General features: G+C 44.5%; 2 protein-coding genes across 4 annotated transcripts; both read right to left on the bottom strand.

Annotated features, from left to right (window-relative positions):
- Positions 1-7,249: 7,249 nt before the first annotated feature.
- On the bottom strand, positions 7,250-46,328 carry AP2M1 (adaptor related protein complex 2 subunit mu 1). The gene is made up of 11 exons (XM_060684944.2): positions 46,095-46,328; positions 32,255-32,371; positions 26,155-26,420; positions 24,105-24,187; positions 19,374-19,509; positions 17,764-17,905; positions 14,628-14,747; positions 12,986-13,121; positions 10,352-10,449; positions 9,308-9,419; positions 7,250-8,328 (listed from the first exon to the last, which is right to left on the bottom strand). The coding sequence occupies exons 2-11, from the start codon at positions 32,326-32,328 to the stop codon at positions 8,194-8,196; spliced, it is 1,302 nt and encodes a 433-aa protein (XP_060540927.1). The 5' UTR covers positions 32,329-32,371; positions 46,095-46,328; the 3' UTR covers positions 7,250-8,193.
- A 6,827-nt stretch (positions 46,329-53,155) lies between these two features.
- On the bottom strand, positions 53,156-137,917 carry DVL3 (dishevelled segment polarity protein 3). 3 transcript variants are annotated; one of them, XM_034408316.3, is made up of 17 exons: positions 137,507-137,917; positions 95,645-95,714; positions 90,734-90,855; positions 89,056-89,162; positions 87,504-87,639; positions 85,523-85,616; positions 83,782-83,851; positions 82,831-82,970; positions 79,685-79,761; positions 76,769-76,836; positions 74,224-74,274; positions 73,955-74,104; positions 69,333-69,464; positions 62,739-62,906; positions 60,795-61,007; positions 58,082-58,474; positions 53,156-57,395 (listed from the first exon to the last, which is right to left on the bottom strand). In XM_034408316.3, the coding sequence occupies exons 1-17, from the start codon at positions 137,671-137,673 to the stop codon at positions 57,364-57,366; spliced, it is 2,190 nt and encodes a 729-aa protein (XP_034264207.1). In that variant the 5' UTR covers positions 137,674-137,917; the 3' UTR covers positions 53,156-57,363. The 3 variants fall into 3 exon arrangements, with proteins under 3 accessions (XP_034264207.1, XP_034264209.1, XP_034264210.1); XM_034408318.3 differs by lacking the exon at positions 74,224-74,274 and having other exon boundaries at positions 137,507-137,817; XM_034408319.2 differs by lacking the exons at positions 53,156-57,395; positions 74,224-74,274 and having other exon boundaries at positions 57,981-58,474; positions 137,507-137,817.
- Between the last annotated feature and the right edge of the window lie 6,262 nt (positions 137,918-144,179).

Genomic DNA, 144,179 nt, shown 5'->3' with positions numbered 1-144,179 from the left:
CTAACATGCTTCATGACTGATGTAAGGGCTGGCATGGACAGAGGTGGGCTGTTTGCTGAAAACTGCTTTTTGTGGCTTCTCAGGTTCAGGCTGCAGGAGAAACCGAGCATTGGTCATTTATAGAGATTGCAACGAGGGGAACATTTAACATCTTCGTGTCGCACATTTAACAATGTTACTGGGTATGTCTAGTTTAAAGAAGGACCAGGGGTGACATGACAGCAGTGTTCCGATATCTCAGGGGCTGCCACAAAGAAGAGGGAGTCAAGCTATTCTCCAAAACACCTGAAGGCAGGACAAGAAGCAACGGATGGAAACTGATCAGGGAGAGAAGGAACCTAGAACTAAGGAGAAACTTCCTGACAGTTAGAACCAAGGGTGAAATGCTACCAGTTCGCTCCGGTTCGGGAATACTGGTAGTGATAAAAACTACCAGTTTGGGTGAATTGCTAATAAAAAAAAAAGTTACCAGTTCGGTCGAATTGGTAGTTAGCTACCAGTTCGGTCAAACCGATAGTTTAAAAAAGCTACCGGTTCCTCTGAACTGGAATTTCCAATGATCAGCTGTGCCGCACGGTTTGGCTTTGCTAGAAAGCAGGAAATCCTGCTTTATAGCAAAGCTACATTGCGCAGCGCAGCTGATTTCCCCCCCCCCTTGCTGTTCTACTTACCTTCCCAAGTCTCCAATTGGTGCGTAGTGTGCATACGCATGCGTACAGCACACACCAAAAGGAGGCTTGGGAAGATAAGTAGAACAGCAAGGGGGGGATCAGCTGTGCCACGCGGATTCCCTGCTTTCTAGCAAAGCTAAACCATGCAGCACAGCTGATCCCCCCCTCACTGTTCTACTTACCTTCCCAAGCCTCCTTTTGGCATGTACTGTGCATGCGTGTGTATGCAGCGTGCATTTGGTGCGCAATGTGCACGCATGCGCGCAGCATGCACTTGGCGCACAGAGCACAAGCAAACCGGTAGCAAACTGGTTCAGATTTCACCACTACTTAGAACAATTGACCAGCGCAACAACTTGTCACCAGAAGTTGTGAATGCTCCAACACTAGAAATTTTTAAGAAGAGATTGGATAACCGTTTGTCTGAAATGATATAGGGTTTCCTGTCTAAGCAGGGTATTGGACTAGAAGACTTCCAAAGTCCCATCCAACTCTGTTATTATATTATATTCTATCTGTGCAAGGAGTATGTGTGGTCCATGCATACATGTACTGATGCAAGGAAACAGGGGAGAAAAGAAAAGAAAGAAAAAACAGAGAGGGAGGGAGGGAAGGAGGGAGGGAGGGAGGAAGGAAGGAAGGGGATTTTTTGACCTTGATTCTACTCATTGCTAGCTGTAATCCCACGCCAACTAGTTTTTCTACATGAAATACAGTTTAGATGGGAAAGATTCCTCATCTCTGCGGGAATAATTATACCACCTTATCAGATGATGTGATGTTGCAAGATCCACGCCTATAGAGCCTGCGTCCTGAGCACACTCTTACACTGCAGTGAGTCTTGGACCCTTTATGCACAACAGGAGAGGAAGTTGAACACCTTTCATATGCGCTGTCTCTGACGTATTCTTGGCATCACCGGGCAGGACAAAGTTCCAAATAGCGCAGTCTTGGAACGTGCTGGAATTTCTAGCATGTATACACTATTGAAACAGCGATGTCTACGCTGGCTGGGGCATGTCGTGAGAATGGCCGATGATCGGATTCCGATAGATCTCCTGTATGGAGAATTAGTGCAGGGAAAGCGCCTCAGACGGAGACCACAGCTGCGATATAAGGATATCTGCAAGAGGGACCTAAAGGCCCTGGGAATTGGACACTAACAACTGGGAAACCTTGACCTCCGATCGTTCAGCTTGGAGGCTAAAGACGCAGCCTGGCCTTCTCCAATTCGAAGAGACACTTGTTCGGCAGGCCGAGGCAAAGGGGCAGCCCCGGAACCAGCAAAATCTGGGGGCTGGGCAGGGGACGGAATGTATCTGCCCTCGATGTTGCCACTCTCGAATTGGCCTTTTGAGTCACACTAGATGCTGTTTTAGGACCTCTTTCCAGAGCAACGATACCATGGTCTTCTGAGACTGAAGGATGCCAATGAATGAATGGTGTTGCAAGCCCATAGAAGTAATATCTTAGAGAGCATTACCTCAGAGGAAAGAAGTGTTTATTTACCCTGTTGCTGACCTTATCGTGTTTATGATCGAATGCAATTAGGAGTGAGGAAAAGACAATGGAATTGTTTCAAGGAATGACAACCAGGTATTTGGAATGATTAAAATCTCAGTTCTTGTCGAGGGATCACATGTAAAACTCCAGGTGATTTGTAGAATTTAATAGAGAAGCTATCCAGCCATCACAACACCAACACAGGAAGAGGGTTAGTATTTGCAATGGAGAATTGAGAAGAGGGTGGCTGGTTGGTGGCTGAGAGTTGAAGTCTACACATCTTAAACTTGCGGAGTAAAGCCTTGGTAGGACAACTTCATACTACTGTAGCAGGGGTGGGTTCTACTTACCTTTACTACCAGTTCGCAATGGGGCCGCGTGCGCGCGCTTGTTTCACTCACATCCATGCTCTTCTACACATGCGCAGAAGCGTTCTGATGATGTCGGGGTCGGTGGGCGGAGCCTCCCGCCGGTTTTACTACCGGTTCTATAGAACTGGTACAAACCGGGGGCAACCCACCACTGTACTGTAGTCGTGAACTGGCTGCAGTTCTAAGGTTCTGATCAAATATTAAGGCTTGCCAAAGTATTTAATCCAGATCTAAAGGGGAAAATCACTCATGCCGACTGTCCCTCTTGATGGAGAGAGTTGCAAAAGCAAGCCAGGTGAAGGATACATTAGGCTTTCAAGAGGAGGAGTTGAATCCTACTGTAGATGCAGGGGTGGTATTCACTTACCTTCGCTACCGGTTTGCAAATGTGAGCGCACGCGCCACCTCCATGCATGTTCAGAACCTTCTGCGCATGGGCAGAGCGTCAAAAATGGGAAGTGAAGACCTCTGGGCGGGGGGGGAGCCTCCCACAGCCGTAGCTACCAGTTCACCCAAATCGGATAGAACCGGCTGAATCCCACCACTGAGTAGATGGCTTTTTCCCTTAGCAGCAACAGCAGCCTGTGCCACATACCCAGTGTCAACTTACAAAACTTTCAAGTTACCAGGAGGGAGGGAGAACTGATAGAGCTGATTGATTTCCCTAACTGAAACTGCATTCCATACATTCTTCCTGACCGCAATCAGAAGGAGGGTGTTGGATTTCACAGCCAGCCAAAGTGGTTAATTGGAGAATGTGATTTATGACATGGCCAGGGAGGAGGGGAGAGACAGGGTCATAGGGGAACGTAAATCTACGTGGGATTAGTTCTAACTGCATCCTAATATTGCCGAAATGGTGCTCCTAATAAATGACTGGATTTCTTTTGAAGTTTGGCTCATGGCTTATGAATTAATTAGGGCACCTTTCGGAAACTTCACACCCAGTTGTAGCTTAGGGTTCTTCTTGTCAAGCCACTCTTGATAATATTGTTTTGAAGCAATGTACTTGGCACACACCCAATGTCATGTTCTTGCATCACTGGCAGTGGCACTCCTTAGTGATAAAGAACGCCAAATCCTCCATTGTAGGTGTCAGGTTTCCGAGTAATGCGCCCATTGAAAGCAGGTAGATTCCTCAAAGAACACGTTTATTGGATACATCATATCGGCACAGCCGGTGAAAACCAACTCTCACCATTTTCACCTAATTAAAACAGTAAAACTCCCCCCTCCCAGGTGTCACCAGTCACATTGTCCAGTGAAGATGGATGACAGGCTCCTCTCCTCTTTCAACAGCCACCTGTTTCAGTGACCTTGGATCCCACAGGAAAACTTTTTGTTTTGACTATAGCTGGCTATCTGCTTCCCCCCGTCTCTGGCTTCGTGGCAACTATGAGGCAATATAAGATGGCTTCAGCCAAGTTTGCTTCTGATTTGACAGTAGGGTGAGCACGCCACAGGAAAATGAGACCGACTGAACTCTATATTGGGGTAATCAATCCCACGTTGTGACCAGGCTGGCCACTGCTTGTCTAGTTATGTCTCCTGCCCACCAATCTGTACCCCGTCCTCCAAGATAGGGGCCATGGCAACATCCTGTACTTCACACGGGGACCCTCAAGTAGAGCAACTCACCTTTATGATCCTCCAAAAGAGCAGAGAGCTACTACCCTTTACCCCTCTTCAAACCTCTGGCTGCAGCCTTACCACTGTATCTAAACATATTCAAGGGTGAGGGGCAAATATTGTTCCCAAGATACCATCTCACCTGGGTCACCACCCTGAGCCACTTATATAGGTAGTCCTCCTTGTTCTGCACATCAGAACAATGAGACACAAGGACAGTTTTTTCCCGAATGCCATCACTCTGCTAAACAACTAATTCCCACAACACTGTCGAACTATTTACTAAGACTGTATTACTATTATTCTTCTCATCCTTCCTATTACCTATCTCCTCCCATTTATGACTATAACCTTGTTGCTTGTAGCTCTACGATTTATATTTTGTTTCCTAGTATGATTTGATTGCTTATTTAGTAACATATGATCAGGGGTGAAATTCAGGAGGTTCTGACAGGTTCTGGAGAACCGTTAGCAGAAATTTTGAGTAGTTCGGAGAACCGGCAAATACCACCTCTGGCTGGCCCCAGAGTGGGGTGGGAATGGAGATTTTGCAATATCCTTCCCCTGGAGTGGGATGGGAATGGAGATTTTGCAGTATCCTTCCCCTGCCATGCCCAAGCCACGCCCACCAAGCCACACCACACTACGCCCACCAAGCCACGCCCACAGAACCGGTAGTAAAAAGATTTGAATTCCACCACTGCCTATGACTATCTCTAAGTATTGTATCTTATGATTCTTGATGAATGTTTTTTTAATGTACATTGAGAACATATGCACCAAAGACAAATTCCTCGTGTGTCCAATCACACTTGGCCAATAAAAGAATTCTAATATACGCTCATTCAGCAACTGTTTAGTTACGATGGCATTGAAAACACAGACCTGTAAGTAGTAAGAATAACAGAAGGGACTTGGAAGTCTTCTACTCTAACTCCCCACTCAAGTAGGAGACCCTATACCATTTCAGACGAATGGTTGTCCAATCTCATCTTAAAAACTTCTAGATGAAGCATCCACAACTTCTGACAGCAAACTGCTCCACTGGTTAATTGTTCTCAGTGTCAGGAAATTTCTTAGTTCTAGGTTGCTTCTTTTCTTGATTATTTTCCATCCGTTGCTTCGTCTTGCCTTCTGATGCCTTGAAAAATAGGTTGACCGCCTCTTCTTTGTGGCAGGCTCTCATGTATCGGAAGACTGCTATCATGTCGCTCCTAGTCCTTCTCTTCACTAACTAGACATACCCAATTCCTGCAACCGTTTTGTGCTTAAGCCTCCCGCCCCCTAATCTTTGCTCTTCTCCGCCCTCTTTCTACAGTCTCAACATTTTTTTATATTGCAGCGACCAAAGCTGCTGCATGCATTATTCCAAGTGTGGTCTTACCAAGGCATTGTAAGTTCACACTTGGAATACTGCAACCAGTTTTGGAGGTCCTCAAACTTAACGACTGTTGCAGCTCCCCGTGTCACATCCAGCCATTGTCTCAGCTGACCTTTCTCCCAATTCTCCCTGGAAGGATTGTTGTGCCCTGCAATGCTGGGATGGACGCAGATGTAATTTTCATGCTGTGGCAGCTATAGTGCAGGATTGGAGGCAGCACTCCTTGGTGGAGGTGGCAACCCTGGAGCTGAAGTAGACACTCAGGGGAGACTGGAGAGAAAATGTGAATGCTCTAGGAACACTTGATTATTCCAGGATCGTTAACAGGTAGTTTGTTTTTTTTAATTTGATTTATATGCCGTCCTTCTCCGGAGACTCAGGGCGGCTTACAGTGCGTTAAGCAATAGCCTTCATACTTTTGTATATTTTTACAAAGTCAGCTTATTGCCCCCACAAACTGGTCCTCAATTTACCTACCTTAGAAAGAATGGAAGGCTGAGTCAACCTTGAGCCTGGTGAGGTTCGAACTTACAGTAATTTAAGTTTTGCATATTTTTTATCTTGTACAAATGATTGGAGTCCATAAACCAATGGCCCACTCTAGAATTTTCCAGCAATCTCTACCAACGACCAATAGGTCTCACAGGCTTTGTTATTAGTGCAGAAGATTATTAGTGTACTTCCACTTGGTATATGGAAAACTGTATGACTGCTTTAGTTCTTACATCCCTGTAAATTCCACCAGACAATGGTGGCATTTCTAACCAACTCTTAAACATAGAAAAGTTGGAAGGGACCTTGGAGATCTTCTACTCCAATCCCCTGCTCAAACGGCAGACCTCATGGCGAACCTATGGCACACGTGCCTGAAGTGGCACACCAAGCCCTGTCACCTGGCACGTGCGGCTTTGCCTGTTCCTCTCCCAAGTTTCTAGCACACATGCATGTGCGACAATCAGCTGGCCTTTTTGCATGCAGCAGTGCCGGAAATCAGAAGAACTGGTCTTCTGTCTTCCTGCGTGAGCATGCACGCCAGCCAGCTGATCGTTGCGTGCGCGTGCGCATCAGTAACCCGGAAGAATAGCCGGCTCAAACCGGAAGTTCAGTAGCTGAAACCAGAAGTTCATATTCGGGAGTGCATGCGCCCTGGCCAGCTCCTCTTCCGGGTTGCGGCCCAAATGTGCACGCACTCCCTTTTCGGCATTCGGTGCCGAAAAGGTTCGCCATCCCTGCCTTGTACCATTTCAGACAAATGGTTGTCCAATTTCTTCTTAAAAGCCTCCAGTGTCCAGATTTCTGAATGCAAGTTATTCCATTGGTTGATTGCTCTGTCAGGAAATTTCTCCTTAGTTCCAGGTGGCTTTTCTCCTTGGTTAGTTTCCATTCATAGTTTCTTGTCTTGCCTTTTGGTGCTTTGGAAAATAGGATATGCCCCCTTAGTCTTTGAAGGAGCCCCTCAAATATTGGAACACTGCTATCATGTTTCCCCGGTCGTTCTTTTCATTACCCATCTTCACTCATCCACTGCTACAGTGTCTCAAGACCAAGCAACAGAATTTGACTATTAATTGTAGACTACCAACAGTGCACTTGGATGTACACAATGAACTTTCCCAGCATGCTCCCTGGTTTTAGAGTGGAGACAGCCTCTGGCCCAGCACGTACCCATTAAGAGCCATCGCTCACAAAAGAAGTTGGTTCTATATACTTTATTGTATTTATAACTGGACAATCACACGTGTACAAAATGGGAGACCACACTACCTGAAGCAGAGGATTGTGGGTTGCAGCAGCATTTCCATTGACCCAAAAGCTTTTAGTAGAAGAACGCATCAGCTGATTGGGCAAAAGAAAGATGGGAGGAGAAAGGAGGAAAGGAAGAGGAGGAAAGATCGCTGGCCAATTCTTAATCAAAGGACAAATCCTTTGGATATTACTGATCAAATCAGTCTCTCCTCAGTTGTGTGCCAGATTTTTTGGGAGGGATTGTGTTTTAAGGGAGAAAAGGTACTGGCTTTGTCAGCTATCCTCAGTGCTCCAAGGAAGTTGCCCTTTGAGGCTATGAAATTCTTTGCTATTCTCACCATCCATGATAATAACCCTCAGACATTTTTGGTCACAAATCTTCCTCGAGCTGTAGGAGAAAGCAATGAGGAATATTCCCACCTTTGCCGCACAACAACAATTACAACAGCAAGAGCCAAGTATAGGAGCCAGAATTAATTCAAGGGTTGTCCAGTCTATGATTTCTTGTCTAAGTCTACTGATACATATGCACAAGGATTTCCAAAAAATACTAGGATATAATAATGCAAGTAGTGAACAACAGAAGGGGGGGTTATCACACGGTGGATGTTCCCTAGAATGACCACAAGGGGGTGGTGTTGGACTGGCCCTTTTACATCCTGGGACAGAAGCAAGACATGAGCCCGGACTCTCAAAACCACCTGATGTCAGCTGCATCTCCAACAGTAACTGAAACAACGCAGGTGCCGGTGTCCCCTTTTTTTCTCCCCCCCCCCCTTCAAAGAGCAGCTGCAGGATTCCAGCTTCCAGCCTCTGAATGGAGGAGGGGCCAGTGAAATGCTCTTGAACGTCGAGACCAAAGGGTGAGAGCGAGCCAGCTTGCTGCACGGGGCTAGCATCTTGTCTCGTAGATCCCGCTCCTGCCAATGTACCTCACCCATTTGATCACATCGTGGTCACTGTAGTTCAGCTTTGGCTCAAAGACTTTCAGGTAGCGCACCTTCAGCCCGGAAGGCGCAAAAGGAACCTGTACAAAGGCAGAAGACAAGGAAGGGAGAGTGAACCTCTTACAGCCAGGCTTTTCAAAAGCTCGCCCTTGCGAATCTTCCAAAGTCAACGTGAGAGTTACTGGGCTGTCCGTAATTATTCTAATGAGGCACAAGGAATTACTCTACCGGAGCACAGAACAAGGGAAGGAAAAGAGACACCGTTTTTTATGAGTATATCTAGCTCGTTGGCTAAAACGAGATTCCAATTACTTTCCCTGAAAGAGACTCCATTGTGAAGGTACCCTTCACACAAAAGCAACAGGCAAACTCAGCTTTCAGACCAACCCTCCTAATATGTACAAACAAAAATTACCGTACTTTTCGGAGTATAAGACACACTCCCCCCCCCCAAAAAAAGAGTTTGGAAATGTTGGTGCATCTTATAAACCGAATACAGCCATTTTTTGCCTCCCAAAACCCCACCCCGTGTGTTCCGTTTTCACCAAAAACAGGCCCTTTTTTTGCAAAAATGAGGTGCGCAGAGGATTTGGGAGGCCTGCAGAGTGCTCCTGGTGGCTGGGGAGGGCAAAAACCAGACACACACAGGCAAAAAACTTTTTTTTTTCTTGTTTTCCTCTTCGAAATCTTGGTGCGTCTTATACTCCGGTATGTCTTCTAGTCCGAAAAACACATTATCTCGTAATCCTCCCTCATTTAAGCTACTTTTCCATCAATCCTTTCATTTGAGGGTCGCAATGCGAGAAAATAACAATCCTGGAAATCAGTAACTGACTAAAGAGATGATGTTGCAAAGGTTCGGCTTTTTTGAGGATTGCCTTTAGGTTTGCTGAGGACTCCAGAGAAGAGATGCGATATGTTTTACAAAGCCTGGAAATGTTTGGCAGGAGCTTGGGACAACCAAGAGGTCAGAAGATTGGGCTGCTGAAGCCCCTCAGAACGTTTCTTTATCATATCTCCTGTTCCCAGCAACCTCTTAGCAAGAACGTGGCTGCTTACCTCAAAGTTCATAGAGATGGGTGGCCGAGCCCATTTCTTCTTGTCGTTGGTTGGAAGCAGTTCTATCTCTGCGCTGATCTGAGACTCTTTCATTCCAGCCATCCTTTTAATTCTATAAAATTGAAAAGAAAAAAAAATGTTTGCTAAAAATATACACAAGTGTCTTAAGCACACTCCAAAGTTTCCAAATTTGGTAATTTTTAAGGCTTGTGGTCTTCAATTCCCAGAATTCTCCAGCCAACCATTCTGCTAGGGAATTCTGGGAGTTTGTTCTGTCCCCCTTCCTCACACAGGCAAACATAATACCAAGCACGCCTGCCAATATTTTATTAGGTAAACAGATTAGAATTCTTGGCAGACCAAGGTTTTGGCAGCAAATTGCCAAATGCCTGCCAAGACCGTTTTCACTCCCATAAAGCAAAAGAGGACTTATCTTCAGTCCATTCCAGGAGCAACAAATTATCCACGAGATAAGAGTTTAGTCAATGTTCAGTCCAAAATATATCCAAGCCGAATTTCAGAGATCACGATTTGACTTTCAGGGTTTAACTTTGTCCATCACAAAGCCTGAAGAGCCATCCCACCCACTTTTATTCCCGGTGGGGCGTGGCTCCATGACTCAGCTCAATCTCTGGCCTTCCCACACCTCTTCTGTTGCTGCGCACGATTCTCCCTCTGACGCTGCCTGGGATCAAGCCAGGATTCATCCTCCTCGCTCCCTATCAATTGGTGCTCCGATATGCCTTCCTCCTGGCACATCCCATTCTCCTGGCCTTCAGATGGAACCTGAGGCATTGCCAGAAAGGAGGGTCCTGGAGAGGAAGGCTTTGTCAGTTCTTCCCCATCACCTTCTGAGTCCTCTTCCTCTGTTAGGACAGGCTTGGGAGTCGGGGTCACAACAGAGTTGAAGTCCATAAGTCTTAAAAGTTGCCAACTTTGGAGACCCCTGGCCTAGAGGGAAGTACAACCTCTCCCAGTGCCAGCAATCACATGGTAGATGCACAGAGCTCCAGCTGCCCAATTCAGAAAAAACATGCCACTTACTTCCAGACAATGGCATTCTCACTGGCTTTGTATTTTGCTTTTCCTTTCATGCAGATGACTTGTACACCACTAGTATTAAGAGGAGTCGGGATTCGCACCTGGAAAAAATGTTTATTTGAATCACATTTGGCTGCTTAGTTGAAAAACATGGTGTGGGGGTTGTGTTTGTTTTTGGAAAGGAAGAGAAGATAGATAGCTTAAAAGCAAAAATGCACACCCGAAAAAAAACAAGAAGATCATCTTGGCAGGATTGCACTACAAGTAGACCTCAATTTACAACCGGTCGCTTAGGTTTGAAGTTACAATGGAGTTTCCCAGAACTATATACAACACAGTTTTGAAGTTCTGACAGTCTCTTAGCCCCCACCCCACCCCCACCCCCAGGTCATGATTGCATTTTGGATACTTGGAAACCATCCCACATTTACAGCTGTTTGCAGCATTCCGCAGTCATGTGACTGCAACTTACAACTACCTACGTTTACTTTTGGTTTCTGGCAAAAAAAAAAAAAAAGCCCACTGACTGAAATGGGTTCACGTAATGACCACCTCATTTATTTCATGACTGTCACGAAAATGATCGTAAAACTAGGCTCCGTCATGTGGGTGACCTGCTTAACGACTGGTACAACTTGGCATCATAATTCTGGGCTCAATTATGGTCGTAAGTCGAGGACTACCTGTACAGGCAGGAGGAAGTGAGTACAAGAGTTCCTTAAGAATCATAGCACAATTTGGTTATCAAAAACTCAGTACGTGGAGGGCCCTATTGGTCTTATTTACAAATACGGTTACATTGTCTTTACAGCCTAAAAAGCAATATTATGGAAATTTTTATGTTTCTATGTCTTTTACTGTTATGTGGCAGTTCTGTGTTTTTTTCCTCTACCCATGAGTTTCAGTCCTGCTTTCCGAATGCTTCCTCGTCATTACTATCTCTTTCCTCTCTTCCCACTGATGAGATCAAGTTTCCCAGGTGGAGCTCAATTGGACTGCCTTCTGCCACTGATAGCCTCCCACCGACCAGTACGCTCCCACAGAGAGGGGCTCCTCAGGGTGCCGTCAGTCAAACAATGCCGACTGGCGGCCCCCAGGGGGAGAGCCTTCTCTGTGGGGGCACCTACCCTGCCCCTGGGGATATGGCGGATCCCGGATCTTCGCACCTTTCGCTGTTCCCTAAAGACATTTTTATTCCAGCAAGCCGGGCTGGCATAACTCTTTTAAATTGTTTTAATTTTTAAATTGTTTAATTGTGGGTCTTAATACAGGGGTGCTTTTAATTGTGGGCCAAATTAATTTAATTGGATTTTAATACTGTTTTTAAATTTTGTATTTCTTGTGTTTTATCTGTTGGCTGTTCACCGCCCTGAGTCCTTCGGGAGAATATATATAATATATATATTTATATATATATAAATATAAACAATAAATAAAATAAAATAAAATAAATAAATAAATTAAGATTGACCTTAACTCACACCTTGCAGGAAATTCTTCCCATTTATGCTACTCAAGGCTTTTATTAAGTGCCTATACCTCAGCAAGTACCCCATCATTGTGCCTAGTACTGCTCTTAATCACCATTATCACTGAAGTTCAATGTTCTGTTATCACGTCTAAGATTTCCTTTTGTCCTACTGATATTTTTATGTATCTTAAGACTATAAAAAAGATGGCAAATCTGGTATGGATGGAGAAATCTAGGCATAAAGTTAACAAATTTTAAATATCACAGAACATGTGTGCTGTATCATCAGAAGTTCATACCGTTGAAAAGTATTTCATATCTATTTTCTAATCCAAATCCTCAAGTCACTGTTGAGCTGTTGGTTCAGCCAATTTAAGTAAAGACTATAGCTGGTCGACAATGCATTAAATCAATAATATAAATTATACATCAGGGTAAAAACTAATCTCTAAAGAAAGAATGCAAATGACCAGCTGTTTGCAAGGAATATAAACCCTTTCATTCTCCACAATTCAGTCAGAGCTGAAGAAGCTTCTTGGATGAGAAGCGAAACATCTTCAAAAAAAAAACCAGAAAGTCCAGTTGCCTCTTGAAAAAGCACTTTTAGTACAACCAGGACCCATGACTGAGAATCTCCATAGACATTAATCTCTAAAGATCCAATTTTGGATGTAGCCTGATTCTGGGTATAAGGCTTTAGTTGAAGGATGGTTTCCATTTAAAACTAAATTCTACATCAGATTTACTTTTTAAATGAAAGGTTATGCTGGACACCAAGACACTCTCAGAATTTAGTCAGTCATTCTTCTGAAAAGAGAACAGAAGATCTTTTCCAATAAAAGGTATATAAAATTCTTTCCAACATTGACCTGAAGAATATCAATTCAATCTATTTTGAAAGGATATGCAGTTCAATGAAATTTAGTAAAAAATTTATCAGGTTTTAAAGGTTACAACTTTCAGGATTTGTTCCATTCCGCAATGCATCGTTTTTCAAATACTGTTGAGATTTACAACTTGCCTGATAATATTTCCAACATCAGTTTTAAGCTCATCTATGTACACAAAACAGGTTTTTTAAAAAAACTTTTTTTTTTCTCAAAATGATGCAAAGGCAACGAACACGTAGCGAGGTAAAAAGAAAACTGTTTATTCTCGGTGCTTACCTCTATCTTCTGAGCCAAGAGGGAAGGCTTAAAGTTAGATTTGATCACCACTTTCACCTCCAGCTTGGTGCGTCCCACCTCACGTACCAGGGGGATGACCCGGAACGGCAAGATAATGTCTTTAGTGGTTCGGTACCTGGTGGAAAAGAATTTCAATATGGAAGAGGGGAATATGTCACTGCCCACACAACCAGCAAATACTCGTAACTGAAAATCTATCTGAAACGTACTGCTACTTTTGTCTCACGGATTATCTCAGTCCCACTTTTCAACCATTTCTTTAACTCTTAGCTAAACTGGAAAAGATGCTTTTTCTATAAACCTTCACCACTGGTGGGATTCAACTAATTTAACAACCGGTTCTTCTGCCCTAATGATTTCTTCCAACAACCAGTTTGCCAAACTGCTCAGAAAATTAACAACCGGTTTCTCTCAAAGTGGTGCGAACTGGCTGAATCCTACCACTGACCTTCACATAACTCCTCTTTAAGAGGGACCATGGATGGTCCTAATGGATGGAGACAGTTTTCCTCCAGTCTTCAACCTAGCCATTTTGAGGGAGATTCCTGAGACTTTGATTCGCTTAGAGCTCCTAGAAGCTGCAACATCCTTCATGCTCAAAAAGCAATGGCAAAATTCTTGTTAATAAGCCTTCCTGCATCCTACTGTATTTAATAACTTCTCACTATCCTAATAGATCTGTGTGTGCACGCACACACACACAATTTGTTTGCCCTCTAATACTGACATCATTCTGCTGCACTATATTCCTTGAAGATCCAGGTGTACTAAGAGCGAGTATACACTTTTAATTACCCCTATACCTGGCTATCCAAACTGGTGATAGCCAAAATGGGTTGGCAAAAGTATAGTTAAAACAGCAAATATCTTTCTTGATAAAGAGTTTTACTGGCCTAATTATGAGGCACATTTCAAAATTCTGACTGGGAATCCTTCATTCATATTTGAAAGAGGCACACTTGGGGCACACAGCATTGAGAATTCTCCTAGAAATGATTTCCAGGCTTTTGAATCTAATGCTTGAGAAAATCAGCATTTCCCAATTCTAGCAGAGGGCAAAATATTTCTACTGACACAGGCCTTCGGCTACCTAGCTGGGTGAGCACTGCTTGTTATCTCAATGTTTTGTGATGCGCAGTTAACATTTGGAGGCACTCCAAGGTCCATGCTGGAAAAGTGACGGTGCAAAATGAACCCCACATAGAGGATTTTTTAACCCTTCGATGGGAATCTATGTTTTATAGTATTTTAAGTGTATTTACTAGCTTGCACTATATGTTGTTGCATGTTTTCTACCTCGGTATGATAGGAAATTGTGCTGCAGGGTAATCACAGTCAGTAGGGGCCCTGGAAGTTGGTAAAATATAAAAAATATATTCTAATAAAATAAAATAAAAATAACAGGCTCAGGAGCATGTACAATGCTAAAACTTCAAGTTGGCTCCCTCTGTGTTAAGAGGAACTTCCAGTTGGGTTGTGTTTCGTTCTGATTGGCAAATGTCTTGTCCCTTTTTTTCCTTTTGCAAGAAGGCAGGCAGAATTCAGTAAATAACTGACCGGAGGGCTATTCCAAGCTGGAGCAATGGATACAGAGAGGGGTTTTTTTTCCGAGCAACCTCACCTCATGAGCTCAAACTCTCCATCTGGTGGTATGAAGCTGATACTCCTCTCCGAGTCAAACTTGCTGAGCCTTACACATTGGTGAAAAGTGCAATCGTCGATGGCGATGGACTGCTTCCCACTAGGACACAGAACCAGAAGGATCAAAATCAGTGCGAAGTCTTGCAGCAAAGGCATTTAGGCTCCCCACTGCAAAACTGTATAGACGGAGCCCACGGTCTCACACATTACGGCTAAGTCACAGAAGGTATTCAAAATAAAGGGCAGCGTGTATAAATGAGCCTTTCTGGGAGCCGCGGGTTCCCTCAAAAGCCACTGGAATTGCCTGATCACCAGGAAATCCAAGCAACATCTGGCTGGACTGATGTTTGCCCACATCAATTCGCTTGGGGAACTGCAGCCCCATCAGACTTGATCAAACATGCCTGTTCCTCAAAGCGTTTTTGGAATGGGAGTGATATAGGTTTGGGGCTGGGTATAACTGCGTATTAACTCATCGTTGTTGGTAATTTGATGAATAAGCCACACTGGCCGATTTCAGAGGTACTGAGCCATAAAGCACAGTTTACAAAGCATAGTAGTAATGGGGTTTATACCCGAGACTGATTCAAAATCAAATAAGCCACCTTAAGGCTTAGCACAAATGTTCCAAAGTAAGCCAAAAACCAGAGAGATTTGTCTCCCAGCTTCTACAAGAGCTCGAGAAGCATAAAGAGTTCCTTTTCGAGAAGCCATTATTTTTTTTCCAGGGGGTTTACTAAAAAAAAAAAAGAATTTTTTTTTTAAAGAAATCTCTCCGCTGCAAACAGAGGAATCCTCTTGGGCAAAGGAAAAACTTCAGAGACCATCCAACATCAACAAAATCTCACTGCAAATCTTGCAGAAAGCAACTGCTGGGTGGGAGCAAGCGAATGACTTAGCCGGCAAAGTCATTCAAGGACAGTTTGCCAGCGTATGAGAAGGATCTGCACTGCAGGACAGAGAGTGAATGCTGAAAGACACAGGATGGGCATCAGATGCAACTGGCTTCAGACACACAGCTCAGATTGGCTTCAGAGGATGCTGTCTGGATAGTTTTCTCAACCATATAATATGGACAACTTATTTCTGCATCTTCCAAGCATTTTTATTACTCTGCCCTCAATAAATATTCAAGCTTGCTGCTCCGGTTACAGGTAGTCTTCGACTTACAACAACAAGTGAGCCCAACATCTCTGTCGTTAAGTGAGAGACAGTTGCTGAGCTTTGCCCCATTTTATTACTTTTTCTCACTTACGGTTGTTAAGTGAATCACTGCAGTTGTTAAGTTAATAACACTGTTGCTAAGTGACTCGGCTTCTCCACTGACCTTGCTTGTCAGAAGGTCGCAAAAGGGGATTACGTGACCCCCGGGACACTGCAACCGTCATAAATGCGAGTCAGTTGCCAAGTGTCCCAATTTTGATCACGTGACCACGGGGATGCTGCAAAGTGTGAAAAACGGTCATAAGACACTTTTTTCAGTATTCTTGTATTTTGCATGGTCACTAAATGAATGGCTGTAAGTCGAGGGCTACCTGTATTGAATGAATTGCAGGTAGTCCTCGACTTACAACCGCAATTGAGCCCAGAATTTATGTTGCTAAGTGAGAAATTTGCTAAGCGAGTTTTGTCCCATTTTATGACTTTACTTGCCGCATTTGTTAAGTGAATCACTGCAGTTGTTAAAATTAGTTAACACCGTTGTTAAGTGAAACTGCTTTCCCATTGACTTTGCTTGTCAGGTCGCAAAAGGGGATCATGTGACTCCGGGACACTGCAATTGTCCTAAATGTGAAATCAGTTGTCAAGCATCCGAATATAAATCACATGACCATGGGGATGCGGCAATGGTCGTAAGTGTGAAAAATGGCCACGAGTCGCTTTTTTCAGGGCCGTTGTAACTTCAAACAGTCACTAAACGAACTGTTGTTAAGTCGAGGACTACCTGTACAGTTATAAAATGTTGGTATTTCGAGGCCATGAAAATAAACTTAGCAAAAAATCTGCTTTGACTTAACTGGGAATTTTGCCATTCACGGTTTAAGCGTCTTAGTTTCCAGGGTGGACTTCTGGAGAACTTCTTCCACACCTCAAAAGAATTGGTTTTGCTACTGCCATCACCAGTGGTGGGATTCAAATAATTTAACAACCGGTTCTCTGCCCTAATGATTTCTTCTAACAACCAGTTCACCAAACTGCTCAGAAAGTTAACAACTGGTTCTCCCGAAGTGGTGCGAACCGGCTGAATCCCATCACTGGCTGAATCCTACCCAAACCGGGCACTCCAAAGACTCAAGCCTTCCAAGTACACCGTTCTAGGATTAATTGGGGGGGTGGGGGGGAGAGAGAACCTACTCCTACTTAAAGCCTTCTATGAAATCTTGCCCAAGTCACTCAAGCAAGCTCCTGTCCGTGTCAACCTGATAAGACAGCAACACCTGAGTCGGCTTTGTTCCTCTGAACAAGCACATGGTAGCTCAGCCTTCAACCACAGGTGGGACCTGTGTGGAAGTCTCCAAAGATGGTGGAACATGCACAAATCACACGAAGCAAAAAGGGTGCGGGGGGGGAGGGAGGGTGTGTGAGGAACACGTGCACACAGCGGTAAGCAGATTATCTACCTTCCCGTTTCACTGGAGTCAGCAGGACACAAAAGAAAAAGAGAATTCAGTATCAGAAGTGTGTTAAGAGGCAGCCTGGAGGACCTCTGTGTAGACCAATCCTAACGGTATCCTTTAAAGCAGGAAATTTACAGACCCTTATAGCCTAATGAGGGCTGGCCTATGGAATGCAGAGCGATCCTGGATTTATTGGTTTTCCAGCCTCACGGTTGATGTGAATATATAGATTAAAGCAATGGTGTCAGTGCATGAACTAACCCATGAAGTAGGGCCAGAATTTAAAGTTTTCTTGGGAGACCTTCGCCCCTTTAAACCGTAACAGACGTTTACACAGCCCGCTCGTTCAGCTCCCGCTTTAAACAAGGGAGCGAAACAACAAAAATCACCTGAAGAAAGCTCTGGTATCTTTCCAAATGCAAAGGGAGAGAGCATACAGACGTATCTTAGAACAGCACACTGCTTGAAATTTAATCTCCCTCTCTTCACCCCGTTTACCTTTTCCCTGTCTCGTCTGCAGTCCCCTTGCCTTGTTTCTCAATGACGATCTTGTCGTTCATGCCAAATTTACATTCGGGCATGCCGCTTAGGTAGCTTTTCATAACCACTCGTCCCGAGACATGGGCGCTCAACACCTGGCCTGGAAGAAAGGGAAGGCCAAGAATATTTGATATACTTGATATAATACTTGATATTCCAGAAACTTTTGTGGAATTGGGATCGTAGAAACACCCAGGAGCATAGAAGAGTTCAGAGGCAGATGCATAAATAAATGTCTTAAACCTATTTATTCATATGATAATTTTTTTTTTTTTAAATTTGATTTATATGCCGCCCTTCTCTGGAGACTCAGGGCGGCTTACAATGCGTTAAGCAATAGCCTTCATCCTTTTGTATATTTATACAAAGTCAGCTTATTGCCCCCACAAACTGGGTCCTCATTTCACCTACCTTAGAAAGGATGGAAGGCTGAGTCAACCTTGAGCCTTGGCGAGATTCGAACCCTGCAGTAATTGCAGGCAGCTGGTCTTAATAAGCTTAATAAATCATATTAACTATGTACAACAGAGATCAAGTCTCATGAGGAACAAACATGAAAAGAGAGAGATGGAGAGAGCGAGGTGGAAAAGGTTGGAGGGGGTTTTATACTCAGGGTAAGCCCTTCCTTTCCACATAGGGGTGGAGACACTCTCTGCCTCCACTGGCGTCTATATGACACATGTGCCAAAGGCTTGCAAATACTTGACAAGCTTTCGAATGGTGAGAACAATTAACCAGTGGAACGGAAGTTGCCTTCAGAAGTTGTGGGTGAAGAGACTGGGAAAGTCACCTGTTGTCAGCTCCCACAGATTCCTATAGGGACACTGTCATTCGTATGAGTCACGGTGGCGCAGTGGTTAGAGTGCAGTACTGCAGGCTACTTCTGCTGACTGCAATTTGGCAGTTCAAATCCCACCAGGCTCAAGGTTGACTCAGCCTTCCATCCTTCCGAGGTGGGTAAAATGAGGACCCAGATTGTTGGGGGCAAGAGGCTGACTCTGTAAACTACTTAGGGAGGGCTGGAAAGCACTGGAAAGCGGCATATAAATCTAGCTGCTATTGCTATTGCTATTCCAGTGGGATGGGGGAGGCTTGGGAGGAATCTCTGTATGGGGTTTCTGTTTCTATTCCTTGCCTTGCTTTACTGTAACTTTTGGGACCTTGGGAGGGGGAATGCATTGCCTTGGAGACCAGCATTTATCATCTTCTCAGCCTGAGTTTCTCATAACATCTTCACACATCGGGATTGGCTCGATGATGTATTGGACTTTGGGAGGGGATCTGTCTGCAATATTTTAATCTAACGTTTTGAGAGGGAAAACTTAATTCCTGCCTATATGTCTTGCTATCACAATCTTCCAATGGAAGTTTCCTTACAAAATGGCTTTCCTTTCAAGAATTCTGCTTTCTTGAGAAGACTGGCGAGGCAGGACCTCCGAAATGGGATAGGGTTCTCCTGCTTGGGTGAGGGGGTTGGAATAGAAGACCTCCAAGGTCCCTTCCAGCTCTAGTCTGGTTGACTTGGTTGGGGTTTTTTTTTCCCCCATCTGGAGAAAGTTCACACTTACCTTGTGGTGACATTAGCAAGTTCACGCTCTCTAGAACATCCAGAAAGAGTTCATTGCGACGGTATTTGATCCCTTCGCGCCTCCAACCAATCTGGCCAGTTACCTGGCTGGTAATTTGAGACTGCTCTTCCTTAGTCTGGAGGAGGAGGAAGAGGAGGAGAAAGAGGGAGATGTGCTTTTGTGGGCTCAGCCATACAGAACCCTCAGATTTCAGGTTTCCAAATGAACTGAAATAGGTTCTTTACAAAACATAAACACCCCCCCCTTTCCCTCCCCAATTACTTTGGGATCCACCTGGACTAACTCAAATTAGGGATGCCGTTTAAATATTACCATTACATTATAATCTGCCTTTTTAATCCTTTGGTTGCTCTTCCTCCCAGAGAAAAATAGATTATTTGTGTAGTCAATAGCCAGTTGACTACAAGAAGCCCAGTTGGAACCATAGTTCGGCCTCAAATACCCTTTGGAGGGATCTGCTGGATTACCTTTGGGGAAGGACAGCAGATTCTCCTACCTGGTGCTATAGGCAGGTCCAACCGTTATGCGGAAAAGCGGGAAAAGAGATGAAGAGCAGCAACAGCAAGTGCAGCACACACAGGGTTAGGAGGAAGAAGAGAGTAATGTTAGATTGGGGACAAACTGAGATCGCTATGAGCATTACTCCTTTACGCTATGAATCGTCTTGAAGGGGGGGCTTCCTATGAGGAAAATGGGGACGTAAGAAACAGGGGAAGCAGTCCCATAGACACTACTACTACTACTACAAGGCAGCATCTTTGAAATGATCCAACTTCTCAGAAACCCAGGCAAGGCCACAAATGTTGACGTACAGGCAGTCCTCAACTTACAACAGTTAATTTAGGGACCGTTCTAAGTTACAAGGAAAATTACAAAAAGTGACTTAGGGCCATTTTTTCACACTTATGACCAATGCAGCATCCCTATGGTCACATGATTTACATTTGGATGCTTGTCAGTCGGCTCATATTTATGACGGTTGCAGTGTCCTGGGGCATCTCCTTTTGTGACTTTTTGACAAAGTCAATGGGGAAGCCAGATTCCCTTGACAACTGTGTTACCAATTTAACAACTGCAGTGATTCGCTTAACAAATGCGGCAAGAAAAGTCATAAAATGGGGCAAAGCTCATGTAAATTTCCCATGTAGCAACATAAATTCTGGGCTCAATTGTGGTCATAACTCAAGGACTACCAATGTAACAAGTTTCTGCCTCTTCCTTGAGGCATCTGTTTGGCAAATACTTAGATAAATAGATGTGGGTGCCAGTCAGTTCACAGCATGGAGTTCACACATCAATTGAAACTATTAACCATGATGTATTTGTAGGCAGTTTTTCTTACCCTTCCCCTATGCCAGACTATACCTTCCAAATTATTGGAAGATAATTATGATTAAATCATTATTGAGTGGATTGATACAATATATCAAGCCTACCACATCCCCCTCCCATCAAAACAAAACCTGATCAGTATGTGAGAGAAGATCCAATTGTCTCGTTCTTTCCTTATAGTTAACATAACTGGCATGATCTATCTCACTCCTGAGCTTTTATACCAGTGGTTCTCAACCTGCGACCCTTTAATACAAGTTCCTCATGTTGTGGTGACCCCCAACCATAAAATTATTCCTAAAACCATTAAAAATATGTGTTTTCCGATGGTCTTAGGCGACCCCTGTGAAAGGGTCGTTCGACCCCCAAAGTGGTCTCGCCCCACAGGTTGAGAACCACTGCTTTATACTAAGTCTGTTTTTCATGAGGCAGTATTTAACCTGACTAACATATATCTAGGTGTCCACTCCTCCCAGATTTCTGCGTGGAGCTTGACCCAATACAGTTCCTTTGTAATAATCCTATAAGAGGGCCTCTGTCTCTCAGTCCTACCTGAGGTCATCTCTATTGAAAGATATGAATGACTTCATCCATCCTAGTCTAACACTAAGCAATCATCTACTGTGAGGCTGTCTATATTAGTTCCTTTCACACATCTGTCCTGATGGGTGAAAATATCTTTCTTCATAGCTTTTCTCTAGGAGCCCAAGTCGCAACTGAAGCCTGAAAATACACAAAAACCCTGCTTGTTCTCTGCAAGCATGCAATAGATTTCTTTCAGGGCCTGCTAAGACGACTCTACAGGAAGCAAACAGCTGGCTCGGTTTTCTGGCAATCGTTCTACCCTATTTGATACAAGACCGAAGATATTGTTGTGAAAGCCCCATTTCCTGTTAGTACAAAAAGCTGGGCAGATGGCCAAGGATTCCAATCTTTCCCCGTTTCCTAGAACGGTTTGAACCCAGAAGAAAAAGGACACTGTTTTTCTTGGTATACAATGTTTAAGTACTTTAATCAATGTTTCTATTGTACTAGTTCAGTTTTTTAAAAAAAGGTTTTGGTTATTCACCCTTTAAGATGAATTTTTGGATCTTTAATTTAATGAATTAAAAGTGTGACAGGAGCAGCACCGGCTTTCAAAACTGCCAAGCTAGCAACACATTTTTCTTCACAATCACAGAGCTGGAAGAGCAACCTGTTCCATTGTCAGGCTTATGCTTATTCTACATTTAGGCTTGTAAGAAACATTTGCGTGTAAACCATTAGGCTTTTAAGACACATTTGCCTGTAAGAAAACTCTCATTAAGAGCAGCATGCTATTGTCACAATTCTTCGTTCCTGCGCTACTAAAACAGCTCTTTGCTATTAGCCAGCCTTCTCCAGTTTGGTGCTCCCCAGATGTCTGAACAAACTCCCTTTATCCCAGAGATCACCACAGCGCAACCTATATAGAGGGTTTCAAATTGCAAAACAATTCTTTACCTAGGCACAGATCGTACCGACTGCTTACTGGCTTACGTAGCACTTTCAGTCATAAACAACAGTTTACAAACCATACATTAAAATGCAAAGCCAAAATCAAGCAAATTTGGGCCCATGAAAATATGCTGGCTTGCTCTGTCAAATGTTTCAGAAAAGCACGGTATCTTCATTTACTGAACAATCCAAGTGAGACACAACCCAAATAGAAAGCTTACTAAGGGAAAATCACTTCTCTGGCTTAGCAAGCTTAACCGCTATAAAAGGATGACACCCTTTCCTGTTTTTCTTAGTAGGGGGAAAAAATGGCAGGAAGCAGTAGGCAATAATATCAGAGAGCAAAACAAAATGGATTTTTACAGGAAATCAGCAAGAATTGACCAGAAACATCCAAATATCTATGTGAAACCATTTATGAGCTGCACAGACTCCCATTCTGAAAAAGCTTTTAAAAAGGGGTTTAAACGTTTAAAAAATAGCATTTTAGGAAGAAAAGTTTCTGAAGCATGTCACACTGTGGTAGGTTGATGAGTTGCCCTGATGGACATGAGAAGATGTAATAGTCTTAAGTTAAAACAGCTTTTTTTTCTGGTGTGCCAAAACCAGACACACTGGCATACAGATATTAAAAAGCTTCACACTTGATTACAACTGGATGAAGCCCCAGCACCTTACAGCTGAACTACATAAAAGGCAGGTGGGTTATTGGCTAGTGCTGGAACTACAATATAGCATCATTTGGAGATATTGTTATATATCAGGAATAGGTGGAGGAGAAATCCATAATTGAAAACCCATCAAGATGGAGGGAGGGATCTCCTAAGTCAGAGGTGGGGAACAATGGCCCCTTTATGGCTTGTGGACTTCAACTCCCAGAATTCCTGGGCCAGCATGGTTAGTAGAGGGGGGGGCTGTACTTTCTGGAGAACCTCAGTGAGGACAGCCTAAAAAAATGTTGGAATCCAAGAAGCCCAGGAAAAATTTTTTGCTTCTACCTGTTTTTACAGGTAGTCCTCAATTTACAACAGTTTATCTAATTTCAACAGCACTGAAAATAGTGACTTGTGACCATTTTAACACTTAATTGTAGCATCCTCGTGGTCACGTGATTGTAGCATCCTCGTGGTCACGTGATCGAAATTGGATGCTTTGCAACTGGTTCACATTTATGACAGTTGCTGTGTCCCGGGATCATGTGATTATCTTTTGTTACCTTCCAACAAGCAAATTCAATGGGGAAGCCAGATTCTTTTAACAAGTGTGTTACCAACTTAACAACTGTGGCCAGAAAAGTTGCAAAATTGGGCAAAACTCACTTATCTAATGTTTTACTTAGCAACATAAATTCTGGGCTCAATTGTGGTCGTAAGTTGAGGACCACCTTTATTTACCCTTTTACAAATAAGAGGCTCAAAAAACTCCATCTGAAATTGATGGTGTAATATTGTGTTTATTAACCAAGAGTTAACTCAGGGGGTGTCCAACCTTGGCAACTTTTAAGACTTGTGGTTGTACCTCAACTCCCATGCTGGGTTGGGAATTCTGGGAATTGAAGTCCACAAGTCCTAAATTTGCCAAGGCTGGTTACCTCTGGGTGGGTTAAATAAAAGAGTTTGGGATCTGGATGTAGCTAACTTATTCTAGAATCCGCAAAATGTTCAGACCAATTAAACTGGGACAGAGAACTTCAGCCTTTATGTCCAAAGTTTTTCAGAGCAAAAAAGAAAAAAAAAGGAATCACCACTACCATCCCATCCATATGAAGGAAACTAGGAGTGATTGCAACTGAAATATTCAACTATATTGTGCATCCCAAAGATGTTGTCATAGAATGTAGTGACAGTAATTCTTTTTTTAAACATTAACGATTAATTCAAACATGTGTCAACCTGAATTTACCTGGCTCTTGATTCCTTGCTGGGTGATGAATGTTTTCAGGGCTCCTGTTTCAGAGTTCTGAGGGTAACCAAAGTCCAGGATTTCTACAGAAAAGTAAACAATTGTTGGAGAAAACCAACAGCTAGGCTAGTTTTTCTTTCAACTGACTCCCTTTGGGCAAATGACTGGTCAACACCGCTCAAGGAAAGTTGCCCCACACCGCACGTTGTCGTACTGATTCCCGTAAGGAGTGATCGGGCTTGGCCTACAGTTTGCAACAGTTAGAACAAAACGACAAACTCGGCAAAGACAGCAGAATCACAACATCGAAGGAAACCCGCTCTGAAGCCGGATAATTCAACAGCAGCAGAATAATCTATCTTTGCAGCATTTTCTTTAGATTTTGATTTTCACATTAGCATGGCATAAAAATCAAAACCTAAAAAAACAACAGCAGAGTAGCAGATATCGTAGCGTACACAGACAAGTTAAGCTCTGGAAAGAGAGAAGTGCCATTAACTGCCTCCTTCCAAGAGGAGATAGACAAGGCTCTCAAGATCCAGACCTGCAACACAAATAGGAAACGAAACTGTGCTTTTGCTAGGTTTAAGTCCATTTGCAAATCCATCGTCATCCTGCTTCCTTCTCCTGCCCAAAAGGCTTTTAAATACCGTAACCTGAAAGCAGTTTTTCAATCCCAACTCACCCAGGGGATCATTCTTGGAAAGCCACTATCTGTTGATAACATGATTGGGAAAAAAAAAGTTCAGTGACACTAAAGAACAGCATTCTTTGGCTCATAAAAAGGCAAGCATTAAGAATTAAAGCAGTGGTTCGTATTACAGATTAAGGTCAAGGTACAGATGTCTTCCAGATGTTCCTGAACTGGAGCTTCTCAGCAGCTCTAATCAGCATAGGGGGATGCCAGTTCCGGCATCCGGCGAGTCACACGTTCCTCTTTCATGATATAGATAAAATGTAGTCCTTGACTTACAACAATTCATTTAATGACCGTTCGAAGTGCTGAAAAGTGACTTATGACCATTTTTCACAATCCGCAACCGTAGTAGCATCCCCACAGTCACGTGATCAAAATTCAGACGCTGGGCAACTGACTCGTATTTATTTATTTAAATTTTTATTTTATTTAAATTTGTATACCGCCCTTCTCCTAGTGGACTCAGGGCGGTGCACAGCCAAGTAAAAAACATCCAATACAAAATTTAAAAATTTAAAAGAATTATACCCTTTGGCCAAAAATTAAGAACCTTACGACTAAAACCCATTAAACAATTAAAAAATCTAATATCTCAAAAATGTATGATGGTTGAAGTGGCTCAGTGTCATGAGATCAACTTTTGTGACCGTCTGGAAAACAAAGTCAAGGCTGAAGCCAGATCCACTTAACAACCGTGTTACTAACTTAACTGAAATCATTCACTTAACAACTGTAGCAAGAAAGGTCATAAAACGGGGCAAAATTCACTTAACAAATGTCTCACTTAGCAACACATATTTTGGGCTCAATTGTGCTTGTAAGTCAAGGACTACTTGTATTTGCACAGCATGTTAACCTGCCATTTGAGCACATAACTGTGGCTGCGACGTTAGAGGTGCTTGTGTTGCACTCGCCTTCATGGAGAATCACTCACCTTTAACTTTCAGCCTGCTATTTAGTTCTATAGAAAGTGATTTACAAAACTTTGAAATTTTTAAACGAGAGGTAGCTTCTCCTATACCATCAGGTTCACTTTGCACAGGTCAATCTTCTTATCTCAACTATGCCCAGAATTCACTAGTGTACATTGCAGAAGTAAAACATTTACAGAGAAGAAATAATTATTCCGTTGGAGTACATTTAGTTCTTCCTTTGCCCTTGTCATTATTTAAAAACTAAATACAAACCAAAAAGTACGGAGCCTAGCATCCTCACAGTGAGCATAGTTTAAATTTATTCGCCCAGAATCAATTAATTTTACATACTGTATACCATAAAAGCCTTCCTAGGTTTGCAGTGCCTGAGTTGAAGGATGCACCTTTCCAGAAGGGAGACTGAGCAACTTATCCTTACCATCCAGAAGCTCGTAGATAAGCACAAAGTTGTTTTTGATGTTCTCTTCACTGATCTTTCCAAAATAGGCAGTCATCACATCACACATTTTGTAGAGGAACTCGAAGACCATCGCAGCATTAACATTTTGCTTGGTGACAGCAGCCAGCCAGATATTGGAACGTTTGACATGGAAGAAACTGGTGCGAGCGATGTTGGTGACCGGTGAACGCACTTGTTGTCGTGCGTGGATGACATTGACTCGGAAAGCATCCACTGCATTCCGCCTGGAGAATTAGAACAGGGTAGGGAGACGTGAGTGAGATGACCAAAGCACGGAGAATAATGAATTATATAAAAAACAATAATTATGTAAAATAAAATAAAATTTGAATTTGCAAATAAATCAGGAGTGGCTGGAATATAAATTACAAAAAAGGAGAACATAATATTGAATTTACAAGTGGGAGATATTGTATTATTGGACAATGTGGCCATACAAAAAACATTTTATCAATATTATTCCAACTTGTATAAAGGAAATGACAACTCTCTATAGAGAAAATAGATAAGTATCCAAAGAAACTCAATTGACTGAGGATCATATAGGAACAGAGACAGATTATGAACAGATTTATAACAATACGGGAAGTTTCTGAAGCTATAAAAATATTAAACTAGGAAACTTGCCTAGACCAGGTGCATTAACACGTCCTTATAATAAATGTTTTGAGGATAAACTTTTACAACCTTTACAAAACGCACTGAACTCTATCCTACAAGGAGAAAGTTGGAAAGAGGCTAATATAGCAATATACCTAAAGAGAGACAAGACTTGACTTTAATAAGAGATTATAGGCTGATGTCATTATTGAATAATGACTATAAATAGTTCACGATTCTAGCTGGTACACTGAAAACAATTCAGCAAGAAATTATTCAAGAAAATCAATGTGAGTTTTTACCTAAAAGACAGTGTTAGGAAAGCGTTGGACATTTTGGAATATTCAAACAACATAATGAAAAACAAGCCGCATTGATCTGAGATGCAAAGAAAGCCTTTGACAATTTGAACTCGGCTTTCTTGTTCAAGGTTTTGGAAAATACAAATTTTGGAGATAGCTTTATAAAATGGGTAAGATCGATTTACACTTCACCGAAAGGACAAATAATTGTTAATGGATATCTAACAAAACCCTGTGAAATACAAAAAGAAACAAAACAGTGATGCCCATTGTCTCCTCTCTTCTTTATTTGGGTTCTTAAAATATTCAATAGAAATACAAGATGAGAGGATTGTGGGATTAATGACTTTAAAAGAAATTTATTAAGTTAAAGGCTTTTACAGATGACTTGGTGTTGATTCTGGAAGATCCTGAACTGAACTGAAATATTAATGGGAAATTAATTTGGTGCATTTCAAGACTAATAAACAGAAAATGAAACTGTTAACAAAAATAGACGATCAAACAGAATGTATGAATAAAATGTTACGGTTGAGAAGAAGGTAAAACAGCTGGGTATCACAATGACAAACATGAACTGTATGTTATTTCAAAATAAATATGCTAAGACATAGAATGAAATTTTAAAAGACATATTAAGATGGGAGAAACTATAACTGTTATTCTTTATCCTAGTGTTTTCTTGCAGGTGCAGGGTCCGCTTTTCATTATCAACAAACACTATCTATACAAACTGCATATTGTAAAATACCACAAGCTATTATTACCCTAATCAATACTTACTTAACAGCGGAATCAGTTGCTTAAAAGAATGAACATACCTTTATTCAGAGGAAATATTTTATTAGGCATATGTGGGTGATGTCATTATAAGGGAAAAGTCTAGAAAATTCATTGCATGTTTTCAATTACAGTAAAAGCAACTGATCAACTATCAGTTCTAGCTTCAAGAACACATTGATGTCTTCCATTTCATGTTTTCAAATTCAAGACAGCTATTTTTCACTCAAGTGCCCAGCTTCATATATTATTAAACATTTAATAAATATCACAGAGACCTTTTTGTAATAATGATGCAAAAATATACAGATTAACATTGCCAGGACCTTGGATTAATTTCCTGAGCAATCAAACCCAAATCCATTATTCATGTCAAGTTTAAAGATTAGTTTAGCAATTATCTGGATTTCTTCGGACTTCTAAGGAAATTCACTTTTAATAGATATTTGAGATTATTGCTATTGAGTTTTCTATAGTTTATCTCCTTTTCTTATGACTGTTCAAATAACAAAAAAAATCAGTAAGAGGAAGTTTCTAGTTTCTAACTGTCTAAGAATCTGTAGGCTCCAGTTTCTCAAATGGTAAAGATAATAACTGGTTTGCTTTAACATGAACCAAACTTCATATAGTCATGTTTTTGATTTGATACTGCCTTAATGTCAGTGGTGATACAAAAGTGAGCTTGACTTTATACACCAGGTGCTCCATGTTGAGTTCCTGCCATTCTTCTCTTACCTATTACTACAGCGGCCAATGAGATGGGATGAACAGAAATGGCGTCAGCGAAGAAAAGGAGTGACAGCAACAAGAGAAAGGTTAGAACACACACATACACACAAAGCACAATGAATCAAACCAAAAGGAGAAGAGACAACAGACAAGAAACCCCCTCCCACAAAAATATTTCAAGGCACTATTTAAATTCCCTAGGCCAGCTTTCCCTGCCCCATACTTCTAATTCACAATTGGTATATGGCCACTGCTCAATCGACATGCTCAATGGAATTTATGCATATTTCAAGATATTTGGAGGAGACCAGGAAAGAAAAGCTGGGCTAGGCAGAGAAGCAAAAAAGCTCTTTTAAGAAAAGGCAAGCGGTGTATGAATTGTACAGTATGGAGCAACCAGGCTGTGTGATCATAGATAAGCATGAACCCATATCCCTCTCTTTGATCTTATCATGCAGAATGCCACTGAAGCCAACATCTGAAATAACTTTTGATTGACAGAAAAGCACAACTCCTTGCAATCATTTTGGTTTTTTGTTGTTGTAATCATCTCCAGCCTGAACTCAGATAACTAGGGAACAAAAGGGACAACACCATATAGTTATCAGCTTTCCGATTTCAAGATTGGCTTGGGAGCTTAACATATATATATTTGATAAATAAATAAATGAACAAATTTGCTGATTCAAAAATATCCTTTGAGGTATGAATTTATCTATCAAGGATTCAATGTATATTATTGTTTTTTTTTCTTAACCAGGAAAAGAATTGTTTTAAGAAAATATTTAAGTTGTAGGTTCAGCCAGATAAGGTCATAGCCCAAGTAGAACTGTTTCCTGAAACCTGTAATAGCTATATAAATAATGCTTCAAACAAAATTAAAAAGCATATTTAAAAAGGAAGGTAATACACCCCCATTCCGTGTAGAAGGCCTTGCGGAAAGCTGCAAAAACCCAGAAGATACAGGGAGATAGGAAGCGGGCTCCCCAGAAGCCATTCCAGGCGGGAGACAGGGTGTATCTATCAACCAAATATTTAAGTTAAGGGTCCCTTGCCGGATGTTGGGTCCGAAGTTCATGGGACCCTTCCCCATCGTACGAATAATCAAACCTGTAACAGTGGAGCTGAAACTACCTAGACTGTTAGGAAAGGTGTATCCTGTATTTCACAGTAGTCTACTTAAGCCTGTGAGTCCATTCAACCACAACCATTACCATGTCCCGTGGAGGTGGGAGGAGAGACCCATTACGAGATCGATCAGATATTAGACTCCCAACTGCATAGGGGTTGATTACAGTACCTGGTTCGATGGAAGGGATATTCCAATACAGAAACCTGCTGGGTGGCAAGCGGAGACATATGGGCGGCCCGTTTGCTCAGGAAGTACCATGGGAAATATCCTCACAAATGGGGGGGGGACACAGGGGGAATACAGAATGCCAGGTATAGTACCCTTTTGCTATGTATCCTCACTACATTTGCTTACTATCTTCCAGATGCGGCCCTGGTAAGAGGGGAGCCACCTGTCAAACCTCGGGATTTGCCTTACCGGGGGGGGGGGGGGGGGAGACAATGGCCAAAATCAGCTGTGGGGGGGGCAAGGTGTCGATCAGCTGTGAAGCCCCAGCCACGCAGAGCCAGTTAGAGCTATAGCTGACTTTCAGGCAAGGGCTGCACTGGTGGAAGGGGTGGCTTGCCTATATAAACGCACTGGAAGGCGAATGCTCCCAGCGCTGACTTTAATCCCAGATTGAATCTGTTTCGTGACCAGTGCTTTTTGGAGCTCATCTGTGTGCCTGAGTCTGGCTTAATAAACCCAGTTATCACCCGCCCACACACCTGGGGTTGTTACTACTGGATTAGGTCTGGAGCTTGGACCTTTTGAGAGTTTTAGTAGTATATAAATTGATCACTTTTGTTTTGGGTTTTGTTAAGGGTTTTGCAATTTAAGGGTTTTGCAGAATCTTTTACAGCTAATCTGTTCTTTATACCTACTTATAAAGGTAATGCTATTTTAATTAATCATTACATTGTTTTTATATTATGATGTGTAAGTTTTGTAATACAGCCTGCCTAATTTGATAATGCTACATTTACTTATCTCTGTACTGAGAATTACTTCAGAGGTTCTATGAATCTCTTTTTTAAATACAAGCTTTGAACTGATATCATTACTGCCTTATCTCTCAGAGTATCTACCATTCAGTGTTATGCAGGATATCGCCCTCAATGCCTAGACAAAATATTGAACTCTGATTTCCAAGAAAATTCCACGCCACACAATATTATTATATGCTGACTGCTTAACCCTTTGTAAAACTTAAAATTATCTTTAAGTCTGCAATATTGGTTCTACAATATAATCTGAGCTGCAACTAAGTTCAACAAATAAAGAAATTCTGATTAAAAAATACACAAAACAGCGTACTTTGCTATGTTTCTATTAAACATAATGAGTCAGTATTTTCTGTCTTCATTGGAAAAGGTTCATGACTCACACTATGGAAATGTTTTACAACTTATGAGTGGATTTAAAATATGTTTATGTAGCTAGTCCTTTTAATATACTCTTTGTTTTATTTTGACAGGTTTTTAATATTGTTTCTATCATTTCTTTGTAGACCACTCACAGCTGTTAAGGAAATAACGCACCATACATATCTTTTTAAATGTAACCTTTCAAATTGTTTCAAATTAAAACCTTTAAACAATAATTTTCCAAATTCCTCTTTCTTACGCAACTGTAACAACATAGTTTTGAAAAACTTAGGTAAAAAAAATAACACAAGAGACAAAGGTAATCCCCAGGTTACGAGCATTCCCTTAGCGAAAGTCCAACGTTACGTTTACAAGTCTCAAAAGTACGAATCTTACAGCACCACAGCAGTTGTTTGCCCTTACAAACAACTGCAGAGGCTCTGTAACATTCATCCTGCACGTTGCCGGCCAAAATGAAGGTTCGGAGGGTCACCTCTCCGGAGTTCCATTTCGGCCTGCAACATGCCGGGGGAGGCCTGCAGAGGTCCGAACAGAGCGTCGGAGGAGCAGATGCAGCTGAGAGGCTGGAGAGGAGAATGCTTGCTAGATCTTCACATGGCAAGTGTCCCAGCATGGCAGATTGGGGAGGGGGGAGCACTTGTGGGGCACCATGAGGTAATTCAGTGAGTGGGCAAAAGGAAGAAGTGATCCCATTCACGGTACGAGATTCACTCCCACGAATCCTCGGGTTATCAGTGGAACGGGGAGGCTCCATTACATTCGTAACTCAAGGACTATTTGTACTTAGAAAGAAAAAGGTTCAGTTTATGTTAAAGTGCATTTTGAGAAAATTTAGCAGCTTATTATTTCTTTCTCTAGATTTGACATAAACAGAATATTTAAAGATAATGAAAATATTGTATTTAAAGAACAAAAATATATTCAACGCATAAGAAGAGTTGCTTCAATCAATACCTATTTTTCATTGTTAAGTGCCTGGGAATAATATAAGGTAACACATACCATGAGATAACAAAATGAACACAGCCTGGATGCAACACACAATACACAAGTTCCACATGCACAAAATGTATAGCAACAGCAGCTCAAATGTTGCAAGAAGTGGTATCAGGGTTCAAAAGTAATGCAGGATGAAGACTCTGACTTACCCAATGTCATCCCTGTAAACCCGGGAGATTAAAACCTCTCCCTTATGATTATAAATGAACAGGCCTCCAATCATGATGAATTCTTAGTCTTCTTTTTCCATGGTGTTTATATCCAATCTGTAATTATAGGAAAGAAGATTATGGTTATTACTGAAAAGAGGCAGGCAATTACCAATTGGCTTTGCAGCAAACCAATCTTTATTTATTTATTTATTTATTATTTAAATTTTTATACCGCCCTTCTCCCGAGGGACTCAGGGCGGTTAGTTTCCTCATCTACTGTAATGTGCAAGGAACTAATCAGAGTTCACAAATCTGCATGCTACAAGCTCCTCTGATCTCTCTGACAAGTAACAGGTAAATTAGGAGCATTGCACCATCCCGTTCTTCTCGGGATTAGGCTTGTGCTGAGCACATCTCCCAAGCATACCTAACCAGGTATGGAAGAATAATCCAACATGATTACATTTCCAACAGTTTTTGTCAACTGATATATAAAACTTCCATTAAAAAACTATTTTGGCAAGAAATACCAACATATTAGGCGGGATCCTGAACCATTTTTAACAGTGATGTTCACAGGAGATACACTATTTAACTTCAACCAATGTAGCTATTGCATATTAGCTGTTCAATTTAGATGTTGCAATCTTTAACTTGTCCAATTTCCAAATCATATTTTGGTATTACACACAGATAGTCCTTGACTTACAACCACAATTGAGCCCAAAAGTTTGGTTAAGTGAGACATCTGTTAAGTGAATTTTGCCCCTTTCTACTCCTTTTGTTGTTAAGTTGTTAGGACAGTTGTTAACTGAATTACTGTAGTCAGTAAGTTAGTAACCTGTTTGTTAAGCGATTCCCCCATTGACTCTGCTTGTCAGAAGGTCGCAAAAAGGGATCACGTGATCTTGGGACACAGCAACAAACATAAATATGAACCAGTTGCCAAGCATCTGAATTTTGATCACATGGATCACGGGGATGCTAGAAAGGACTGTGAAACTGTGAAAAGCGGTCACAAGTCACATTTTTCAATGCCCTTGTATCTTTGAACGGTCACTAAACGAACTGTTGTAAGTCAAGAGCTACCTTTATACACTCAAACAGAAGTCTGCATTTTGTATTATAATTATTTCAAATTTGATCAAGATTCTAAGTCAGTGATGACTAACCTTTTTGCCCTGTGTGCCAGGAACGGGGGGGAGAGGGGGGTCGCGTGCATGCCTGCCCACACCCATAATCCTATGCGCCCAGCCCCTGCGCACACTCCCCCCCCCTCCTGGCACGGTGGGACCAGAAGGCCCGTTTTTTGCTCTTCTCCAGGCTCCAGAGCCTTTCTAGGAACCTGGGGAGGGCGAAAACAGCCTTCCCCACCCACCCACCCACCCTGGTGGCCTTTCAGAGGCCAGAAACAGCCTGTTTCCCTACTTCCGGTGATCCCAGAAGGCCCAAAAATCAACTTGGAGCTGAGCTCACATGCCCATCGATATGGCCACGCGTGCCATCTGTGGCACATGTGCCATAGGTTCGCCATCACAGTTCTAAGTATTCTACCTTGCTTCTGTAAATCTTTGGAACTAATACTATGTATATGAAGGCATTAAAATCATAATGTTTCTGACCGTTCCATGGATAAAGTCTCAAAAGATTTTCTCTTTATTTTATTAAACGTTAGATTTGCAGTCTATCAGTGATTATTTCTCTATGGATCATTTCTTACCAAAACTGCACTTATGAAAATATTTAATATTCAGGCAAGAAGCAATTACTCTGGGCTTTTTTCATCGCCCCATATTTTTAATACTCTATTATTTAATTATAATACACTTCAATTGGTACCAGATCAAAGATATTTAAGCAAGCTTTCTGGGAATCCTTCCCCAAAGACATAGCAACATAATCCGAGGCCAACAATTAGCTTAATAGTATAACATTAGGCGCAGGCAATCCAAAATGACTTTTGCATCTTGTACATTCTTACAGTTGAATCTTAGTCTAGTCTACCTGTTTGAATGAAATTTGTTGTTTTTCTTTGTCATTCATTGTCTTCACATGTTGTTGGAATCATTTGGTTAGAAAGTTAGGGTAATCTTTGATAAAGCATTAACTTATTCCTAGCCAGGATGAGTATAAAGCAGTCCTTGACTTATGAACTAAGTATGAGTTCGTTCAGTTGTGAGGCAGTGCAGCACAAGGTTAGGAAGATTAGGAAAAAATGGGTGCATGCAAGCGCAAGGAGGCCACAAAACAGCTCTGGGGTTGCAAGAAACTTCTAAGCTGCAGGGCAACACAAAACCCAGACCCCAGCCCAGCCTCAGCATCCTGCACTCCTGTAACTGCTGGCCACATGAGGCTATCTTCCCCGGTATCCTGCAAGGAAACTGCTGAGCACATCCTAGGGAAGAAAGTCTTGTGCTATCAGCAACTGCCTCACACGGGTCCAGGCCAGGGATTATTGGTCAGCAGCAGGAGAAAGGAGGTCAGCTAAGATGTCAGGAACTGTGGAGCATAGGGAGCCAAAGGCAATTAAAGAGCCATGGTGGCACAGTGGTTAGAATGCAGCATTGCAGGCGAAGTCTGTCCACTGCCAGCAGTTCGATCCTGACCCGCTCAAGGTTGACTCAGCCTTCCCACCTTCTGAGGTTGGTAAACTGAGGACTCAGGTTGTTGGGGACAATAAACTTGACTCTGGGAACCACTTAGACAGGGCTGTAAAGCTCTGTGAAGCAGTATACAGGGTGGATAAAAATCAATGATTTTTTTAAAAAAATCAAAAAAATCTGATTTTTTTTATTTAAATCAGATTTTTTTAATTTAAATTGGATTTTTTTTTTAGTTTTATCGAATTTATTTTAATAAAAAACTTTTGGGGTAAAAATCTATCGTAAGATAGTTTTCTATTTAAGATACATAAATAATGTAGTTTATTCAGCATGAAATGGAGCTTAGTTATGTAGCATGAGGCTGTATATTCTGCAACATTGGGACTATCGGTGAGTCAACAGTGGGTCAAAGGAGTAGCAGAGATGACAGTTGCTCTTTAAAAATTATGATTTAAATCGAGTTGATTTAAATCAAGCCTTTTTACTAGTGATTTAAATCATGATTTAAATTGTGATTTAAATCAACTCGATTTAAATCAAATCCACCCTGGCAGTATCCAAGTCTAAGTGCTATTGCTTTGAATAATTTTCTGAAGTTACTCTGGATCCATGAAGGAAAATCCAAGCCTCAATTTATCTTTTTCAGAGAGGTGAAATAAAAACACCCCTCTAAACTATCGAAAGCTTTTTCCTCATTAATATTATCGATTGCACTCAAGATGTATCCCACATTATCGTTTCAAGACCAATCCAGTCTGATCAAGCTATTTAATCTCTTTCCAAGGACAGCCATGAAAATCTTGCAGTCTGCGTTCAATAAAGAGATAGGTCCATAGGACTCTAGACAAGTTGGATCACTTCCCTCTATAGAAAATATAAAAGCCTTCTGTTAGTTTAATAGTTTGGTAAGAATTTCTTTGAAAGCCTTATAGAGAGGAGTCATCCAGTCCTGTTGATTTATTCAATTTTCATATCTGCACTACTTCCTATGTTTCATTTTCTTGTTATAGTTTGTTAAGTACTTCCTTTTTCTGGTCTGCAAATTCCATGATCTACATTTTGTTCAAAATACCCTGTAAACTTCCCCTAACAATTTCTCCAGATGTGTTTTTTTCCATATAGTCAAGAATATTTAACAACCTGATGTTAGAAGTTGAAACAAGCTTTTTTTTTTTAATCCCAAACTATTTTTTCTCTTGTTCTTTTACCAATTGATAAATCAAACATTTTTGCTGTTTGTTGTCTTTCACAAAACGCTTCCTATTTCATGAATTTCCTTGTAAGTGTCATTTCCTTTCATAAGATCTAACGTAGATACCTTAAATCTTTCCTTTTTATACTGATCACCAAGAGAAGGTTGTGTAACACCTCAAAAATCTGCTTTTCAACAGATTTTGGTCATGTCATCTGGAGTCTTCAGAGTCTCAGCTCCTGTTCACAGAGCAGATTAAAGTTGCAGCCAAGAGGCCTTTTCCAGTTACATCTTCTGTACCAGTTACGTCTGCTCCTTCCTGGACTGGGAAGCCCCCACACTCATGCTCTAGTTGCCTGACAGTTGGATTACTCTAATAAGCTCTAAATGGGTCTGCCCTTGAAAACCATCAGGAGCTGCAGCAGGTCCAGAATGCAGCAGCCTGAGCAAAGATGGGGGCACCAAGTTATATGCCCATGTTCCTGCTGCTTTGTAAGCTGAAATAATTGGCTTCTGGATGAATTCCAGGGGCTGATTATCACTCTTAAAGCACTCCATGGCAGAGGATCCGACCTGGTTATCTGAGGGACCATGTACCTCCAATTGTCTCCGCTCATCTGGTTTGATGCAGCAGGGTGTGACTCGTTCATTAAATGACATCATTTGGGATTCAGAAAACATGATTACTATTGCAATTCCTGCCCTGTGGAATGATCTCTCCCCAAAATTTCTGCAGCGCTCCGTTATGTCATTCAGGAAATTGTTGAAGACCTGGTTATTTGCCCAGTTGTTTGGCAATATATCCTTACTTTAACCGGGCAGCCAAGATGGCTTTTTACATCTTGAGTGATCCCGTTAGAAATATTCATTCTTGGCCCACACTCCCTCATCACAATGAGATAGCACAACTATACTTGGGGATGAATGGATGATGCCAAAGCTTTGGCATCATCCATAAAGGACTTCTAGATGAAATGGAGTAGCCCACTTGCATTTAATCTTTCTTTCCTGGAGGGTGGATATTTAAGTATATTGCAATGCAACTTCATTGTTACAAGGGTAGATACAAATTGATGATTTTTTAAAAAAAATAATAAAAAAAATCAGATTTTTAAATTTTTTATCAAATTTATTTTAATAAAATACTTTTGGAGTAAAAATTATCTAAAGATAGCTTTCTATTTAAGATAAATTAATAATTTAGTTTATTCAGCATGAAATGGAGCTTAGTTATATAGCATGAGGCTGTATATTCTGCAACATTGGGACTGTCCATGAGTCAACAGCAGGTCAGAGGAGGAGCCGCTGCAGGACGGAGATGACAGCTGCTCTTTAAAAATTAGGATTTAAATCAAGTTGATTTAAATCAAGCCTTTCCACCCTGATTGTTATACTGTTATTCATAGAATCAGTTGAAGTTGAAAGGTATCTTGGAGGCCTTTTAGACCAACCCACTGCTCAAGGAAGGAGTCCTTATACCATCCTGGATAAATGGCTGTCCAATCTTTTCTTGAAAACCTCCAGCTATGGAGCACTCACAACTCCAGGAGGCAAGCTGCTCCACTGATTAATCATTCTTACTGTTACTGTCAGAAAATCCCTCCTCGTTTCCAGGTTGAATCTCCCTGATGAGCTTCCACCCACCTATTGCTTCTTGTCCTGCGCTTAGTTTTTTTCCCTGTAAGATTTGTTTTTCAATTTAACTACACAACTCGTATGTTATATTAAACGTGGGAAATGATTCTGAAATGATTTATCTTGGTCTGATTTTTTTTACATCTCAAAAACCTGGCATACAGGGCTAGGTACACTTTTTATAACCAAGGTGGATAAAAATCAATGATTTTTTTAAAATTTTTTTTTTAAAAAATCAGATTTTTTTTTATTTAAATTGGATTTTTTTGATTTTTATTGAATTTATTTTAATAAAAAACTTAGGGTAAAAATCTATCGTAAGATAGTTTTCTATTAAGATACATAAATAATTTAGTTTATTCAGCATGAAACGGAGCTTAGTTATGTAGCATGAGGCTGTATATTCTGCAACACTGGGACTATCGGTGAGTCAACAGTGGGTCAAAGGAGTAGCAGAGATGACAGTTGCTCTTTAAAAATTATGATTTAAATCGAGTTGATTTAAATCAAGCCTTTTTACTAGTGATTTAAATTGTGATTTAAATCAACTCGATTTAAATCAAATCCACCCTGTTTATAACCACTGTATATCGAGTAGAACATTCGGTAAAAAGTATATTATTCTAACTCCAGACTGTAGAGACACCTTCCTCTGCCTTTTTAAACTGCAATACTGCATATTTTGTCTTTAAACACATATAATAAATACATCACATTGTAAGTTTCTTATAGATTTCCTGACCTTTTAATGATTCATCTTTGTTTATACTGTTTGATATTTTTTCAATTTCTCTCCCCCCAATCTACCTATCCCAAACCTTCTGACATTCCTCTGAAATTTAAATTGTTCCTGCCAATTCTGTAGCAGGTATTTGAAGTATCCATCTTCTGGATTGTTATGTGAATTCTCTGTTGAGGAGATGACCAGAGCCCATAGATCATACTTGGTCTATTTTTAATCTCAACCCACTTGCCTTGAGAATGTGGCAAATGTTTAAGCGAACATTTGGGATGAAAATCTGCTTCAAGAAAGCCACTAGCTAGCAAGTCAAAAGAAAGAAAAAGTAGATGGTCTTAACTAATCACTCCTGCTAAAGCTGAAGCTGCATTACAATAAAAAAAAAAAGGCTGCCATATTTGTTTTAAGACAGCCTTTTATTCTAAGCAGCATCAGGAAGCACTTTTCCAGATTCCTTCAGTTTTTGAGAATACACATTTGTTTGATGAGCTGGCCAAACACTATAGCCAGTTACAGCACCAGAAAATTCTTGATTAAGCAATAGACTGCTTTAATTACTCTTTTCTATAGAAAGTTACCAAATAGCTAATAGAAATGTCTATATTTTGCTGAGGTAAGGTAAAAAAAGCAATCTGACTCAGAAAACATGCCTACTAAGAACTATTTCACACCAAATGCAGTTTTCCAGTAACTGTTCTTAGTCATTCCACAGAAATCAGAATTTTTTTTCTGCCTGAAATGAAGATCAAGAGTATGCAGAAAGAATTTGATTACATATAGAAAAGTGACCATAGGCATCGTAATGGTATCAAAATAATTCACTCAGACTGCACAATTTGTGCTATCACACGAGCTGCCACAGAAGCCTTCAATCGCTAACAACTTATGGCATGCTTGCTTCTGGACTCTTATTAAATTCATCTTTCTAGTTTCTGTCCATCGGGCACATAACAGGTTTAAATTACAAAGTAGTAGATTTAAATTGGACAACAGAAAAGCATTGCTATCAGAGCTGTCCAGCAATAGGGTTAGTGAGCTAGTTTTGTGGTAATCAAACTGGACTCTTAATATTAAACGAAGCAGGTTTAATTCAGACAATCAATCACTGCTGTTACCACAGGGACTATAAAATATTCCACGTTTCTGTACTAATACAGGTAGTTCTCGACTTACAAACTTTCATTTAGTGACTGTCCAAAGATACAATGGCACCTAAAAAAGGGACTTATGACCACTTTTCACACTTATGACCCAGAGTCATCTGATCACCTTTTGCAACTTTCAAAGTCAATGGGAAAGCCAGAGTCACTTAGCAACTGTCTAACTTAAGAATTGCAGTGATTCGCTGGACAACTGTGGTAAGATAGATCGTAAAATGGGGCAAAACTTACTTGTCTCACTTAGCAACAGAAATTCTGGACTCAATTGTGGTCATAAGTTGAGGAATATCTGTACACAGATTAATTCGAATCAGCATTGTTCATATATACTCCAAACTACTGAGATGATTTTTTTTCCTGCTTTTATAACAGTATTCCACAAACCAATAACAAGTGAGGGCCAGACTGAAAATTAGACAGCCTTGGACAAAGGTTTTTTATGCAGTGGTTTAAATGTGAAAGAATGATTCACCATAAGTGAATCTGCATGCTGCTGTTTAGACTCTTACCTCTTGCCTGGAGCAATGGCTTTGAATGATTATGCAAAGGGAGCCTGTCCACAAAGATAATAGGCAAAAGCTAACAGGAGACCAAGTAAATTCTGTTTTGCTCCTTATCTTTCCCTTCAGGTACATCATTTGACCTCAGTTCCTGATTCTTTACATCGGGTTTCCTCATTAGCGACAAATAATTTGAAGGGAAACGTAGGCAAATTCTACCGTAAAACTCACTGCATTATTGCACTGCGTTACCCTGCATTATTTGAATAGAAGTGATGCAATGGAGCAGTTAAAAATAGTTTTATACATTCAGTAGTTTTCTGACAGCAACAGTTTCGGGAAAGTAAGGGGATAATGGTGCCAGGAGTGATTTAATTTGAAACTTGCAGTTGAAATAAATGTACAGAAATGCATATTCAGATTTATCCTTAAGCAATAGGCAGATTTCTACTAACAAAGTCTAACCTCTCATATTTAGTCAATACAAGTTTACCAAAATATCGTAACAGTAAGGGCTGCTTTATGCTTTAGGCTAGGAATGTACAGGAATTCCATCTCACTGACCAAAAGCTCTATCCAATAGTCTAATTCTGAATATTAGCTGTTGCGTTTTGCTGACTGAAGCAGTTCATAATGCACTCTCCAACTTGTTGAACAATCTTTTTTCCTGATCCCCTTGAAAGTGATTTCTGGCATGGCAATGGACTACTCCTGACTTCCTACCTTAGGGGATTTGAAGGACCATGCCAAGGTTGCCCAGTCAAGAACACCCTGGGATTTTGTGTCTCCTATGGCATCCATGAATATATCTCAATTAGCATCTCATCCCAGCATCTTCCAACAAAGTATATATATGCTTGATTTGGTTATATATGAATGGTGTTATCAGTATGAAAATGGAGTCATTCTTTGGTATCTCCACTTTCATGGACAAAGGATTTGGTTGATGTATAGGCCAGAAACATGACCCAGGTACTAATTCTAAGTACCTCTCCAGCAAAGCTCAGGACCTTAGTTAATCAAGGCAATAAGCACAATGATGTAAACTGGCAGGAGGATGGAATGCAAGCAATGTTCACAACCCACTTGTCATGGACTCTTTTCAGCTTGTAGATTTCAAAAATGGAGACAGTGCAGAGGGAAATGAGAGCTGCATTTGTCATCTTAACCTTTGCCCCTCCAGTCAGATTAAATCTGCTAGGCTGGGACTGTCTTCACAATTCAGGGGATAATTAACACTGCTTTAAGTATAGGTTGAATCCCTGCATGCTTAAAGGATATTAATATTCAGCATTTTAACCAATTCTGTCACATTTTAAGTCCAGCATATTTATATTTTATTGTGGTTGTATATGCTTCTTTTTATCTATTACAATTTCTTAGAATTTTTACAACTAGACAGTATAGCATATTAAAAACTGGAAAATAAAAGTAGGCTACTAAAAATAAATACTGAAAAGGTACTACCTTGACTTGTATCTAACCAGAAGTAATCTAAAATCTTCAATTCTTAGATTAAATGATTGGGAAAGTAGCGTCCTTGCAACTGAAGAAATATACCTGGATGACATTTATTATCTGGACCCATTTAAATCAGGATTTTGTCCATGATATGTTACTGAGCCTCTTTGACCACTGTGGTAGATGACTCACATTGGAAATTAATGAAGAAGTTAGGGTGAATCTTTCTACAACATTGACTATGGCATTCATTTGGACTGTGTAGTACAGTTGGGTCTAGGAGACACCGATGACACAGAGCTCCAGTGCTCCTAATTCTAAGGAACCAAAAAGCATTCTTGAACACTGCTTAATCTTGATGATGGAATAAATAAGGGAGAACAAGCCAAGATGGAGTGGTGTTAGTAAAAGCTGGCCTGGAGTCCATATCCTGCATGGGGTTGCATTCTTTCAGGAGGAAGTTTCTGAGTTCTCAGTAATTACCAGCTATCAGTGGATTTCCAAGTGACAGTTGCAAGGAAGACATTTGTACAATTACAGTTACCTTGTTCATCAGAATTCATCTTCAGCAACCAGATTTAATCCTTACAGATGTACTGGTTATAATTTACCTTTACAATTACAATGCATCATATATGATGCTACCCTTGAAAAGTGCCCAGTGGTGCAAAATGCATTATTCAGCTATAGGTTTATTCAATATCTATACTATATTCTATATCTATATCCATGTACTATAAAGACCTGAGCCATCTATCAAGAGCCTTATAGGCACAATTCAAAGTATTGGTATTGACATATAAAGCTCTTCAAAACTTAGTATCCAACTATAGTATATGTAGAATTACTACTTATATTAGTAGGAAAGGGTTTTTTGAAAATTCCCCACTGGCAAAAGTCCTGACCATCTGTCTGTGAAATATGGGACTATACGATGCACATTTAACTCCCACTCCCCCTATGTTCAAACATGGCTTCTGCCAAATAAGAACTTTTACTTTATGTAAAAGTAAAAGTCATATTTGTATATCACACCCTCCCTCTGAAGCCAGCCTGTAACAGCTTAATTTTAACTGTGCTATATGTGGCTTCATTTTAAACTTGCTACTTATAAGCAACTATAGTTTTTGAAGAAACAGAAAAGCAGGATAAAAATCTAATAAGTAAATTTAATATCTTGCATTGTGAACTACGGCACATAATCATCTTTAATCATGTATCATTAGCACTGTAAAAATGAATCAATTGTCATTTAATGATAGCCACTTAGATTTCCGCTTATTCACACATAATTTCCCCAACCCTCAAAGAGACAAGCAGCCATCCTTCAAACTTGACATGAAGTGACAGGATTTTCCTTTGCAGCCAAAATCTCCTGGAAACAATCCAGGCATCCCGTGTACAGGAAATTCTTCTGTTCTCAGCCTTGATACACAAAGTGTGGTCTATTATTGCTGGAATATTGCCAATTAAACCAAATAAAATGTTCCTTTGCCTGTAAATGTGGCATTCATAATCTGAACAAGACAAACTGTCCTCCAAACTCCAAAGACATGATGTCTAAATATGTGATGTGCTATAATCGCTCCAGAGGTTCTCAAACTAAAAAAAACCAACAACCCTACAATAAGGATAAGTATATGCTTAAACTGTCTCTTTAAACTAGGAGTACCAAAACCCAAATGCTGAAGAACCAGCCAATAGGAATTACAGACACAGATCTCAAAAACCTGATATCCAACCAGCAAAGTTCCATAAGGTAGCTACAGAAACACTGGTGTGCTTCTCCTCAATCTTCTCAAGCAACCCTATCCAAGTCTTCCTTTGAGGTTGATAAATAGACTTTGTTCAGAAAAAGCAACAAGTGGGGGAAAAGAGTTTTCTCAGTTAACTTGAATGGTTCAAACACAGCACTACATGTCGTCCCGTTTTATCCATATATGTGCCCCACTCAGAGTCTGCTCTCCCAAAACCCATCATCCTTACCCAGCTTTGCAAATGACGGAATCTGTAATCCACGTGTCAAATGCTCTCAAGGACACAGAAAGGGGGGGGGGGGAGAAGAAAAGACAAGTTATCTACAGAACCCTAAAAAGCTACCTCCATTTATATGGATATGTCTAATTTAATGAAAAGAAGGACTAGGGGTGACACGATAGCAGTCTTACAATATCTATGGGACTGCCACAAAGAAGAGGGGGTCAACCTATTCTCCAAAGCCCCTGAAGGCAGGACAAGCAGCAATGGATGGAAACTAATCCATTTACTCCATAAACTCCTCCCACGTATGACTATAACCATGTTGCTTGATTGCTTATTAGTAACCTATGACTATCACTAAGTGTTGTATTTTACGATTCTTGATCGAATGTATTTTTTTTCTTATGTACATTGAGAGCCTATGCACCAAAGACAAATTCCTTGTGAGTCCAATCACACTTGGCCAATAAAGAATTCTATTCTATTAATCAAGGAGAGAATCAACCTAGAACTAAGGAGGAATTTCCTGCCAATGAGAAAAATTAAACTAGCTGAATTGGATATGTCTAATTTAATGAAAGGAGGACTAGGGATGACATGACACCCCAATGATGCCCTTGAAGTGATGTCCCGGTGCCTGGAGGTCCTGCGGGTCTGGATGGGGAGGAACAGGCTCCCCATCCAGATTGAGTGGCTGTGGTTCCCGGTGTCCTGATATAGCCAGCTGGTGCCATTGCTGGCTATTGGGGGAGAGTCATTGGCCCCCACAGAGAGGGCTCGTAACTTTGGCGTCCTCCTGGATGCACAGCTGTCTTTAGAAGAGCATATGACAGCTGTGGCCAGGGGGGCTTTTTATCAGGTTCGCCTGATACGCCAGTTGCGGCCCTTTCTGGATCGGGACTCCTTATGCATGGTCACTCATGCCCTCGTCACTTCCCGCCTGGACTACTGTAATGCTCTCTACATGGGGCTCCCCTTGAGGAGCACCCGGAGGCTCCAACTGGTCCAGAATGCGGCCGCGCGGGTGATTGTGGGGGCAACATGGCGCTCCCATGTAACACCTTTCCTGCGTGAGTTGCACTGGCTTCTGGTGGTCTTCCGGGTGCGCTTCAAGATATTGGTTCTCATCTTCAAAGTGCTCCATGGCTTAGGGCCTGGGTATCTACGAGACCACCTTCTGCCACCAATAACCTCCCACCGGCCAATACGCTCCCACAGAGAGGGTCTCCTCAGGGTGCTGTCGGTCAAACAATGTCGACTGGCAGCCCCCAGGGGGAGAGCCTTCTCTGTGGGGGCACCAGCCCTCTGGAACGAGCTACCCCCAGGGATACGACTGATCCCAGACCACCGTACTTTCCACCGGGCCCTGAAGACTTTTCTATTTCAGCAAGCCGGGCTGGCTTAAAATTTTTAACTGGTTAATTTTATGGGCAAGGGGTTTTAAATTGGGGAAGCCAAATTGATTTAATTATGTTTTAAATTATTTTAATTTTCATATTGTATGTATTTTAATCTTGGCTGTTCACCGCCCTGAGTCCTTCGGGAGAAGGGCGGTATAAAAATTTAATAAATAAAAGAAATAATAAATAAATAAAATGATAGCAGTCTTACAATATCTATGGGGCTGCCACAAAGAAGAAGGGGGGGGGGTTTCAACCTGTTCTCCAAACAAAGCCCCTGAAGGCAGGACAAGAGGCAATGGATGAAAAACTATAATCAAGGAGAGAAGCAACTTAGAACTGAGGAGGAATTTCCTGACAGGCAGAACAATTCATCCAATGGAACAGCTGGTCTTCAGAAGTGGTGTTTTAAGAAGAAGTTGGGCAACCATTTGTCTGGAATGGTATAAGCCAGAGGTCTTCAAACTTGGCAGCTTTAAGACTTGTGGACTTCAACTCCCAGAATTCCCCAGCCAGCTATGCTGGCTGGGGAATTCTGGGAGTTGAAGTCCACAAGTCTTAAAGCTGCCAAGTTTGAAGACCTCTGGTATAAGGTCTCCTGCTTGAGCCAGGGGGATGGACTAGAAGACCTCCAAAGTCCCTTCCCTCTCTTTCTGTTATTCTCTTCGTTTGCTCCCGTCCAGTTTAACCGATTATAGGGACCATTGCTTGGCCATCCCGTTAAAAGTAGCGGTTTATAGAACCGACAAGCATGAAAACGCCCCCCGTTACATGAAATGTCCCCCACCTGAGGAGACCCTGAATGGGCGCCCCATTCCCACACACACACAGCTTCAGACGACACGCGTCACCCACGACACCCCGGCAGGTCGGCCGGGCGGAGAAAACGCGACGGGCCCCCAAGTCCCTGAGGGAATTTCCACCTCAGAAGAGAGGCTGCCACCTCCTCTTCCAAGCCCGTAACCCCTCAGCGCCAGGACCGGCCTCGAGCGGACCCCGCCGGGAAAAGAAGCGGCGCCTCAGAAGAAAAAAGCGGGAGAAAGCAGCCGCTCGTTCAAGGGCGGGGCGGAACGAGCCTCCGCGGGAAGCCACTTCTGGCCTGCCTCGGACGAAGCAAACCGAGGCCTGCCTTCCCTTCCTGGGGCGCTCGGGAAGGTCCCGACTCACCTGGTCCCGCCGACGGCAGAAGCAGCCGCCGCGTCCAACCCTCGCCCCCTCCGCCGACTGGTAAGATGGCGGCCGCCCCCCCTCAGCTATCACTGCAGCAGCGGCCCCGGGCGCATGCGCGAGGCACGCCCGGCACGCTGCACGCATGCGCCTATCCCGTGGGTGGAGAGAGAAGAGAGAGAGAGAGACTTGGGTGGGTCGGTTACCAACCGGTGAGGAAAAGAGGGAAAGACTTCGAAGACCGGCATGCACCGCGCAATCAAAAAAAAAAAAAAAATCCGGACGGCGCGCAAGGCATCACGGCCTCGATAGGCTTTAATCGGGCATTTGAACGCAGCGTAGACTCAATATCTGTACTTTAATAATATTTTATTAAATAATAAATGAATTATATGTGTGTGAGTGTGTTTGTGTGTATGCATATATATATGCATATATATGTATGTGTATGTATGTATATATGGTGTATGTATATGTATATATGTGTATATGTATATATGTATGTGTATATATGTGTGGATGTATACATATGTATGTGTGTATATATATTATATACATATATATATATACATGCATATATATACATATGCACATATATACACATATATATACATATACATACACCATACACATACATGCATACACACATATACATACATATATACATATATATGCATATATATATACACACACATCTTTAATTCATTTAATTATTTAATAAAATATTATATATATACACACACACACACACACACACACACACACACACACACACACACACATATGCTTTTGTATAGTTTTATCCTTTTTTTAAATATTGCAAGCCGCCCAGAATTACCCTGCGGTAAAAATGGGCAGCCAGTAAATTTTATAAATAAAAAATAAATAACAAAACTTTGCTTGTCTGCGCAGTACATCCATACGTGGTTTCTTGCAACATGCTCACCAGTATATGTGGGCTTAATAGGGTCCTTTGATAGATGTCTTTATGAATACATCCAAGTGTGAACAAGATTGTCCTCAATTTATGACCACAATTGAGGCCAATATTTATACTGCTGAGAAATTTGTGAAGTGAGTTTTGCCCCCTTTGACAACTTTTCTCGCCACATTTGCGAAGTGAACCACTGCAGTTGTTAAAATTAGTAACCTGGTTGTTAAGTGAATCTGATTTCCCCATTGACTTGGATTGTCAGAAGGTTGTAAAATGACCCCAGGACACTGCAATGGTCATAAAAGTGAATCAGTTGTCAAGCATCTAAATGTAAATCACGTGACGGGGGGAATCTGCAACAGTCGTAAATCTGAAAAATGGTCATAAATCCCTTTTTTTCAGTGCCATTGTAACTTCGAACGGTCACTAAACGAACTTGCAAATTGAGGACTATCTGTATTAAACAGGTTTTGAGAGACAGAAAAAAGTTTTTAAAGCAAAATGTTATCAAGTTATCTCTTGAAGTTCTGTTTTATTGGTGGTCAAAGGCGATCTTCCTTGCAAAACAATCCTACTGGTTGTAGTTATTGTATCTGAACGGAAACGTAGCAATTATCTTCTCTTTGAGAAGGCAGTAAAGATTACCTATTTATGGTACTTTAGGAGCAGTCACATAACAGACTTAATTTGGTTACTAAATAAACCCACTTTCTTGGTTCACAAAAAGATTTTAAATCATAAAAGCGACTCAGCTTGGTTAATTCAGTAAGCAGTCTGCACCACATTCTAAGCCAAGAGGAAAGCAATCTATGATTAACCCTAACCAAATCCAGCTGGTGTATGCTGTCCCTCTACCTTCCTTCCACTTATTAAGCCTGCCGTGTGAACTAGGCCAAAATGCAGATCAGTTTTACCTATATACCAGATATGATGCCTGGGTGTTAACATAATTCAAAGTCCCTCCAATTGCTCTGTTGGGGGAACTTTCATTTGATTAGACCAGGGCTCAGCAACTTGCGGCTCTGGAGCCGCATGTGGCTCTTTCACCCCTCTGCTGCGGCTCCGTCACTCAAAATATGCGTCACAACCGCCAATATGCGTCACCCGCCGGCACGCGATTTATTGAGCTTTTCAACCCCCGGTAGGCTAACCATGGATAAATCCAAGAAAAGAACAGAACGTTTAATTCAACTACATATGCTAGTTTTGTGGCCGCTCAAGAAATAATCAGGCGTGGGAAGGCTTTTGTGGCTCCCGGTGTTTTCTTTTCTGTGGGAAACGGGTCCAAATGACTCTTTGAGTGTTTAAGGTTGCAGACCCCTGGATTAGACAAAGCTGTGCTGTAAAGGTTCATGGCCTCCCTGAAAGCAGTGATCAGGCAATTGTGAAAATTGCCACACACACACACACACCAAAGATAGCTCAGATACCTGATCACAGGAAATTTACCTGTCTCCTTCTTCAACTGGCATGTTCTGGTCTGCAGTTGTACATCTTGCAAATAGATCAAAACATCGGGGGGCGGGGAATCATGTAAGCTTGCTTACATTATTTTGCCAGACATGGCTAAAGGCCCTATATTTGTTGAAAGATAACAGGAGTTGGAAGGGACCTTGAAGGTCTTCTAGTTCAACCCTCTGATTTTCATCCCAATCTTCCTCAAAGGCTCGTTTGGGGAAGATGGCTTAATTTACGAAAGCTGAGCATCTTTTCCGCTCAAAATGCCAGAGATTCAAAACTTAGCCAAATTAAATGAGCATCTAATGCAGAGGCCTTCAAACATGACCGCTTTAAGACTTGCGGACTTCAACTCCCAGAATTCTCCAGCCAGCTATGCTCTATGTCAGAGGCCTTCAAACATGGCCGCTTTAAGACTTGCGGACTTCAACTCCCAGAATTCTCCAGCCAGCTAGGCTCTATGTCAGAGGCCTTCAAACATGGCCGCTTTAAGACTTGCGGACTTCAACTCCCAGAATTCTCCAGCCAGCTATGCTCTATGTCAGAGGCCTTCAAACATGGCCGCTTTAAGACTTGCGGACTTCAACTCCCAGAATTCTCCAGCCATCTAGGCTCTATGTCAGAGGCCTTCAAACATGGCCGCTTTAAGACTTGTGGACTTCAACTCCCGGAATTCTCCAGCCAGCTATGCTCTTATGTCAGAGGCCTTCAAACATGGCAGCTTTAAGACTTGTGGACTTCAACTCCCGGAATTCTCCAGCCAGCTATGCTCTATGTCAGAGGCCTTCAAACATGGCCGCTTTAAGACTTGTGGACTTCAACTCCCAGAATTCTCCAGCCAGCTCTGCTCTATGTCAGAGGCCTTCAAACATGGCCGCTTTAAGACTTGTGGACTTCAACTCCCAGAATTCTCCAGCCAGCTCTGCTCTATGTCAGAGGCCTTGAAACATGGCAGCTTTAAGACTTGTGGACTTCAACTCCCAGAATTCTCCAGCCAGCTATGCTCTATGTCAGAGGCCTTCAAACATGGCAGCTTTAAGACTTGTGGACTTCAACTCCCAGAATTCTCCAGCCAGCTCTGCTCTATGTCAGAGGTTCTTCAAACATGGCAGCTTTAAGACTTGTGGACTTCAACTCCCAGAATTCTCCAGCCAGCTCTGCTCTATGTCAGAGGCCTTGAAACATGGCAGCTTTAAGACTTGCGGACTTCAACTCCCAGAATTCTCCAGCCATCTAGGCTCTATGTCAGAGGCCTTCAAACATGGCCGCTTTAAGACTTGTGGACTTCAACTCCCAGAATTCTCCAGCCAGCTCTGCTCTATGTCAGAGGCCTTGAAACATGGCAGCTTTAAGACTTGTGGACTTCAACTCCCAGAATTCTCCAGCCAGCTATGCTCTATGTCAGAGGCCTTCAAACATGGCAGCTTTAAGACTTGTGGACTTCAACTCCCAGAATTCTCCAGCCAGCTCTGCTCTATGTCAGAGGTTCTTCAAACATGGCAGCTTTAAGACTTGTGGACTTCAACTCCCAGAATTCTCCAGCCAGCTCTGCTCTATGTCAGAGGCCTTGAAACATGGCAGCTTTAAGACTTGTGGACTTCAACTCCCAGAATTCTCCAGCCAGCTATGCTCTATGTCAGAGGCCTTCAAACATGGCCGCTTTAAGACTTGCGGACTTCAACTCCCAGAATTCTCCAGCCACAGCTTGCTGGCTGGAGAATTCTGGGAGTTGAAGTCCGCAAATCTTAAAGCGGCCATGTTTGAAGACCTCTGATCTAATGGATGCATTCATGCAACACATTAACACGGTTAAGTTTTTTGCAACATGCATTATGCAGATTGGTTGTGTTTAATTAGTTTAATTCATCTAACGACCCTAGAAAATGGATTGATTCTGTAAGCCTAAAACAACTTTTATTGTCAGTGGCTATAACAACAGAATCTTGCAAGACTGATTATGTTCTAAGCCCCTTCTCCGGTTTAACAATTCAGTGAATTAGGGAGCTTGTCTGAATCACTTCCAAATAAGATGACCTTGACAACAAGGGGTAAAACGGATTTTAAATCTCTTAACAGCCAGATCACATTTGGAAGTGATTCAGACACCTCCCTAAGTACCAGGTTGTCCTTGATTTATGACCTCATTTCAGCCCAACATTTCTGTTGCTGAGACATTGGGATGTTTTTTTATTCTTGGCTGTGCACCGCCCTGAGTCCAGCAGGAGAAGGGCGGTATAAAAATTTAATAAAATTAAATTAATTAATTTGTTTAAGTGAATTTTGCCCCATTTTACAACTTTTCTTGCCATAGTTCTTAAGTGAATCCCGTTGGTTGTTAAGTAACATGGATGTTCAACGAATCTGATTTCCCCATTGATTTTGCTTGTCACAATGTCACAAGAGAGGATCATATGACCCCCGAGACACGGCAACCGTCATAAATATGATAAGATATATGATATATTTATTTATTATTTATTTATTTATTTATTTATTGAGCACCAGTGTGCCTACCATCCCCGTCCTAATGTTCCCTTTATTTGTATTCATGTTATGTATTCAATTCACCTATATATATATTATCTAATGCGTACTTGACAAATCAAATAAATAAAATCAAATAAAAAATATGAACCAGTTGCCAAGCCTCTAAATTTTGATCAACGTGACCATGGGGAGGCTGCAAGGGTCGTGTGGAAAATGGTCGTAAGTCACTTTTTTCAGTGCCGTCGCAACTCCAAATGGTCACTAAACAAACTGTTGTAAATCGAGGTCTTCTGTCGTCTTAAGACTTCCCGTGGAGTTGATTTCTTGATCTGATCTATCTAGGGGAGTTGACACCAGGTGAGATTTCTACGAATTCAGATTTATCAAAACCGGAACCAAAACAATATCAAATATCCCTGATTATACTGATTATTTTTCACCTATTTTAATATCGCTTCTCTTATGCTCTAGTTATTTTGACTTCACTATTCTTTTCCCTTTTAAGAGTGGGGTTTTTTTTTTCTTTCTTATTTTATGCATTAGGCATTATTTAATTTCAAGGCCACCTAAACTCTACAGCAACTCCGAGCACAATTACATGTGGTTTGTTTTTTTTTTTAAAGAAAATGACAAATATCACAGAAAGCGTACAAAAGATTCAGTGTTTGTCTCTCCTCCTCACTATTCCTTCTTTGTTCTTTATTTTCTAAGAGCCCCTCTGGAAAAGCTTTTCAAACCATTCCTCCAAACCTCCTTTCCACTGCCCTAGGGCCAGAAAGCAAAAATGACTTTCTCTACCGAATGAGAACTTTTCACTCATGAGTGCAGAAGGAAAACAGAAAGTGGGACAATCTATTTTAGCAAATCAAAGAATACCACAATATATGTTTGCAGGGGTGGGATTCAAAAATTTTAGCAATTTTTGCTAAAATTTTACCGGTTCTTTGCCCGGTTGCTGGGTGGGTGTTGTTGTGGCTCCGTTGCCTGAGCCTGTTATCGGCAGGAGAGGACTCCGAGTGAAGGAGAGGAGTTGGCAAGGCCTCCCTCTCCAGGACCCTCCTCTCTGGAAATGCCTTCGGTGTCCGCCGAAGGGCAAGAGATAGGGCCGGGGCCAAGCACGTCCACGCAGCCACAGGTGGACAGTGATGAGAGTAATGAGTCTTGGCTCGATCCACGCCAACGTCGCAGAGGTAAGCGCGCGCAACAGAAGGCGTGGCCGAGATTAGGCTGAGTCACTGGACCACACCCCACAGGGTATAAAAGGGAGCGTGGTGGCCAGTCAAACCTTGTGACGAACAAAGCTGAAAGCTTCCACGCCATTCTGCATTGCCGGACTTTTGCTATAGACTTTGCTGGATTATCTTTGGACTTGAATTACTCTGTAATTATTGAGCATTTTACTCTGATGTACCAGAAGCGGAGAGAAGTTATCTCTTCCCTTTGTAAGTAATAAACTCTTGGCAGGCAGCCACTAGGTTGCTGCCAAGTTCCGTTATCATAAGGAAAAGGATTTTGTCGGCTGGTTTGGTCTTTAACTCTTGGACATCTGTTGGTGTGTGTGCGTGCGTGTGGGACGGGGACGTGTGTGCGTGTGGGACGGGGACAGAACAGGCGTGGCCATAGTGGGCGTGGCCTACTCAGCCTCCTACATCACAGTGGGGGGGATCATTTTCGCCCTCACCAGGCTCCAGAGTCTTCGGGAGGATGAAAATGGCCTCCCCCAGGCTCCGGTGGCCGTCCAGAAGCTGGAAACGGGCCCATTTCTGGACTTCCGGAACTTCCGGTAGGCCCATTTTTCGCCCTCCCAGAGCCTCTGTGCAGGCCCTGCACTTACGTGGCATCCAAAACGGGCCGCGTGGAGACTCCTGGGAGGGGTGGGCGGGGCCAGTCAGCCCATGCAACTACCGGTTCAGCGAACCGGATGTAAAATTAGCATCCAGCTCTCCTAAACCAGTCCGAACCGCCTGAATCCCACCCCTGCTTAAAAACAGATAATGGTTAAGAGTTCACGTGAAGTTTCAATTGCGCATTCTGACCACATCTTAACCTGTTTCTTCACCATGTTCCGTGGACACCCCTGAAGCCGAGTCACCTTTGCGAACCAGTGTCTGAAACAGGCAGATGTGGGGGTTCTTTTGGAAACGGGGGGAAAAAAAAAAGAAAGAAAGCACACACACCAGCATGGAGTCCAATAAAACTATTTTATAAATAAAAACACATAGGAAGTTTTTGATTGATATAAAACCAAGGAAGAGGAGGTAAGGCAATATGCATGATGAGACGGTAGCACCAACGTCAGGAGGAAGAAAACCGAAGGGAAGGGACCAGCAAGAGATGGAGGGTGTACCGGGAAGTGGGGGGGGAAGGGTGCAGGGGGGGAGAGTCAAAGTTGTTTTTATGGCAAAGAGGACATAAAAAAAAAAGACGGTGGCAGATAAAATTAGGGGCGGTGGCCTGAAAAATACTAACTGTGAATCAAAGAAATTGCAGAACATTTAAAAAAAAAAAACGACACAGAAACAAGATAATCCTTGAGTCTAAGGAAACCCATGTGGCTGTTGACCCGGAAGACAATTTACATAGCATCAGGGAATGTGTGTGCGCGAATGGAAAGGCACAATCCTTGTTCAGTGAAAGGGCCTAGTGTGGGATCTGTACCTAAGCAAAGAGCTTTCAAGATAGCAGTCACTAGGTGGGGTTTCTCTACCCCCTTCTTCAAGGCCAAACATTTGCGGTTCCTTCAACCCATGAAGAGAAGGCATGACGGACAGAGATCCTAAAAGCAAATCAAGTGTGAAGGGCAAAATGTCACTTTTTTTTTCCCTACACCAACTCTACTCTGCCCCCCACCCCCCGACTTCAAAAATCAGACGGTCCTCAATTTACAACCCCAGTTGGAACCAATTTGTGTTGCTAAACAAGGCAGCGAAGTGAGTCACCCCCAATGTTACGGCTTTTTGGGGGGGGGGGGCGATGGCCGTTAAGCGAATCCGATTTCCTTGTGTGAAGTCGGCTGGAAGGTTGCAAACGGCAATCACACGACCCCCGGAACCTGCAACCATCATATATACATCTCAGTCTGAATTTTGACCCATGACCATGGGGATGTTGCAACGATCATAACAAGGAAGACCACTTATAAGTCATTTTTTTCCCAGCGCCGTTGCAACTTCAAAAAGTCACTGAAGGGTTGTTAAGTCAAGGACCGCCTGTAATAGTTTTGTTCTCAGCCGGTACTGCTTCCCAGCCCCTTCCTTTCCTTCGCCACTTCACCGTAGACTGAAAGATGGGGATGCTATTCAAACCAGCAGTGAAATCCTCTGAAATCTGCTACCGGTTCTGTGAGTCTGCTACCGAGCGCATGTTTTGCATGTACACTTGAGGCATGTCCGCGCAGCACTAAAAAAGGAACATTTTGAAGCCTTCAGAGTCTGCAAAGCAGGGGTGAAATCCAGCAGGTTCTGACAGGTTCTGGAGAACTGGTAGCGGAAAATTTTGAGCAGTTCGGAGAACCGGCAAATATCACCTCTGGCTGGCCCCAAGTCACGCCCACCAAGCCACATCACGCCCACCAAGCCACGCCCACAGAACCGGTAGTAAAAAAGTTTGGATTTCACCACTGCTGCAAAGGTAAGTAGAACAGCGGGGGGAGGGAAATCCGCTGTGCCACGCGAATTAGATTAGCTAACGACGATTCTAGCTAATATAAATCGTCCGCCACAGCTGATCGTCGGAAATACCGGTTCGCCCGAACCGGTAGCATTTTTTACTACCAGTTCGGGAGAACCAGTCCGAACCGATAGCATTTCATCCCCGATTCAAACCCAGTAGGAATGAAAGTGAAGGGTAACCTGAAAGGTGCTGGACTGGATGTGGCCTCAGACCTGCAAATTTTGCCTGGTTCTACCAACACCAGGCATGCAGGACCAAAAAGGTCTCACCATAAAACGCCTACTTATTATTCTTGGCTACCAGTCAGAGAAAAGGTGTTGGGCTTATTGGAATCGCAGCATCTCGTAGAAGTGACGAGAGCTGACAAAAACGCCTCCCACCTTTCAGAAAGACCGATGGCCATGCCCACCACATCTAAGGTAGGGAAAGAAGTTTCATAGATAGGGCAATTCAGTAGGAAGACCAAAACTGGCCCCAAACAAATTTTTGCCTCAAGGTAAAACCAAACGATGAAGCACCTGATGAGACCCCTGAAAGTCACTTGGCATGATTATAGGCATTTTTCCTGATCGAGGTTGACCGTACGAGTCCTTTACTAGCAAAGCAAATGCCACTCCCCGCTTTTCCCTTCTGGGCATCCCAAATGCCAATGAACAGCTGGGTTTAACCGCCATCGTTAAGTTCCCCCCGTGTCACTCATGGGTTCTCCAGATTCGCTCTTCACAGTGACGCTCGACGGATGGACACTGAAGCTAAAAAGCGAAGGAACTCGGGGGCCTATGCACCCCTGACATGGCACAGGAAGCAGGTAAGGAAGAGCCACTGACGCCGCCACAATTAAAAGGGGAACGCCACAAAGCTGCGTTCCCATTAGATGGGTTCACACCACGTATTAGTGTAGGTAAAGCAGGACGGGATAATCCGCAGCATGTGGCAGCTCCTAGCTGACCTTGGCTGACCTCCAAACAAAAGTGTGCTGGATCTGGTTAGTGTTTGGATAGGTCAGTAGGAAATCGGTTGTTGATGCCAGACTAGGGAAGTGAGAAGACAATATCCCACAGAAAGATAAGGAAGATACTCGGAGGAGTCCGTGGATTCAGTAAGAGTTAAGTCCTAAGTATCTTTAGTTTGTGCTTCAGTGTGTTGTGGGGAACCAGCCCTTAAGGATCAGAATTTGTCCGTATTTCGATGGCGGGATGAGGTCGGAGAGCAAATGGAATACCAGGCTGGCAAATGTCAGCTGTTTGTGCTTTCACGATGCCCTCGTTATGTGCCGAGCCACGAGAGGAATAAGCATCATCTTCTCTCTGTCTTTCTCCTGGCTTTCAAAAGATTTCAAAAGCCAACTGTCCAGATCGTCCAACTTCGAAACAAAGAGAAAATTTGATTTGCTAAAAACAGGAACCGGAAGTTGAATTCTGCAACTGGTATTATTTTTTTTAAAAAAACAGGCTACATACAAGCAGAAAAGTTTGTTAACTCCCAGAAATCATGCAGAAGGGATTTAGGGAAGGAGAGAACGAAAGAGTGTCAACCCCAACACAATCTCTTAGAAGTCAGTCCTTCCCTTCAGGGATAAATGCAGGGGTGAAATCCAGCAGGTTCTAACAGGTTCTGGAGAACCGGTAGCGGAAATTTTGAGTAGTTGGGAAAACCGGCAAATACCACCTCTGGCTGGCCCCAGTGTGTGGTGGGAATGGAGATTGTGCAATATCCTTCCCCCAGGAGTGGGGAGGGAATGGGGATTTTGCAGTATCCTTCCCCCAGGAGTGGGGAGGGAATGGGGATTTTGCAGTATCCTTCCCCTGGAGTGGGGAGGGAATGGAGATTTTGCAATATCCTTCCCCAGCCACGCCCATCAAGCCATGCCCACAGAACCAGTAGAGAAAAAATTTGAATTTCACCTCTGGATAAATGCTTTTCACATTTCTCCCAGGACCTTAATTGTTTTTTTTTTCTCCTTGTTTCGGGATTGTTTTCACACACACACACACACACACAAAGAACGAAGGCAGTGCCAATCCACATAGCAATGAAAGGGAAAAAAACCAATGATAATAAGGGCAAGATGGGATGGGAAAGAACTCAAAATTTCCCAGAGAGATGATGGAAAACTGTAGGTTTGTGACAAAGTGGTAGCAGGGGAAAAAAATCTACGGACACGTCCAACAGCAGTGCAACCCAAATGTGATTCGTGGTCAACACTGGTGTTCCAAAAAGCAAGCAAGCAAGCAATCCTGGTTTTTTTGATAAGAGTTTTCTTTGCATTTACTCAATGTTGTTTTTTTTTTTAGAAAAGAAAAGTTTTGGAGATCTTGAGGAACCTAGCCTTGGAGTGGAGACAGTGTCCTGGCCCTCTCGTCCTGGATTTCTTCCGGACATCAAGCACCCGAGTTTAACCTCCAGCGTTTTCCCTAGGAAAACCTTCATCCCAGTTTGAGGATTCAGCGAAGAAAGGGAAGTCGCCACCATCTGGCAGGTCCATCTCAAGAGTCTCACGGGTGAAGGCTACGCTGCTGGCGAAGAAGGACACAGTCGGGAGCTCAGCCCTGCTTCCCTCCCGGGCTGACGGAGAAGGAAGGACGTCTTTCCAAAACCAAGAAGTCATCTTGCGCCCCTAAAGCAGGTTGAAAAGGCTCTGTCTCTTCCTCTCCTGGAGGCAGGAGGAACCAAACCACCACCGCGCGCCGCGGCTCTCCCCAACCACGGCTGGCCAGCTCAAAGGAAGTCAAAGACCCCATAATTCTTGGCTGCTCGGCAGAGAGGAACACAAGAGGGGCGAGGAGGAGAAAGAGGGCAGGTGTTTAAAGGGCTGGTGGCGTGGGAAAAAACAACAACAACGACAACGGGCGAGCAGCGGAAGTCCCGGGTGGGTGCAGATTAATGGATTAGCGTGCAGGTTAACAAGGTAAAAAATACAAGCTGGGTTAGGGCTGTTCTTTTCTGCAATCACATGTGGGGAGGGCGGTGTTCAGGAGAAGCTTCTGGAGAGACACTTGCGGGAAAGATTAGAATCAAACAGTTTTAGTTCGGGGGTCCCCAACCCTCAGGCTGCGGTCCGCTACCGAGCCACGGCCTGTTCAGAAGCGGGTTGCACGCGCAGCTGGCTGGCTCGACTTGCACTAGCGGTCGAGCCAGTTCCCCTCTCCCCCCATCCCTGAAGCCATAAAGGATGGGGACCGCTGGCTTAGTTCATTTGATTTCCTCAACCCCTTTCCATAAATGCCTAGTCAAAAAAACAAAACAGAGAAAGAGAGAGAGAGAGAGAAACAGAGAGAGAGAGAGATACAGACAGACAAGAGATGCATCTCACACCGAGTGTGCTCTTTCTAGGAGACAAACCAACTTGGGGGGGGGGCAGCCCAGACAGGCAGAGGGAGGGAGGTAAGGAGGGAGGGAGGGAGGGATCTTCACATTACATCCACAAAAAACTCACTAGGGTTGCCCATGGCCATTCGGAATGACTGTCTACTGGCGGTCAGTTCAGGGGGCACCGAGGCCAGATCTCGGCCCGGGGGAGCCCCGGGAGGTCCCAGGGCGGAAGGGGGTGGCGGCATCAGGAGCATGGGAGGGCTGTAGAGAGGTGGGAGGCCGGGAGGGCCGTAAGACTGCTGGCTGTGGTGGCTGCGCACGCTGTGAGCCATGGAGTGATGGCTACGTTGGCTGCTCGGCACGGAGCATTCGCTGGCCGCTCGCTCCCGGCGAATGCTGCTACGGCTGGTGTGGTCAGATTCGCTGCCGCTACCGCCCGACTTGGACTCCCCGGCTTTGGGGTCTCGGTCCTTCCGTCTCTCGCTGCCACTGCGGTTTGAACCGCTGCTGCGGCTTCCTGCACAGGGAGTAACAATTGAGAGTGGTTAGGACAGTGTTTCTCAACCTGGGCAACTTGAAGATAAGTGGACTTCAATTCCCAGAATTCTGGAAGCTGAAGTCCATCCATCTTCAAGCTGCCCAGGTTGAGAAATGCTGGATCTAAAAGACTTACCTTATTTAAACTGAGGGAATCTGCGGAAGGAAGCGAGCCAGCAGGGACTAAAATGCACCTTCTGTCATCAGGTCAGAAATCTGCATTCCCCACCAAAATAGCCCCAATACAACTAGTCCTCGACTTACCACAGTTCCTTTAAGTGATGCTTCAAAGTTACAACAGCACTGGGAAAAAAAGAGACTCAGGACCGTTTTTCACAGTTACGACATCTGCAGCGTCCCCCCCCCCGCCTCCAACACTGGAAGTTTTTAAGAAAAGATTGGACAACCGTTTGTCTGAAGTGGTGTAGGGTTTCCTGCTTGAGCAGGGGGTTGGACTAGATGATCTCCAAGGTCCCTTCCAACTCTGCAATTCTACTCTATTTTAAAAATGGTCATAAGTCACTTTTTTCAGTGCCGCTGTAACTTGGAACAGCCGGTAAATCAGTGTTTCTCAACCTTGGAAGCTTGAAGATGAGTGGACTTCAACTCCCAGAATCCCCCAGGCAGCAGCGCTGGCTGGGGGATTCTGGGAGTTGAAGTCCGCCCATCTTCAAGCTAAAAAGGTTGAGAAACACTGCACTAAATGAACTGTAGTAAGTTGAGAACTTCCTGTAACCACACGAAGAGTAAAATATTGCAATTGGAACATGAGACAGACCAATGAAAGGACTATTAAAACGGAGAGCCTGTTCGGTCTAATAGTGAAGGCACCAGGCTGAAAACGATGAGACTCCGAGCTCTCGCACCGTTCAGATTTTGAATGATTAAAACTTAACCCCACCTCCCCTCCTTCGTGTGTCCAGCTCCTTCTTTCGCCATCTCGTCTTAATGATTTTACCTGCTGTGCTTTTTTCATGATGGATGATTTTAATGATTTTTTAAACTTTTTTAATGTTGCAAGCGGCCCAGAACAGGGGTGAAATTCAGCAGGTTCTGACAAGGTTCTGGAGAACTGGCAGTGGGAATTTTTGAGTAGTTCGGAGAAACCGGCCAATGCCACCTCTGGCTGGAGATTTTGCAACATCCTTCCCACAGGAGTGGGGAGGGAATGGGGATTTTGTAGTATCCTTCCCCTGCCACGCCCACCAAGCCACACCACGCCCACCAAGCCATGCCCACAGAATGGGTAGTAAAAAAAAAATTAATTCTACCACTGGCCCAGAGTCATTGGATATGAGATGGGTGGAGGAGGGAGGGAGGGAGGGAGGGAGGGAAGGAGGGAGGGAAGGAAAGAAGGAAGGAAGGAAGGAAGGAAGGAAGGAAGGAAGGAAGGAAGGAAGGAAGGAAAAGGAATCAATACATAAAGGAAGGAGGGAGGGAGGGAGGGAGGGAGGGAGGGAGGGAGGGAGGAAGGAGGGAAGGAGGGAAGGAAGGAAGGAAGGAAGGAAGGAAGGAAGGAAGGAAGGAAAAGGAATCAATGCATAAAGAAAGGAAGGAAGGAATCAATGCATAAAGAAAGGAGGGAGGGAGGGAAGGAAGGAAGGAAGGAAAAGGAATCAATGTATAAAGGGAGGGAGGGCGGGAGGGAAGGAAGGAAGGAAGGAAAAGGAATCAATACATAAAGGAAGGAGGGAGGGAAGGAGGGAGGGAGGGAGGGAGGAATCAATACATAAAGAAAGGAGGGAGGGAGGGAGGGAGGAAGGTAGGAAAAGGAATCAATGCATAAAGGAAGGAAGGAAGGAAGGAAGGAATCAATGCATAAAGGAAGGAGGGAGGGAGGGAAGGAAGGAAAAGGAATCAATGTATAAAGGGAGGGAGGGAGGGAGGGAGGGAGGGAGGGAGGGAGGGAGGGAGGGAAGGAAGGAAGGAAGGAAGGAAGGAAGGAAGGAAGGAATCAATGCATAAAGGAAGGAGGGAGGGAGGGAAGGAAGGAAGGGCAAGAGAGCCATACATAGGGATATCCTGGCCTAAGTGACCAATTTAGAATGAGGATGCCCCAAACAAGAATTTTTGAAACGCTCAAAAGCTAGACTCGTTCCTTGGTTGAGAGGGAACATGAGTGTCCAGGAGGAGGAGGCTATTCCCACAACCCAGATTTTGCATGCAACCTGACCTTCCCTCTTAAAGTTTTCCAGAGAGGGACCCCAGATAGGGCACAATTCGCAACTCAGACAGAAGAAAGAAGGGCCACGTTCTACCAGACTTTGAAGGTGGACCTGAAGATCCTGGTAGATGCTTACCTTCACTGTGCTGACTTCCTGCGCTGCCCCCTCCGTAGCTGTAACCCGGCTCAGGGAAGCCGGGGTGGGGGTTGTAGGGGTGTGGAGGTGGATACTGGTAAGGAAAAGCTAGGGGCCAGGGGGCCGCTCCTGGGTGAGGTAACGGAGCCAGCGTATCCTGGTCAGAGGCCCCGCTAGATCCATCATGGTCATGCAAGGATAAGTTGGCCATGTCTGCAAGGAGAAAAGAGGCACAGAAAACCAGTAAAAGTTAAATCAGCGGCCACCAAGCTTCCCCATTTTGTGGACCGATGCGGCACAGGGAAGGGAGGGAGCAGGGGTGAAATGCTCCCAGTTCGGACCGGATCGTCTGATCCGGTAGCGATGACGGCGGGTGGTTCGGAGAACCGGTAGCAAAAATCCCTGCCCCCCCCACCCCCCCACCCCGCATGCCCAGCTGAGCCACGCGATCATCGGAGGCTTTTTTTTTTTTTTTTTTTACTTTTAAAAGCATTTTTTTCTACAACCTCTTTGGCCGAAAAAATGCTTTTAAAAGTAAAAAAAACCAAAAGCCTCTGACGATCAGGCAACTCAGCTGGGATCGTCAGAGGCTTTTAAAAGCATTTTTTTTAACAACCTCTTCGGCCCACCCAGTCACATTACCCCACCCCACCCCACCAAGCCACGCCCACAGAACTGGTAGTGACGAATTTCACATTTCACCACTGATTTTGACATACAATAATGTTTCTGAACATTTGCTTCAAGGCCACTTCCCTGGCTGTCTGTCAGTGGTGATTATTTTGTCAGTTACCCATCCCAAGGCAGAAGGAAAAAAAATAAAAAAAGGAGAAGTGCAGGATTTAGCAAACTATTCAGGGTTTGCTCTGCACAGACGCTTCCTGTCGCTAGTTCAGGATAAGAGCGCCTTCTGCAAAACAACCTCCTCCCAGAGATACGTACAATAACAGACCTCCGGATTTTTCGCCAGGCCCTGAAAACCCATTTATTTCAACTAGCTGGGCTGGCTTGAGTTAAATTTTAAATTGATTTTAAATTGTGTTGTTTTAATTTACGGCCAAAATATTTAATTATTTTAAACTGCTTTTAAATTTTGTATGTACTGTTTTTTACTTTGGCTGTTCACCGCCCTGAGTCCTATTTGGAGAAGGGCGGTATAGAAATAGGAACAAATAAATAAATAAATAAATAAATAAATAAAAGACCTCACCCAGGGCCTTTCACGATCACCCATCTATTTGTTTTTCTTGCTAAGTCATCTCTTTTTCTGCTAAATCACCCCTTCCTTCCTTCCTTCCTTCCTTCCTTCCTTCCTTCCTTCCTTCCCAGAGAGGCGTGTAAAACACTTATAAACCATCTTCAATTTAAAACATTCTGTTTTGAGCACTGGGAGGCCGCTGGCTTTGAGCACCAAAATGGGCTGTTCCAATGAATTCTGGAACATTTTGGTTCCAAAATGATCAAAACTCCCTGTTGCAAGCTGAAAAAGCCTGACTTTCAAATACGAATAGCCCTCATCTTAAAACCTTTTATTGAGTGACCGTTCGAAGTTACAATGGCACTGGAAAACGTGGCTTACGGCGGTTTTTCACACTTAGCGACCATTGCAGCATCCCCGTGGTCAAGTGATCAAAATTTAGATGTTTGGCAACTGATTCAGATCTATGACGGTTGCAATGCCCCGGGGTTATGTGAGACCTTCTGACAAGCAAAATCAATGGGGAAGCCAGATTCACTTAACAACCAAGTTACTAGCTTAACCACTGCAGTGATTTACTTAACAACTTGTGGCAAGGAAGGTCCTAAAATGGGACAAAACTCACTTTTAACAACTGCCTTCCTTAGCAACAGAAATTTTGGGCTCGACTGGGGTCGTAAGTCGAGGACTACCTACAATTGGCCCGTCCCTCCTTCCCAGCCCATATCCATGATTACAATCCGTACTTCCACAGAGGTCTCCAAAGATGTAGTAGCACTGCTCCGAGAAGGTGATTTTGTTGACCGTATGTCGGATATAACCAGCCTTCAGCAGGTTGCTGGCGTACTTGCGGGATTCTCGCCGGTCGGTGAAGCCCTCCACATGATGGTACAGCCAGTCGACCACATCTGAACCTGGCAAAGGGGCAGAAGCAAGCAAGATTGAACAAGGAAGAGATGCAATGACAAATGGAAAGTGGTGTGGGGGTTAGGGTTTTGAGGCCTACCTCAGCTACATAAATTCTCAGCATGACATGGGGCCAGTCACTAGCTTATAGGGTTATTCCTGTGCAGAGTGGGGAGCAATGACCCCCTTTATGACTTGTGGACTTCAACTCCCAGAATTCCTCAGCCAGCATGGCTGCCTCAGGAATTCTGGGAGTTGAAGGCCACAGGTTGTAAAAGGGATGGGCAACTATGGCCCCCTTATGACCTGAGGACTTCAACTCCCAGAATTCCTCAGCCAGCATGGCTGCCTCAGGAATTCTGGGAATTGAAGGCCACAGGTTGTAAAAGGGATGGGCAACTATGGCCCCTTTATGACCTGAGGACTTCAACTCCCAGAATTCCTCAGCCAGCATGGCTGTCTCAGGAATTCTGGGAATTGAAGGCCACAGGTTGTAAAAGGGATGGGCAACTATGGCCCCTTTATGACCTGAGGACTTCAACTCCCAGAATTCCTCAGCCAGCATGGCTGTCTCAGGAATTCTGGGAATTGAAGGCCACAGGTTGTAAAAGGGATGGGCAACTATGGCCCCCTTATGACCTGAGGACTTCAACTCCCAGAATTCCTCAGCCAGCATGGCTGTCTCAGGAATTCTGGGAGTTGAAGGCCACAGGTTGTAAAAGGGATGGGCAACTATGGCCCCTTTATGACCTGTGGACTTCAACTCCCAGAATTCCTCAGCCAGCAAGGCTGTCTTAGGAATTCTGGGAGTTGAAGTCCATCATGCTGGCTCATGCTGGGAACTGAAGTCCGCAAGTCATAAAAGGGTCATCATTCCCCACCCCGGCTATAGAGGGAAAAGGAGTATTTTTCCCCTGCATTTTTTGCCGCTCAAGTCCAAGCAATGTGTGTTCTATAGAAATCACTCCTTTTGTGACAGGGCCATTTGGAGAACCCACAATGAATCACTTCCCGTTCCAAAAGATTCACTTCCAGAAAACTATCGAATGGCGACCGGCTTGGTACCATTTTAGAATTAAAATGGCAGTGCTGCCTGGGAGAATTCTGGGAGTTGAAGTCCACAGATCTTAAAATGGCTACGGTTGGGAAACACCGATTTACATAATGCATTATTTATATGCAGAACCCATTATTTGGCAGGGGGGGGGAAAACAGGAGGATGGAAGATTCCATTTTAATTCTTGGCATGGGATCTGCTCAAGGAATCTACCCAGCCTTACTTGAAAACAAACCCAATCAGGTTCGTTAAGACTGAATGTTGCAATCGAAATACAGCCCCCTTGGTGGATTCAACACCTGGTGGGGACTTCAAAACCTTTGCAGCTTGAATTAATGAATCATGAGTAATCTGAACTCAGTGAGTGCAACAGTTGTAAAAGTGAGGCAGGAATAAAGGAGAACAAGTACAGTAGGTCCAGAAACTACATTGGAGCGAACTTAGCTAGAAAAGCTTGAATAAGGGTTTGAGAAGCTTGCAAAACATACCAAAAAATAAAACCCCTTCCAAAATAAAGTAAACCGAAAAAAATACCAGAGAGAAAAGAAAAGCCAAAAGGGGGAGAGGTATTTATTTACTTAAATAATATATGTGCCCTCCTCCTCCACAGCTCAGACTCTGACTCCTGATGAATAACGTAGGATTAAAACTAATATAAAAACCCACAAAATTAAGAACAAGAAACCAAAGGGACATGCTACAATGAAAGCTAGACCGCAACGGTTCGGTCGAAAAAATCGTTTCAGAAGGCTTATCCACCACCCTGACTCACCTTGGGAAAAGCAAAGTCATTAAGATCTTAAGGAGGACCAGTAGGGACAGGACCATCAAGAGTGGAGAACATCACTAAGAGAAACTGGTGAAACCGTCAGGGCCGATGGTGATAAGCCATGCCCAACAAATGCTCCTTAATGGTCCCACTTTAGCTTGGAGGGAAGGATGGAATGCAGGGGTGAAATATTACCAGTTCGCACCGGTTCAGGCAAACCGGTAGTAATAAAAGCTACCGGTTCCTCTGAATCGGTATTTCCAACAATCAGCTGTGCCGCGCAATTTATATTCGCTAGAAAGCAGGAAATCCTGCTTTCTAGCAAATCTAAATCGCGCGGCACAGCTGTTCCCCCGCTTCACCTTCTTAAGCCTCCTTTTTCTGCACAAAGTGCACATTTGATGCGCACTGCGCATGCATGCAAGCAGTGTGCATGCACACACAGCATGTTTGGCGCACATTGCACATCCGCACGGACATTGTGCATTTAGCGTGCACCGCGCATGGGCAGGCAGCAAACTGGTGGCAAACCGCAGAGGATTTCACCACTGATGGAATGGGGCCACAGGGCTCTGTCCTGGACCTGATGCTCTTCCACATTTTTATTAATGACTTGGGAGAAGGAGTTGAGGGGGCACTTGTCTAGTTCAGAGGTCCCCAGCCTTTCCAGGTTGGCAGCCCGGTGCAGGGTGTCTGTGTGTGCGTGAGAGAGAGTGAGTGGCAGGCACACACGCACGGCTCTATTTGTGTAAGCGGCATGCACACATGTTGTTGTGGTCCACCAGCAGCCTGCGGAGCTGGCAGTGGAGTCAGACAGCGAGGAGGCTGAGGAAGAACAAGGGCCAGTCCTAGAGGCTGGGAAATGTGGAGATCAGGTGGCCATAGTATATGTGTAGACCAATCTAACTGGTTGGACACTGTATGGAGCTTGGCACCGAAATAATCTGAGTGGAAAAAGCGGGGTCATATGGATACTCTCTGAAGGGCCCTATTCGTTCTCTCTTTGTTCAGAACATAGGCTGTGCCTGCATAACAGAGACATCTCCTCGTAGAACATTCCTGAGGATTGAGGTAATCTGATACCGGGAAGATGGGCCTCTCGGCTAGCAGCAAATATGATAACATAGCAGAGTTAAGTTTTGTTTTCACCTTAAGTATCGCTTTCCTAGAATTCATGTGATTTACTGTAATTGGTAGAATGTGAAACCTATATGGAGAAAATATGGATGCTTTTCTATTTCATGTATGTAATATGAGATGTGTAGCCATAATAACGCCTTCTGATGACGCTGTATTTTGATAACTAATAAAAGAGATGGCAGACTTTTGTTTTCTGCTTTCTCATCCTGAGAAACACCTGTCCTTGTGCTTTCTCTAATCTGGACTACTCATGAGGAGCCCGCCAGGATGATCACAACAGGGGAAAGCCTGGATGAGGGCTCTGCATTGGAGGCAGAGATGGGGCCAGGGCCATCGGGGAATGATGTGCGGACTTCGGAGCCTCCAGAAGCTGACAGTAGAGAGGCAGAGGAACAGGAGAAGCCTGTTCCTAGTGCACGTATGAGAAGAGCTGCCAGAAGGCAGGAGCAGCTAAAGCAAAAAGGACAACTCGGGAGTAAGGCCAAGAGATGATTGGCCCCTCCCAGAGGGCTTAAAAGACCAGCAATGGCTCTTGGCCTCTTTGCCGGAAAACAACCGTTGAGTGATTTGCTTCGTGTTTGGATGTATTTCTTTCTTGTCAGCGTCTTCTGTTCCTGAACTGTTGCCAAGAAAAGCCTTTGGCGGTTTGCCTAATTATCCCAAGGTCAGAGATAAACTGAAGAATGGTGTTTTGAGGACTTTGCTTTCATTTAATTTGGAATAAGCTGAGAATGAGTTAATTCTCAGCTGTTTTAATAAAATCTGTTTGTTTTTTTGGAACTGTTTTGCATTTAATGTTAACTAGGTGGGCCTGGGTCACAACACATGCCCTCAACTCACAAAAATGGAGCTTCACGCTTGAGCGGAGGATGCTCGCGTCACACGCGAAGCTCCACTCATGCAAGTGGCGGATACCTGTGCTTGCGCATGAAGCCCCACTCGTGCAAGTGCCTTCCACTCGCGCGAGTGGAGCTTCGTGCACAATCGCAAGCGCCTTCTGCTCACACAAGGAGACCGTCACACGGATGCACGAGCTTGCCTGTCAGTCGCACGAGTGGAGCTCGTCCATTTTTCCCACAGCCCAGTTTCGAACAGGCTGTGGCCAGTGGTGGGGTTCTACTGGTTCTCCCCGGTTCGGGTGAACCGTTAGCGGTGGCGGCAATGGGTGGTTCCATCCACCCGCCCGGACGTCATTACGGGTGGGTAGCGCGCGCGCTCACATTTGCAAACTGGTAGCAAAGGTAAGTGAAACCCACTACTTGCTGCGGCCCATTAATCCATTACGATTGCATATTGAACGTAGTCTGTTTACACATCTGTCTTTTTTTAAAATAAACAATGGCATATTCTTTTCAAAACCTTGTGATGATCAGCCATTCCTCAAATTGAGAATATGATATTACAATGTAAAAGGCATGTTTGCATTTTTGCTTTGGGTTTGAATCTAAAATCACAAGAATTGCCCCTTTTCCATGAGATTGTCACTAGGTGCAATTATTTACATGCCCTGCCATTCAAACAGGACCTCTCCTACATCATTTTTTTTATTTTATTTTTTAATTTGATTTATATGCCGCCCTTCTCCAGAGACTCAGGCTTATAATGCGCTAAGCAATAGCCTTCATCATTGCAATTTCCACATCTTTTTAAATCGATGAACTTGAAAAAAATCAATATCTTTTTGGGAAGTCAAAAACAATTACAAACTGTTTTCAATATCTCCAATTACAAAACCAGGTTGAGGACTCCTGGGGGTAGTTGGCAATCGAGGAAAAGGTGGGAGGAGTGGTAAATACTTTAGACGAGAGGGAGAATGAGAGAGAGAGAGAATGCGAAAGAAGAAGTTTTAGGCTTGGGCGATGGGCTGAAATGAATGGGAGGGAATTTAAATGTTGAAACCTGGACAGAAAACATGAAAAGCACAAGGATAGGAAAGGGAAGTATGCATGTGAAGAGGAACTGGGCGTCCTTCTCAACCACAAATTAAAGATGACTCAGCAGCGAGATTCTGCTGCTAAACACTCGAGAGCCGTCTTGGAAAACGTTAAAAGGAGCACAGGGCTCGTATCGCAGTAACCAACTGTTCTATTCTGTTCTTGTCAGATTCTACTTGAGTCCTCGGTCCGTATCTCCACACCGCAGTGCAATAAGGAAAACAAGAAGCAAACTCTCTTGGTGGCTTCTTTTTCTTTCTTTCTTTTTACATTTACCAATCCTTAGGCAAGAGAATCTAACATAAGTGAGTCAGTTTGGTCTAGTGGTTAAGGCACCAGACTAGAAAGCAAGAGACTGTGAGTTCTAGTCCCGCCTCAGGCAGGAAAGCCAGCTGGGTGACTTTGGGCCAATGACCAGGAGACAGGGAGTTCTAGTCCCGCCTTAGGCAGGAAAGCCAGCTGGGTGACTTTGGGCCAATGACCAGGAGACAGGGAGTTCTAGTCCCGCCTTAGGCAGGAAAGCCAGCTGGGTGACTGGGCCAATGACCAGGAGATGGGGAGTTCTAGTTCCGCCTTAAGCATGAAAGCCAGCTGGGTGACTTTGGGCCAATGACCAGGAAATGGGGAGTTCTAGTCCCCGCCTTAAGCATGAAAGCCAGCTGGGTGATTTTGGGCCAATCACCAGGAGATGGGGAGTTCTAGTCCCGCCTTAGCCATGAAAGCCAGCTGGGTGACATTGGGCCAATGACCAGGAGATGGGGAGTTCTAGTCCCGCCTCAGACATGCAAGCCAACTGAGTGACTTTGGGCCAGTCACTCCCTCTCAGCCCAACTTGCCTCATAGGGTAATTGTTATGGGGAAAATAGTAAGAGGAAGGTATATTGGGTATGTTCACCACCGTGAATTATTTATGAAAATAATAAAGGTGGGGAAGAAAAAGAAAGAAAAAAAAAAGAGGGAGGGAGGGAGGGAGGGAGGGAAGGAAGGAAGGAAGGAAGGAAGGAAGGAAGGAAGGAAGGAAGGGTTTTAGAGATGATGATGGAGAAAGATACTCAGGATGCAATTCAGACAAGACCTAGCCTCAACCCCCTCTTCCATCTACCATATGGCTATAATATCTCATCTACAATCCTTCTTCATAGGGATGTGGTTTTAAGATGGCAGACGTGAAGCAATTAGAACGTATGAATAGGCTGTCAAAATTCTGTGGAGAAGGATCTAAAGATGAACAGATTCCTCGGCTGTTCTTTAGCCCAATAGATTATCCTCTACGGCAGGGGTGAAGAACTATGGCCCTCGTATGACTTGTGGACTTCAACTCCCAGAATTCTTGGCTCAGGAATTCTGGGAGATGAAGTCCACAAGTCATAAAACTGGCCGTCGTTCCCAACCCCCGCTCTACAGCAACGTTGGTATCTTTCAGTCTCAGTACACCGTCTGTCCATCCAAGCTACCTATTTGAGAGGCCCACTGAAGACTTAGCAGCTTAAAAAAAAAAAAAAACCCACACACCGGCTCCTCTGGTCAGTCTTACCAATGAAGGCACTGGGAATGGTAATCTTCAGCCACATGCGGTCGCGCACCTCCAAGCCTGATTCTGGCGAGGCCATGGCTTTGACGATGGTGGCCATGTCGCTATGGATGGAGAGGTGGAAGTCATCAAGACCTGTGCAAGAGGAAGGAAGGATGAAGGTGAGGGATGAGAGAAAGGTAGAGGAACGCACGCGATTACCACATACAGATTCCGACGTTCTCCAGAGAGATCTACAGGGGATCCTGGTAATCCGACACATTTCAGGAAGAGAAATTTGAGGAAGGCCGCAATAGAGATGCGGGCTGGGAAACCAGACAGGCATATCCTAAAAGCCGCATGGAACTACCATCACCAACTGAATAGGACTCCTCCTTAAACCACCGGTGCACGTCAAAAACTGCTGTGAAGTCAGAATGTGCCATTTTTAAAAAAATTCTGCCTGACGTGAATTGTAACCAGTGGTGGGATTCAGCCAGTTCAGGCCAGTTCGGGTGAACCGGTTGTTAAAATTGCTGGCTGGCCCCGCCCTATCCCGACCCTTTCAGGAGTCCCCACATGCCCCGTTTTTGCTCCCAGGAGGCTGCAGGGAGGCCTACTAGGCCCAAAACGGGGCGGAGGGGGCTGCGTGCCCTCCCACAGCCTGTTTTTTCTCCCAGGGGGGTGCAGGAGGCCGAGTGCTGCCTGTCACACCCCCTGGCCACGCCCACCATGGCCACACCCACCCAGCCGGTCATTAGGTTGTTAAATTATTTGAATTCCACCACAGATTGTAACTGCTTTGTTCTTCTACTTTTTTATTTTTTTTAATTTGATTTATATGCCGCCCTTCTCCGGAGACTCAGGGCGGCTTACAATGCGCTAAGCAATAGCCTTCATCCTTTTGTATATTTTATAGAAAGTCAGCTTATTGCCCCCACAAACTGGGTCCTCAATTTACCTACCTTAGAAAGGATGGAAGGCTGAGTCAACCTTGAGCCTGGCGAGATTCGAACCTGCAGTAATTGCAGGCAGCTGTCTTAATAACCAGCTTAATAACAGGGTGCCTTAGACCACTGTACTACCAAGGCTCTTTTTAGACTCTTACTTTGACTCTTCCTTTAAAAAAGCTACAGGCAGCTGGAGTGGAATTTTTTGTTTTCCCAAACAAGAAGTGTTCAGATCAAGGCCAAGGGTATTTCGGGAACAGCGCGGCCTGAGCTGCCTCAGATGTTTCGTGTTTCCGCGCTGTCAGCAAGGAGTATCAATCCTTCCATCAATCCTCCAGAGCTGAAGAACCTTCTTGGATGAGAAGCGAAACGTCTTCAAAGGAAAACCAGAAAAGTCCAGTTGCCTCTTGGAAAAAATCACCTTTGGGACTCAGATGTTTCACTTGGCCAAACTAATTATTCCATAGCCAGTGATGTGCAAAATATTTCCAGCCCAAAAGCCTCCTGTTTCACTTCAAAAATTTGATTTCTATGCTTCCTGGAAAGGTTGCAGACTGGAAGTCAGCTGTATTTGAGACAGCCCAAAGAGACCCACCAATTATGGTCAAGATGGTGCCATCAAATTTCTATCTGTTTTTTGCTGTACACCGCAACAGTCATCTTCATTTTTTTGGGACCATACTTGTTAACCCCGGAACAGCACCATTTTAAGCGCCGTGGTGGCGCAGTGGCTAGAATGCAGTATTGCAAGCTAATTCTGCCGACTGCCAGCAGTTCGATTCTGACCAGCTCAAGGTTGACTTACATCCTTCCGAGGTCAGTAAAACGAGAACCCAGATTGTGGGGGCCAATATGCTAACTGTATAAAACACTTAAGAGTGTGTTGTAAAGAACCGTGAAGCAGTCCAAGTGCTATTGCTATTTACGCTCAAAATGAGCTTGTTTAAGATTGGATCATGTCTGAAAAACTCACAACTCAACCGTTCTGTGCTCAAAGCCATGGCTTATTCAAATTGCTGTGCATGCCTGTTCTCCAAAACACAATCCGTAGCTACCAATAGATCATCTCCAAATCCTCTTCATGGCCACTTCTTAGCTCCATTGAAGATCTCCAAAACCCAATCCATAGCTACCTCTAGGTCCGTGATGGCGAACTTATGGCACGCGTGCCACAGCTGGCACACAGAACCCTCTCTGCGAGCACGCAAGCGGCCGCCCAGCTCAGCCCCACTGCGCATGTGTGCGCGCCTCCCACCGGCTGATTTTCAGGTCTCTGCTGTGCATGCGCAGGGGTCGGGGTGCTTGAGACACACGTGCAAGCGCGGGGTTGCACACACATGCACGGGGGGCGGGGGATCAAGTGCACATGTGCTGGTGGAGAGCAGGGGGGTGCGGCACCCCCCCCAGCCCATTTTTGGTCCCAGGAGGCTGCAGGGAAGCTACTAGGGGAACGGGATGGGTGCGCATGGGGGCGTGGCCAGGGGGGTGTCCCGCGTGCATTGAATTATGGGTGCCAGCACTTTCGGCACACAACGACAAAAAGGTTAGCCATCACTGCTCTAGATCATCTCGAGATCTTCCTCATGGCCACATAGCTTCCATTGAGGATCCCATCTTTTCTTTCTTCTAGTGTCCCATAGGCTCTCTTGGGCTTTTATCTCACCTCTCCCTACTTCCTCACCCATCCGAGTAGGTAGGAAAGAACTCTTGTGCCCATGTTGCTCCATAAGCTTGCTCTGAAACACAACTCAGGTAATCCTGAGCGGGGCAAGAAAGGTTGTAAAAATGGGGCAAAACTCGCTGAACGGCGGTCTCACTTAGCAACGGAAATTTTGGGTTCCACTCTAAGTTGAGGATTACCCATACTTCCTTCCTGGATGATACTTCCTGTATTTCCCTCTCTCTCTCTCTCCACTTCCCTCTTGGGGGCAGCTCTGTTGAAATCCCAGCACATCCTTTCAAGAGTCTATGGAGATTCTCCCTCAACCAGGTCATGTTTGTCCCAAAGGTGCTTTTTTTTTTTTCAAGAGGCAACTGGACTTTCTGGTTTTTCTTTGAAGACGTTTCGCTTCTCATCCGAGAAGCTTCTTCAGTTCTGACCGGATGGTGGGAAATGGAAGGATTTACACTCCTTGCAGACAGCTGGTCATTTGCATTCCTTGTAGAGAGTCCTTGAGGCCACTTGGAGGTTGATCTGTGTCTTCAGTATCACTCCAGTGGTGCAAATGGGTGCGGAGCCTTCTTGGAACTGCTGAAAAGACTGTGTTGTAGATGTTCTGTCCCCGTCTCACACACGCACACAAACAGTCAGCCAGGAGTTAAATAAAACTTGCAGACAATAAATTCCTTCGATAACAGGATTGGCAGCAACCCAGTAGCTGCTTGCCAAGAACTTTACTCACAGAGAACCAAAACAAATACACAAAGCCACAGAATTGTCAAGTCCAGTCCATATTAAATCCAAGGCAGGTAGATAACGTAGTTTCAGAGATACAATGCAACTCGCTAGTTGTTTAGTTTTGTCCGTCACAGAGCCTGAATGGCCACCACACCCCCTTTTATCCCGTGGGGTGTGGTCCAGTGACTCAGCTTAATCTCTGGCACGCCTCCTTTTCTGTTGCGTGCGCTTGTCTCTCCGACGCTGGCGTGGATCCAGCCAAGACTTATCTCCGTCACTGTCCAACTGCGACTGCTCGGCGATACCTGGCTCCTGGCCAATCTCTTCTCCTTCGGGAGACACCTGAGGCATTACCAGAGAGGAGGGTCCTGGAGAGGGAGGCCTGGCCAACTCCTCTCCTTCACTTTCAGAGCCTTCTCCCTCCGATAAGACAGGCTCGGGGGTCAGAGTCACAACAGTAGACTGGAGATAGAGGGCCAATGTACAGATCTGCATGTGGCTCACTGCATCGTACTGCATGTGAGCAACGTGTTATATGCAGTACAATGCAGTGAGTCATGTGCAGGTCAGTACACTGGGGAAACAAAACAACCACTTCATAAACACATGGCACAACATAGGAGAACAAACCTATCAGGGCCAGATTCAGCTGTCCATCTGCATTTAAAAGACAAAAGGGCGCTCTTTTGAAGACAGCAAAGTCCACCTTTTGGACAGAGAGGTTTGAAAGAGGGATCCAAGAGGCCATCTAGGTCAAAACAGAATACCCCTCTCTCGACAGAGGGGGAGGGGTATGACATCATCTATCTCCAGTCTACAACACAGTCCTTTCAATAGTTCTAAGAAGGCTCCACACCCATTTGCACCACTCAGGTGACCCTGAGGACACATATAAACCTCCAAGTGGCCTCAACGACTCTCTAAAAAGGATGCAAACGACCAGCTGTCTGCAAGGAGTATAAATCCTTCCGTTCCCAACCATCCGGTCAGAGCTAAAGAAGCTTCCCGGAGGAGAAGCAAAATGTCTTCAACGAAAAATCAGAAAGTCCAGTTGCCTCTTAAGAAAAAAAAACCGCCCCTTTGGGGACCATCCTTTCAAGAGAGACTCAAACATCCCTGCTCAGCGGTTCAGCGTCTACCAGGAAACCGATCCTCCGTTACTGATTTAGAAGGGGGTCAGGCTCTTCTTCCAACCAGGGGGACCTTGGGCCCTGTGCAGGTACGGTTCCTATCGGATGAGGTGTGCAGCGGACCGGAAGCCAAGCATGGATGGGAGATGCGCGAGTACAAGAACTTACGTTCCGTTTCTGGGATGGAGCTGGTGATGGAAGAGCTGGTGGAAGTGATTGTGCTCATGGATGGGCTCATACCGTACGCAGGGAAAGTGCCGGTCATCGCCGCGGTGTGGGACACCCAAGCCGCCGGGTCGATGGGTCGGATAGGCTCACCTGAAAGGGAACACGCACCTTGTGAGAAGGCCATCTCCTCGAACGGTCATCCCCTACGCTGGACCCCCACAAGACCTCTGGGCAGCCCTTTCCTTCCCCCAGGGTCAGCCGGGACTCACCCGGATCGGAGCATGGAGACTCTGGCCCAGCCCAGATTCGCTGGGGAGCAACTGGGGGGAGAAAAGAGAGGGGTGATCAGCAAGAGGGATACAGAGAGAGAGAGATCCACCTGGCACCCATGGATTAGCAGGGAAGGGAAGGGAGGACAGGGGGAGGAGACATCCATGCAGGGAAGGGATGTGTCTGTGCTGGGATGGAAAAGAGCAATCAAATAGAAAGTCCCAGAAGATGGCAGGGGAGAAGTAAAGAGGAAGGAAGAGAAGCACAGAGAAGAAGGTGGCGGGAGAACCTCAATGGCTTTCTCACACACTGCAAGCCAATTTATAAGATAAAGGTTCCCCTCGCACATATGTGCTAGTCGTTCCCGGCTCTAGGGGGCAGTGCTCATCTCCGTTTCAAAGCCGAAGAGCCAGCGCTGTCCCAAGACGTCTCCGTTGTCACGTGGCCAGCATGACTCAACGCCATAAGGCGCACGGAACGCTGTTACCTTCCCACCAAAGGTGGTCCCTATTTTTTCTACTTGCATTTTTTTACATGCTTTCGAACTGCTAGGTTGGCAGAAGCTGGGACAAGTCACGGGAGCTCACCCCGTTAGATGGCACTAGGGACTCGAACTGCTGAACTTTCGATTGACAAGGTCAGCGTCTTAGCCACTGAGCCACTGCGTCCCACTCAAGCCAATTGATGCACTTAGCCAAAAAGGAGGAGAAAACCATTTCTGGGCGATTCTCAGTCATCCAGCTCACGGTTGTCCCAAAAGAGCTTTTCCAAAAAACAACTTATTTTTTATTTTTATTTTTTTGCTTCTTGAAAATGTTTCGCTTCTCATCCAATATTTCGGAAGCTGAAATATTTTCAAGAGAAAAAACGAACAAACAAGGAAGTCCAGTTGCCTTTTGGAAAAGCACCTCTGCGTCCTTCCTGGGAATGTCTCAAAAGCCTCGCTACATGTAGAAAACAAGCATCTTCAACGGAAAGAACTTTTTCTTCCCGAGGGCTAATCTTCACGACGTACAGAGTCCTCACTAAACACTGGAAGAGTCTTTAAACGAGGAATTATCAAGAACCGTATCGCTCCAAGGCCTGTAGGTTTACTCTGTCGATTGTATCTCCAGTTTTCTCTTTTCACTCTCATTTGCTAAGCGGTTCTATTATTCCCTTATGAAGGGCGGTAAGTCCAGGCAGTCCTCGACTTAAGACCACAATCGAGACCCCCCTCCATTTCTGTTGCTAAGTGAGACGTTTGTTAATTGTTTTGCTCCATTTTACCACCTTTCTTGCCACCGTTGTTAAGCGAATCACTGCAGTCATTAAGTTGGTAACGCGGATGTTAAGTGAATCCGGAATCCCCGCTGACTTTGCTTGTCAGAAGGTCGCAAAAGGGGATCACGTGACACCGCCCCCCCGGGGGGGGACACTGCAACCATCATAACTGAGAGTCAGTTGCCGAGTATTTGAATTTTGATCACGTGACTATGGATCACGTGATCATGCAACGGTCATGCAACGGTCGTAAGTGTGAAAAATGGTCATAAATCGCTTTTTTCCAGTTCCGTTGTTAACTTTGAACGGTCACTAAATAAACAGCTCGTTTAGTGACCATTCAAAGTTACAATGGCACTGAAAAAAGTGACTTAGGACCAGTTGTCACACTTATGACCATTGCAGTATCCCCGTGGTCATGTGATCCAAATTCAGACGCTGGGCAACTGAGTCACATTTATGACGGTCGCAGGCTCCCCGGGGGGGGTCACGTGGATCCCCTTTTGCAACCTTCTGACAAGCAAAGTCAACGGGGAAGCCAGATTCACTTAACCACTGTATTACCAACTTAACAACCGCCGTGATTCACTTAACAACGATGGCCAGAAAGGTGGTAAAATGGTGGCAAAACTCACTTAAGGATTGTCTCACTCAGCAATAAAAATTTGGGGCTCACTTGTGGTCATAAGTCGATCACTACCTGCACGACTATTCCTCCATATGGGGATTGGAAACCGTCAGGCCTGTAGATGCCTTTGTGGTCAGCGTGGTTAGAAAACTTATCGTGTCTTGCCTTTTTTTTCTTCCTTTTGTCCGATTTTGTCATTTCTGCCATCACTATTTGCTTCTGGAAAAGGTTGTCATTTCCCGATTCTTTAAATGTTCTTAACTATTTGTACCCCGCCCAGAGTTGCTGGGAATCGGGGCACATAAATTTAATAACCCATTATTATTATTATTATTATTATTATTATTATTATTATTATTATTATTATTATCATCCTCATCATCATCATCTCCACCAGTCACATAAATTGATTCCACGTCATCGAGTTGACATGCCGCCGAGATTTATTCTCTCTGCAGTCATCTGCTTCCTAACCTGTTCCTTCTGGTTTCCCAATAATACAAACCAGGGGGAAAAGGTGTGTGTGTGTGTGTGTGTGTGTGTGTGTGTGTGTGTGTGTGTGTTTTAAAGAAAACTTACAGCTCCGCGCTATGTAAAATCGACTGTCACGTAAACGCCTGACCCGAATAAATTACGGGCAGAAGCTCACTTACTCCTGGGTAATGAGAAGCAGCCTCTGGGACTCGGATCCCAGCACTTGGCAACCGTCAACGTGATGGGCCTGTAGCAAAACACAAAAAGTTGGCATCCTGCAAGTTAATTCGTAACATCACTGGCATTTCCCTGGGGGGGGGGGAGAAGGGGGGGAGTGTCTTGCTTATCTTATCAGCTTCCTGCAAATTGCTTCTGGGGATTCTGCCAACCATAGTAAGTTTTCAGTTATTATTCTTTGAATTCTTGGGCGGCTGTTAATGCAATTAATTAACAGCCGTTGTTGTAAAAGACTGGTTTATTCAGTAAACTATGGTTTGAACTGACTTTGTGTGTGCTGCGTTCTTTGGGGTCCGTAGCTGGGGCAGAACACACCCCAGTCCTTTTTGTTAAGATGATTTTTTTTTTTTTTTGCTAAGAAATCTGAACTAAAATATCCAGAAGAAAAAGGGCGGGAAGCAGTGGTGGGATTCAAATAATTTAACAACCGGTTCTCTGCCCTAATGACCGGGTGGGCGGGCGTGGCCATGGTGGGTGTGGCCAGGGGGTGTGGCAGGTAGCACTCAGCATCCTGCAACCTCCTGGGAGCAAAAACGGGCCACGGGGAGGGGCGCCAGCCCCCTGCACCCCGTTTTGGGCCTAGTAGGCCTGCCTGCAGCCTCTTGGGAGCAAAAACGGGCCATGGCGGGCCATGCCACACACACACTCCGCGCCACATTTTGGGTCTAGTAGGCCTCCCTTCAGCCTCCTGTGAACCAAAACGGGGCACGTGGGGACTTATGGAAGGGGCAGGGAGGGGATGGGCTGGGCCAGCCAGCAATTTAACAACCGGTTCGGCCGAAATGGTGCGAACCGGTTGAATATCACCCATTGGCGCCGGGAAGCATTTGAGGAATTCCTACATCCTTCGGGTACATTGACAGAAAAGGACAATGGCGTGTTTGCAGGGCCATTAAACCCTAGAAGCTTTCACAAAACAATAACCCATTGTTGTTTATTTTCATTATTTGCTGGACTATTACCTCATGGTTCCTCACTAACAGTAAGAACCATTTTTGGTATCTGTAGAGATTCTCAGTCATCCCTCATGGTTGTCCCAAAGGTGCTTTTTCAGGGGGCAACTGGACTTTCTGGTTTTTTCTTTTGAAGACGTTTCGCTTCTCATCGAAGAAGCTTCTTCAACTCTGACAGGATGATCTTTCCATCCCCCCCCCCCATCCAGTCAGAGCTGAAGAAGCTTCTTGGATGAGAAGTGAAACCTCTTCAAAAGGAAAAATAAGAAATCCAGTTGCCTCCTGAAAAAGCATCTTGGGACAACGATTTTGGTCGATTAGGATAGGACACAAGAGAGAAGCCCTTCAAACAGAGGGCTTCCTGGGATTCCTTCTGGTGTTTCTACACCTGCTTCCTCTCCAGCAGACGCTAAATGAGGACCTGTGAAACCTTTGAGAGATCCAACCTAGTACTAAGGAGAAATTTCTTGACAGTGAGAAACAATTAACCAGTGGAACAGTTTGCCACCGGGTTGAGGGTGCTCCATTGTTGGAGGTTTTCAAGAAGAGATTGGACAACCATTTATCCAGAATGCAGGTAGTCCTCGACTTACAACAGTTCATTTAGTGACCGTTCAAAGTTACAATGGCCCTCTGGGAAAAAAGAGACTTATGACCGTTTTTCACAGTTACGACCTTTGCAGCATCCCCAATGATCATGTGATCAAAATTCAGATGCTCGGCAACTGGTTCATATTTATGACGGTTACTGTGTTCACAAGGTCACATGATCCCCTTTGGTGACCTTGATCCCCTTTGGTGACAAGCAGAGTCAATGGGGAAGCCAGATTCACTTCACAACCAAGTGACTAACTTACCAACTGCAGTGATTCACTTAACAACTGAGGGAAGAAAAGTCGTAGAATGGGACAAAACTCACTTAACAAATGTCTCACTTAACAACAGGATTTTGGGGCTCAACTGTGATCATAAGTCGAGGACTACCTGTAGTATAGAGCAGTGATGGCTAACCTTTTTGCCGTCGCGTGCCAAAAGCAAGGGGAACACGGGGGGGGGAGCGGGGGAGCGGGGGGGCGTGCCCACATCCATAATTCAATGCGCCTTGTCCCCCCTCTGCACTCCCCCCGCTTTTGGCCCGGTAGGCCTGTTTTTCGGCCTCCCCAGGCTCCAAAGGCTTTCTAGGAGCCTGGGGAGGACGAAAACCGCCTTCTCCACCCCCCGGAGGCGAGAAACAACATTTCCCGACTTCCAGTGGGCCCAGAAGGCCCAAAAATCAGCTGGCCAGCACGTGCATGCACGCTGAAGCTGAGCTAGGGCAATGCTCGTGGGCCCACAGATATGGCTACGCGTGACACCTGTGGCACGCGTGCCATAGGTTCGCCATCACGGGTATAGAGTCTCCTGCTTGGGCTGGGAGGTTGGACTAGAAGACCTCCAAGGTCCCTTCCAACTCTGTTGTATTCTGTATTCTGAAATACAGCAAGTAGTTGTTACAACAGCACTGAAAAAAAAATGACTTATGACCATTTTTCACACATGACCGTTGCAGCATACCCATGAACACATGATCAAAATTCAGACATTGGGCAACTGACTCACTTTTATGACGGTTGCAGTATCCCACCAGGGTCATGCCATCTCCTTTTGCAACCTTCCCACAAGGCAAAGTCAGTGGGGAAACCAGATTCACTCAACAACTCCCTTACTAATTTAAGAACTGCGGTGGTTCACTTAACAAAGGTGGCGAGGAAAGTCGTAAAATGGCGCAAAATTCACTTAACAAATTTTTTCACAGGCACATAAATTTTGGGCTCCGTTGTGGTCGTAAGTGGAGGATTGTCTGTACATCAGTCAAGCCTGCCCCAAAAGGAAACTGGGACCAAGGAGGCCAAAGAGATGACCTACCCCGGTTTGTGCACAATTTCCCTCAGCACTCGTACGGCATCGTCGTTGCTCATGTTCTCAAAGTTGGTATCGTTCACCTGCAAAGATAAATCAAAGATGAAAGAAGATGAGGTAAGAAGACATGGAGTTGTCAGAAAAAGACTCGAGGCTGGATAGACGAGTAACCCCAACTGAGGTAATGTCAAGGCACAAGCAACCAGAACCCCTCATGGACAACCCTGAGTAAATATTCTATTGTTGATTGCCTGTATTACAAGAATCTGCCATTGCGCTCCATGGCTTAGGACCTGGTTATCTCCGGGACCGCCTGCTACCACCAATAGCCTCCCACCGGCCAGTACGCTCCCATAGAGAGGGGCTCCTCCGGGTGCCGTCGGCCAAACAATGTCGACTGGCGGCCCCTAGGGGGAGAGCCTTCTCTGTGGGGGCACCTAGGATCTGGAACGAACTCCACCCGGAGATACGGAGGATCCCGGATCTTCGCACCTTCCGTCGCGCACTTAAAACGTTTTTATTTCATCAAGCTGGCCTGGCCTAAATCTTCTCCTTTTTAAATTTAAATTTTAAACATAAATTTTAATTTGTTTAATTATGGGGTATTTTAAAATTCAGCCTAAATTATTTAATTCGTTTTAATTCATTTTAAATTTTGTATTTCTGTGTTTTATCTTCTGGCTGTTCACCGCCCTGAGTCCTTCGGGAGAAGGGCGGTATAGAAATTTAATAAAATAAATAAAATAAATAAATTGTCTACCTTCTCTTGGGGAACAGCAGAACTAGACCTAAGATTTGACCGCAGACATTTCCTCCCCCAAACATAGTCTAAATTTGAATGTCTCTACTCTCCCTAAAGAAGCCCCCTGTCAGGCCTGAAAGCCATCTTCTTCGTTGGATCTTCAGGCCTGCCATATTTACTACTGTGGGAAACTGGGAGGGGGGATTGTATGGAGCATGGGTGATATGTAGTCATAATAACATTCCTTTCTCAGAGAGTCAAGGACATCTTGCCCTGTACCTGGAGGGCTGGAACTGGGAGGTAGGTATCTCCAGTTGGGACGGTGTTTGGATTGGACGATGTGATGGACAGGTGGGTGCTGGGAAGGGACTTGAACTTTCCTTTGGGTGGGGAAAACCTGGAAACTTTCAGGTTCGGGTTTTCCCAGATGTGCCAATATGACATCGCTAATAAAATGGAACTTGAAGGAACTTCAAGCCTCTGAGTCTTGAAGATTTGTTGGGGGTGTTACTTGGAACACTGACACACCCTCCATTTCAGCTTCCCAACACATAGCAGCAGCAGGCGGAATGAGACAACTCTTGTGGCCAACTTACCACAGCCAATTCGCCTCGGGACAATTCCATTATTTCAAATAATTTTTAAAATATTTTAATTTTTGTCATTCACATTTCCTTTTGTCCCTCCTTTGGCATCCTTTTATTTGATTCTATTCCACCATTTCTTCAATATTACTGTAACTCTTGTCCTGTGGTGAGTTGGCCAGCCAAGTTGACCACGGCGAGTTAACCACGATGAGTTGGCCGCGGCAAGTTCTCCTAGACCCATACCAGGTCATATTTAGAATTTAGAATAACAGAGTTGGAAGGGATCTTGGAGGTCTTCTAGTCCAACCCCATGCTTAGGCAGGAAATCTTACACCACTTCAGACAAATAGTTATCCAACATCTCAAAAATTTCCAGTGTTGGAGCATTCACAACTTTTGGAGGCAAGTTGTTCCGCTTATTAATTGTTCTGTCAGGAAATTTCTCCTTAGTTCTAAGTTGTTTCTCTCCTTGATTAGTTTCCACCCGTTGCTTCTTGTCCAACCCTCAGGTGCTTTGGAGAATAGCTTGACTCTCTCTTCTTTGTGGCAGCCCCTGAGATATTGGAAGACTGCTATCATGTCACCCCTAGTCCTTCTTTTCACTAAACTAGACATACCCAGTTCCTGCAACCGTTCTTCATATGTTTTAGCCTCCAGTCTCCTAATCATCTTTGTTGCTCTTCTCTGCACTCTTTCCAGAGTCTCCACATCTTTTTTACATCTTCTCGGAGTTTGAAAGCTAAGCACTGATGAGATTTAATATCTGAACAGGAAACCACCTGGAAATGCCAGGAATGTAAACTGGACTAGGAAGTTAAGAAAACTCCCAGTTGGTGACAAACTACTTCTGTACGGTTGCTAAAAAAAAAACAACAACCCATAGACGGACACATTCCTGAAGTCACCAGGAAGTGACCTTGATTGAGATTTTATTTTTTATTTTTCCAGACCTACCTGGAAAATCTGTATATGCTTCCATATTTTTCTTTCACCTTTGCTGATCAACTCACAGACTACAGGTTTCTGCGGCTATGCTCACACTGTCAAAATGACACCGTTTATACAAGTTTTCACACACTCAGAGGAGCCATGAAAAGAAAATGAGCCATTGCTGTCCATATCTTGGGCACACGTCACCAACAAAAGCTGGCAGAAAGAGTTAAGTCTTTATATCCCCACGCTCATATACAGTGTTTCTCAACCTTGGCAACTTTAAGATATGGACTTCAATTCCCAGAATTCGCCAGCCATGGGGAATTCTGGGAATTAAAGTTCACACATCTTAAAAATTGCAAGGGTTAACGAATACTGCCATGAGCAAAGCACCTGTCCTGCTCTTTTAACTCACATACGTTTCTTATTGATCCCTTGAACCAGGGGTGAAATATTCCCAGTTCGAACCGGATCGCCTGATCCGGTAGCGATGGAGGCGGGTGGTTCAGAGTACCGGTAGCAAAAATCCCTGCCCCCCCCCCATGCCCAGCTGAGCCGTGCAATCATCAGAGGCTTTTTTTTCTTTTAAATGCCTCTGACGATCCAAGCTGAGTTGCCTGATTATCAGAGGCATTTAAAAGAAAAAAAGTCTCTGACGATCAGGCAACTCAGCTGGGATCGTCAGAGCCTTTTGAAAGCATTTTTTTACAACCTCTTCGCCGAAGAGGTTGAAGAAAAAATGGTTTTAAAAGTTTTTTAAAAAAATTGGCCACACCCACCCAGTCACATTACCCTCCCACACCAAGCCACGCCCACAGAACCGGTAGTAACAAATTTTAGATTTCACCACTGCCCTGAACATGAGCTCAGGTGTTCCATAAAAGAGGTACCTGCAGCAGCATGTCTCCGGGTTCAATTCTTCCATCAGCGGCCACAGCGCCTCCCTTCATAATGGAACCAATGTAGATGCCTCCATCACCACGTTCGTTGCTTTGCCCAACAATGGAGATGCCCAGGAAGTTATATTTTTCTGCAGAAAAAGAAGACGTGTGGTTAGAATATCACTACAAGCCAATTGGGTAGTTGGTCTATTCAATCATTTGTGATCTACCGTGTTTCCCCGAAAATAAGACCGGGTCTTATATTAATTTTTGCTGCAAAAAACGCATCAGGGCTTATTTTCTGGTTAGGTCTTGTTTTGGGGGAAATACGGTACTAAATGCACCCATCTGGCTGACAATCTTAACTGGGGCTTATTTTGAGGGGGTAGGGCTTACATTACGAGCATCATGCTAGGACTTATTTTCCGGTTGGGTCTTATTTTCGGGGAAACAGGATAGCTTAAAGAAATAATCATTAGGAACAGGTAGTCCTCGACTTATTACAGTTCATTTAGTCACCGTTCGAAGTTACAACAGCACTGAAAAAAAGTGGCCCTTTTTTTCACACTTACGACCGTTGCAGCATCACGTGATCGAAATTCAGATGCTTGGCAACAGAATCACCTTTATGACGGTTGCAATCTCCTGGGGTCATGTGATCTCCTGTTGTGACCTTCTGACAAGCTATGGGGAAGCCACGTTTCACTTAACAACTTCAGGGATTCATTTAACAACGGTGGCCAGAAAGGTGGTAAAACGGGGCAAAACTCACTGAGCTCACTGTCTTGCTTAGCCATAAAAATGTTGGGCTCAGTTGAGGACTACTTATATTGGATCAGGAGATGGGGGGGAACCCTCTCCAAAGGCCTTCTTCATGCTAAATTGTCACTTCACAAATGTTCAACGGGTTATCTTCCTTCCGCCTACCAAGTTCTAGTCCTGGCACACATCTGGACTCACCCATGTTGAGCGTAACGGTGATGATATTCAGCGACATGGTGGAATCGGTGATGCTGCTAAAAGACGAAGACTGCAAGAAAAGGAGAGGATGGGATAAGAACCAGTGTGATTCACTAGTCCAGTTCACTAGCTCTGGAGCCGCATGTAGCTCTTTCACCCTCTCTGCTGCGGCTCCCTGTCACTCAAAATATGCGTCACAACCGCCAATGTGCGGCACGCTATTTATTGAGCTTTTCAACCACGGATAAATCCAAGAAAAGAAAAGTTTCAGAAGAAAACAGAACGTTTAATTCAACTACATATGCTAGTTTTGTGGCCGCTCGGGAAATAGTCAGGCACCGGAAGGGTTTTGTGGCTCCCGGTGTTTTCTTTTCTGTGGGAAACGGGTCCAAATGGCTCTTTGAGTGTTTAAGGTTGCAGACTCCTGCACTAGTCAAAACTGACAGATGGGGTTTTGGGTCCCACCACTAGGGAAAGGATGGGGTAACATGCTCCCTACAAATTTACAGAAGGCAGGCCTGGTCCTAACACTTGCAAAGTCATTTGAATAACAACAGAATAACAGAGTTGGAAGGGGCCTTGGAGAGCTTCTAGTCCAGTGCTGGCTAGCCTTTTCCAGACCGAGTGCAGGCCCCCTGCATACCCCCAGGTATATGCACTCCACCCCACACGTGCCCCCCACCCTCACCCGCAGCCCCCTGCACATGCCCCACCCCCCACGCATGCACACACACCCTAACGCACGCGCACTGCCCCCCCAACGCATGCACAGCAGAGACCCAAAGATCAGCTGGCTGGCAGGAGGTGCGTGTGCATGCGCAGCGGAGCTGAATTGGGGCAACGGCTCGTGTGCCCACAGAGAGGGCGTTGCGTGCCACCTGTGGCAAACATGCCACAGGTTCACCATCATGGTTTTAGTCCATCCCCCTGCTAAAGCAGGAAACCCTATCCTATTTCAGACAAATGGCAGTCCAACCTTTTCTTAAAGCATCCCCAACCTCTGCAGGCAAGTCGTTCCTCTGGTTAATTATTCTAACTGTCAGGAAATTTCTCTTTAGTTTTAAATTGGTTCTCTCCTTGATAAGTTTCCATCCATTGCTATCTTGTCCTGCCTTCAGCTGCTTTGGAGAATAGGTTGACCCCCACTTCTTTGTGGCAGCCCCTCAAATTTTGGAAGACTGTTATCCTGTCACCCCTAGTCCTTCTTTTCTTTTTTTCTTTTCTTTTCTTTTCTTTTTTTAAAATTTGATTTATATGCCACCCTTCTCCAGAGACTCAGGGCGGCTTACAATGCGTTAAGCAATAGCCTTCATCCTTTTGTATATTTATACATAGTCAGCTTATTGCCCCCACAAACTGGGTCCTCAATTTACCTACCTTAGAAAGGATGGAAGGCTGAGTCAACCTTGAGCCTGGTGAGATTCTAACTTACAGTAATTGCAGACAGCTGGTGTTAATCACAATGCTATTAGTTTGCTGAGCCACCAGTCTTTTAAACTGGACGTACCCAATTCCTGCAACTGTTCTTCCTATGTTTTAGCCTCCAGTCCCCTAATCCTCTTTGTTGCTCTTCTCTGCACTTTTTCCAGAGTCTCCACATCTTTTTGACATCGTGGCGACCAAAACTGGATGCCGTATTCCAAGTGAAACCTTACGAAGCGGTATTAACAGTTAACGTTATCTTGATTCTACCCCTCTGTTTGTGAGGCTGTCCCACCTCCAACCAAGTCAGGCCTCTCACCCTCTCAATTCGGGCTACTTTCTGTTTCCGCCGACGGCGTTTGTGTCTCCTCATAAGACGGGAGGCGCTGCTTTGTTCTGTAGAGCTGCTGAACCTACAAGACAAACGGCAGAGGAAGAATCAGAAGCCTGCTTACCAGGAAGCAGTAACAAAGTGCGTGGAAGGGCATCCTGTTTGGGTTCTTGGATGAGGACTTAAAACGAGTCATTCGGTGTAGCTAAAACGGATCTTCAAATAACTCAAATCTTACCTTACGGAGTACAGGTAGTTCTCAACTTACAACCACAACTGAGCCCCAAATTTACGTTGTGAGAATTTATGTAAGTGAGAATGTTAAGTGAGTTTTGTCCCGTTTTATGACTTTTCCTGCCACATTTGTTAAGCAAATCTCTGCAGCTGTTAAGCTAGTCACACAGTGATTAAGCAAATCAACGGCTTCAACGGGGGTCAGTGGTCAAGCATCCAAATGGAAATCATGTGACCATGAGGAATGCTGCAACGGTTGTTAACTGTGAAAAATGGTTGTGAGTCGCTTTCTTCAGTGCTGTTGTAATTAAGTCACTAAGTGAACTGTTGTAAGATTAGGAAAAAAAGATTTAAAAAAAAAATCAAAACTTTCTAATGCATCTTATTCTTTGACTCTTGTTAAGCTCACTTTTTTCAGTGCCATTATAACTTTCAACTATCCCTAAACAAACTGTTATTGTAGCATCAGCAGAAGCAAAACACCGTCATAAATATGAGCCAGTTGCCAAGCTTCCGAAAATTTTGAAAATAATTATGGAACTTATTATCATCTCTGGTAGACCTGCCCAGTGGCGAAGAAATTCTGGGCGAAAGTTAAAAAGTGGAGAGAGGAAATAATTCAGAATTCAATAAAGGGAGAACCTGAGCAGTTTCTACTAGGGATTTCCATAGAAAACTATACTGAGGAAATATATTATTTAATATTACATATACTGACAGCAGCCCGCAAAATTGGAAGAAGGAAAAATTACCATCAGAAGAAGATTTAATTAGGAAAATCTTAGAGGGTGCAGAGATGGACAAATTAACAAAAGAAATCAAGGAGAAAGAGGATACAGAATATTACAAAGTGTGGTGTAGGTGGTATGAATGGTTGGAGAATAGGAAAAATGATAAAGAGGAATAAAGGAAAGAGGAATAAAGAGCCTGGTGGCGCAGCAGACTAATAGCCTGTTATTATCATCCAGCTGCCTGCAATTACTGCAAGTTCGAATCTCCCCAGGCTCAAGGTCGATTCAGCCTTCCATCCTTTCTAAGGTAGGTAAATTGAGGGCCCAGTTTGTGGGGGCAATAAGCTGACTTTGTATAAAATATACAAAAGTATGAAGGCTATTGCTTAACGCACTGTAAGCCGCCCTGAGTCTCCGGAGAAGGGCAGCATATAAATCAAATTAAAAAAAAAAAAAGAAAGAAAAAAAAAAGGAGAGAGGGGAGAAAAAATGTTGAAGATCAAAGTACAATCTAGACGAAAGAAAGAATGATGGAAAATAAATTGTTGAATAAGATAAAGTTAAAATATGTTTGAATAGATGTAAATAGTACGAAAGGATCACTTCGAAGTAGCTGTAGGGAAAAGTGATATGTATATAAATGTTGTGTGTTTGTGTCTTGTTTTTAATGTTTTCAAAATAAAAAACTTTTTAAAAAAGAAAAAAGAAAAAAGAAAAAAAAAGAAAAACGGTCGTAAATCACTATTTTCAATGCCGTTGTAACTTTGAACAGTCACTAAACGAATGTTTGTAAATTGAGGACTACCCGTACTTTACCTGTACTTTAGCATGTGAAGTAAACCTGGCCAACTGGAATTTACTCGATAAATCAGCTGAGTGCAGGGCTCAATCCCAGCCCATGTTAGAGAAGATCCTCCATCATCAAGTCACTTAACCCCAGAAAGAAAAAGCAACCTACAACATCATTTACAAGAATCATTTCACCTTCTCACTCTCTTCTTTACCTGCTGGTGGAATCATCCTCATCGGAATCAAAGAAGCTGGTGGTCTCCAGTTCACTACTCATCAGGGTGGAGGAGCTTTCATAGCCCCCCAGTTCCCGCCGCCGGTCCCCCTTGGTCATCCCATTCACCCTGGGGGCTGGAGAAAACAGAGACGGAGTCTTTTTCTTTGTGAAAAAATACTGCGCACAAATTAAATCGGCCTGTTTTGCTTATTCACTCTTTTTATTCCACCTTCTGCCTTGGGAGCGCAAGGCATCGCATGTCGGAATGGGATAACTTGCCGCGGTCAACTTGCCCTGGCCGACTTACTCCGGCCATCTCACTGCATCTGACTCACCACAGCCAACTCGCTAGGGTCAACTCGCCATCGGACAATTCAATGCGAGATAATTCCAGAGAGGGACAGGTGTAGAATCGCAGCTCACCTGAGCCTCAAAGACTTCGAATCTGAGAAGGTTCTAATCTAGAGCAACACAAAGCCCACCTTGAGTTGTCCTGCGGCGAGTTGGTCACAGCGAGTTCACAGTGAGTCGGCCAGAACGAGTTGGCCAGGGTGACATAGTTGGTGTGAGTCAGCCGTGGTGAGTTGTCCTAGACCAGGGGTGTCAAACTCAAGGCCTGTGGCCCAGATCCGGCCCACAGGGTGCTTAGAGCTGGCCTGTGGGACCGCCCTGGAAACAGCGAAGGACTGGCCCGCAGTGCCTCTACCAGCAAAAATTGGAGCTTGTAAGGGCCGCGCACGGCCCTCCTGGGCTCTGTTTTTGGCTGCGACGGCCTCCTGTAGCCCTCTGCAGGTGCAAACGTGGCGCTCCCGAGCTCCATTTTCACTGGCAGAATGCTAGGAAAATAAACTACTAGCAAAAGTGGCATTTGGTCACACGAGTGACGTCAAGCAGGCCACACACCCTAGCCCCCCCCCCCCAAAGGTCAAACACAATCCTGGTGCAGCCCATGATGAAATCGAGTTTGACAGCCCTGTATGTGGCCCATTGAGGTTGGGGGAGCCTCTGTCTATGTTAATTCAAAAATAAGCACCCCATGAGTAAATCAGGCTCAGAGGGTGTGATCCAAACTCACCACATCTCACCTGGCACTGACTACTGAACTCAAGCGTGAATTTCCCTGACCCTAGGTGGCTACCTTGTAAGCTCAGAAAAAGGCCCAGTTTTTTTAAGGAGACTCCAGCCGGACTGAAAATATATTCTATTTCTACTTCTAATATTTATTGGATTGGTACGGGTTGTCCAAATCAAAGAACGCAACCCTGGGTAAACATACGACGACGACAAATAAACAACAACAAAAAAATAAACCAAAACAGAAGCATAAATGGCTAAAACATGGACAATATATCAATATGAAAATGACTCAAAGGCTACATTCACCCAGTTCCCAAACTCACCCACTGCATTTTAGCTTCTCAATTGGGGGGAGGGGGGGGAGAAATCCGGCCTCAGGGACGAACTGAGTAAATTAGGATTTAGCACAAGGATACCCGTTGTGCGAACACAGACACCGGTTTGATTTCAAAGGGGGATAAAAAAATCCTCACCGTGCTCCGGACCTTCCTTCCTGCGTGGCCGTTCCCTCTGAACTGACACCACAGAGTCTGTCTCGGTCTCATTGTCCAGGTTCTCGCGGCTTCCCCCACTATTTGGGCTGCAAGGCAAAAACGTATTATTTCAGTAGGTCGTTAACCCCAAGAAACAGCTGTGGTATTCAGCCGGTTCAGGTGGTATTCAGCCGGTTCGGGTGGTATTCAGCCGGTTCGGACGGGTTCAGGCGAAGCTGTGGTGGTGACCTGCGGGTGAGCCCGCACCCGCCCAGGTGCTATGCCGTCCTATTTAGCCACGTTTTCTAAGCCGCGCGCAGGCGTGCAAACCACATGTGCGAGCAAAGTGCATGCACTCACATTTTCGGCGCGCGACGAACCGGTGGTAAAATTAAGTGAAACCCACCTCTGCCAATCAATGGGTGGCTCTGTTCTAGGCAAGCTGCCATCCAGAAGTCCTGGTGGCCAACTCAGCTATGCAGCAAACACGCAAGCCACTCTGGACCCCACCACTTCACACTGCACAACAGGGATGACACCCCCATCTTCCCCACCCTCGTGTTTTTTAAAAAGGAAACGAATCAAAATACATACAAGGTAGTCCTCGACTTACGATCACAACGGAGCCCAAAATTTCCATTGCTAAGCGAGGCAGAATGTTAAGTGAGTTTCGCCCCATTTCTTGTTCACTGAAATAGTGCAGCTGGTAAAGTTAGTAACACGGTTTGTTCAGTGAATCTGGCTTCCCCATAGACTTTGCTTGTCAGGTGGCAGTCACATGAACCCGGGACACACTGCAACCGTCATAAATGTGAGTCAGTTGCCAAGTATTCGAATTTTGATCATGGGACCAGGGGGATGCTGCAACAGCCGTAAGTGTGGAAAAACAGTCATAAGTCAGTGCCCTTGTAGCTTTGAACGGTCACTAAATGAATGGTTGTAAGTCAAGGACTACTTATAAGGCCACTGATTCAAGTGTCCTGCAGATTTTTCTAAAAGATCTTCAATATACTGTATTTTTCGGAGTATAAGACGTAAAGGGGATGAAAATTTAGGTGTGTTTTATACACCGAATGTAGCCCACCCACTGGCCCCCACCCTTTGGTCTCTGCCTCACAGCAGTTACCTCCTTGCAAGCAAACAGCAAGAAAAAACATCTCCTTTCAGCTTCAGCACAGCCTAATTGGCACAAGTTGATTGGATCGGCCTCCCGACTCTCAGCTGTTTTGCGCAGGAATCTGCTGCTTGCTGGAAAGAGGTAAATTCCTGGAGCAGATTTTTTTTTTCCTTGTGCTAATCAAGCTATGCAGAAAACGAAACTGAAAGTAAAGCAGGCTGTTTGCTGTAAGGAGGCAAAATTGCTCAGAGGCAGAGGGAGATTTCTTTTTCTTCTTTTCCTCACCAAAAAAGGTAGGTGCGTCTTATACTCCGGTGCGTCTTATACACTGAAAAATACGGTATTTAAAATCTGGTGTCAGGTTTGGGATCCAATGAAGAAAACCTTTTGCATTGGTAATGAATCCATACAGATCAATATGCCACCAAATCTAAGGAACTGTCCCTGCAACTTACGTTGCAAAAAACGCCTAATATTTCCAGGCTCGAAGTGTTCAGTGTCTCAAACATAATAACTTTCTGCTCACTCCAAAGCTTCTCCTTGCGCTGCTACTTGACTTACTGAAACGAAGGAGGCCTGGAATCTCCGATGCCTCCGGTTCGCTCGATGGAGGGTGGCAGTTCCGGCTGACTTTCGGCACAAACGGACCCAGCATCCGAATGAGATCCCTCAGCAGACACCAGCTGGAAGGAGAAAGGTTTACAGGAGATAAGCCAACTGGGAGAGGTAAGAATTTTTTTTCTTTTCGAAGAGAAGGCATGGTTCTTGCAATACACTGATGATGTTACGTAGTTGGGTAATGAAACGTCAACCAAGCTCAGAGAGCACCAAGGACCCCACAGTCCTCCTCCTCCTCCTCTTCTTCCTCCTTTCCCTCCTCCTCCTCCAACCTTCTAGCCCTGAAGAAGTTGGCTCATAAAACATCTGCGAGGAAACAACCAAGCTCAGAGAGCACCTAGGACCCCAAAATCCTCCTCCTCCTCCTTCTCCTCCTCCTCCTCCTCCCCCTTTCTAATCCTGATGATGTTACCTAGTTGGTTCATGAAACATCTACGAGGAAACCACCAAGCTCAGAGAGCACCAAGGCCCCACAGTCCTCCTCCTTGTTGTGGTCCGCCAGCAGCCCAGGGAGCTAGCAGCAGAGTCGGACAGTGAGGAGGCTGGGGAGGAACATGGGCCAGTCCTGGAGGCTGGGGAAGGCCCGGATAAGGGCTCTGTGTCAGAGGCAGAGACGGGGCCAGGGCCATCTGGGAGTGATGCATGGACTCCAGAGCCTCCAGAGTCGGACAGCAGAGAAGCAGGGGAACAGGAGGAGCCTGTTCCTAGTGCAGGCATGTGCAGAGCTGCCAGAAGGCAAGAGCAGCTAAAGCAAAAAGGACGACTCAGGAGTAAGGCCAGGAGATGATTGGCCCCTCCCATAAGGCTTAAAAGAGCAGCAAAGGCACTTGGGCTCTTTGTAGGAAAGCAACGTTGCTAAATCTGTTTCCAGTCGGCATCTCTTGTTTCTGAACTTTGTGGGGCTTTGCCAAGAAAGGCCTTTGGCAGGGCGCCAAAGAAGATAAAGGTTTGTGATAAGCCTGAAGGACTTCTTCCGAAGGACTTGTTTTGCAATTGGACTCAGCTGGGAATAAAGTAATTCTCAGCTGGTACAATAAAATAGGTTTGTTTGGGAATAATTGTGTCTTGTAATGACTAAGTAAGCCTAGGTCAAAACACTCCTCTTCCTCCTCCTCCTCCTCCTCCTTTTCCTCCCCCCTTCTAGCCTTGATGATGCTAGTTGGGTCATGGAACATCTGCGAGGAAACCACCAAGCTCAGATTTCAACCCTGAACTACAAATATTCTCTTCTATAAATAACAGAAATAAATAAAATATCCGAGGAAAAAAATGACCCCTTCTTCTAAATTCCTACACAAGGTCTATCAAAATCACCCATGCCATGGCATCGCATGGATACCCCACAAAGCCCCCCATTAAAGAATACCAAGGAATCCCAGTGTAACGGCCAAAAAACAAAATGAGCATGCTGTGTCTCAACAGCCAAACAAAAATGGTTATGCTGTGTAACAGCCAAAATAAAAATGGATATGCTGTGTAACGGCCAAAAAACAAAATGAGTATGCTGTGTTTAACAGCCAAAAATAAAATGGTTATGCTGTGTTTAACAGCCAGGAAATAAAAATGATTGGTTTAACAACAAAGATGAAGAAAAATATGTTGGGTTTTATAGCAAAATAAAATGAGGTGGGATAGCCAAATAAGGAGGAATATGTTGAGATTAATAGTTAAAATGAAATGAATAAGTCAGGTTTAATAACAGAAATAAAGACTATAAATGTTGAGTTCATTAGTAAAAATAAAATGATTATGTTGGAATTAATTACTTTATGAATGTTTATAATAATTGTGATGATTTATATTGTTAAAATATATCCATCTAAGCAAACGAAAGAGAAAAATGGAATTATAATTGATTAGGATTTAAGATTTAAGTAACGGGTTTTTGGGGATAATGGCATAGCTAAATAGAGAAAATTGAGGGAAATAACTGAGTAAAATATTAAGTTGTGTTCATTGAAAAATAAGATTTGTTCGTGATTTGTATTAATTTGTGACCGGATCAAAAGCTTTGTTTTGAAAAAATGTGTTTTATGTTTATGTTTTTTTAAAAAATAATAAAAAACTTTTAAAAAGAATACCAAGCAATCCCAAGCAGGTTGGATTTAATTCCCCGATGCCTTCTTCCCCCTCTCTTATTCTTCCCCTCTGCCACGTTGGCAATGAAGTCGTTTCACCCACCCAAAGAGACCTTAACCTCCCTTTCAGTCTCTACCCTTTTTACAACGTTTTAGTGAGTTGTCGCTCCCCGGTTTACACAGGCTTAAAAATCGGCATTCTTCACTGCAACGTACAATCAAACCCAGACAGTTCTTTTGTTCAAAAATCAGCCACCACCAAGGAAACATTCACGGGGCAAGCAGGGTTTAACTGCAGAAAAGTTTTAATGGCTGGTTGTGTCTCTGCAACTTCCTAGTCTCTCTGTTCTTGCAACATCCCCCCCACGCCCCCCCACCCCGCCCCAAAGGCTTTGTACAACTGCTAAGTCATCACTAATCAATGATTCATGGTGGAGGGAAAGGGGAGGAGGGGAGGGGAAGGAGGGGAGGATCTAAGGGCCTTAAGGTTGTAAAGATGTAAGGACAGCAAGAAAAAGCACAGACAGTCTTCGACGTTCTGTTGCTAAGGGAGATATTTGTTAACTGAGCTTTGCCCCGTTTTATGACCTCCCCTGCCACAGTCGTTAAGTGAACCACTGCCCTTGTTACATCAGTAACGCGGTTCTTAAGTGAAATCTGGCTTCCCCATTGACGTTGCTTGACCGAAGGTCGCAAAATGGGATCAGACAACTGATCTGCAACCGTCGTAAATATGAGTCAGTTGCCAAGCCTCTCTGAATGTTCATCACGTGACCCCTGGGGATGCTATAATTTGTTGTAAGGGGGAAAAGCGGTCCTAAGTCACTTTTTTTTCAGTGATGTTGTAACTTCGAACGGTCACTAAATGAACTGATGTAAGTTGAGGACGACTGTAGAGGTCGTCCTCACCTGACAACCACAATTGAGACTGGAATATCCATCAACAGTTGGGTGCAGTTGTGAAGCGAGTCCTCACGGGACCAAACCTGATTTTATGACCATTTTTACCGCAGTCGTTAAGCAAATCGTGTGGTCATTAAGCAAATCGTTAAGGAGCCTGGACAGCTCAACAGACAGAGCACTGTAATTTAACACCAGCTGTCTGCAATTAAAGTAAGATCGAATCTCTCCAAGGCTCAAGGTTGACTCAGCCTTCCATCCTTTCTAAGGTAGGTAAATTGAGGACCCAGTTTGTGGGGGAAATAAGCTGACTTTGTATAAATATGCAAAAGTATGAAGGCTATTGCTTAACGCATTGTAAGCCGCCCTGAGTCTCCGGAGAAGGGCGGCCTATAAATCAAACCAAAATAATAAAAAAATTAAAAATAAATAAATAAATAAACAGAATAAATAAATCAAGAGCCCAAGTATCATTCTCTTCTCTAGTGAACTTTTCACCTAGCAATCTGGATCCCAAGAAGTTTTTTAAAAAATGGGTTTTCTGCAATGGTGAAATTCAAATTTTTTCCCTACTGGATCTGTGGGCGTGGCTTGGTGGGCATGGCTTAGTAGAGGGGGGTGTCATGAATGGGCGTGGCCAACTTTTTTTTTTTTTTTTTTTTACTTTTTAAAGCATTTTTTACTACCTAGTCACCCGAACAGGTAGTAAAAAAAAATGCTTTAAAAATTTTTTTAAAAAAGGTTCCGACGATCGCGTGGCACAGCTGATTTGTCACACCTGATCGTCAGAACCTGTGTTTTTTTTTTCCACTTTTTTAAAGCATTTTTTTTTACTACCAGTTCGGGGAACCAGTAGCATTTATTTACTACCGGTCCAGACAAAGAAGCCCGAACCGGTAGTATTTCACCCCTGGTTTTCTGGCTTTTGTCTATCGGGACTGAATGGACCCAAGCAGGAGAGATGATCCCCAGCCAATTACAGGTAGTCCTCGACTTATAACAGTTTGTTTAGTGACTGACCGTTCAGTTACCACGGCACTGAAAAAAGGGGACCTATGCCCATTTTCCACACTAATGACCGTCGTAGCATCCCCATGGTCACGTGAACAAAATTCAGCCACTTAGCAACTGGCTCATATTTATGAAATGTTGCCCTATCCCAGGGTCATGTGATTTCCTTTTTGCGACCTTCTGACCAGCAAAAGGGAAATCGCGCCTTAAAGACCTTACTATTTCACCAGGCCGGCCTGGCCTAATTTCCCCCCTCTTTTTTAAAGATTTTTAAAATTTTAAATATCTTTTAGTATTTATATATTCAATTTTAAATTGGTTTTAAAAGTTTGGGGTTTTAAATTTGTCGGGGCCAAAATTATTTAATTTGATTTTATTCTATTTTTTAAATTTTGTATTGTATGTGTTTTTATTGTTTGGCTGTGCACCACCCTGAGTCCTTCGGGAGTAGGGCGGTATAGAAATCTAATAAAATGAAAAAAAAAAAATGAAAAGTCAATGGGGAACCCAGCTTCACTTAACCACCGTGCTACTAACTTAACATCTGCAGGATTCCCTTCACAGCTGTGGTGAGAAAGACAGTAAAATGGGCCCAAACTCACTTTTAACAACTATCTCGCTTAGCAACAGAAATTTTGGGTTCAATTGTGGTCGTTACGTCGAGGACTACCTGTATGGTGTGGTAAACAGTCCAAGGTCATCTAAGTGAAAGGGGCGATGTAGAAATTCAATAAATAAATAAATAAATTGCTCCATCTTCTCTAGGTCAGGGAAAGAAGCCCTGTGAATGAGGCACAATGAATGGGATCAGAGTAGTGGAGCATGAGAAGACTACGAAGATACTCCGTCAAAAAACGCTACTTACCCACGACACCACTCGCCCGTTGAAGCAGGGAAGCTTTGCGTTGTCGTCTGAAATTTCCTCTTTCACCACCCTGTTGTTTTTTTTTAAAAAAAAAGAGAGAGAGAGAAAGAAAAATGACGTGATATTGTGCATAGTATTGCTAGGGCCTTCAGAATCGGCATATCCTGTGAGTAACACTATGGATACAGTAGTGGCCAAAATTGTGGAAACCTTTTGAGAAAAGTGTATTTTTCTAAAACTAGCTAATAACAACTCTTTTTTTTTTTTTGCAGTAGTACTATAAAATTATATATCAATGGAAGGATAACTTAATCAAGAATGTAATGCAATAACTTTTATGAAGGATTTGCTATTAGAATAGCAGTTACAGTATAAAGAAGAAAAGTGAAACATGTAGAAAAGCGAGATATACCAAAATTATCACCATAGAAAAAATGAGATATTCAAAAATTATCACGTCAGTTAATACTTAGTGGGGTAACCTTTAGCATGAATTACAGCCTTACAACGTCTTCCCATGGAGTGAACCAAGTCTTTTAGTTCTGCAGCTGTTATAATGTGAAACCAAGATTGAATGATGGCTTCTATTAACTGGGTTTTATTGCTGGGTCGCTTCTGACTAACAAGTTTCTTTAGTGAGTTCCATAGATTTTCAATTGGGTTAAGATCTGGGCTATTCCCAGGCCATTCATTCCAGCAGTGGAACAGGATTATCTTGAAACTCCAAAAAAAAAAAAGTGGTGTTATTAGCCATCAAACCTCAGAAATCTTTTCCCAGAAGATTTCCACAATTTTGGCCACTACTGTAATATTCCATTCACATCCTATGGATAATTCTTAACAGGAGGGGTGGATAAATGCAGAGGAGTTGTATTCCCCAGGGTCTGTTGAAAGTGCAGAGAAGAGCAATTAAGATGATCAAAGACCTGGAGACTAAAACATACCAAGAACATAGGAAGATGGTTGCAGGAATTGGGTAGTTTAGATAAAAGAAGGATTGGGATGACATGATAGCATATTCCAATATTCCAGTATTTGAGAAATCGCCACAAAAAAAGAGAGAACAATGGATGGAAACTAATTAAAGAGAGACACAATCTAGAATTTATTTATTTTTTTAAATTTGATTTATATGCTGCCCTTCTCCAGAGACTCAGGGTGGCTTACAATGCACTAAGCAATAGCCTTCATTCTTTTGTATATTTATACAAAGTCAGCTTATTGCCCCCACAAACTGGGTCCTCAATTTACCTACCTTAGAAAGGATGGAAGGCTGAGTCAACCTTGAGCCTGGCGAGATTCGATCTTACTTTAATTGCAGGCAGCTGGTCTTAATAACCAGCTTAATAACAGGGTGCCTTAGACCAGGGTGCCTTAGAATTAAGGAGAAACTTCCTAACAGTGAGGACAATTAATCAGTGGAACAGCTTGCCACCAGAAAGTTGTGGTGCTCCATTACTGGAGGTTTTTAAGCCGCTAGAAGACCTCTAAAGTCCCTTCCAGCTCTATTCTGACTCTCTCTCTCTCTCTCTCAACATATCTCACATATTCTATGGTATCCTTCAACATATAGAGAAAGACCTCATGCTGGCTGGAGAAAATGCTCTCGGCGTGGCCCACTACTTGGCAAATGTCATTTAGTTTCAATCTCATTTATTTGGCACACTTCTTGATGTGCTATGTTTTTAATGACCTATTTTATACCCATTTTATTTGAATTTGTAAGTCCTGACTCGAATAAAGAAAATAAGTTTTTTCTATTTTATTTTAGGTTCACTAATCTCTAGAGGTGGGAAAGTAAAGGCACTTTTTCAAGTCAAACTCAGTGACTATTTATGAATTACTGCTGGTAGCATTACTGAAGTGGCGTGCCTTTTTTTTTTTTTTTTTTTAATGTCTTTTTTCTGGAACATTTTTCACCTCTCCAGTCTAGCCTGGGATTCTCTCAAATAAATCTATTTATCTTCTGAAATCCATCAAGGTCAGCAGGGCTACAGCCAGCTCATATATACAGACAGAAAGAAAAACAGATCAATTGGAAAAGTAATAATTAAAAAATGCATTAAAGGTAAAGGTTCCCCTTGCATATATATATATCTGCTAGTCGTTCCCGACTCTAGGGAGCAGTGCTCATCTCCGTTTCAAAGCCGAAGAGCCAGCGCTGTCCGAAGACGTCTCCGTGGTCATGTGGCCGGCGTGACTCAACGGCAAAAGGCGCACGGAACGCTGTTCCCTTCCCACCAAAGATGGTCCCTATTTTTCCTACTTGCATTTTATACGGGCTTTCGAGCTGCTAGGTTGGCAGAAGCTGGGACAAGGAACGGGAGCTCACTCCATTATGCGGCACTAGGGATTCGAACGGGAGGGCGTTTTATCAGGTTCGCCTGATTCGCCAGTTGCGTCCCTTTCTGGATCGGGACTCGTTAAATACGGTCACTCATGCCCTCGTCACTTCCTGCCTGGACTACTGCAATGCTCTCTACATGGGGCTCCCCTTGAGGAGCACCCGGAGGCTCCAGCTGGTCCAGAATGCGGTCGCGCGGGTGGTTATGGGAGCGACAGGGCGCTCCCATGTGACCCCCCTCCTGCGCGAGCTGCACTAGCTCCCGGTGGTCTTCCGGGTGCGCTTCAAGGTTTTGGTTACCACCTTTAGAGCGCTCCATGGCTTAGGACCGGGGTATCTACGAGACTGCCTTCTGCCACCAGTGGCCTCTCACCGACCAGTACGCTCCCATAGAGAGGGGCTCCTCAGGGTGCCGTCAGCCAAACAATGTCGACTGGCGGCCCCCAGGGGGAGAGCCTTCTCTGTGGGGGCACCTGTCATCTGGAACGAGCTCCCCCCCGGAGATACGGAGGATCCCAGACCTGCGCGCTTTCCGCCGTGCCATTAAAACATTTCTTTTCCAGCAGGCCGGCCTGGCCTAACCTCTCTTTTAAACTTTTTAAACTTTTTAAAATTCTTAAATTTTAAATTTGTCTTATAAATTGGGGTGTTTTAAATTTCGTTTTTGGGGCCAATTATTTAATTGTATTTTAATGGTTTTTTAACATTTGTATTATATGTATTTTATTTGGCTGTTCACCGCCCTGAGTCCTTCGGGAGTAGGGCGGTATACAAATTCAATAAATAAATAAAATAAAATAAACTGCCGACCTTTCGATCGACAAGCTCAGCGTCTTAGCCACTGAAAGCGTCCCCATTAAAAAAAATGCATGAGCTATCCCTACTTGAGCGAATCCAGTCCCCAGGCCTTACAAAACTGACCAGCCTCACTGGGTTACAGAAGGGGTCTTTGTTCCCCCCCAGAGACACAAGGCCCTTTGAAGGGCCAGAGGAGAAGCAGCTTGACGATTGAGAAGAGGGTCTCCATTAGCTTCCTTGCCTCCATCCAACCCCCCACCCCACCCTTCCACACACCGCAATCCACTTCGACTTTTGTTAAGGAAGACCGGCTCTGACTTCAGCAGCAGGCGATTCCACCCGCTGCCAAAATGGAGTTTTTGAGGCTTTGAAGGAATGTGCTTTGCAAGCAGAAAAGGTCATTCCTGCAAGAACCTCAGCTCAGCAAGAGGGCAAGGAAGGAGGAGGGAAAGACCGGGGGGGTGGGGGGTGGCGGCCGTGGGTATTTTCTTCTCCTGTACACCTAGGAGAAAAAAAAAAAGATCGCCACCAAATAGTTACCAAAACCACAACTCCGTCATTCCCAAACAATCGCCAATCTAGTGGAAACGGAAATTCAGAATATGTTTTTTATACTCTGCCTGTACGGGATGGCTGTCGACTTGTGTAAAGGTAGTCCTCGACTTACAACTGTTCGTCTAGGGACCGTTCAAAAGTTATAACGGGGCTGGAAAAAAAGTGATTTGTGACCAGTTTTCACACTTACGGCAGCTGCAATGTTTCCCCACCCCCAGTCTTGGGATCAAAATCCAGATGCTTGGCAACGGACTCACATTAATGACAGTGGCAGTGTCCTGGGGTCATGTGCAGAGGTGGGGTTCAGCAGGTTCTGACCAGTTCTGGAGAACCGGTAGCAGAAATTTTGAATAGTTCGGAGAACCGGTAGTAAAAATTCTGACTGGCCCCGCCCCCATCTATTCTCTGCCTCCTGAGTCTCAACTGATCGGGAGGGAATGGGGATTTTGCAGTAACCTTCCCCTGGATTGGGGTGGGAATGGACATTTTATAGTATCCTTCCCCTGCCACGCCCACCAAGGCACGCCCACCAAGCCATGCCACGCCCACCAAGCAACGCCCACAGAACCAGTAGTAAAAAAATTTGAAACCCACCACTGCTCATGTGATCATCCCCTCTTGCGACTTTCCGAGTCAACGGAGCCAAGTCAACGGGGAAGCCAGATTCCTTTTTACGACAGTTTGTCTAATTTAACAACTACCGCGATTCGCTTAACAACTGTGGCAAGAAAGGCCGTAAAACGGGGCAAACTCGCTTAACAAGCGTTTCGCTTGGCAACAGAAATTTGGGGTTCAATTGTCGTGGTAAGTCGAGGACTACCTGAATCTGGGTAATTTTTTTTCGAATACAATGCTTGGGCTGCCTTTCCCCAAAAAATCAAATACGACAACTCTGATTGGCTTCCGAGCTACTTTCTTCTTTTTGAAACCATCAAAGGAGAAGTGTCTCATCTCTGTGCAGAAAATCCACTCCCATTTATTTTCAGATCCCGTTAAACCAGCCAACTTTTTCTCTTTGACCGGTGAGATGACTTAGCAGGAAAACAAGAAAGATTTAAGACAAGCTAGGCCAGAGGTAGTACGCTATGGCAACTTTAGGGCCTGTGGACTACAACTCCCAAAATTCCTGAACCATACTGGCTCTGGAATTCTGGGTGTTGAAGTCCATAGGTCCTAAAGTTCCCTTAGTTATCCACCAATCGGCTAGCCTATTCCTATCAAAGAAACCCTACATCTGTGATGGCGAACCTATGGCACGCGTGCCACAGGTGGCACGCGGAGTCATGTTGCCTGGCACGCCAACTCAGCTCTGTCAGCTGATTTTCGGCCCTTTTGGGCCCACCAGAAGAGGGCCGGGGGGGGGAGAGGAAGGCCCGTTTTTCTTTCTCCCTGGCTCCAGATCCTCTCTATGCATCTGGGGAGGGCGAAAACAGCCTTCCCCACCCCCTCGGAGGCCTGAAACGGACCGCTTCTCAATTTCCGGCCTCCGAAGGGGCGGGGAAGTCTGTTTTCACCCTCCCCAGATGCATAGAAAGGATCTGGAGCCAGGTTAGAAAGAAAAATGGGCCTACCGGGCCATCACGTGCCAGGAGTGGGGGGGAAGGGGGGTCGCGCTCGCATGTGCGTGGCGGAGCACATAGAATTATGGGTGTGGGCCCACGCACGGGCAAACCTCCCCCACCCCACCCCTTCCTGGCACGCGATGGCAAAAAGGTTAGCCATCACTGCCCTACATGGTTTCTTTGATAGGCCATTTTAGAGCAGAAAGGAAAGCTACAGCAAACAACAATTTCCAAGCTGCCAAGAAAGCAACGTGGACGTCTCCAACTCAACTCAAAAGGAAATTTTATCCTGTTTTCAGACCAGATGATACGGGGAGTTTCTGGCGAGGAAAATCTTCGCATTCAGCTCACAAAGGCAGATATCCAAACAAATACCCATAAAAAGATCTGGTTCCCGTTTTAACATCATGCTCTCTTCTGTTGCATTGGTAGGCAAATCAGACAACACAATCAAAGGTTGTTTTGTTTGCAATAAAATGTACTCCAAATGAAAAAACAAAAGTCTCTCCCCTTTTTAAATGGAAATTTTAAATTTGGTTTTAAATTATTGGGGTTTTAAATTTGTCCAGCCAAATTATTTAATTCGTTTTAGTTTATTTTAAATTTTGTATCTATATGTTTTATTCTATGGCTGTTCACCGCCCTGAGTCCTTCGGGAGTAAGGCGGTATACAAATTCAATAAAATAAAATAAATAAATAAGTCTTGGGGGGGAGGGGGTTGATGTTCTCTGAGGTCGATTATATTCTTGCAGACGACCCAACTCTAACATCGTCAGAAGGAAGGGGGCTTTGCTCTCTGTTTATATGCACTCTGTTTCCTAGCACTGATGATATAACCTAGTTAGGTAATGAAAAGTCTGGAAGAAAACAACCAAGCTCAGAGAGCTCCAAGGACCCCTCATTTCAACCCTCAGCTACAAATGTTCTCCTTTATCAAAACCGTTCTTTCTCAACTGTTTTTTCACTCAAGGCTCCTTCCAACTTTGTTTTAGAAATAGAAATAGAAGTAGAAATAAATAGAAATAGAAATAATAGAAATAGAAATAGAAATAGAAATAATAGAAATAGAATAACAGAGTTGGAAGGGACCTTGGAGGTCTTCTAGTCCAACCCCCTGCCCAGGCAGGAAACCCTACACCACTTCAGATAAATGGTTATCCAACATCTTCTTAAAAACTTCCAGTGTTGGAGCATTCACAACTTTTGCAGGCAAGTTGTTCCACTTATTAATTGTTCTCACTGTTTTTCTCCTGTGCCTCTTCTGTCCATGTGCCATGACCAGATAAGGACAAGGAACAATAGCCAGTGCATTTTCTCGCATTAACAAGAGTATTTGCAATATAATACACTTTGCTTTTCTGTGCTGCCTCTGGTTGCATATTTTTTCAATGTTTTTTCAATATATTTTTTCAATATTTTGTTATTTAATATTTAAATATTAAAAAAAATTTTTTTTAAATATTTCAATATATTTTTAAGGGCTCCCTTAAAATATCCTAAGGCCACCATGGGGCAGGGTGGGGGGGAGGGGAGGGGCAGATGGCCTCCAGCTGAGAAGTATAAAGTCCTCGACTTACAACCACAAATTCAGCCCAACATTTCCACTGCTAAGCGAGACAGTTAAGTGAGTTTAACCTTTCTTCTCACAGTTGTTCAGTGAATCATTGCAGCTGTTAAGCTAATAACACGGTTGTTAAGCGAGTCAATTCCCAGTGACTTTGCTTGTCAGAGGGTTGCAAAAGGGGATCACATGACCCCGGGACCGTGCAACCGTCATAACTATGAATCAGTCGCCAAGCACAGAGGGTGGGCTTCACATAATTTAACAACGGGTTCGCCCAGAATCGAAAACGTGAGCACGCACGCACACGCCTTGCGCACATGAGCGCTGTGTCAAAAACACGGCGATTGTATAGGACGGGATAGCTTTGCTCATGTGCGTGTCTTACGCACATGCGCGCTGCGTCAAAAACACAAGACGGGATAGTGTCGGTATGGGTGGGTGGGCCCAGCCACTGATTGTAACTACCGGCTCGCGCGAACCGGCTGAATCCCACCCCTGGCCAAGCGTCTGAATTTTGATCATGTGGCCACAGGGTCATGTGAGAAATGGTTATAAATTGTTTTTTTTTTTTCAATGCTGTTGTAACTGCAGTGAGTCTTGGACCCTCTACGCACGGCAGGAGAGGAAGTTGAACACCTTTCATATGCACTGTCTCTGACGAATTCTTGGCATCACCTGGCAGGACGAAGTTCCAAGTAGCGCAGTCTTGGAACGTGCTGGAATTTCTAGCATGTATACACTATTGAAACAGCGACGTCTACGCTGGCTGGGGCATGTCGTGAGAATGGCTGATGGTCGGATTCCGAAAGATCTCCTGTATGGAGAACTAGTGCAGGGAAAGCGCCTCAGAGGGAGTCCACAGCTGCGATATAAGGGTATCTGCAAGAGGGACCTAAAGGCCCTGGGAATTGGACACTAACAACTGGGAAACCTTGACCTCCGATCGTTCAGCTTGGAGGCTAAAGACGCAGCATGGCCTTCTCCAATTCGAAGAGACCCTTGTTCGGCAGGCCGAGGCAAAGAGGCAGTCCCGGAACCAGTGAAATCTGGGGGCTGGGCAAGGGACAGAATGTATCTGCCCTCGGTGTGGAAGGGATTGCCACTCTCGAATTGGCCTTTTGAGTCACACTAGATCAGTGTTTCTCAACCTTGGAAGCTTGAAGATAGGTGGACTTCAACTCCCAGAATCCCCCAGCCAGCAGCGCTCACCCATCTTCAAGCTACCAAGGTTGAGAAACACTGCACTAGATGCTGTTTTAGGACCTCTTTCCAGAGCACGATACCATAGTCTCTTGAGACTGAAGGTTGCCAATGATGTAATATGTGAATGGTCACTAAACGAATGATTGTAAGTCAAGGACTACTTGACTTACCTGGTGGTGGTAAGCCTGGTGGTGCAGTGGTCTAAACTACTGTCAAAGTAGTATTTAGCTGCCAGCTGCCTGCAATTACTGCGAGTTCAATTCTCACCAGGCTCAAGGTTGACTCAGCCTTCCATCCTTCCGAGGTAGGTAAAATGAGGACCCGGATTGTGGGGGCAATAAGCTGACTTTGTATAAAATAGAACACCGCTTAGGGGGGGCCAAAAAGCCCTACTAAGCAGGTATATACAAAAGTATGAAGGCTATTGCTTAAAAGCATTGTAAGCCACCCTGAGTCTCCGGAGAAGGGCGGCATATAAATCAAACTAATAAATAAATAAAATAAATACTTCAAACTGCTAAAAAGCTGACATCTATCTGACTTCAGATAAACCCCGTTTCCTGCCGGCTAGGCCAACAGGACATGCTAGTCAAGGGGGCGTCGATAGTTTGACCTTCAGTGTTTTGCCGTTTAGCAGACAATCAATCGTAGTAGCCTGCTTGTTTATTTTGTCCTTGCTTGTTCTGCAAACAGAGCGGATCGTGTTATGTGGAATGGACGTAAAAGGCATTAATTAGGCACCGGTGTTAGAAGGAAGGTGGGGCGGGAAGCTTAGGAACTTGGAGAAGAGGGGAGGCAGGCAACAAGACACGGAAGAAAATTAATTGAAAAAGCAAGCCAGCAAAAATAAAATTGGCAAATATTGCGCGGGGGAGTAACTGGCAGCCCCGATAAAGCAGGAAACCATCGTTCTCGGCACAAACATATGGTTTTGTTGTTCTGACTAGCAGCAACTTTCATCAAGACACCAGTTGTTCTCAGAGAGTTGTTAAATACAGCTTGGCTTTGTTCATAATCAGCCCTTCTTCTTCGTCTGAGGGGGTGAATAACAAAACAATATAATCAAAACCATCCCTTCCTCTCCGCAAACTTCATCAGGAGGAAAAAAAAACAAAAACCCAATATAAACAGAGATAAACACAATCTCTCGCTTTATCTGTTTTTGGACTGATGAGATTTGCACGATAAATATTTATTTATCACCCAAGTAAACTCCGAAGAAATTAAGTAACGACGAGCTCCTGGGTTTTCAGATTGTATTATGCTCTTTACTTTTAAATCTCAGGGGCTTTTAAAGGTCCTGATGTTATTATCGACTTTTGCAACCGTGGCAAGTTTTTTTTTTTAAGCAGAACAATTATCTAAGGTTTTTTTTTAATTGTCTGAGGGAAAAGACACAGTTTAACTGTTAAAAGGCTTAGAGTGATGTGGGTTGAAAACAGTATATGGTTATCAAAACAGAAAATAAGAAGGTGAGATTAAAAGGCACAAGAATTAATGGAAGGTAAGAATAGAATGGAATGGAATGGAATGGAAACAAGAACAGAACAGAACAGGAGTTAAAAGGGACCTTGGAGGTCTTCTAGTCCAACCCCCTGCTTAGGCAGGAAACCCTATACCATTTCAGACAAATGGATGTCCAATCTCTTTTTAAGGCCTCAACTTACGACCATTCATTTAAGGACCAAACACGGAAAAAAGTGACTTATGACCATTTTCACACTTACAACCGTTGCAGCATCTTCATGTTTACACGATCAAAATTCAGACGCTTGGCAACTGACTTGGCACATGAGATATTGCAACTGACGGTTGCAATATCTCATATGAGAGGGGTGGGCAACTGTGGCCCTTTTACAACCTGTGGACTTCAACTCCCAGAATTCCTGAGACAGCCAAGTTGGCTCAGGAATTCTGGGAGTTGAAGTCCACAGGTCATAAAGGGGCCATATTTGCCCACCCGTCATATGATCATCTTTTGCGAATTTCTGACGAGCAATGTCAACGAGAAAGCCAGATTCACTTAACAACCACATTACTAATTTAACAACTGCAGTGGTTCACTTAACAACGGTGGCAAGAAAGGTCATAAAATGGGGCAAAACTCACTTAACTATCTCGCTTAGCAATGGAAATGTTGGGCTCAATAGTGGTTGTAAGTTGAGGACTATCTATATTCCAAATGTTAACTGATAAAGTTATATATTTTAATCCATAAGACCATCCAGACTCATATTTATATTGATAGTTTCCTGATTGCTTATTTGTACCCTAGGACTATCATTAAGTGTTGTACCTTATGATTCTTGATGAACGTATCTTTTCTTTTATGTACACTGAGAGCCTATGCACCACAGACAAATTCCTTGTGTGTCCAATCACACTTAGCCAATAAAAAATTCTATTCTATTCTATTCTAGAAGCACATCATTCTCCAAATCCATTAAAAGCGTATCAACCAATTCAAACCACAATTGCTGTTTAGCTGTGACTTACGATTTCTAGAAAACTTGCAAATTTCACTGTCAAAAGATTCTAGCTCTCTGCTACAATCTTTAATAATAAGTCCCATTTCTTATTCTTTCTCTCCCTCCCAAATAAACACAGATTCTATTATATCCCAGCCATCATTTTCTTTAAAAAAAAAAAATGAGAGGATAAGACAAACTGAATCGAAAGTATGGATCGAAAAGTATGGGGGAGTAGAACTGAAATTTAATAGTTTAATAGATTCTTGGATGCTTGCACTGCGTGGGAATTAAAATGGTTTAAATCAAATGCCGCATTCCTCCCTATGCTGCTAGAACTATTTTATGTCTGTAATGTCTTAGACAAAACATGGTATTGTCTCACTTTTAGAAATAAAGGCATTTCCGATCCACACGGCATGGAAGCAAAGGAACTTTAGACGGATTCTTAGTTACGCCGTTTCTGCTCCAGATGTTTTGCATATCAGATGATGCTTTCCTAAGTCTATATTTTACTCTTGTTCTGCAAGTTATGAAGTCGGTCCCAGATTATTTGAAATTGCCCTGTCTTTCCTGGCTTCCAATATTTCATCAAGCGTTGCTCTCATACTTCAAAAGCCTTCAAGGGCTAGACACCCGATCGTAAATTTCCCATCCAATTCCACACATTGGACTTGTTTATACTTGCACTGATTACATGGTAGCCTGGAAGTGCGACAGAAAAGAAAGAAACAGGGGTCAACGTGCAGAGTTTTTAAAATAAGGCCCGAGTTCTCATCCAAGCTTGGATGACATCAAAGTACATCAACCGTTGGCCAATTACAGAGGGTTTTGTTTTGTTTTTTTGATCCATCTAGTAAAGAACAAAAAATATAAACGGAAATTATGAAGACATGCTGGGCTCGGAAGCAAAAACGGGCTGCATCCAGAAGTTGTGGGTGCTCCATTACTGGAGGTTTTGAAGAAGAGACTGGAGAGCCATTGGTCTGAAATAGTATAGCGCAGTGATGGCTAACCTTTTTGCCGTCGCGTGCCAAAAGAGGGGGGAGCAGGGGGGAGCAGGTGCGGGTGCCCACATCCATAATTCAATGCACCCTTCCGCGCATGTGCATGTGACACCCCCCCCCCCACATTTCCCCCTGCTTTTGGCATGCGATGGCATGGTAGGCCCGTTTTTCCCCCTCTCCAGGCTCCAGAGGCTTTCTAGGAGCCTGGGGAGGGCAAAAGCAGCCTTCCCCATCCCCCTGGAGGCCTTCCGGAGGCCCGAAACAGACAGTTTCCCGACCTCCGGTGGGACCGGAAGGCCTGAAAATCAGTTGGCCGGTGCGTGCATGCGTGCTGGAGCTGAGCTAGGGCAACACTTGCGTGCCCACCAAAATGGCTTCGCATGCCACCTGTGGCACCCGTGCCATAGGTTCGCCATCACGGGTATAGCTTCTCCTGCTTCTGCAGGGGGCTGGACTAGAAGACCTCTAAGGTCCCTTCTCACTCTTATTCTGGCTGAAGGATTACCGTAAAGTTTGAAGCTGTAGGCTACAGTGGGAAATCAAAACAATGGCCCCCAACTATGACAATAGTGAACCAGCTTCGGTTCTGGCCCAGCTCCGGATTTCCGAGGATACTGACACACACCAGCGGTCCTTATCAAATTTATTAAGTAGCAAGAATAAACAAGACCGGCAAAGGTTGGCAACCAGCCCAGAAAACAAGATACGATCAATCAAAATACTCTGATAATAATACGAGTTGTTTCCAGCAAGAACGCACTAGCTGCGTGCGACTTAAATAGGCTAAGGGAGCGGCCAATTATCCTCAAGCCCTACTCTCGAGTAGACCTCCTCCTCCTGAGTAGCCACTCCTGCCTTTTGGCAGCCCTGCGTGCCCGAGCATTGAGGAGAGGCTCCTCCACTTCGCTCTCTCCACTGGAAGGAGCTTCTGGAGGTTCAGAAGGTCCTGGCTGAGTCTCTGCCTCTGGCACCACATCCTCTTCAGCCTCCTCGCTGTCCGACGCGAGCGCTGGCTGTGCAGGCTGCTGGCGCGACACCACACCAGCCTCCTCTTCATCGGGATCAGCCACGATCCGCGCAGGCCGCTGGCGGGCCACAACAGCTTCGTATTATTGCCAAGGAAACAGCATGGATGTGTCTACGCAATTACCCAGAGTTGAAATTAATCTAAATTGGCCACATTTTATAAAATACAGATCCCAGACCATTACTGATCACTCTCCTCAGCTTACAGCCTTCACTTAGGATGGATCTTCATCAAATATGAAAAGTAAGCTAACAGTTACCCTGTTTCCCCGAAAATAAGACATCCCCTGATAATAAGCCCAATCGGGCTTTTGAGCGCATGCGCTAAAATTTGCTAGAAATGTAAAACAGTCCTTAATATTTCTTTTCTTTTTTTAAAAAAAAAAAAACGCACCAGACATAGGAGCTAGCCAGAGATCTTTCTGTTTCCCTGTTTCTCCATCCGAAGGTCGTTTCATTTTTCATTAATGGAAACTAAAAGGAAGAGACAGAAACAGAAGGTCTGTTGACCAGACAAAGGTATATGGCTGAGACGCCACCCTGCCCCAATTACAAATTTCATCTACCCAGCGGAAGCTGTAGGGACCCCCCCCCTCATTATTTCTCTAGGGCCTCTTCAAAACGAAGCCTGTCTAGTCCCACGTCTACAGACAATGAAACAAGGCTCTTCAGACTTTTCTACTTAAATGGACCTCCCCCTTGCCCGCCGTTGTTGTTTTCGTTTTTGTCTTTTGCAGAAGGTCAAAAGGACTGGTAGAAAACGTAGAAAGCTTTCACGTGAAAAATGCAATCCTTAAGCTAAACATGTTTTTGAGATGGCTTGCGGCCTCAAATAAATGTTCCAGCAAAAAAAAGGCTACAGCCATCCTGATGAACAGGTGTTCAGGTTTGATACAACTGTGGTTTGGAAGATCTCGAGGAAAGTCAACACATGATAATATCCAGTGGTGGGATTCAGCCGGTTCGGGCCAGTTCGGGTGAACTGGTAGTTAAATTGCTGGTTGGCTCTGCCCCTCCCCGTCCCACCCTTCCAGGAGTCCCCACATTGTATGTTGTTTAAAACCATGTTGTTCCGCCAGGCTGGGCTATCAATATAATGATTTTAATTGGTTTTAAATTGGGTTTTTAAATTCGGGGTTTTATAAATTAGGCCTATTATTTAATAATTTTAATTATTTTTAAATATTGTCTGTTTTTGTGTTTTTAATTAGGCTGTACACCGCCCTGAGTCCTTCGGGAGAAGGGCGGTATAGAAATAAAATTAATAAATAAATAATAAATAAAATTGTAGATTTTAGAAAGAGCTGGCATAGTCATACTCCATTTTGTACCAAGGATGAAGCTATGGAGGTGGTCAATAGTATTAAGTACCTGGGGTGCAGATAACAACAAATCTAACGTGGGCTCTTCATACATTATCTTTAGTGAAGCATGCAAACCAGCGTCTGCATTACCTGTGTCGGATGAGGAGACCACATCTTTCTCCTTCTGTCCTGGCCACTTTTTACAGAGGCACAATTGAAAGCATTTTAACAAACTGCATCCCTGTTTGGTTAGGTGGCCACAGTGCCTCAGATAGAAAGTCCCTACGGAGAGTGGTGAAGGCAGCGGAGAAGATTATAGGAAATTCGTTTCCCCTTATTCAGGATACCGCTTATAAGCGCTATATACTTAGAGCTCAAAGCATTGTTAAAGACCCCACGCGCCAATTCCACGGTCTGTTTCTTTGCTCCCCTCTGGGAGGAGCGTTCAAAGTATCAGGTTTTGCCCCCATTTTACGATTCTTGCCACATTTGTAAAGTAAATCATTGCAGTTGTTAAATTAGTAACACCATTGTTAAGTGAATCTGGCTTCTCCATTGACTTTGCTTGGCCCCGGGACACTGCAATTATCATAAATATGAATCAATTGTCAAGCATCTGAATGTAAATCACGTGACCATGGCAATGGTGCAATGGTCATAAGTGTGAAAAATGGTCATAAGTCACTTTTTTCAGTGCCATTGTAGCTTCAAATGGTCTCTAAAGGAACTGTTGTACAAAAAACAGTTGGAAGAGACCTTGGAGGTCTTCTAGTCCAACCCCCTACTTCTAGTTTTGAGTCCCCCATCCCCATCCCACTGAGCAAATAGCACACTCTCCTTCAGCCACGCCAAACCAGTCAGAAATGACAAACTTAAATTAAGTAAAAAAGGAAAGGAAAACAAACGAAAACAAAAGAGTCTGCAGAGATTTAGCAGCTTCTTCTTTCCAAAGTTTTACTGAACGAATACTGACCTCATTTGAAATCTCAAATCATAAAAGATTTTTACAGATGAACAGAGTTGGAAGGGACCTTGTAGGTCATCTAGTCCAACCCCCCATCCAAGCAGGAGACCCCACACCATTTCTGACAAATGGCAGTCCAATCTCTTCTTGAAAGTCTCAAGTGATGAAGCTCCCACAACTTCCGAAGGCAACTTCTGTTCCATGGGTTGATTGTTCTGACTGTCAGAAAATTCCTCCTTATTTCCAGGTTGAATCTCTCCTTGGTCAGGTTCCATCCCTTATTCCTTGTCTGGCCTTCAGGTGCCTTGGAAAATAGCTTGACCCCCTCCCTCCTCTCTGGGGCAGCCCCTCAAATATTAGAAGACTGCTATCATGTCTCCCCTGGTCTTTTTCTTCACTAGACCAGTTATGTCTTCTGTCCATCCATGGTTCACTCAGATTTCTTTCTTTCTTTCTTTCTTTCTTTCTTTCTTTCTTTCTTTCTTTCTTCCTTCCTTCCCTTCCTTCCCTTCCTTCTTTCCTTCCTTCCTTCCTTCCTTCTTTTCTTTCTTTCTTTTTCTTTCTTTCTTGTGCTTTGGAAAATAGCTTGACCCCCTTCCTCTCTGTGGCAGCCCCTCAAATATTAGAAGACTGCTATCATGTCTCCCCTGGTCCTTCTCTTCACTAGACTAGCCATGCCGATTCATCATATGTTTTAGTCTCCAGTCCCCTAATCATCCTGGTTGCTCTTTTTTGCATCCAAAGCCGGTAAGTAGCTATTGACTTAGAAGCATCCGCTTAAAAAAAAACAACACACCACCACCAAAGGAACAACAACATGAATTGTGAAAGCTTGAGAATCAAAACTGGCAGGCTGTGAGAGAAAACTCTTGTGCCAAATACACACATCCTGACACAGTAACCTGCTTGGAGTTTTGCCACTCCAAATCTAGGCGCTAGAGAGAACACGGTATTGTAATTCAGCCTGAGCACAATGTAGGTTTAAGAGTGTCAGAAGTCCCAAATTAGATGAGAGGGAAGCTCTGGGAGATCCCACATTCTCTGTCCCCGCACAAGATAATCTGGAAAACCAACAAGCAACACGCACAAAATTAATTTCCCACATGAGTCCCTCAGCTTAAAACCACTTGCTCAGTGACCATTCGAAGTTACAAAAAGTGACTTTACGGCTGTTTTTCGCACTTCGGACCACTGCAGCATCCCCGTGGTGAGGTGATCAAAATTCAGACACTTGACAAGCAACATGCGTTTATGATGCTCAGTCATAAATGCATGTATAAACCATCCCATTCAGTGTCCACTGAATGGAACGGTTGGAAATCAAGGACCACCAGTACAGAACATCCAGAAAAGACAAACCAATTCAGTCAATTAAAAAATAAGTAAATGGTGATCACTAGATCAAAAGAAGGAATTGTTCTTCCTTGCCTATCCCAGGGCTCTGCAACCTTAAACACTCAAAGAGCCATTTGGACCCGTTTCCCACAGAAAAGAAAACACCGGGAGCCACAAAACTCTTCCCGTGCCTATTTCTTGAACGGCCATAAAACTAGGCTGTGTAGTTGAATTAAACGTTCTGTTTTCTTCTGAAACTTTTCTTTTCTGAAAAAAGTGGATCCCCACCCCCCGGTCTACCTGGATCACCACAGGTGCCCCCGACATGAGTAACGTCAAGCTGACCATGCCCACCTGGCCACTCCCATGCGCCCCCACCCCCGAGGTCAAAACACAATCCTGATGCGGCCCTCAATGAAATGGAGTTTGACATTCCTGCCCTATGCCTTGATAATTTGGATATTTTCAAGCTGTTTGATAAGTGAGATGTGTTAAAATACTTAAGGCGCTTTGTTGGGCCTTTAATGTCTCTCAATGTCTGCCTCCTTCTAAGGAAACCGGGCTCAAAATATTTGGGAGACAATCCTCTGGGTTGCCCATCCCATCATATCCCAAAAGGGCTTTTTCCAAGGGCAGCTGGATTTCTTTGTTTTTCCTTGAAGACGTTTTTCCTTCTCATCCAAGAAGCTTCTTCAGCTAAATGGTGGAGAATGGAAGTATTTATATTCCTTGCAGTCATCTGGTCATTAGCACTCTCTCTGAGACTGCTAATTCTATCCCATCACGTCCTATGTCAAAATTTTGTTTTTCGTACAAATTTCCCTCTCTTCCAAAATTTCTCATTCACTCCTGCTTCACTTTCCTTTGTATTTAAGGTAAAGTAAAGGTTCCCCTCGCACGTATGTGCTAGTTGTTCCTGACGCTAGGGGGTGATGCTCAACTCTGTTTCAAAGCTGAGGAGCCAGCGCTGTCCGAAGACGTCTCCGTGGTCATGTGGCCGGCATGACTCAACACCAAAGGCGCCTGGAACGCTGTTTCCTGCCCACCAAAGGTGGTCCCTGTTTTTCTACTTTTTTTTACGTGCTTTCGAACTGCTAGGTTGGCAGAAGCTGGGACAAGCAACGGGAGCTCACCCGTTACGTGGCACTAGGGATTCAAACCGCTGAAATGCCGACGTTATGATTGACAAGTTCAGCGTCTTTGCCACTGAGCCACCGCGTCCCTTTGTCTACTTCACAGTCTATGGGGATCTAAGATGCTCGTCCAAAATCCATTCTCTCGCATCCTGCACTGCAACAGGCAAAATCAAGAATCAAGAGGCTGTTTTGGTTTTGTTCTTTTTAAATCAGGAATTGCACATTTGCAAGTGGATACTGGCAACCAAAGCCTTCGCTTTATACTACATTACCTTTAAGTATGGATTGGAATACTAGGGCCCCCAGCCAGTCTTTTTCCCTCGAGGGAGGAGATGCTATCAGAAGTTAAGTACAACAATAAACACTCCCAACTATTTTTCTGCTCCTCCCTGCTTAATCATCTCATTCAGCAGGAAGGAAATTCCGCCTGTTGCATCATTTTACACACGGTTAACTTTTTCTTAATGAAGTAAGGAATCAATGTCATGAGGAACAACAAGAGGCCAATTACAACCTGTCAAATCACAGGACCAACTGTTCGGAAGATACAAAAAAGGGAAGGTCTTTTGAGGAGAAATGAGTTTCATCATGCCCAGGAAAAGAATTTTGGCCTCTGCAGGTAGTTGTTGTGGCCCGTCAGCGGCCTGTGCAGCTAGTAGCTGATTCCGACAGCGAGGAGGCTGGTGTGGTGCTGCGCCAGCAGCCCGTGCAGCTGGCACTCGAGTCGGACAATGAGGAGGCTGGAGAAGATGTGGTGCCAGAGGCAGGGATTCAGCCAGGGCCTTCAGAACCTCCAGAAGCTCCCATAAGTGAAGAGGACGAAGAGGAGGAGCCTCTTCTCAATGCACGGGCGCACAGAGCTGCCAAAAGGCAGGAGTGGTTCCTCAGGAAGAAGCCTCCTCGAGAGTAAGGCTTGGGACTAATTGGCCACTCCCTTAGCCTATTTAAGGAGGAAGGCCGACTGAAGCAATTTGCAGGGAACAACTTTTTTCACTCTCCTTCGTGTCTTGATCTTAGTTCTCTGCAAATTGCTTCTGGGCTTTCTGCCAACCATAATAAGATTACGATTATTTATTCTTTGGATTCTGGTAGGCTGTTAAGAAAGTTAATTAACAGCCTTTGTTTGAAAAAGACTGATTTAATTTAGTAAACTAAGGTTTGTATAGACTGTGTGTGTGCTGCGTTCTTTGGGGTCTGTAGCTGGGGGAGAATAGTAGTCCTCGACTTACAACTGCAATGGAATCCCAAATTTCCATGGCTAAGGAAGACAGTTGTTAAGCGAGTTTTGTCCCATTTTACACACCCTCTTGTCACAGTTGTTAAGTGAATCTAGCTTCCCCATTGACTTGGCTTCTCAGAAGACCACAAAAGGTGATCAAGTGATCCTACGATAGTTCAAACATCATAAATACATGCCAGTTGCCAAGCATCTGAATTTTGATCACTGAACAACGGGAACGCTGCCACAATCGTATGCGTGAAAAATGGTCAGAAGTTACTTTTTTCAGTGCCATCGTCTCTTCAAACGGTCACTAAACGAATGGTTGTAAGTCAAGGACTGCCTGTATTCAAGCCACGTCAAAGGTCGCAATATAGCTTAGAGAAAGAAGGACACAAAATATCCAAACTAACAAGCATTGGGGTTTTAAGTGATCCAAGAAGTAAAATATCAAAGAATGGTTTAAGATCCTATGTTATGCTTTGGCCTTCCAAATATAATTATCCGTGTTTCCCCAAAAATAAGACCGGGTCTTATATAAATGTTTGCTCCAAAAGACGCATTAGGGCTTATTTTCTGGTTAGGTCTTATTTTGGGGGAAATACGGTACTAAATGTATCCATCTGGCTGACAATCTTAACTGGGGCTTATTTGGGGGTAGGGCTTATATTACAAACATCCTGAAAAATCATGGTAGGACTTATTTTCCGGTTGGGTCTTATTTTCGATAGTTAAGATCAATTTTCTTTCTTTCTCCTCCAGAGTGCTTGAGTCTACAAACTAATGAGGCTCCAAATACTATTAGTCAAAATGTGCCCAAAAGGACAAGTCAAGCTATAGCTGGTATCAACCATGCTTTCCAAGCTGACTTGGACCTCAACACACCTCTCATGAATCTTATCTTATTAAATTAATCATTACTAAATGATCTTTTTCACAATTGATTCTTATTATGAGCTCTTGAACAGGAAGATCTTAGAAGACGCCTCTTCGATGATTTGCTATCCAATGAATATCCTATGCCACTGAGAACCTGGTAGGAATTTACAAATAAGATGTGGAAGTTTGCAATGGGACTCAGCCCAGTTCTGAAAAAAAAATCTTATAGATTTATCAGCAAATCAAACACAAACATCATAAGCAGCTTAAGAGTAAGGGAGACAAGTTAATACACATGCTTATATTAAGACATAGCCCTTCATTGTTTGGTTATTCAAAGTCACAATACGCCATTCAAGGACCAGTCCTCCTATTTATTTAAACATACCTAATAATACCATCTTTCAACCTCCAATCTTTCCATCTAACTATTGCTTCATATAAATACTAGGATTAGTAATGGCGACCTGAATTAGAAGTTAGAACAGAGGTAGAAATAATAGGGGGAATATTAGCAGATATAATTTTTATATAACAGAATACAAGTAATAATTTGATGGAAAAGATCAGAGGTTGAAAGGTGGTATTACCATGTATGCTTATAATATCATTGGCATTAAAATGGAATATTAAAATATTGAATAACTACTTTAAAAAAAAAATTAAATTTTTTTAAACCATGTATATTAATACTAGGATTATATAAGTTTGATTAATATAACAACTACCGTGTTTCCCCCAAAATAAGACTGGGTCTTATATTAATTTTTGCTCCAAAAGACGCATTATGGATTGTTTTCCAGTTAGGTCTTATTTTGGGGGAAATACAGTACTAAACGCCTCCATCTGGTTGACGATCTTATGTGGGGCTTATTTTTGGGGTAGGGCTTATATTACGAGCATCCTGAAAAATCATGCTTGGGCTTATTTTGCAGTTGGGTCTTATTTTCGGGGAAACAGGGTATTATGATTATCATTATTGATGTTTGTATCAAAATGAGTTATACCCAGAGCAGGGGTGAAATGCTCCTGGTTCAGACCGGATCACCCGATCCGGTAGCGATGGCAGCAGGTGGTTCGGAGAACTGGTAGCAAAAATCCCTGCCCCACCCCCACCCACTCCCGCATACCCAGCTGAGCCACGTGATCATCAGAGGCATTTTTTTTTACTTTTAAAAGCATTTTTTCGGCCGAAGAGGTTGTAGAAAAAATGCTTTTAAAAGTTAAAAAAAAAAAGTTGGCCATGCCCACCCAGTCACATTACCCCCCACCAAGCCACGCCCACAGAACCGGTAGTAACTAATTTTACATTTTACTACTGATCCAGAGGCCACATTGTTCATGTATTAATACTGATGTATACTTAAAAATAAAAATCTAATAATTTTTTTTTAAAAAAAGAGTAAGGGAGATAAGTTCAAGCTAAGCTAGAAACCTCTGCTACTCTGTCATTCAATGCAGCGAAGAGAATGACTCACTGCTGTAACCAGGTTTCATCTGGCAAGTAAGTGTCTCAGCTGCCAACCAGGCTTAAGTTTCGGTGGCCACCAAAATTGCCATAAGAACATCGAGATCCTGAAGACAATTCTCCTCAGAGGTGGAAACTCTGTCCGCGTCAGCAAAACACAGGAGGGCCCTGTGCTTTCCAAGGGCTGTCTGAATGTCCATTACTGTATTCAGCTCTGGGGTTGAGGCTGGATCTGGAAGGCAGCCATTTCATTACACCACAGAGAAGAATGTGGAGAGTCATCTATCTGCAGCTCTACTGCCTCAGGTTGAACCCAATCTTCCGTGTTAGAAACGCTGAGAACAGGCTCTCTGCAAAACATCTGCCAGCAGGAGTTATATTTCATGGAGCAAGACAAAATTTTAGAAAAAATAATAATAATTACAGCGTCACTGTGTTGGAAGGTACCATTAGGCTTTTGAATCGTAACTTCCCTATTCGTTGCAGGAAACCAAATTAAAATATCTCTGAGATCAGGCTTGTGTTGAACACCCCTCAACTGATGGAAACTCAACTTCTCAACGGATCCACTATTTCCAAGGTTGACCGATTCTTACCAGCCTTCAAAATATTCTACCAGAATTCACTTCATTTTGCCCTCTTGAGATGATAACAAATCACATTTTTGAAATCTTTTTAGGTACTGGAATAGCGTCAAAGAAATTGAGGCCTTTGAACGATGGTGCTGGAGAAGACTCCTGCGAATCCCTTGGACTGCAAGGCGATCCAACCGGTCAGTCCTAGAGGAGATCAACCCTGACTGCTCTTTAGAAGGCCAGATCCTGAAGATGAAACTCAAATCCTTTGGCCACCTAATGAGAAGGAAGGACTCCCTGGAGAAGAGCCTAATGCTGGGAAAGACGGAGGGCAAAAGAAGAAGGGGACGGCAGAGAATGAGGTGGCTGGATGGAGTCACTGAAGCAGTTGGCGTGAGCTTAAATGGACTCCAGAGGATGGTAGAGGACAGGAAGGCCTGGAGGAACGTTGTCCATGGGGTTGCGATGGGTCGGACACAACTTCACAACTAACAACATCTATCTATCTATCTATCTATCTATCTATCTATCTATCTATCTATCTATCTATTCTGAGGAGATCAACCCTGACTGCTCTTTAGAAAGCCAGATCCTGAAGATGAAACTAAAAATACTTTGGCCACCTAATGAGAAGGAAGGACTCCCTGGAGAAGAGCCTCATGCTGGGAAAGATGGAGGGCAAAAGAAGAAGGGGACGGCAGAGAATGAGGTGGCTGGATGGAGTCACTGAAGCAGTCGGTGTGATCTTAAATGGACTCCAGAGGATGGTAGAGGACAGGAAGGCCTGGAGGAACGTTGTCCATGGGGCCGGACACGACTTCACAACTAACAACAACAATGTGCCTTCAACAGACTCTTCTCAAAGCTAAACGTACAACGTCCTCTCATTCTCCTAGCGTTCGCTGTACAGGTAGTCCTCAACTTACAACCATTCCTTTAGGGACTGTTCGAAGTTGCGACAGCGCTGAAAAAAAGTGACTTAGGACCGTTTTTCGCACTTGTGGCCGTTGCAGCATCCCCATGATCACGTGATCAAAATTGGTGTGCTTGGCAACTGACTCATATTTATGACAGTCGCAATGTCCTGCGGAGGGAGGGGGGGTGTCAGGTGATCCCCTTTTGCGACCGTCTGTCAAGCAAAGTCAGTGGGGAAGTCAGATTCACTTAACAACCGTGTTACTAATTTTAACAAGTGCAGTGTTTCACTTAACGACTGTGGCAAGAATGGGCAAAAATGTCTCGCTTTACGCTCAGTTCTGATTGTAAGGACTACCTGTATTTACCCAAACGACAATCCGACCCCAAACACAAACAGAGACAGAAACAAAAAATATACAGACGCAATTACTACCTTCGTACGCTGTTGACCTGGGGATGCCCATTTCTCCTTCTCTACATAAACTGACAGTGGTACAGATAGTCCTTTGATTTACGACCACAATTGAGCTCAAAATTTATGTTGCTAAGTGAGATGTTTGTTAAGGGAGTTTTGCCCAATTCTACAACCTTCCTTGCCACAGTTGTTAAGTGAATCACTGAAGTTGTTAGGTTAAGTGAATCTGGCTTCTCCGTTGACTGTGTTTGACAGAAGATGGAGAAAAGGTGATCACATGACCCCAGGATGCCACATCCGTCATAAATATGAACCAGTTGTCAAACATCTGAATATAAATCACATGGCCACGACCACAGTTGTTAAGTGTGAAAAATGTTCATAAGTCGCTTTTTTCAGTGGCACTGTAACTTTGGACTAAATGAACTGTCGTAAGTCAAGGACTACCTGTACACCTATGCAAATATACAGGTAGTCCTCGACTTACAACAGTTCATTTAGTGACTTACGACCATTTTTCACGCTTATAACTATTGCAGCATCCCCATGGTCATGTGATCAAAATTCAGAAGCTTGGCCACTGAATCGTATTTATGACATTTGCAGTGTCCCAGAGTCACTTGATCACCTTTTGTGACCGTCCATGGGGAAGCCAGGTTCACTTAACAACTGCGGTACTAATTTAACGCCTGCAGTGATTCACTTCACTTCACTTCACAATTTACGACACAAGAAAGGTCGTAAAATGGGGCAAAATTTTACGGAGCGAGCCTGGATAGCTCTGCAGACAAAGGCACTGTAATTTAACACCAGCTGTCTGCAATTACTGTAAGTTCGAATCTCACCAGGCTCAAGGTTGACTCAGCCTTCCATCCTTTCTAAGGTAGGTAAATTGAGGACCCAGTTTGTGGGGGCAATAAGCTGACTTTGTATAAAATATACAAAAGTATGAAGGCTATTGCTTAACGCACTGTAGGCCGCCTTAAGTCTCCGGGGAAGGGCGGCATATAAATCAAATTAACAATAAAAAAATAAAATAAAATAAAATAAAATTCACTGAACCACTGTCTCGCTTAGCAACGTAAATTTCAGGCTGAATTGTGCTCGTAAGACAAGGACTACCAATATGTGTTTCTACCTGTAACTTCTTCCCAAAGTTACACTCCAGGAATAGGAATAGGATTATGGAAAAACGATGCAAGTGCCTTTAAACCAAAACTTAAAAACTCCGTGTAAGGAAAGTCCCAGGCTCAATCCTCAATCAGTGGAACAGAAGTTGCTTTCTGAAATCGTGGGAGCTCCATCACTGGAGGCTTTTAAGAAGAGACTGGATTGCCAGTTGGCTAAAATGGCATAGGACAGTGTTGGTGAACCTTATCAGCACCGAGTGCCAAAACGGGAGCATGCGTACATGCGCGGGGGAGCGCCAGAAACCGGAAGAGCAGTTCCCCGCCACACATGCGCGCGCCGAGAAGCTGAGCTTTTGGTTTCCGGCAAGCGCATGCACGCCAGTCACCTGGTCTTCCTAGTTTCTGGTGCTCCTGCACGCACGAAAACCAATTGGTCGGCGTGCATGCGCTCACCAGAACCATGAAGAGCAACGGATGACGGTTGGCGTGCCCAGTGAGACGGCTCTGCACGCCACTTCCAGCACGCGTGCCATAGGTTTGACATCACTGGTATAGGATCTCCTGCCTAAGCAAGGGGCTGGACTAGAAGACCTCCAAGGTTCCTTTCAACTCTGTTATTCTGTTCTTCTGTGTCTCCAAATCGGTCTGGAAAAGCAAACTACATTTTTAAGGCCAGCTGCCTGGATGCTGCCAACCAGGTGATCAATTAAAAGTGCTTAATTTCTCCCCTTTAACCTCAGGAAAGGAAAGAGAACATGGCCAGGTTACTCGGCATCTCTACCAGCCTGGGGTTTCCCCAAAATGCCAAGTCTTGTTCTTTTTCCCAGCCAAGTACCATTCGGTTCCTTAACCGGCATTTATTTCAATTATGCTGGCTGAGGATAATGGTTTTAGCATCAACACATCTGGAAGGCACCAAACTGGGGAAGGCTGATCTACAAGTTTCTTTCCTCCAAGTTAAATTAATGAGGTAACCAACTCCTGCCAAATTACTCAGGAAAAAATTTGTTTTTACAGTAATGATTTTTTTTTTTTTATTGTCTTCCATTCAATCGGGTTGAATTCTCGGAGACAGCATGAAGTTTTCTTGGCAAGGTTTTTCGGTAGCGGTCTGCCATTGCTTCCTTCCCAGGGCTGGGAGAAAGTGACTGGCCCAAGGACAGGATTAGAACTCATGTTCTCGGTTTCAAGCCTGATAGCTTAATCCCTACACCAAACTGGCTCTCCACCGTAATGATTTATAGCAGGGGTATCAAACTCAAGGCCCGAGGACCGGATCCAACCCGCGGGGTGCTTAGATCTGGCCACCCTGGAAACAGCGGACCGGCCCGCGGTGCCTCTGCTAGTGAAAACAGAGCTTGGGAGGGCTGCGGGCGGCCCTCCCAAATTCCATTTTTGCTGGCAGAGAGTTGCAGGAGGCCATCGCAGCCGCGCGTGGCTCTCCCGAGCTCTGTTCTCTCTGGCAGAGGGTTGCAGGAGCTCATCGCAGCCCTGTTTTCACTGGCAGAGCACTGGGGCCACCGCAGGCACCCCCGACACGAGTGACCTCAAGCTGGCCACGCCCACCCTGGCCCCCGGAGGTCAAACACAACCCTTTTTTTTTTTTTTTTTAATTTGATTTATATGCCGCCCTTTTCCGGAGACTCAGGCCGGCTTACAATGCGTTAAGCAATAGCCTTCATCCTTTTTGTATATTTATACAAAGTCAGCTTATTGCCCCCAAAAACTGGGTCCTCATTTTTTTATTTTTTTTTTATTTTTTTATTTGATTTATATGCCGCCCTTCTCCAGAGACTCAGGGCAGCTTACAATGTGATCAGCAATAGCCTTCATCCTTTTTGTATATAAATTCAGCTTATTGCCCCCACAATCTGGGTCCTCAATTTACCTACCTTAGAAAGGATGGAAGGCTGAGTCAACCTTGAGCCTTGGCGAGATTCGAACCTGCAATAATTGCAGGCAGCTGGTCTTAATAACCAGCTTAATAACAGGGTGCCTTAGACCACTGTACTACCAAGGCTCTTTTACCCACCTTTGAAAGGATGGAAGGCTGAGTCAACCTTGAGCCTGGTGAGATTTGAACTTGCAGTAATTGCAAGCAGCAGATGTTAATAACAGTGCTTTAATCCACTGTGCTACCAAGGCTCTTGATGCAGCCTTCAATGAAACCGGGTTTGACACCCCTGATTTATAGTATTCTAAAGTACCCAGTCATCTCCTCAGCAAGTGTTTCTCCATCTGTGGTCCTTCGTCACAGGGAATCCGCGAAGGCTTGGGGAAAAAAAAAATGTTGTGATTTAAATCTTGAATTAAGATTTAACTGGCATGGCTGGCTCAGGAATTCTGGGAGTCGAAGTCCACCAGTCAGAAAAGGGCACTCATTCCCCACCCCTGCTTTAAAGAATTGGGGCAGGCCTGCACAAACCCCCCCAGCGAATTCCTTTTTGAGAGGCATGACAGGCGCCAAACTAATCTAAGGACGGAACTTTCCTCGTGCCTTGACTGAGCCTGTTGGCAGCAAAAATGGGTGGAGGGCCACGTTCAGTACAGCTTTGCTCCAGGCGAGGCGAGGCAGGCCTGCCACTCCGCCAAATGTGCAACAAGGGAAAAATTAGCAAAGAAAACAAGCCGTATTGTTACACCCGGCTCTCGCAACGGGTGCTGCTCTCTCTCTATCTCGCCAGCCCAGAGCAGCCTAGCTAGCAGCTCCCGCCAACCGTCATCAGCAAACCGAAATGCCAACTTGGAACACTCACGGCTGGCAGGCCTGCAAAGCTGAGGAAGGACGGAGAGCGTGTAACGTCAGCCGGCTGTTTGAAAAAAAGCTGCAGCTTGTTGGGGCGAGGGATCCAAGCCTTTCGTCAGGAGCCGTCTCTGCTAGGAGGGAAGGGGGGGGGGAGGAAATAATTCTGGCGTGGATTTCAAACCGATCTCGCACAATGGAAATAAATCAGCGGATTATTTTATCCCCGTCAGATGTATCTTTCCCCCTGCGCGAGAGATGGCTGCCCAAAAAACAAGCAGCCCTAGGAATCCCAGTCCCCCCTTTCCTTTGCTCTGCTCCCCTAAACTAAAAGGCAGCCATGAACCCCTTGGAGGAAAAGGGGGTGATAAATTAAGAGGCCTTAGTTGCATCCTCAGAGTAGCAGTTGGGACTGCAACTTCCAGGCCCTGGCGAAGGAGAGCTGTTAATTCGATTGGGTTTGGGATTAAAAAGGACACACTCGTTCCAGTCAGGAGAAACGTGGATTAGGAGAGAAGCCCTCCCATTGCTTTATCTTGCTGGTGTTTGCTTTAGAGGAGGGGGACGGGGTGGTGGTGGGGGATGCTTCCAAAAGAACAAACAAGGGCTTTTTGTCAGGGCCGGCCAGAATCCAGAGTCAAAATGGAGGTCGCTGCAATGCAGAAACTGGCAGCTTGAACCAGGAAAATCAAAAAGTGACAAAAGAAATTGATGGAAGTTGAACAGAAAAGATTGAAGTTCCTAAGAGTTAGTAGGCTGATTACGTATGCCGTCATGTGCCAAAAGCGGGGGGAATGCAGGGGTCGTATGTGCGCGTGCCCACACTCATAATTCAATGCCACCCTGTGCTCCAACCCTTAAATGCGCGTGCGACCCCACCCCACCCCCGCACTCCCCTTGCTTTTGGCACATGACAGCAAAAAGGTTACCGGTGGGCCTGGTAGGCCTGTTTTTCACCCTCCCCAGGCTCCCCAGGCTTTCTTGGAACCTGGGGAGGGCGAAAATGGCCTTCACCCCCCCCCAAAGGCCCTCCAGAGGCCGGAAATGGCCCGTTTCCTGACTTCTGGTGGGCCCGGAAGGCCCAAAAATCAGCTGGTCGGCGCACACATGCACACTGGAGCTGAGCTAGGGCAACCCTTGCGTGTCCACAGATATGGCTCTATGTGCCACCTGTGGCACGCGTGCCATAGGTTCACCATCACAAACCTAGAGCAATTTTGGTGAATCTTTTCAGCACCAAGTGCCAAAACAGCAACGGGAGTGCGTGCATGTGCCAGAAACCGGAAGAGCAGCTGCCCGGTGCGCATGCATGCGCCAGGAAGATGGTCTTCTGGTTTCCAGTGCACACATGTGCACCAGCCAGCTGGTCTATGCACACACATGCGCACCAGAAACCGGAAGAGCAGCCACTTGGCGCACACATGCACACCGGGCGGCTGCTCTTCCAATTTCTGGCGCTCCCGCACACGTGAAGACCAGCTAGCCGGCGCACCGGAACCCAGAGCAACGGGAGCACCAGAGCAACGGGTGACGGCTTGCGTCCCTGTAGAGATAATTCTGTGTGCCACTTCCGGCACGCGTATCATAGGTTCGCCATCACGGACCTAGAGGTTTCTCACTGGATGCCATCTGTAGAAGGGAAGAGGAAGAAGACGCACCCCCCCCCGCCCCCGGCAAAAAAAGCTTATTTTAGCAAACAAAACACAGCCAAATAATATTATTTTCTTTCCACAAAATGTTACTATATTGTGTACAGGTTGTTACGACAACAGAATCCAAAATTTCTGTCACTAAGCGAGATAGGTGTTAAATGAGTGTTGCGGCATTTTGTGACCGTTCTTACCACAGTCATTAAGGGAATCACTGCAGTTGTGAAGTTAGTCGCACGGTTCTTAAGCGAATCTGGCTTGCCCACTGATTTTGCTTGTCAGGTCGCAAAAGGGGATCCCGTGACCCGGGGACACTGCGACCGTCATAAATAGGAGCCAGTTGCCAAGGGTACGAATTTTGATCACGTGATCATGGGGATGCTGAAACGGTTGTAAGCGTGAAAATTGTCATAAGTCGCTTTTCCCAGTGCGATTGTTAACATCGAACCATCACTAAATGAATGGTCGTAAGTCGAGGACTACCTGTATTTTATTGCATAGTTTCTCTCCCATCCTTCTTCCCCAAAATTTGTGTTGGCACATTTGACCTCTGCACTCCTTCCTGTTATCCTCATTCCTCTGATATTTGGCTTATAAAGCACCCTAAGCTGTTGTTTGTTTTACCAACGGTTTGCTGAATAAATTACACAACCAGCGGGCGGCCACACAATAGGCCGAGCCAGAAATTAAGGATGGCCAACCCACCCATGGAGCAGTTTACACAATCTGCTAAAGCCTCAAACCAAACAAACAATATGATCATTTAGCGTGTTGTCTGAGCCGCGGCTGAATGGCAGTTAGTAGAACTGATGGCCGAATGAGTTCCGTTGCAACACTTCCTTCCTTGAAGCTCTCTACTCTTATGGTCTTAATCCTTTAGATATTTTGGACAGGAAATTTCCATCTCTTGCCATTGATCGGTTAGCTGGAGTAAAGAATAAGAATAGACTAGAGCTGGAAGGGACTTTGGAGGTCTTCTAGTCCAGCCCCCTGCTCAAGCAGGAGAACCTATACGAGTGATGGCGAACCTTTTCAGCACCGAGTTGCGCGCGCGTCTGGCCCGCAACCCAGAAGACGAGCTGCCCAGGGCACATACGCGTGCCCAAAAACAAACGTCCGGTTTCAGATACTGAACGTCCGGTTTCAGCCAGCTACTCTTCTCGGTTTCCGGTGCGCATACGCACGCGACAATCAGCTGGCTGGCACGCATGCTCACACAGGAAAATGGAAGACCAGCTCTTCTATTTTCCGACACTGCCGCATGCAAAAAAGCCAGCTGATCGTCGAGCGCAAATGCGCGCTAGAAACCCGGAAGAGAAACGGGCGACGCCACACATGCCAAGAGACATGGCTCCGCATGACGCTTCGGGCACGCGTGCCATAGGTTCACCATCATGGACCTATACAATCTCAGACAAGTGACCGTCCAGTCTGTTCTTAAAAATTTCCAGTGATGGAGCACCCACGATTTCTGAAGGCAAGCTGTTCCATTGGTTAATTGTTAGGAAGTTACTCCTTAATTCCAGGTTGCTTCTCTCTTTGATTAGTTTCCAACAGGGTGGATAAAAATCAATGATTTTTTTTTAAAAAATCAAAAAAATCGGATTTTTTTGATTTTTATTGAATTTATTTTAATAAAAAACTTTTGGGGTAAAAATCTATCGTAAGAGAGTTTTCTATTTAAGATACATAAATAATTTAGTTTATTCAGCATGAAATGGAGCTTAGTTATGTAGCAGGAGGCTGTATATTCTGCAACATTGGGACTATCGGTGAGTCAACAGCGGGTCAAAGGAGTAGCAGAGATGACAGTTGCTCCTTAAAAATTATGATTTAAATCGAGTTGATTTAAATGAAGTCTTTTTACTAGTGATTTAAATCATGATTTAAATCGACTCGATTTAAATCAAATCCACCCTGATTTCCAACCATAGTTTCTTGTCCCGCCCGCTGGTGCTTTGGAGAATAATTTGACCCCCTCTTCTTTGTGGCAGCCCCTCAAATACTGAAATATTGCTATCATGTCACCCCTAATTCTTCTTTTCTTTAGACTAGCCCAGGGGTCTGGAGCCGCATGTGGCTCTTTCATCCCTCTGCTGCGGCTCCCTGTTGCTGGTCGGCTCCACAATTGATAGGGCTTTCAGTTAGGGCAGGTAGAGGAAAAAGGACGCTGTGCTAGGAGGAGACTCTATGGTAGGAGAACCAGACTTCTGGTCAGCAGAGGAAAAAGGATGCCGCGCTAGGAGGAAACTATGATGGGGGAACCGGACTTCCGGTCGGCTCCAGAATTGAACAGGGGCTTCCGGTTAGGACCTTTGTGGCTCTTTGAGTGTTTAAGGTTGCTGATCCCTGGACTAGCCAAACCTAAATCCTGCAGCCGTTCTTCGTATGTTTTAGTCTCCAGGTCTTTGATCATCTTACTTTTTTCAAAGTCTTAATATCTTTTTTGTAGTATGGTGACCAAAATTGGTTGCAGTATTCCAGGTGTGGTCTCACTAGGGTACTAAAGCGGTACTAATACTTCACATGATCTTGATTCTATGCCTCGCTTTATACAACCCAAGATTATATTAGCTTTTTTGGCTGCTGCTGTTGCCACACACTTATGGCTCATTGTTTAAGTCAGGGGTGGGCAAATATGGCCCCTTTATGACCTGTGGACTTCAACTCCCAGAATTCCTGAGCCAGCTTGGCTGTCTCAGGAATTCTGGGAGTTGAAGTCCACAGGTTGTAAAAGGGCCACAGTTGCCCATCCCTGGTTTAAGTGATCATCCACTAGGACTCCAAGGTCCCTCTCACAGTTACTGCTTTTGACCCAGGTCTCACCTAATCTGTACTTATACCTTTGATTTTTTTTTTCCTGCCTAAATGTAAAGCTTTGCTTTCTCCACAATAAAATTCATTTTCTTGGATAGGGCCCATTGTTCAAGTTTGTCAAGATATGTTCCCTCGGATGGGACTCTGGCCTATCTCGTCCTTGTAGTGGCTAGCCGATGGCACAAGTCCATTAATCTCCTAGGACAGAGGTGGGGAACGATGGTCCCTTCATAACTTGTGGACTTCAACTCCCAGAATTCCTGGCTCCATGCTGGGTCAGGAATTCTGGGAGTTGAAGTCCACAAATCATAAATGGGCCATCGTTTCCCACTCCTGTCCTAGAAGATGGCCTTCAGAGGAATTACACTGCCATCAAGACCGACTAAATTTGGATCCCTATGAAAGCTCATAGAAAGACATTCCGAAGGTGCTTTTCCAAAAGGCATCTGGACTTTCTGGGTTTGTTTTGTTTTCACAAAAACGTTTATAGATTTATATTCTTTGCAGATCACTCCAAATCCTTCCATTCCTCACCATTCAGTCAGAACTGAAGAAGCTTCTTGGATGAGAAGCAAAATGTTTTTGGGGGGGGGGGAAGTCCAGCTGCCTTTTGGAAAAGCAGCTTTGGGACAACCGTGACCTGGTTAATAAGAGAATCTCCACTGAAAGATATCCAAAATATCAGGTTGACTTCTTCCAGTCTAGTTCCTCACGTTGTGTTTCCTTCGCGAAACCTAACTGGAAGGTCTCTCTTCCATCTCCAGAACCTCCAGGCAATTTTAAATGCCATCGTTAAGAGCAAAAGCAAAGGGAAGAAAGAATAAGGACTCCGACAAAATGCTTCGTTTTGAAAGTGAATCCTAAACGGGAAATAGGCTTAACAATGGTTTAACAGTGTCATTTTGACACTGTGACCCTGCCAGGCCTCTGGACCAGGGGTGAAATGCTCCCGGTTCGGACCGGATCGCCCGATCCGGTAGTGATGGCGGCGGATGGTTCAGAGAACCAGTAGCAAAAATCCCTGCCCCTCCCCCATGCCCAGCTGAGCAGCGCGATCATCAGAGGCTTTTTTTTTTTTTAACTTTTAAAAGCATTTTTCCTACAACCTCTTCGGCCGAAAAAATGCTTTTAAAAGAAAAAAAAAGCCTCTGAGGATCGCGCGGCTCAGCAGGGATCGTTAGAGCCTTTTAAAAGCATTTTTTCTACAACCTCTTCGGCAGAAGAGGTTGTAAAAAAATGCTTTTAAAAGGCTCTGACGATCCCAGCTGAGTTGCCTGATGATCAGAGCCTTCAGTAGAAAAAATGCTTTTAAAAGGCTCTGACAATCCTAGCTGAGTTGCCTGATTGTCAGAGGCTTTTTCTTCTTTTAAAAGCAAAAAAAAAAAATGCTTTTAAAGAAAACAAAAGCCTCTGACGATCATGCAACTCAGCTGGGATCATCAGAGGCTTTTAAAAGCATTTTTTTACAACTTCTTCAGCCGAAGAGGTTGTAGAAAAAATGCTTTTAAAAGTTTTAAAAAAAAGTTGGCCATGCCCACCCAGTCACATTATCCCACCACCACCAAGCCACGCCCACAGAACCGGTAGCAACAAATTTTACATTTCACCACTGCTCTGGATCTTCCGAAAGTTACGCAAAAGGAACCTACTCTCACACGGCCTCCAGAACCTCCGAAATGCCACGCTAGAATGGAGCATGTTTTACTTCTCTTTCAGACAAACGCATTTGTTTGAAGTCTCCAGGCTTCGTGCAATCTAGAACTGCCTTCGATAGACATTATGAAAAACAATTTACAATTATGTACGGATGCATTTAAATAGTTTACGGGTAGTCCTCAACTTACAACCCCGATGGAGCCCAAAATTTCTGTTGCTCAGCGAGGCCGTTGAGTGAGTTTCGCCTCATTTTACAACCTTTCTTGCCGCCGCCGTTAAGTGAGTCACCGCCATTGTTAAATGAGTAACATGGTTGTCAGTGGGAAAATCTGGCTTCCCCGTGGACTTTTGCTCGTCAGAAGGTTGCAAAAAGTGCATAAATATGAGCCAGTTGCCCAGTATCTGAATTTTGATCACATGACCGGGGGGTCGTTAAGTGGGAAAGACAATTGTAAGTCACTTTTGTCCCTGCCATTTGTAACTTTAAACGGTCACTACATGAACTGTTGTTAAGTCGAGGATTACCTGTAATTGATCACTCTTCGTTTCTCTTTTGCCTGGAGGGAGAGAGGATTTGTCTGTTTGCACATCTGTATGTGTGTGTGCGCGAGAAAGAGAGAAAATGTATGTGTGAGAGAAAAAGAGAGAAAGAACAAGAGAGATTGTGTGTGAGAGAGATAATGAATGTGTGAAAGAAGAGAAAAAAAGATTGTGTGTGTTTGAGTGAGAGAAAGCAGGAGAGGGAGAGAGAGAAGGAGGGAGGAAGCAAGAGAGAGGGAGCAGAGATAGAAAAGAGGGAAGGGGGAGAGAGAGAAAGAAAAATGTATGTGTGAGAGAAAAATAGAGAAAGAGCAAGAGAGATTGTGTGTGTGTGAGAAAGAAAATGAATGTGTTAAAGAAGAGAAAAAAGATTGTGTGTGTGAGAGAGAGAGAGAAAGCAGGAGAGGAAGGGGGAGGGAGAAAAAGAGAGAGAGCAAGCAAGAGAGGGAGCAGAGACAGAAAAGAGGGAAGGGGAGAAAGAGAAAGAGAAAATGTATGTGTGAGAGAAAAAGAGAAAGAGATTGTGTGTGTGAGAGAGAAAATTAATGTGTGAAAGAAGAGAAAAAGAGATTGTGTGTGTATGAATGAGAGAAAGCAGGAGAGGAAGAGAGGCGGGGAGGGAGAAAGCAAGAGAGACAAAAAAGAGGGAAGGGGGAGAGAGAGAGAAAATGTATGTGTGAGAGAAAAAGAGAGAAAAGAGCAAGAGAGATTGTGTGTGTGAGAGAGAAAATGAATGTGTGAAAGAAGAAAAAAGAGATTGTGTATGAGTGAGAGAGAGAGAGAGAGAGAGAAAGCAAGAGAGAGGGAGCAGAGACAGAGAAGAGGGAAGGGGGAGAGAGAGAGAAAATGTATGTGTGAGAGAAAAAGAGAAAAGAGCAAGAGAGATTGTGTGTGAGAGAGAGAAAATGAATGTGTGAAAGAAGAAAAAAGAGATTGTGTATGAGTGAGAGAGAGAAAGAGAGAAAGCAAGAGAGAGAGAAAGCAAGAGAGAGGGAGCAGAGACAGAGAAAAGAGGGAAGGAGGGAGAGAAAGAGAGAGAGAAAATGTATGTGTGAGAAAAAAAAATGTATGTGTGAGAAAGGCCAAGAGACTGTCTGGGTGAGAAAGAGAGAAAATGTGTGTGAGAGAACAGAGAGGAAAAGAGATATTGTGTGTGTGTATAAGAGAAAGAGGGAGGGAGGGAGGGAGAGAAGGAGAGAGAGAGAAATGCCAACAGAGTCAGGGTAGGCATTTTTTGAATTTCTGAGAAGCCAAGCCCAAAAGGTTTGCCATCCCTGGCACAGACTGAAGAAGGATTCCAATGTTATCTCAGACTTTGGGCTTCACGTGACTTCAGGTTATTTCCTCTTTAACAAAACAAGGGGATGCTATTCCAGTTATATACACAAGAAATATGATAAACACTAAGGCAGATAATTTGATAATAAAGAGTCACTTGGAAAGGGATGAGGCTGAGGTCTAAATTTGGTAGATAAAATACAGGTAGTCTTTGACAGGTAGTCCACAATGCAGTCCAACATTTCTCTGGCTAAGGGAAACATTTGCTAAGCGAGTTTTGCTCCATTTTGCGACCTTTCTGGCCCCCATTGTTAAATGAATCACTGCAGTGGTTAAGTTACTAACATGGTTGTTAAGTGAATCTGGTTTCTCCATTGATTTTGCTTGCCAGGAGGTCAGAAAAGGGGAGGTCGCATGACCCGGGACACTGCAAAACTCACAAATATGAATCAGTTGCCAAGCCTCTGAATTTTAGGTGACCAATGGGGATGCTGCAAAGGTTGCAAATGTGAAAAAACGGTCACAATGGTGGTGTTATAACTTTGAACGGTCACTAAATGAACTGTTGTAAGTTGAGGAGTACCTCTATTTTATTGCACAAGTGCAAATTGTGTAGCAGTTGGGCAAGGAGAGAGATCGGCCATTCTAAAAAAAAACTTCATTAATACAGGTGGACTTTAAGAGATTAACAGAGTTGGAAGGGACCTTGTAAAGGTCATCTAGTCCAACCCCCCATCCATGCAGGAGACTCTACACCATTTCTGACAGATGGCAGTCCAGTCTCTTCTTTAAAACATGTTATGATTTACTTGGGAAAATGTCTTGGGAATCACGCCCCAAACTTCACTGAAATTCATCGGTATGTCAAGTAAATTCTTTCACATCGCAAAAAAGAGAAATTTCAGGTAGGCATGACCACCCTAAAGAGACATCTGTAATCGTGAGGAGCACAAATATTTTAATCATCCCTACAAACTTTCAAATGATACCTGTAGCATTTTGGGGGGTATTAGATAAGACTCTTGAGAAAAATCAACCATGACTGTTTTTTAGAACACGGCTCTCCAACCTTGGCAACTTTAAAGACTTGTGGACTTCAATTCCCAGAATTCCTCAGCCAGCAAAGCTTAAAAGTTTTGCTGGCTTTGCTGGCTGAGGAATTCTGGGAATTGAAGTCCACAAGTCTTTGCTGGCTTTGCTAGCTGAGGAATTCTGGGAGTTGAAGTCCACAAGTCTTAAAGTTGCCAAGGTTGGAGACCCCTGCTTTAGAAGGACAGTTCCTGAAGCTGAAATATTTTGGCCACCGAATGAGAAGAGAGGACATCTTGGAAAAGACCCCGATGTGGGGAAAGATGGAAGGCAGGAGGAGAAGGGGACGACAGTGGATGAGATGGTTAGACGTTCTCATCGGCACAATGAATATGAATTTTAGCAAACTCAGGGTGACAGTGGAGGACAGGGGGTTCTGGAGTACTACAGCGTACGGGGTCACAAAGACACAACTTAGTGACTGAACGATGACTAGCGTTTTTAAAATCATTCCTTTTACATCTTCCAATTTTTTTTTGTTGCTGCACTAATATACAACGCAAGAGCCACAATGGTACTGAACCAGCACCAAGGAGATCCCAGTTCTAGTCCACCCGTAGCCACAGAATCTACCTCCTAGGGTTATTGTAGGAAAAATTGGAGGGAGCCCTAGGCATACTACTTAAAGTAGCTTTTACTCCTCAGGAACTCCGTGCCTCACCTTCTTATGAGCAAATAAGTTCAGGCTTCAAATGGTTGAAAAGAAAACAATATTATTCAGAACAGTTCTAACAGGTAGCCTGTGGTGGGTTGCTACCAGTTCACACCGGTTCGCTCGAACCGGCAGCGGCAGGAGGCTCCACCCACCTGCCCGGATGTCATCAAATACATTCTGAGCATGCAAACAGATAGCAAAGGTAAGTGAAACCCACCACCGCAGGTAGTCCTTGCCTTAGGATCACAACTGAGCCCAAAAATTCGGTTGCTACGTGAGACGTGGTTAAGTGAATCCTGCCCCATTTTACAGCCTGTCTTGCCCCTGTTGTTAAGTGAATCACTGTAGTTGTTAAGTTAGTAACATGGTCGTTAAGCGAGTATTGGCTCCCCCCAATGACTTTGCTGCTCAGAAGGTCGCAAAAGGGGATCACGTGAGACACTGGCGACCGTCATAAATGTGAGCCAAATGTGTGAAGTTTGATCACATGGCCGTGGGGAATGCTGATGCAACCGTCGTTAAGTATGAAGAAACGGTGATATGTCACTTTTTTCAGGGCCGTTGTTAAATTTGAACGGTCAGTAAATGAACGGAGGCCTATCCGTACTTCATCTCCAACAAGCTAGAGGCTAAACAACCACAAGGCAGGGATTTGGGGAGAGAAAGGGGGCCTCCTTGCTTGCCCCAGGCACCGACACTTCCTAAGCTGGCCCTACCCCACCAGCTGAACTCTGAACTAGCAAGGACAAAAGGGCTATTTTAGGAAACCATTTGTTCAGAAGATATTTAGTTCCACCAAAAGTATTTTCCAGCCAAGCAGTTACAACAGTGAGAGGAGGAGGAGGAGGAGGAGGAGGAGACGAGAAATTTGAGTCTATGGCAGGATCCTGTCCAGACTCAGGACTGATCAAAGGCTCATCCTTCCACCATCTTTCTGGAAGATTACAAAGTTGGCATTCAAACTCCTCTTGAATTCTGCACAGGCATCCAACGGGATCCCCAGGACAGAAGCCAAAAACAATCAGCATTCATTATTTTGGATTATTTGTTTGGGGGGGGGAACCCCACACTGTTGTTCGGAAGATCCGTCCACTAGACAAACTGTGCAAAAACTGTAAACTCGGAGAGCCTGGGATTGAAGCGCTCTATAGTTTCCATAGGACCGGAAAACAAAGCAAGATTCCCTCTTTGCCAGCAGCTAAGTTCAGGAGTAATAACTGCGTCTGGCTACTACAATTCCCTCTGCTGCCCTGAGGCTTTCACCATCTTAAACGAGCATCTTTTCTCCATTAACCCATGCAATTGGCCAAACCGCTTGATCCGAAGCAGATCTCCTCCCAAGCCCCAAAATGTGAACTGTGGACTTTGTAAAAAACTTCAGGATGGGATGAGTAAGATTCTAAAAAGCATTGAGTGTCCCGGAGAATTAAAATTGAGTGCAAGTCTCAGTAGAATTTGGGCTGGGGAGCAGCAAAATCTCCAACCCTGCAATGCAATACAGGTAGTCCTTGACTTACGACCAGAACCGAAAATTTCTGCGGCTGAGCAAGACAGTTGTTAAGTGAGCTTTGCCCCATTTTTTTTCCCGACCTTTCTTGCCACAGTTGTTAAGTGAATCACTGCAGTTGTTAAGTTAGTATAACACCGTTGTTAAGTGACTCTGGTTCCCCGTCGACTCTGCTTGTCAGGAGGTCGCAAAAGGGGACCTTGGGACACTGCAACCGTCATAAATATGAGTCAGTTGCCAAGCATCTGAATTTGGATCATGGAACCATGGGGCTGCCACAATGGTTGTACGTATGAAAAACAGTCACTGTTTTCAGTGCCATGGTTAACTTCAAACAGTCGCTAAATGAACAGGTTGTAACTCAAGGACTACATATACAGGTAATCCTCCACTTCCAACCACAATTGGATCAGAATTTCCATCGCTAAGCAAAGCATTCAGTGAGTCGTAACCCGGTTTTGCAAGCTTTATTGCCACAGCTGTTAAGCAAATGGCTGCAGTTCTTAAGCGCCCCATCTGGTCATTAAGTGAATCTGACCTCAACCTTTGACTCTGGTTGTCGGAAGCCGGCTGAGAAGATCCCAAACGGTGATCCTGTGATCCCAGAACCCTGCAACTCTCATAAATACATGCCAGTTGCCGAGCATTTGAATTTGGATCGTGTGCCTATCCGGATAATACGATGATCGTGGTGAGGCCCAGTTCGACGTCACTTCTGCTCAACACCGTTGTAACTTCGAACACTCAATTAAAAAAAAAAAAATGGTTGTAAACAAAGGACGACCTGTAATGGGTGTTGGGAGACACACCTCTTAAATCCAGTTGCTAACCTGTTAGCGGTCCAATTGAGAAACGGGAAAACATTCAACTTTCCCCAAGTTGTTTCTTTAATAAATTATTTTTATAAATAATTTCATAAATAAATAAATAAAGAGCCTTGGTAGTACAGTGGTCTAAAGCACCGTTATTAACATCTGCTGCTTGCAATTACTGCAAGTTCAAATCTCTCCAGGCTCAAGATCGACTCAGCCTTCCATCCTTTCTAAGGTAGGTAAATTGAGGACCCAGTTGTGGGGGCAATAAGCTGACTTTGTATAAATATACAAAAGTATGAAGGCTATCGCTTAGCACATTGTAAGCCACCCTGAGTCTCCGGAGAAGGGTGGCATATAAATCAAATTTAAAAAAATAAATAAAATAAATGATGAAGCTACAAGCCAACATGGAGCTGCTCTTGAGGTTCAGGCAGGACATTTTTCGAGGCTCTACCCCAATTAAAGCTGGGACCTTGGAACTGGCAATTATGGCCTAGCCTTTACAGGCTGCAGGAACCGCCATCTTAATTGGGGATAATGAGCAGTCCAGCAACAGGGACTGTCATGATGTAAAGCTCGGTGCCTCGGGTTAAACGCGGGCTAGGATTTCTGGGACTGCGCGTCTTATTTGAACCCAGGCTGCTCGGGTAGAGCTTAAAGTACAACCTATTGGGTAACATCCGCCACGGGTGAAGCGGTTTACACCACACCTCAAAAAAAGAAATTGGTGGCATCAAAATTGACGGATAAATCCAGGATGAAATTGAGTTGCTGAACTGCGGTGGAACTGGCCCTTTTGTTCCTCTATACTTCGGAGGAGGAAAATTTTGATTTCTCCTATCGGGGAGAGGGTAGAAATTGGGGTTCTGGAGAAGCATCGGGTGGCCGAAGATTTTATTGGGAAAATAAAGGAGAATATTTGCAGCTTGGGATTGGAATGAGGTGGGTGGGTGGTCTTTGCTGCTCTCTGGTCTTTGTTGTTTCCTTGCAGATGTTTCATGGCCCAAGTTACTAGTCTGGATCATGAAAGGTTTGCAAGAAGAGAAGAAAGTTCAGACAATACCAAGGACACCACAGTGCTCCCCTTCCTCCTCCTTGCAAACCCCCCTCTCTTCCAGCACTGATGATGTTACCTAGTTGGGTCATGAAAGGTCTGCAAGAAAACCAAGCTCAGAAAATACCAAGGATCCCACAGGCCTCCCCTTCCTCCTCTCCCTTTCCTTCCTCTTCCTCCTCCCTGCAAACCGCTCTCTCTTCCAGCCCTGATGATGTTATCTAGTTTGGGTCATGAAACATCTGCAAGAAAACCAAGCTCAGAGAATACCAAGGATCCCACAGGCCTCCCCTTCCTCCTGCCTCTCTTCCTCTTCCTCCTCCCTGCAAACCCCCCTCTCTCCCAACACTGATGATGTTACCTAGTTGGGTCATGAGATGTCTGCAAGAAAAGAACCAAGCACAGAGAATACCAAGGATCCCACAGGCCTCCCCTTCCTCCTGCCCCCTTCCTCTTCCTCCTCCCTGCAACCCCCCCTCTTCCAGCACTGATGATGTTACCAAGTTGGATCATGAAACGTCTTCAAGAAAAGAACCAAGCACAGAGAATACCAAGGATCCCACAGGCCTCCCCTTCCTCCTGCCCCTCTTCCTCTTCCTCCTCCTTGCAAACCCCGCTCTCTTCCAGCACTGATGAAGTTACCTAGTTGGGTCATGAAACGTCTGCAAGAAAACCAAGCTCAGAAAATACCAAGGATCCCACAGGCCTCCCCTTCCTCCTGCCCCCTTCCTCTTCCTCCTCCCTGCAACCCCCCCCTTCCAGCACTGATGATGTTACCTAGTTGGGTCATGAAACGTCTGCAAGAAAAGAACCAAGCACAGAGAATACCAAGGATCCCACAGGCCTCCCCTTCCTCCTGCCCCTCTTCCTCTTCCTCCTCCCTGCAACCCCCACTCTCTTCCAGCACTGATGATGTTACCTAGTTGGGTCATGAAACGTCTGCAAGAAAAGAACCAAGCACAGAGAATACCAAGGATCCCACAGGCCTCCCCTTCCTCCTGCCCCTCTTCCTCTTCCTCCTCCTTGCAAACCCCGCTCTCTTCCAGCACTGATGAAGTTACCTAGTTGGGTCATGAAACGTCTGCAAGAAAACCAAGCTCAGAAAATACCAAGGATCCCACAGGCCTCCCCTTCCTCCTGCCCCCTTCCTCTTCCTCCTCCCTGCAACCCCCCCCCTTCCAGCACTGATGATGTTACCTAGTTGGGTCATGAAACGTCTGCAAGAAAAGAACCAAGCACAGAGAATACCAAGGATCCCACAGGCCTCCCCTTCCTCCTGCCCCTCTTCCTCTTCCTCCTCCCTGCAACCCCCACTCTCTTCCAGCACTGATGATGTTACCTAGTTGGGTCATGAAACGTCTGCAAGAAAAGAACCAAGCACAGAGATTACCAAGGATCCCACAGGCCTCCCCTTCCTCCTACCCCTCTTCTTCCCCCTCCCCCTCCTCCCTGCAAACCCCATTCTCCTCCAGCCCTGATGATGTTACCTAGTTTGGGTCATGAGATGTCTTCAAGAAAAGAACCAAGCAGAGAATACCAAGGATCCCACAGGCCTCCCCCTCCTCCCTGCAAACCCCTCTCTCTTCCAGCACTGATGAGGTTACCTAGTTGGGTCACGAAAAGTCTGCCAGAAAACAACCAAGCTCAGAGACCACCTAGGACACCCCTCAAACCTGGTGGGGGGGGGACAACTGCCCATCTTACCAAAGCCAACCTAGGGGTGGGGATTACTGCAGGCTTGCCCCCCCCCAAAAAAATAAAAAAAACCTCCATCTCCCAAGCTCCGACCCGCGTCGATGGGCTTCATCCTGCGCAAGGCAGGCATCCGAGTTCAACCCGGCCAGCCACGACCGGGTTAGGCGCGGGTTAAGCTACACGGGGCTGGCTTTTTTTTTTTGTTCTCTAAAGCCAAAGGCGGCGGCGGCGGCGCAGCAACCGAAAGCCCAGCAACGACGCCCCGGCGCCAGCGAAGCCGGCTCGGCAGGCCGGGGAGGATGGGAGTTGCAATCCAAAGAAAGATTGTTGGAAAGAAAGGGGGGGGTGTTTCAGGATAGTGCTGGGGGGGGAGGAGGAGGGGGTGGGTGGAAAGGACAAGGGAGGGGGTGGAGAGGGGGGGAGGGGGGGCTGTCCCCCAGGGACTCCAAAGCCCATCATCCCCTCCCCCGGGCTGCCTCTCTCTCTCTCTCACCCGAAATCATCGTCCATGGACTTGAAGTAGAACTTGTAGTTGGGCCGGTTGAGCAGCGCCTTGAAGTCGCCCAGCGTGACCCGCTCGGCCGGCAGCGGCAGCTTGACCAGGTAGGGCGTCTCCTGGTCGTCCAGGTGGTAGATGATCTTCGTCTCCGACGCCGCCATGGCCCCGCCGCGACGCCCGCCCGCCTGCCTGCCCGGCCTCCTCACCCACCCGTCCCCTTGTTCTCGGACCGGGTGCCAGCCAGCAGCGCCGCCCGCCCCAGCGCGCAAGCTCCGGACGACCCGGCGCCGCCTCCTCCTCGGCCTCCTCTCCCGGCTCCTCCCCTGCGTGAGGAGACGAGAGACGACGACGACGACGACGCCCCGGGGAAGCTGCTGCTGCGGGATCCTAGGCCGCCGCCTCCTCAACCCTCCCCTCCCCCACCCCCACCAAGGGGAGGCTGCCCCCCCCCGCGCGCCCTTCGCTTTCCCCCCCGGAGGCTGAGGGGTGGGGGAGGGGTGGGGGAAGGGGGGATTCTGCACGGGCCGGCGGTTGGGAGTGGGGGAGGGGAGGGTCAGCCGGCCTGAGGGAATCGCCGCCGGTGCCGATTTTTGTCCCCGCGGTGGGCAAAAAAAAAGGCGGCTCTTTTAGTCGGTGGAGTTTGGATGGATGAATCCCTCTCTCTGTCTCTCTCTCTTTCTCTTTCTCTATTTTTCTCTCTCTGGCTTTGCTCTCTCTCTCTCTCTATCTCTCTCTCACTCTCTTCCTTTCTCTCTCTCTCTCTCTCTCTCCCTCTCTGTTTTTCTCTGTCTCTTTCTCTCTCTCACTCACTCTCTCTTTTTGTCTCTTTCTCTCTCTCTCTCTCTCTTCCTTTCTCTCTCTCTCACTCTCACTCTCTCTCTTTTTGTCTCTCTTTCTCTCTCTTCCTTTCTCTCTCTCTCTATCTCTCTCCCCCTCTCTGTTTTTCTCTCTCTTTCTCTCTCTCACTCACTCTCTTTTTGTCTCTTTCTCTCTCTCTCTCTCTCTCTTCCTTTCTCTCTCTCTCTCTTCCTTTCTCTCTCTCTCTCTCACTCTCACTCTCTCTTTTTGTCTCTTTCTCTCTCTTCCTTTCTCTCTCTCTCTATCTCTCTCCCCCTCTCTGTTTTTCTCTGTCTCTTTCTCTCTCTCACTCTCTTTTTGTCTCTTTCTCTCTCTCTCTCTCTCTTCCTTTCTCTCTCTCTCTCTTCCTTTCTCTCTCTCTCTCTCTCACTCTCACCCTCTCTTTTTGTCTCTCTCTCTCTTCCTTTCTCTCTCTCTCTCTCTCCCTCTCTGTTTTACTCTCCCTTCCTCTCTCTCTCTATCTCTCTCTCACTCTCTTTTTGTCTCTCTTTCTCTCTCTCTCTCTTCCTTTCTCTCTCTCTCTCTCTCTCCCTCTCTGTTTTTCTCTGTCTCTTTCTCTCTCTCACTCACTCTCTCTTTTTGTCTCTTTCTCTCTCTCTCTCTCTCTCCTTTCTCTCTCACTCTCTCTCTCTCTTTTTGTCTCTCTTTCTCTCTCTTCCTTTCTCTCTCTCTCTATCTCTCTCCCCCTCTCTGTTTTTCTCTGTCTCTTTCTCTCTCTCACTCACTCTCTTTTTGTCTCTTTCTCTCTCTCTCTCTCTCTTCCTTTCTCTCTCTCTCTCTTCCTCTCTCTCTCACTCTCACTCTCTCTTTTTGTCTCTTTCTCTCTCTTCCTTTCTCTCTCTCTTCCTTTCTCTCTCTCTCTATCTCTCTCCCCCTCTCTGTTTTTCTCTCTCTTTCTCTCTCTCTCTTCCTCTCTCTCTCTCTCACTCTCTTTTTGTCTCTCTCTCTCTCTCTTCCTTTCTCTCTCTCTCTCTCTCTCCCTCTGTTTTACTCTCCCTTTCTCTCTCTCTCTATCTCTCTCTCCCTCTCTGTTTTTCTCTCTCTCTTTCTCTCTCTCTCTCTCTTCCTTTCTCTCTTTTTTCTTTTTTTTTTCTTTTTTTTAAATTTGATTTATATGCCGCCCTTCTCCGGAGACTCAGGGCAGCTTACAATGCGTTAAGCAATAGCTTTCATACTTTTGTATATTTTATACAAAGTCAGCTTATTGCCCCCACAATCTGGGTCCTCATTTTACCTACCTTGGAAAGGTAGGTAAAATGAAAGAAAGGTACCTTTCTTTCCCTCTCCCTTTTTTCCTCTCTTTCTCTCTCTTTCTCTCCTCTCTCTCTCTTCCTTTCTCTCTCTCTGTCTGTCTCTTTGTTTTTGTCTCTCTCTCTTCCTTTCTCGTTCTCTTTTCCTCTCTCTCTCTGTTTTCCTCTCTTCTTTCTCTTCCTTTCTCATTCTTTCTTTCCCTCTATTTTCCTCTCTTCTTTCTCTCTTGCTTTCTCTCTCTCTGACTTTACTCTGTCTTGCTTTCTCTCTCTCTCTCTCTCTCTTTCTTTCTTTCTCTTCCTTTCTTATTTTCTTTCTTTCTCTCTCTCTGTTTTCCTCTTGCTTTCTCTTTCTCTCTCTCTGGCTTTCCTCTCTCTCTTCTTTTCTTGTTTTCTCTCTTTCTCTGGCTTTCTCCCTCCCTCCCTCCCTCTCTCTTCCTTTCTCTCTTTCCCTTCCTTTCTCTCTCTCCCTCTCTCTTTCTCTGCCTCTTCCTCTCTCTTGCTTTCTTGTTTATTCTCTTTCTCTAGCTTTCTCTCTCCCTCCCTCTCTCTCTTTCCCTTCCTTTCTCTCTCTCCCTCTCTCTTTCTCTGCCTCTTCCTCTCTCTTGCTTTCTCATTTATTCTCTTTCTCTGGCTTTCTCTCTCCCTCCCTCTCTCTTCCTTTCTCTCTTTCCCTTCCTTTCTCTCCCTCTCTCTTTCTCTGGCTTTTTCCCTCCCTCCCTCTCTCTTCCTTTCTCTCTTTCTCTTCCTTTCTCCCTCTTCCTCTTTCTTTCTCTTTCTCTGCCTCTTTCTCTCTCTTCCTTTCTCATTTTCTCACTTTCTCTGGCTTTCTCTCTCCCTCCCTCTCTCTTCCTTTCTCTCTTTCCCTTCCTTTCTCTCTCTCCCTCTCTCTGCCTCTCTCTCTCTCTTGCTTTCTTTCTCACACACACAATCTTTTTCTCCCTGTTCTCTCACACACACTCTCTCTTGCTCTTTCTCTCACACACACATTTTCTCTCACGCACACACACACAATACCTTGTTTTCTCTTACTCATATTTTCTGTGTCTCTCGCTCCCACACACACACACACACACATTTTCTCTCTCTTCTCTTTCTCACACACACACTTTCTTTTCTCTCCCCTCTCTCTCTTTCTCACTCGCTCTTCCTCTCTCTTATCTAGGTCATACTTGCTTTTATTTTTGGGTCAGGCCTCTTGTCATCTGTCACTGTCATCTAAGATCTCAATGGCTGGAGTCTTTCCTGTTTGGGAGCTGCTCCGGCCCCCTAATCCCTTCAATTGCTTTTTTGGCACCTTTTGTGTTTCCAGCTTCCTCTTGAGTCTCGTCCCATGCTGGTATTTATCTTCACACCCAGGCCTGGAGGTCCCTGAGATTTGGGGCAATGCCTCCCATCCGTTTTGCGCTTGGCAGGGAAGGACTTGGACACACACAATCTTCTTGCAATAATAACCTGGTTCTTAGGTTGCAAGAAGCCACGTTCTGGATTTCATACTACTTACGTTTTTATTTGATACAGCTTTTGGGGTTTTTTTAATGACTAAGGCGTCCAGAGTTACCTTGAAGTAAGATGTGCAGCTTATAAATTTTATAAATAAATAAATAACTAAATGACCTTCTTGGTTGAGATAGTTGGTTTCATTTAGCCATTCCTTGTAAAGCATAAGGTGGTTGGAAAGCCACTATAACTATGCCACAAACTGTGGCTTCTTGGAAAGGGTGATCTAACACTTAAGAACTAACCTAAACACTGAGCCCTATCTCTCGAACTGAAATTCAAGGTAGAGAAAAATAAAAGTCTTACACTTAGGCAAGAAAAACCAAAAGTACACATATAGACTGGGTGAAACCAGACTTAATAGCAATAACCGTGAGAGGGATCTTGCAGTCTTAGCGGACAATCAATTAAATATGAGCCATCCGTGTGCAGCGGCAGCCAAAAAAGCCAGTGCAATTCTAAATTGCATTAACGGGGATTGAATCAAGATATTAAGAGCCTTGGTGGTGCAGCAGACTAAAGTACTGTTAAGTAACACCAGCTGCCTGCAGTTACTGCGAGTTCAAATCTCACCAGGCTCAAGGTTGACTCAGCCTTCCATCCTTTCGAGGTAGGTAAAATGAGGACCCAGTTTGTGGGGGCAATAAGATGACTTTGTATAAAAAAGAACGCCATTTAGGAGGGCCCGAAAGCCCTAAGCAGAATACAAAAGTATGAAGGCTATTGCTTAACGCATTGTAAGCCGCCCTGAGTCTCCGGAGAAGGGCGGCATATAAATCGAACTAATAAATACAATAAATAAATCACGGGAGGTACTAATACCACTCTATAAAGCCTTAGAAAGCTCACGCCTAGAATACTGCATCCAGTTTGGTCAGCATGCTATTAAAAAGATGTTGAGTCTCTAGAACAGGAGTGCAGCCCGTGGAGCCGGCCAGGAAATAGCGAAGGACTGGCCCGTGGTGCCTCTGCCAGTGAAGACAGAGCTCGCAAGGGTCGCGCGTGGCTGCCCTGAGCTCCATTTTCTCTGGCAGAGGGTTACAGGAGGCCGTCACATCTGAAAACAGAGATCAGGAGCCCATTTTCTCTGGCAGAGCACTCGGGCAACCCCCCCCCCCGCAACACAAGTGACGTCATGCTGGCCACGCCCACCCCTGCCACACTCACCCCGGCCCCCAAGATCAAAACACAACCTTGATGTAGTCCTCAATGAAATCGAGTTTTGACATCCCTGCTCTAGAAAGAGTGCAGAGAAGAGCAACAAAGATGATGAGGGGACGAGACTAAAACATATGAAGAACGGTTACAGGAACTGGGCCTGGCTAGTCCAATGAAGAGAAGGACCAGGGGAGACATGTTAGCATGGTTCCAATATTTGAGGGGCTGCCCCAGAGAGGAGGAAGGGGTCAAGCTATTTTCCAAAGCACCTGAAGGCCAGACAAGGAACAATGGATGGAAACTGAACAAGGAGAGATTCAACCTGGAAATAAGGAGGAATTTTCTGACAGTGAGAACAATCAACCCATGGAAGAGAAGTTGCCTTCAGAAGTTGTGGGAGCTTCATCACTGGAAGCTTTCAAGAAGAGACTGGACAGCCATCTGTCAGAAATGGTACAGGGTCCCCTGTTTGAGCAGGGGACTAGACTAGATGACCTAGAACAGTGATGGCTAACCTTTTTGCTGTCGCATGCCAAAAGGGGGGATCACGGGGGGGTCGCGTGCATGGGTGTCCACACCCATAATTCAATGTCCCCCATCCTCCTCCCACTTGGCACGTGATGGCAAAAAGCTTACCTGTGGGTCCGGTAGGCCCGTTTTTTGCCCTCCCCAGGTTCCAGAGGCTTTCTTGGAGCCTGAGGAGGGCGAAAACGGCTTCCCCCCTTTCCCCGGAGGCTGGAAACGACTGGAAAAGTCATTTCCAGACTTCCAGTGGGCCCAGAAGGCCTGAAAATGATTGGCTGACGCGTGCATGCGCGCAGGAGATGAGCTAGATGTCAGCACTTCAAGCTGCATTTACTCTAGTGCTGACATAAGAAGGAGAAGGAGGCGTCTGGAAAGGGACGTTTGACTTTCCACCTACTTATTTTCCCTGGAGATAATATCCCCTAGGAGATGGGATGGGAGGGGGGGAAATTCCTTTGAGCTGGAGCAGTAGATTAGGGGTAGAGTGACTTGGAAGATGGCCAATGAGTGCAGGGGAGTGGGGAACGGAAAGGGAGGGTTTTGGGTCTGGAAGTCAGTGTTGGCTACGATGAACTCGGAGTTAGAATGTCGTGCTTAATAAATGGGAGTTTTTTTTCATCAAAGACTTTGTTTGAAATGCAATTTATTTGAGACGACCTCGAAACCTGACACTAGGGCAACACTCGCGTGCTCACAGATATGGCTCCGCGTGCCACCTGTGGCACGCGTACCATAGGTTCACCATCATGGACCTAGAAGGTCCTTTCCAATTGTGTTATTCAGGCATTATATCATTGTGCCTTCTTTTCTAGTTAACTTGAATGAACTTTAAAATGAACTTTTTTTTTTTTTTTTTAGAATAGAATTGAATTCTTTATTGGCCAAGCGTGATTGGACACACAAGGAATTTGGTGCATACGCTCTCAGTGTACATAAAAAGAAAAGATACACTCGTCAACAATCATAAGGTACAACACTTAATGATAGTCGTACAGTACAATAAGCAATCAAATCATACTAGGAAACAATATCAATATAAATCGTAAGGATACAGCCAACAAAGTTACAGTCATGCTGTCATAAGTGGGAGGAGATGGGTGAAAGGGACGATGAGAAGACTAATAGTAATAGTAATACAGCTTTAATAAATAATTTGACAGTGTTGTGGGAATTATTTGTTTAGCAGAGTGATGGCATTTGGGAAAAAAACTGTCCTTGTGTCTAGTTGTCCTGGCGTGCAGTGCTCTATAGCGTCGCTTTGAGGGTAGGAGTTGAAAGAGTTTATGTCCAGGATGCGAGGGGTCTGTAGATATTTTCCCAGCCCTCTTTTTGACTCGTGCAGTATACAGGTCCTCCATGGAAGGCAGGTTGGTAGC

The sequence above is a fragment of the Pantherophis guttatus genome, chromosome 6 (assembly GCF_059756535.1).
Source record: "Pantherophis guttatus breed Tessera chromosome 6, ASM5975653v1, whole genome shotgun sequence".
In the NCBI taxonomy this organism is placed as follows: Eukaryota; Metazoa; Chordata; class Lepidosauria; order Squamata; family Colubridae; genus Pantherophis; species Pantherophis guttatus.
The sequence above is the reverse complement of the archived record's forward strand: the minus strand, read 5'-3'. Positions and strand labels throughout refer to the sequence as shown.

What these genes read in the sequence shown, in the direction of transcription:
- AP2M1 (XM_060684944.2), bottom strand. Translation starts at nt 32,328, where the DNA reads ATGATTGGAGGCCTGTTCATTTATAATCATAAGGGAGAGGTTTTAATC. An exon ending in CTTGCTAATGTCACCACAAG is followed by an intron (nt 17,906 to 19,373) that starts GTAAGTGTGAAC and finishes CCTTTCTTCCAG; the next exon opens with GCCAGGTGTTGAGCGCCCAT. An exon ending in GAGAATGCCATTGTCTGGAA is followed by an intron (nt 9,420 to 10,351) that starts GTAAGTGGCATG and finishes TCAATTTTATAG; the next exon opens with AATTAAAAGGATGGCTGGAA.
- DVL3 (XM_034408316.3), bottom strand. Translation starts at nt 137,673, where the DNA reads ATGGCGGCGTCGGAGACGAAGATCATCTACCACCTGGACGACCAGGAG. An exon ending in GTCTCCATGCTCCGATCCGG is followed by an intron (nt 74,105 to 74,223) that starts GTGAGTCCCGGC and finishes GTTCCCTTTCAG; the next exon opens with GTGAGCCTATCCGACCCATC. An exon ending in CTTTGGAGACCTCTGTGGAA is followed by an intron (nt 61,008 to 62,738) that starts GTACGGATTGTA and finishes TTCTCCTTGCAG; the next exon opens with ACATGGCCAACTTATCCTTG.